Genomic DNA, 144,179 nt, shown 5'->3' on the forward strand with positions numbered 1-144,179 from the left:
TGCCCTAGATGCGTTTTCAAAGGATTATATGCAAGCAACATCTATTCGCCTTGAATAACCAGCTGGAGACTTAACTCTGAGCTCTATATATTGCCCACCACGTTTTTCGATGACCAAGGAGAAATTTGAAGAATTCTTTATGACACTAGGAGATCGGTTTCTGGCATGTGGAGACTACAATGCCAAACATACATATTGGGGTTCGCGATTGGTAAATCCCAGAGGTAGACAGCTGTATAAAGCTCTAGTTGATCGCAAAAATTGCTTAGATTTTGTGTCTCCTGGACACCCAACTTATTGGCCAACTGATCCTAGAAAAATTCCTGATCTAATAGACTTCGCCACCTGCAGAAATATTATTCGGAATGCAATATCCACAGAAATATCCTATGATCTATCTTCTGACCACTCTCCTGTAATTATTAATTATTGTGAGAGACCCAACATCCCAAGATTTCCTAAGGACTCTTTGTATTTTAAGACAAATTGGCTAAAATATAGGAAATATATCAGCAGTCATATCCACACAAATCCTAATTTACAGTGTGAGGAAGACATAGATAGGACCGTCAATGACTTCACGTCATTGATTGTTTCGGCTCTGGAACACTCTAGGTGCCAGATCCCTCCAAAAACTAATACGCCTATTTCAAGTTCGGATATTGAAAAACTTCTTCTCGAAAAGAGAAGACTCAGAAGAGAATGGCAACATAATAGATCACCTGCTGCAAAGCAGAGGCAATCCGTAGCAGTACGAAAACTGAAAAGAGCCCTTCATTTAGAAGAGGATCGCATAAACGAAAAATATATTAAAAGTTTGACGAGTACAAAATACACAAATTTCTCTTTTTGGAACGCAACGAGGAATATTAAGCCACCGGTAGAGGCACAAAGCGCTTTAAGAAAAGCTGACGGAACCTGGGCACGAAGTGCTATAGAAAAAGCCTCAGTATTCGCTGAACATTTAAGTGAAGTATTTCAACCCAACTCCACGGCAAATGAGTTTGAACTAGAAGAACTGCCAGCTTCAACAATGGCTAATGCAGCCCGGGATATGATTTAATAACGCCATCAATGATTAAGAACCTACCAAATGTGGCAATAATTGTGCTATCTACATTGTTTAATGCGATCTTGAAACTAGGAATTTATCCAAAAAATTGGAAAATTTCTCAAATAATAATGATACCTAAACCGGGTAAAGATTTAACCCTGCCATCTTCTTATAGACCTATTAGCCTACTCCCTTGTTTGTCGAATATTTTCGAGAAAATATTCCAGGAAAAGATAATACCTTTTTTGAATGATGGAAACATTATCCCAGTACACCAATTTGGTTTCCGTGAACATCATGGCACCATTGAACAGGTCAATCGTTTAACTGGAGAGATTAGAAAATCGTTTGAATTAAAGAAATATTGTTCTGCCGTCTTTTTAGACGTTGCTCAGGCTTTTGACAAGGTATGGCATAAGGGTCTAGTAGATAAAATCAAATGTTTACTACCACTATGTACTCATAAATTGCTGGAGTCTTATTTATCGAATAGTCTTTTCAGAATTAAGTACAATGATTATGTGACGAGAGAATACAAGATTAGAGCTGGCGTTCCACAGGGAAGTGTACTAGGACCTACGCCATATTTGATTTACACCTCCGACCTCCCTACGTGCGATAAACTAACAATTTCAACATTTGCTGATGATACCGCCATTATTAGCTCAGACGAAAACCCACTCATGGCATCTAGTCAACTACAGAATTACCTCGTACGTGTGGAGTCATGGTTGAAAAACTGGCGAATAAAGGTAAATGAGCTGAAAAGTAAGCATGTTACGTTCGCTCTAAGTAGAGGAAATTGCCCACCTGTCACACTCAACAACGTTAATATACCGTAGTCTGATTATGTCACCTACCTTGGTATTCATCTAGATAGACGGCTTACTTTGCGCGACACATAGAAACCAAGAGACTTCACATGAAGTTAAAAGCCTCTAGCTTTCATTGGTTAATCAGTGACCAATCAAAATTAAGCCTTGAATATAAAGTCATCTTGTATAAGAAAGTTTTAAAACCAATTTGGACATATGGAATTCAATTATGGGGAATGGCTAGCAACACCAGTATTGATCTTATACAGAGGGCCCAATCTAAAATTCTTAAGACCATGACGGGAGCACCATGGTACATATGAAATGAAAACATCCACAGAGTCTTAGAAGTGACATTGGTAAAGGAAGAGTTCAAGAAAGTCCGTGAGAAATATATTGTGAAGCTGCGAAATCATCCCAATACGCTTGCAAGACAACTTGTGCAGACCCAAACCCGATCCAGGCTCCGTAGAGCAGATCTACCACCCCGGTAAGATGAGTGACAGTTTACCACTATGGCTCTCTTGCTGAAGAGCAAATAGTTTTAATTTTAGTTATAAGATTTAAATACTTATTGTAAGGTCAAAATAGACAGATTCAATAAATCAATAAAGCGTTAAAAAAAAAATCTATCATTAGATATCCATATTGTCTATATTAATGCCTTAGTAATCCAGATATAGGTCAAAAATCCAGGTTGTCTTGGTTTTTTCCTCATATCTCAGCCATTTGTGGACCGATTTTGCTGATTTTAAATAGCAAAATTCTCGAAAGCATGTCTGACAGAATTATTGAAGATTTGGATCCCGAAGATATCTGGGGTCTTCAGAAAATTGATTTCAACAGACAGACAGACGGTCAGACAGACAGACAGACGGTCAGACAGACAGACGGACATGGCTTAATCGAATCCGCTATCTATAAGGATCCAGAATATATATACTTTATAGGGTCGGAAATGAAAAATGTAGAAATTACAAACGGAATGACAAACTTATATATACCCTTCTCAACGAAGGGTTAAATTAATAAAACAAATTATGAAACAGTGATGTTTATTTTATCACACAATATTCGTCATTCGAATACTTTAAATAATAATTGAAACAAACTATGTATATAAAAAAGTTTGTACCATAGAGAAAACACATAGAGCGGAAACTCTCCTGTCAAAGACCTAACTCAGTTGTCAAAAACCTAAGTGGTGAGAGTGTATTTGAAAAAAAAGCTATGTGAAAACAAAAACAACACTCGTATGTGTAACTTTTTAGAGTAATTTTTTTGTTTGAGTTTTTTTCGAGTTTCCGCTCTATGTCCTCTATGGTTTGTACATTAATACATTTTAGCTTAATATAAATTTACTAACAGTGAATGCCTGTTCTTCTTCATTTTTGTGCATGGGAGAGGATTTTCGGCCTCTAACAAACTTTTATTCATTTTCTAACAAACTTTACAGTCACTTTAACTAAATTTTTAATTTATTTAAAAATTTATTTAAAATGATAATAAAAAATAAAATAAATTACATTTTTAATTTATATATTAAAAACAAATTTATTTTAAAAAACACTCATGTTATGTATGCTTCAAAAACAAATAATAACGTTTATACAAAAAAATCACTCAAACCACTTTTTAGCCTATTGTTTAAAAATGGGGCCTTGTGCTAAAATTTGGAAAACGGGGAGTCAGTTAAATCAGTTGATTTTCTTAAAGGGATGTAGCCAAGACATTCCTCTATTACGCCCCGTTTTCTAAATTTTGGCACAAATTACCATTTTTAACCAATTAGGCCAATAGGCCAATATTTTTCAAAAAATAGTTTTTTGAAAAATTTGTTCGAACACCTATCCGTGCAGGATAAAACCAAGTATAGTGGAATGTAGCCAAGACCATCTCCTATCACGTCCCGTTTTCCAAATTTTGGCACAAATAACCATTCTTGCCCTATATGTCCCAAAATAGTTTGAGTGATTTTTAAAAAAATAGTTTTTTGAAAAATTTGTTCGAACACCTATCCGTACAGGAAAAAACCATGTATGGGGGAATGTAGCCAAGACCATCCTCTATCACGCCCCGTTTTCCAAATTTTGGCACAAACAACCATTTTTGCCCTATATGTCCCCAAATAGTTTGAGTGATTTTTCAAAAAATAGTTTTTTGAAAAATTTGTTCGAACACCTATCCGTACAGGAAAAAACCATGTATGGGGAAATGTAGCCAAGACCTTCCTCTATCACGCCCCGTTTTCAAAATTTTGGCACAAACAACCATTTTTGCCCTATATATCCCCAAATAGTTTGAGTGATTTTTCAAAAAATAGTTTTTTGAAAAATTTGTTCGAACGCCTATCCGTACAGGAAAAAACCATGTATGGGGAAATGTAGCCAAGACCTTCCTCTATCACGCCCCGTTTTCCAAATTTTAGCACAAGGCCCCATTTTTAAACAATAGGCTAAAAAGTGGTTTGAGTGATTTTTTTGTATAAACGTTATTATATGCTTTTGAAGCATACATAACATGAGTGTTTTTTAAAATTATTTTTTTTTAATATATAAATTAAAAATGTAATTTATTTTATTTTTTATTATCATTTTAAATAAATTAAAAATTTAGTTAAAGTGACTGTAAAGTTTGTTAGAAAATGAATAAAAGTTTGTTAGAGGCCGAAAATCCTCTCCCATGCACAAAAATTAAGAAGAATGGGCATTCAATGTTGATTGATAGTTTATATAAATTAAATAGTAAATTCGTGTATTTAAACTTGGCAGCACTGAAAATTCAGTTTGTAAAGCAGAAACCACTCAATTCTCTGCATCAAATTATTCTCAGAGAGTATTTTTTATTTACTCTCTTCAAAATGAGTGAAAACAAAAAAGTTTGTTCAAAAAGTTTGTTATTTTCACGGGTATAATATTTTTTATATATGTAGTTTGACATTTGTGCGTGCTATTTCTATAATCAGCTGTGCTGAATGTGAAATACATCTGGCAACCTTATTTTTCCACACGAAATAACATACGCTGCACTTCTTTCGCACGAAATTAAAACCAACAGCTAGCTGTCAAACATCATGTAAAATTTTTCGCATGAAAAAACCATAATTTTTCGCAAATATGAACAGAGTACTAGGCTAAAAGCAGTACTCTGCTTTTATTTTGGAAAACATGTGAAATACATCTGGCAACCTTATTTTTCCACACGAAATAACATATGCAGTAGGGTTCTATAATTCGATTGTTCGAACAATCGACTTTTTGCTGAAAAAGTCGAAATCGACTTTTTGGTCGGAAAAAGTCGAACAATCGATTATGTTATCTCAAAAGTCGAATAGTCGATAAAAGTCGAAAATAGTCGATAAAAGTCGAAAAAAGTCGAATAGTCGATAAAAGTCGAAAATAGTCGATAAAAGTCGAAAATAGTCGAATAGTCGATAAAAGTCGACTTTTAAGATTGTTAAAAAAAATATTTAATTGCAACATTATACTAAAACTATTTAATATAAATAATAAACAAATGTTTATAAATTAAAGCTTTTTTCTACACAACATTCTTCTAACTATTGCCTTGATAAATTTCATTTTTATTGCTAAACATTACAAAAGGCGCATCAATAAATGTAGAAACTATGTATTTTTTTACAAGAAATGGAAAAAAGTTGAAAATAGTCGGAAAGTCGAAAATAGTCTAAAAAAGTCGAAAATAGTCTAAAAAAGTCGATTTAACTAAAAAGTCGAAAGTTCGAAAAGTCGACTTTTATAAATTACCAAAAGTCGAAAAGTCGACTTTTTAAAAAACCAAAAAGTCGAAAGTTCGAAAAGTCGACTTTTTAAAAAACGAAAAAAGTCGAAAGGTCGAAAAGTCGACTTTTTGTTTCAGCTATAGAACCCTAATATGCAGCACTTCTTTCGCACGAAATTAAAACTAACAGGTAGCTGTCAAACAGCATACAACATTTTTCGCATGAAAAAACCATAATTTTTCGCAAATATGAACAGAGTACTAGGCTTAAAGTCGGAACCATGGCGTAATGATTATAAAGCTGGAGGTCCACACCACGCGTTTTCGCGTCAAAGCGTTGCGTGCATTTCATACCTTCTTCGCATTCTACGCTTCAAGTTACATGCGATGCTTTTTAAGCGTAAATTTTTTGTTTTATTATTAAAAAAAACTTCGCGTTTTCTGCAGCTTTTATTTATTTTTTCACCATTAAACTTGTTTTAATTTATTAAAATTGAAAAATACACATTAAAAAAAGAATATAAATTGTCAAAATCAGCTGACATGTTCGTGCGCCGCTTGTGACGCTTATAAAAGTAGAAAGTAGATCTACTTTAAGCATTCTACGCGTCATGGCATTCTACGCTTTTGTACTTGTAACTTGCAGCGTACAAATATATTGATTGTACTTTTTTGACAGCCGCGTAGAATGCGAGAAAGCGTAAAACGCGTGGTGTGGACCTCCAGCTTAAGGTGTATGCGTTACGGCAACAAATACAAAAACAAATAACTTTTATAGTGTCAAAAACAACTGACATAATGTATACAAACTACAGCAAAAAAAATTTTGACAACAAACTCGAGCAAAAAAATAATCAGCTATTTGATTAATGTCACCTTGTATATCATTACACCATGGTATACTTTGTTTCTGACTATGATTATGGGCCATTTTTTTTTATTAATTTTGACGTTTTATTTTGTTTGTGGTAGGTTTTAAAATATAGAACAGAGTTTCAATTTTTGGTATTGAAAATAGAACAAAATAAATTAAATAAATTAAAATTTAAAAATTTTTTATAACTCGGTGTGTCTGGTGAAAATTCAAAAGGCACCAACACATATACATTTTTGTTACTAACACATACCCAGCAGTTAAGCAAGTAGTCAATGTATCCCTTAAAGACGGTAATTGTCACAAATGTCTTATCACTTGGCTGACTCCAATTTATATATATTGGTCATTTGACACTTTTGTACACTTTGTAGTGCAGAGAGAAGACAATTAGTTACTTTATACATCCCAAGTAATCTAGCGTGAAGACAACTGACACTTAAGTGTCTCTAAGTAATCTGGAGTGTAGTCACTTTAAACGTTTTGTGAGTTTGTATGAAAACTGGTTTTATACAAATTGTGTTGATATAATTCTCATACAGTTAATTTTTGTTTTTGCTTAAGTATCTGGTATCCCATGTTTAGACTTAGGTACTTTTTCACTAACACATGTATAGAGTTAGGTACTGCTGTCAAAGGGTTGGACTACTTGTTATACAGTAGTTTTGACTTACCTGCCTTTTACTTAAGAGCATTTTGCATATAAGTGCACAAAACTTGTGTTTTGTATATTTATTTACCAAACTCCATATAAATTCGTTAATTTAAGTGCATTGTTCATACCTGCTCATTTAAGATAAGTGCATAATACTTTTGGAAGCTATAACTGGTTTTCATGAAAAAAATTTTATTTAGCTGCCTAATACAAAATTAAATCAAAACAAATAAGAAAAATACGATTTTGAATGAAAAAATATGTTGTAAACTTCTTAATAATTTTAAAGGTAGCTAAAATATCAATTTGACGTTATTTTTAGACGGAAAAATCACAAAGCTTCATGTAAATTATTTGCCGTTAGCTGCTTTTATGGGCAGTAAACTGTAAATGCACTTACCAGCATCAATGAGCAGGTAAGTGCATTAAGGTTAACTGCATTTTTAACTTACCTGCACAAAATATCGTGCAAAGTTGATTGTGCAGGTAAGTTAAAATTACTGTACTTTGTTTGGAAGTGTGTTTTTTCAGTTTTAATTTCAACACCCAAAAATTAAAAGTCAAAATAATTTAAAAAAATATTTTTCGTTTGTGCAAAATATACATGTTTCGGTTATTTTAATGGTTTATATTAGGGTTCTATAGCTGAAACAAAAAGTCGACCTTTCGACTTTTTCCATTTTTTAAAAGGTCGACTTTTCGAACTTTCGACTTTTGGTAATTTATAAAAGTCGACTTTTCGTACTTTCGACTTTTTAGTTAAATCGACTATTTTCGACTTTCCGACTATTTTCGACTTTTTTCAACTTTTTACCATTTCTTGTAAAAAATACATAGTTTCTACATATATTGATGCGCCTTTGTAATGTTTAGCAATAAAAATGAAATTTATCAAGGCGATAATAGTTAGAAGAATATTGTGTAAAAAAAAGCTTTAATTTATAAACATTTATTTATTATTTATATTAGCAAATACTACAAAAAATGCAAGTGTACCAAATTGCAATAGTTTTAGTATAATGTTGCAATTAAATTTTTTTTATAACAATCTAAAAAGTCGACTATTTTTGACTTTTATCGACTTTTCGACTTTTTTCGACTTTTATCGACTATTCGACTTTTGAGATAACATAATCGATTGTTCGACTCATTTCCGACCAAAAAGTCGATTGTTCGAACAATCGACTTATAGAACCCTAGTTTATATGTGTGGAAAAAAAAGAATATTATGTGTCTGTGAAAAAGTGTGTTAGAATTGCAAACAAGACGTATTAACACTATTCGACTTTTATCGACTATTCGACTTTTAACGACTTTTGAGATAACATAATCGATTCGACTTTTTTCAGGAAATAGCCAATCGACTTATAGAACCCTAGTGAGAGCGATATAAAAACCACATGTAATTTGTTTTTATTTAAGTTAGCTGGGGATGCGTTTGTTGTAGTATTCAAATCAACAAACACTAGTGAATATGACACATCGGGCCTCTACACAACTAATAAAATAATAATTAGTTGTGCTATCGACACCATCTTATAATGAATATGCCTTGCATTATGCTATAAAAATGGAAATCCCCTTTTAAGAACCATCTTTGTTTTGTCAGTGTTGCCAATTAATAGCTAAATTACTAAAAACAAAATGTGAAAAATATTGATTTTAAAAATGCTAAGCTTTAATTTGTATGTACTAAATATACATTATTAAAATAGAGTACTAATTTTTGTAAGCTTATTATTAATATAAAAACTGTCTATTAATTTCCAAAAAGTTGTTATTTAAGCGAATAAATCATGCACACAAGTTAGACATTTAACTTTATTTTGGATATTAACATCACTGGTCGCATCTGATAAACAAGATTGATTTACAAAATACATTCATACTTTCGTATTTGTTCAATGGGATTAGTTGTGTGGTTGCTGAAGTTCAGAAAAAATTTTAACAAAGAAAATATCGCATCAAAATGCAGATACTAAATATTGTGTGTCCAATATGTACAGAAGTTTTCAAAAATGCCGATGATATTTATAGCACCAGTTGTGGACATATTTTTCACTTATCCTGCATGAGCGACTGGCAAAGGCGGTAAGTTATTTTGGTTGGTATTAGAGTTTTAAATAAAGTGAATTTTGCTTTCTCAATTTCATTTCAGAGGAACAAGTTGCCCCCAGTGTCGTCATTACAATCCAACAACCCATAAACTGTATTTAAGTTTTGATGATGCAGAAGAAAGTTCGGAAAAACTACAAGAAATTGAGTTGAAGCTGAAAAGTTCAAACGAAAAAAATGCACAACTTCTTGATCAAATGAATGAAACCGAATTAAATTTTTTGCACATTCAGGAACAGTATACAACATGTGAACAGGCAAGAAGAGATCTTGAGGAGAGAATCAGACAAATGTTTGATAGTGAAGACAACTTTTTACATCTTCAGGGACAGTACACGGAATCGTCGGAACTAGTTAAAGAACTGCAAGATCAGATACAAGTATTGTCAATTGAAAATGAATGCAAAGCCAAAGAGCTGAGGTTAAAATGTTTGGAAATTGAATCGTTGAAAGCTGGGTTGGAGCCCGGACAGAGGACATTGACTGATAGCATTCTAAGTGATAAAATAAGGATTTTAGAACAGAAATTGAAACATATATCAGCTGAGTTCGAAAAGGAAATAAAAAATAGTACTCAACTATCGATAGAAAAAATGAAGTTGCAAAGTTACGTTGACCACTTAAAATCTGTGGAGAATACAAAAGAAAACGTTCAAAAACAAACTTGTAAAGAAAATTTGGTGAAAAATCGCCCGAATCAGAAAAATGCAAATGTAATGAAGAAACTGAATACAAATAAAACTTCAAATCAAGTAAATAATGATACAGCCAATTGTGTCTTTATAAAAGCCCTTCCTTTAGATCAACTTACAATACCTGTTGAAAATGTTATTATCAGCCTGGCATCAAAAATGTCTGTCTCCATATCTCCGGAGGATCTGGTTAAAGTAAATGTTGTTAATAATAGCCAAGAACAAAAATCATCGAATGTCCAATTGTTGGTTGAATTTAAAAGTAATCATTTAAAATCTAAATTTCTTTCAAATAAACAAGTTTTGAAAAATTATCCATCTACCAATTCTATTACAATTGGAAATTATGTCAGCGATGAACTCCATTCACTGCTTATGTATGCTAAGATAAAGCTTAGAAATAATGGATTCAATCATATTTTTTATAAAAACAATCATGTTATGGCAAAGAAACATCATAGTGATCCTAGGTGTATACGCATAATTAATAAAGCCCATGTGGACAGTTTACAAAATAATAAAAATGTAGAATCGGAAACAACTCCTCCAGCCAAACAAAATAATAAAAATGTGGAATCGGAAACAACTCCTCCAGCCAAACCTAATGAATGTAATATTGATGAAAATTACTATCAACTATAAGTGCCAATTGTTTTTCTTTAATATGTATGTTCATTACTTTTTATATTCTATATTACTACTAATAAAAAATAATATATATTATAACTTCTAAAAAGTTTCTCTCATTCGTAATCGAAATGAATTTCGAATGCTTGACTTTAGTTAAAAAGTCCCTCGTTATCGAGTGACATCATTCGAAACTCATGTTCGAAGAAGTATTTGGTCGTATACGACTACGATAATTAGGACTTCTGTAAAGGTACAGAACTCCAAAAGAGTATATCCAGAGGGCCTGAATCTGAGTAGAATTACGGGATTAATGGTTTTATACAAACTTGGAAAATATTTACAACATACCTTGAAAAAGTAAGGTGTAGAAAATGACCTTGAAACCCTAAAAAATAATAAAAAAAAAGTAAGTTGTTAATTAGTTTGAACCTAGGTATCTATTATGTTCGTTATAGACTCTGAAACCATCCAACCGATGAGTTCCAAACAGGTTTGGTGAAGATGGATTTAGACACCTAAAACATTACATTAGGTCCATTCGGTACATTTTCGAATTTTCCCATATACAAATTTTTACCAATTCTGAACTTATGAAAAATTTTATGTCTTGAAATTTTGTATATATGTATGTAGATCCACTATAAAGGGATTTTTGGAAATTCAATTTTTTTTTTAAAAAAAAATCGGTATCTACATCTCCGGAACTAATAAAGCTAACACCATAAATCCAACTTAAGATGAATTTATGTAAAAAAAATCAGTGGACAGGCGTGTGGTACTTTTTGATAAAACGGGCGAAAACCGTTTTAAATTTAAATGGAATTGTAGTCCTTCTAAAATAAAATTCAAATGGATTTGGGCACTTTTTTTAAATTTTAATGTATTTTTTTCAAACATACTTTTTATCTACATTAATATGGTAAAAATGTTTATTTTAAAACCGCTCCATTAATAAAGAAATGTGTTTTTTTCTACAGAGGGACAACAAATTTAGGGGCACATAAACATTTAAGTTTTCTTACAAAAATTGTTTTAACAGGCAGTAAACCAGAAAATTCGATATTACCTTATGGGGGCGATTATGATATCATATAATACTAGCTGATCCGGCAAATGTTCTGCCATACAAATTATTTCTAGTGAATATTTTGGTTGTAAAATAAAAAATAGCGAATGTATTCTAAGTGAAGTTGGCATTATAGGTATTTTTGATGCCAAATGAAGAGAAATACAAACAAAATTTTTTTGGCGAAAAATATTTTAAAAAATGGGTGGATAGGGACATCCTAATGTCCTAGCGGTATGATATATAGTATTCTCGTACCTACCAAAAATATATACAAAATTTCATAAAAATAGTTAAATATTGATATTTTGATATTGCTCATACAAAATACTAAAACGGTTGAGTGTGAGGGTCGGTTGATGAAAATTTGGGGTTATATGTATTTTTTAATGCCAAATAAATAAAATGCAAAAAAAAAGCTTTTGTCCAAAAAACGGTAAAAATAAATTCTGGATAGGGTCACCTAGCGGTATGAAATATACTTTACGACCTATTCTCATACCTACCAAACATACCTCATACCTACCAAACATACATACAAAATTTCATAAAAATCGGTTGAGCCGTTTCGGAGGAGTTCAAACACTAACATTGTGACACGAGATTTTTATATATTAGAAAATTGAAAACGATATTATCATAATATATTTTTAAAATATTTTCCTTCCAATAATTTAACCCCCATATGCATAAACAGTTTATAAATTTATCAAAGGTTTATAAAACTGATTTTGTATGGAAATTTTGTTTTATAAACTTTTGATAAATTTATAAACTGTTTATGCATATGGGGGTAAATATGTAAATAAAACACACACATTTGAAAAAAAAAACTTCAAACTGAAATATAATTTTAACCCAGATATGCCGATTGCTTGATCATTTTGAAAGAACTTGTTAAATCTTGAATATTATAAACAATTAGTAGTCTATGTTTTGTGTTAAATATCAGACTGTACATAAGAATTTATGATGAACTTGTAGGTATTGATCGTGTAGATCTAAACTATACACTGTATTATTATTATTGTTACATGTGTTGTGTAGCATAGAAAACACAATGTTCATCCTACGATATCAGCAAGAGCTCAATAGATTTAAGATATATTTTTCCCACCCTTATTATAGGGTTAGGAATAATATGCTACGCACAGATTTAAGTGTACTGGGTTGCAGGTAGTTCAGTTATTAGATATTTTTGGTTGTTTACTTAATATTAAGATTGTAAATAAAACAGATAACTCAAACAGGGAAAATCATTTCTTTTATGCCGTTAGTTTCCGCTTAACTTAGCAGTACTTTTATATTATTTTGGAAGCAAATGAGAAATAAAAAACAGTGCAATTATAGTTTTTTTTATACCCTTCACCATGAGTGGCAAGGGTATATATAAGTTTGTGATTCCGTTTGTAATTTCTACATTTTTCATTTGCGACCCCATAAAGTATATATATTCCGGATTGTTATAGATAGCGGAGTCGATATAGCCATGTCCGTCTGTGTGTTGAAATCAATTTTCCAAATCCCCTAAATAACTTACAAACATGATTGATACATCAATATCTCCAGAATTCTTCCGGCTCCGTTGCTTCGAGAAAATCGGTCCACAAATGGCTGAGATATAAGCAAAAAACCAAATCGACCATGTATTTTGTTAGTGTTTCATGAAATCATGTACATATGTATGTATATAATCACATAAAAAGAAAACACAAGTTGTTTATAATCAGGCATGTGATGAAAAACGATCGTTTTTAAAATTGATTTCAGTTTAGGTGTGATGAATTTCGATTGATTTTATATTGCATTTTTGTTTCTTTCCGTATCAGTTTTATATAAAAAAAAACAACAAAATAAGCAACTCTGCAAATAAGCAACCCTTTGAAACAAATTGGAATTTGAAACTAATATGACAAAACGATTCAAACAAACACATCGCATCTTTTCTCGTTTTGAAATCGTTTTTGCATCTAAATCGTTTTTCATCACATACCTGAATGAGTTCTCATATGAGCACACAACAACAACATTCTACAATGTAGAACACCCTTTTGCATTGTTAAAGAAAATACAAATTTGCAGCAAAATCGGATGAAGGATTTGCCTACCTGCCATATATCCTGAATATTAAAAATTACATTTTAGCTAAAATATTGATTAAAATGTCGCACACAATTTCAGTTTTCTCTAGAATTAAGGTCTTTAATTGTATGACAAATTTAATCTTAAAGACAAGGACTCCTTTTGCCTCCATATAAGCCGAAATACTATTTTTTTAATATTCTATCGATAATTCACTTCATTCAAAATAAGTTTTTTAAAATTTGTTTCTGTTCGATACTTAAATAACATTACGAACAGTATTATCAGGCGAAAAAATAATTTTTAATTTTTTTGCAATATTTAAAATTTATAACTATTTCGTGAAGCACCACCTTCACTCATCAGTACCCATGGGTATTTATGTTATATATATTTTTGTAGAGAACCTTTCAGGCTTTCATGTTATATATAAGTTTTAAACCTATCGCTTTAAATGACTCAATTATATGAGGTTAAAAATTGTTTACAAAAATATGTACTTTTTATAACTTTATGATTTTTAATCCCATATAACTGCGTCATTTAAAGGGATATGATTAAAACTTATATATCATATGAAAGCCTGAAATGTTCTCTACAAAAAAGTATATAACATAAATTGTGGTGATAATGGTTAATTTTCGAGATAACACTTTAGTAAAAAAAATAACAAAAGTCATGCAAAATATTTGGTTAATTGTTTACAAAATATGTATTTTTTAATTTATTAATCTTTAACCTTATATAACTGCATGATTTAAAGGGTTATCATTAAAAATTATGTATCAAATGAAAGCTTTGCAGCGTCTCTACAAAAAGTTATATAACATAAACAGTCATTATATTGGTTAATTTTCGAGATAACAACACTTTTGTAAAACAAACTCTTAATGAAAAAACATAAATACAGTCCTATGCTCACAATGGGTTAATGTATGCGGCCATATTATATATTAGACGAAAGGCCTCTCCGAGCACATTCAAATGATTCCTAAATTAACAAAATTTCCTTTCATATAACAAAGCTCTTTCGGTTAATGTTTAAAAATTTATTTTCGACTTTTGTCTATGAAATAGAGTACTGTGCGACGTGTGCTTTGGGTTATTGTCCTGGTAAAATCTAAAATGGTCTCTTTTACCCAATTTCTCTGCACTTTGCAATAAATTATTTTTCAATAAGTTAAAATATACATTTTTGTCCATATTGTCATCGATAAATACTAAATTCCTGACCCCTGCTGACGACATGCATCCTCACACCATAACATTGCCTCCACCATATTTAACAGTGCCACGTAGATTTTTGAATTTGTTGATGAAAGCAAGGTTGAATTCAGCAAAAATTATTGTTATATTTTTCTAAAAATACATGGAATTTCCTTGGTTCTGACTTTTTTATTGAATCTGGCTAAACTGGTTTTCACAGAGTCTTTTCTGAATCGGCTACAATTCTTTCTGTTTAGTAGTATCAAATTGTATTATAAATTTGATCCTGTAATAAAGACTACAGATGCGAGTAAAAAAATATGTGTTATACAACATATTTCGCATAAGTTTGATTTTATTCAGAACACATATTTTGTTCCAAATGTTTGAAATTTCGTATGTTTTCAGCTTTGAAAATTTTTAAATTAAATTATTTTTCTGTTTGAAGCTTTTTTCAAATGCTAGTGGTTTATTTTATTATTTTATTAGAAGCAATTGGGGGATTCAAACGGTCTGCTATTAGGTCGTATTGTCATAATGTCGTAAAATATTTTTTTAGTTTAAACAAATTCTTGTTGTGCTGCAAACAAAAAAAGTGTTATTTTGTGACAAACCAATAAACATAGTTCAAAAAGTCTTATTAGTTTATAACTTTTTTGTTTAAAATCCAACAAAAATTTGTTTAAACTAAAAAAATATTTTAGGACATTATGACAATACGACCTAATAATAATAAGACCGTTTGAATCCCCCAAATATATTTAAGAACGATATTATGTTAATATCGTTTTCAATAATAAAATATAATATTGTTACGAAATTGTACTTGAATTCAAATATAACGATTTTAACGGCTGATTTAAAGTTGCATAATGCTATTTGAAAGCAGTGCCTGTCAAACTGTAACATATCTGTGGGCATTATTAACATTAAATAAAAGCTTTGAGTTGATCATTGATCGTATGTATGGAAATGCTGAATTTTGCTAGCTTTGACAGTTAATGAACATTGTAGAAAAATCACCAGAGATGGCGTATGCTCTAGGCTTCGAAAATACGAAGTTAAAGAACAATCTAGAGCACACATGGCAGTGTTTTAAATAATGGCAGAGGTTGCAGTTGTTAGTGAGTTTATCTGAGACGCTATTCGAATAAACAGCTATTCGAAGCGCAAGTCACTTGCCCAACAACAAAACAGCATGCAAAATTTTCTTCTCCTTAACCCGACATTACCTCTGGCATCTAAATTCTGTTGCTTTACATTTTAAATAAATAAAGAGTTGTTACAATTTTTAAACTACTAAACTGTTTTTTTATTTGCAATCAAAAGTATCCGGTTTATTGAAAGAAAATAAACCAACGTTTTGAAAAGGTTAAAACGTAACAATATTATAATCGTCCCCAAAACATAACATAGTTTTTACCATGGTAGAATCAACTAGGTACAATTGAATAGCCGCAGAACAAAAGGTACTTTTTCGATTTTTTTACAAATTGATTTTTTGGTATTTTTATATTTGGGTTGAAAATCAATTTCCCAAAATGTTTAAAATTTTCAAAAAAAGTACAGTTTGTTCTGCGGCTCCTCTAATTATTAGGGAGAGTTGTCAATATTTACCCCAATAACGTCAAACTATGGATGTTAGCACTTTATGTTTTCCATGGATTTGTGCTCGTTGTTAGAAATTGTTTGCGTTAAACTTTTTTTCACATTTTTATTTCATAAAATTAATTTTTTTCAAACATAAACTTTTCAAATTGATTTTTTTCATCAAAACTGGAATTTAATTAATTTTTTTTAGACATTTCATTTTGATGTTTTTAATTTTCTTTTCTTTGACATTTAAGGGAAATTATATTTGAGAACATACTTTCTAATAATTGTATCTGGTTGATTCTGCCATGGTTTTTACTCTCATATAGTTTTATGGTTTATTGGGATATAAAAATGGGTTATTAGATTGAACGAATAACAGGTATATATTTTACCAAAGATAATTTTCATAAAAATATGTAAGGATTCTATCAGTGAATAGATTTTTTTAAATCCGAAAAAATTCAATACACAGTTCCACGTCTGATTATTAATTGTAAACATAAAATACAACTCTGTGTTGACACACATACAACATGCACCCATGTATATAAACATCATACAACGCAACAACAACAATGTCCTGCATTTTGCCTATCGTTCTTTGTGTTGTTTTTTTTTTAGTTTTTATTTGCGAGGTGAATATTGTGTATTGTGCAAAACCGCGTCGGAAACGTCGTGCAAAATTTTTACTATTCCATTGTAATTAATTAGTTAATAATAATAGTAATCTGTTTATCCCAGTGCAAATTAATCAGAGCATAATATTCTTGAAAGTTATAGTGCATTTATAATAATAGTAATTAAACAGTAACAGCGTAAGTTAATGGACGTATTTGTGATTATTTGTTGGGAAAAAGAGAACAAGATAATCAATGAATGTAGTTTTTGTGTTAATGTGTCTGTTGTTTTTGTTCTTATTGTTACTGATATTCTATAGACGCTAATGTAAATGCATAATGCAATTTATAAACAAATTTGTTACGAGGTGAATTTCATTATTATAGAGTTGCCTAGTAGATGGAAATAAATTTCATGTCGTCAACAAATCCATGAAGGAAGGAATGTATAATTCAAGGTATCATCATAATATTAATAGGCAAGTCGATTTCTTTAGACCTCTTTTACGCTCACATTATACATTCAATTTGGGCAAGAAATATACCATTTTAAAGGGATTTATTCACAGAAGTGCAGAATATATATTTTATTGAAATCGCTTCAGTTTTTTAGGAGTTATAAGCGTTTAAAGATGTTACTAACACATATTCAAAAACGTGTACATGTGAACCTTAAGCTAAAATGTAAACAAAGCAGTGCATGTTTGTCCAATTTGTTGTTGTAAATAAATAAGAGAAACAATTAAACAGTATTGATATCGCTCTGTTTTAAGTGAGAGTTGTTATAGAAAACAAAGAAGAAGACTTTAGTACTTCAAAGCAGTGATGTTCAAAAATAAAAATGAAGATATTTGGTGAGAGAGTTACCCAGCAAACATAATGTCAAACACTTAAAATAACAACAAAATGAAGAAAGTTTAAATTTAGAATTTTTGTCAAATAAAACCAATTTATTAAATGAATATAATTTAAATTTTAAGGAAATGAAAGAATATACATTATACGGCCGAAATACTCTCAAATTTTTTATTTATTTTTAATTTTGTTTTTTTGTGTTCAATTGTAATTGAAACGCGTGTGTTTGCTATGCTTCATCCAAAAACCAACCAACAACAATGCTTATTGAATTTCTGAAAAAATGAGACATTTATTACGCTCTTTAAAAGAGCGTAACAAATGTGTTTAAATTTTTTAAACAATTGTTGTATGGGATGAACATCACTGCTTCAAAGTCACTTAAAAACTATATTTTGAATGTTTTTTTTTTTGTTCTCTAACTCCCATATGCATAAACAATTTTTAAATTTATCAAAGGTTTATAAACCAAAATTTCCATTCAAAATTTGTTTTATAAACCTTTGACAAATTTAAAAACTGTTTATGCATATGGTGGTAAATATGTAATTGTACATAAGTAAATAGTTATTTTAAGTAAATAGTTATAAATAACTGTGACGGTTTTCAAACTTCATACGAATCAATTTCTTATCACGGCATGAAGTTTAATTAAAAATGGGACGTGTTGGAACAAATAGTTATTTTTAAATATTTTGTGAACTATAATTGCAAGATTCTTCAAATTTAGTCTAAATGGCTCATTTATAATTTTGCTTAGTTTCGCAGAAATTGTTCCGGATTGGAATAGTGGGCGTGGCCCTATACAAAGTAAATAATTAATTTCGAATATCTATAGAACTATAATTGTAAAACTGTTTAAACTTTTTACGAATTAATTTCTTATTACTGTGCGGAGTTTAGCTGAATATAGACGGAATTAGATTAGAGGGCGTAGCACCTCCCATACAGAGTAAATATTGATTTCGAATATCAGGGGAACCAAAATGGGAGGGGTCGGAAAAGGAGGTGAGTCACCTTCCATACAAAGTAATAATTGCATGGTTATTCAAACTTTGTCCGCTTAGCTCTCTTACCATTTTACATAGATTGGCTGAAAATGGTCGGGATTGCATTAGTGGTCGTGGCACAAAGTAAATAACTAATTTTGAATATCTGGAGAACTATAATCGTAAAAGTATTTAAACTCAGTAGCAATCAGTATCAATTTATTACCATTCTACGAAGGTTAGCTAAAAACAAATTTGTTCCTGATCCCTGCTCGAAGTTTAGCTAAGCATGATCGGCTTTGTAGGAATGACCCCTCCCTTATAAAGGAAAGTTAAAGTAATGCTTGATATTTACATAAATGTTTAAAAATGGGTGGGTTCAGAACGGTGGAATTATCTCCCATACCAAATTAGTTATTTTCGAATATCAAGAGAACTGTAATTGAGAGATTCTCAAAATTTTGTATGTGTTATTTTCGTACCATTGTACGTAATTAGGTTTTATCAAAAATCCATTCATATTTTTTTAATTTTACTAGGGTAGGGGTAGCGAAGTGCACCGGGTTATGCTAGTATTAATTAATATACCTTGGTATAATTCAAGGCGAATTTATACAAGTTGGAGTCAGTCAAACAGCTGATAAGTTTTTTTTTCGCTTTTTGGTTCTAATATTGTCAAAGCTTGTTTTTATATTTAAATATCTACATATTCTATGCTTATTAACAAAATAATTATTTTTTACATAAATAAGTAAAGCCCTCACTATTCAATTATCTACACTGTATTCAGTTTAAATACTTATTTGTTTAATTTTTCATTTTGGTTTTTTGACATTTGTTAGGAGCAATTGTTGTTTTTGTAGAACTGACACCACATTATGTGAATTCGCCTTGGTATAATTTAAAATCATCGTACCGGATTGTACTTTATTTAAATAGTGGTTGGTGTTGATAGTAGTTCAAAATGTGCTGAACAAAATGGAATATTAAAATCGACTTTATGGCCGAAAAAACACAATCGAAAATAGCAGTGGCCTACAAAACATTTCAAATTTTTTATCACCTCAAAATGCTTTATATCGACCCCTATGGGCGATATTATCGTATGTTACAAAAACAAAATTTTACAGGAGAGCGTTATTATTATTAAATTTCTTTGCTTTGGTTAGTATTTATTTTATGTATTCAAAATTGTAATACAAAGCCATTCTAGGCCGAAATATAAATATGTATTATACCTATAGTAATAAAATCCTGAGATATAAACTATACTAAACAAATAACAATAAATGGTCCTAATACATCCATACAAACAAAATTAGCTCCCCAGCCAAATATACATTAAAAAAGTAAAATTGTTTAGCAAAATATATAAGAAAAATACAATCCCAATTAGCAGAAATTCCAGCTTAAACCAAAGAAAAAAAAAAATATAAAGTCAATAAGTATAAATAGGTATGTAACAAGTCATAAAGTCATTAATCTAGGGTACCATCATCAATACAAAATTTTAAATGCGATACAACAACCGATTTAGTAAATTAAATTTCACATACGATAAAATTAACTTATAGCGGGGGTCAGACGGCATGTATTGCTTGTGTATTGGGACATGTATTCGATACATATGGAATTCCATGTGTATGTCAAAATTCACGTTATACATACGATTCATAATTTCCACGTTCAAACGTGCATATGTAATTGCATGTGACATAACCTCCATTAGTTTATATGTTTGTTGTTTTTAACAATATATTTATTTAAAACATTTTTAAATAACAATAAATATATTTAATGCAATGAAACTTATTTTGTTATGATTTTTCTTTACTCTTTTTTGTTTTGTTTTTTTATTTTGCACTCACACAGTGTTGTATTTCAAAATACAACACTGTTATACACACGAAAATAGAACATGCTCTAATTGCCAAAAATGTCACGAGTAATACACATGTATTGTTTGTGCGTGAAATAAAAAAAGAAATAAAACTGTTTTTATTTTGTTTATATTAAAAAATTATTTTCTTTATTATATTACCTTTATGTGTGAGAATACGATGTATGGGTCTTAGCGATCAAGCTACGATTAGATTATTATATGCAAAACAAAGTGGCGAACAATGATTAAAAAAGTACCGTTAACGGTTTTACTCGTTACAATTTAGAAAAAAAAATATCCCCACCCAAGGGTGAACAAAAGGGAGTATACACATACAAAAAAACTAACTTAAACATGTATTTTACATACACAAAGTTTCATATGGATCACACGGTATGTATATGTTTACATGTGGAAAAATGTCCCAATACATGGCACAAAACACAAGCAATACATGCCGTCTGACCCCCCTTTTAGTAATATTTCCATCAATATACCGAATATCGGTATAATATTTTACTATGTAAAAATGTAACACGATATTTTCGCGCAAAGGGATCGATATGATGATTTTAGTTTAGAACAAAAATCCTCAAAATGATATATACAACAAAATATGAAATTATTAAAATGATTTACAAATTTGTTTTTTTACTATAAATATTATTCGAGATGTTTTTAAATACGTACCCCCATATTCATAACTATTTTTAAATTTAACAAAATTTTGTTCGGAAATTTTGTTTTATAAATCTTTAATAAATTTAAAAATAGTTAATGAATATGGGAGATGGGAACAAATCAAGATCCCAGTCACAGTTTATATTTTTATAATTTTTTTCTGTTAATATTTATATTTTCTGTATTGTCGGCCGGGCGAAGGGACTTTGAGGGACTCTGAGGTGTATCGAACGCCGGCTTCGCTTAAGTCATAGAAATTCAAAAAGGCATTTTTGGTTCACAATTTTAATAAACAGTACAATATTATATATCATATAAAAGGTATTTATGCCGGCGGATGAAATATAACTACAAAATCAAGAATATCCCATGATATTTATTTTTTATTTGAATTAATATTTTATATTAATAAATTAAAATAAAATTATGTAATTAATTTTATTTCGCTTTTTTAAACTTTTTGTTAGATTTGTTGCATTTAATTTAAATACCGATATATTCGGTCAATTCACAAGGTGTCCTATCATGGTATATTGTCACAATGTCCTAATATTTCACAATGGTTTGATCAATTAAATTTATACCGATATAATTTTAATGCCGTTACCAAAATAATAATAAAATTAATACCGATACTGTCATTCGTTTGTCAACCTTAATTTAAAGTGTTTAATCCATGGTTTGCTGTGTTTGGAGTGAATATTGAAAACTCTCCTGAATATTGAAAACTTTGTAACATGTGTATGTTTCTACCTTGTGTTGTTGAAAATCCTATATTTTACAGTAGCGTTATTCACAATGTAGAGTACTTGGCCTGGTAATGTAGTAAAATACATTCGAAATAGAACTGTTTGTCAATAAAAAGCTCTTCTGCTTTTTTATTAACGTTAAAACATTAAATATTTTTACAGCTATATATATTCAAAACTATATGTATTTTCTGAAATACGGTTAAATAATAATTTATAATCAGAAATGCTCATATGCTATGGCGAAAGTTATAAACACTAATCAATTTCATAATCAATTTTTAAATTTATAAAAGATTTATAAAAAAAATTTCCATACAAAACTTGTTTTATAAACCTTTGATAAACTTAAACACAGATTATGAATAGGGTGTTAATTATTTAATGGACATTATATTAGAAATATTTATCTTAAGTAATTTTCTATCAGTGCTTTTAAACGTACATTACAATTATATCAAGCCCCAACCCCGAAAGTATATTTGGTGCTTAACAACAAACTTTACAGGAGAAACCTTGTGATTGTTTGCATGTTTTACTTCAATGTAAACATATGGACAATGTGAATTTAAAATAAAAATAGTTTTTGTATACGATTAAATTACCGATTTGAAATAAAATATGAAAATCGAATATATTGCTGGTAATATATTTTCGTTGTAATGGCTAATTACTTGAAATGGGAGTTTTTGGGGATAACAGATTGTTAGTTGGCAACATTGAATGTTAATGCAACTCTGCTTAGTTTACCAATGTTTACGAACAATTTTCGTTATTCTTGTTTTTTTGTGGTGAAAAAGTTACCAGTTCATTTAAGTAGAGGTGAACTTGATTCTACATGAGAAAATAAAATGTCGACGCGAAAACTTTTCATTCATTAGTCAACCAGAATATAGACATTCTTTGTTTGTAAAAAAAATCTTGTAAAAATTAAAAATCAATTATCAAACCGAATAGTTAAATGTATTAAAAAAAGATTTTGTGCGATAAATACGACATAGTGACATTAAGAGACGGGGAAAATATAAACACAATGGATAACGGCGAGCAAGATGCTGGATTCCGATTGGCACCGATGTCACCGCAAGAAATAAAGCCAGACATTTCACTACTAAATGAAAATAATACTAGTAGCTATTCACCTAAACCTGGAAGTCCTAATCCATTTGCAATTGGATTGCAGGCAATAAATGCAGTTGCTGCCGCCACAGCCAACCAAAATCAAATGCTGCAAACCACACCACCACAACAGCAGCAGCAGTATCCACCCAATCACCCACTGAGTGGTTCGAAACATTTATGTTCCATATGTGGAGATCGCGCCAGTGGAAAACACTACGGTGTCTACAGTTGTGAGGGCTGTAAAGGGTTCTTTAAACGCACAGTACGCAAGGACTTGACGTATGCATGTCGTGAGGACAGAAATTGCATTATTGATAAAAGACAAAGAAATCGCTGCCAATACTGTCGTTATCAGAAGTGTTTAGCTTGCGGTATGAAAAGGGAGGCCGTCCAAGAAGAACGACAACGTGGTACTCGGGCAGCTAACGCTCGAGCAGGAGTCAGCGCTGCTGCCGGAGGAGGAGGTGGTGGCGGTGTAAGCAGTGTTGTTGGCGGTGGGGGTGAAGACTTTAAGCCTAGCAGTTCATTACGTGATCTCACTATCGAACGCATCATTGAGGCCGAGCAAAAGGCCGAATCACTGAGCGGTGATAATGTGTTGCCCTTTTTGCGCGTGGGCAACAACTCCATGGTTCAGCACGATTACAAAGGTGCTGTATCTCATCTCTGCCAGATGGTTAACAAACAACTCTTCCAAATGGTAGAGTATGCTCGTCGTACACCACATTTCACACATTTGCAGCGTGAAGATCAGATACTTCTACTGAAGGCTGGTTGGAATGAATTGCTCATTGCAAATGTTGCCTGGTGCAGTATTGAATCTCTAGATGCCGAATATGCCTCGCCCGGCACAGTTCATGACGGTTCGTTTGGTCGGCGTTCACCAGTGCGTCAGCCCCAGCAACTCTTCCTTAATCAGAATTTCTCGTATCATCGCAACAGTGCCATTAAGGCCAATGTTGTTTCCATTTTCGACCGCATCCTTTCAGAGTTGAGCATCAAAATGAAACGTCTAAACATCGACAGATCGGAGCTGTCTTGCCTAAAGGCAATAATTCTCTTTAATCCTGACATACGTGGCCTCAAATGCCGCGCCGACGTAGAAGTGTGTCGCGAAAAAATATATGCCTGTCTGGACGAACACTGCCGCACTGAACATCCAGGTGATGATGGTCGTTTCGCTCAGCTGCTGCTGCGGTTGCCCGCTTTGCGTTCCATCAGCCTCAAATGTCTCGATCATTTGTTTTTCTTCCGTTTAATAGGCGAAAGAGCATTGGAGCAGTTAATTGCTGAGCAATTGGATGCCCCCGTCTGCTAAGAAATAATTAAAGTTTTAATAAAAAAAAAACACAACATCCAAATGACTGTGTTGTGAAATGAATGATGATAATGACAAGTCGTGGTGGTGCTGCTGTGTATCCATAGAAAATTAAATAGTGATCTTAAAGGCCAAGCCTTGGAAGCACCAATTACCAGCAATGGACATGTTATGTGAATAGTGGCTATAGTTATATTCAGACTTTTTTTATTTTCTTTTTGGTCAACATTAATGTTCTTGCTCCTTACGTAGATTAACAAATAAAACTAAAGTACACACAGACACCTTCATTAACACAAACACACATACTCAAACAACACTAATTAATGTTGATATCAATTTGGTGGTGGTGGTGGCTGTACATAAAAGACTTTATTCCCCAAAACTGGACAACACACTCTTTACGCTTAAATTTAAGGTCTCAATATATGTGATTGAGTTTTCGCTGCATTTCCTTAGCCCTTCCACACAGTCTACAACAGTCTGCTGCTGAAAATGATGATCTGATGTTATTTTGAGGATAGATAACAATCTCTGTAAATGTCTTTATTTCAACAATGACGGTTGACATTTTTACGTGTATATTTTAGTTAAAATATGCCTTTAATGTTAATCATTTAGGTTTTACATTTACAATATTCTATTTAGTTTTTTTTACGTTTGTGTTTTAATTTGCCTTTTTTAATTCGATGCGAATGAATTTATAAATTTAAGTACTTTTACTTTTACTATTTTCCTCCTTTAATTTAGTTATAAATGTTTTTATTGTATATTATATAAATGAAAACTGACATACATACTAACACTTATACATAGATATATTATACATACAAACATACATACAAATATATTATTAAATATAGATATATTTTATTCTGTTGAAACAACAAGTTGTATATCTTTAATTTTTTATTCGAATAATACCAGAAAACATGGGCGGTTACTGCGTAACTCAATCCGAAAATGTGGGCTAAAACCATTGTAATTCGAATAGATTTCCATTCGAATCGAATTAGGGAGCAACCCTGACCAAAATTATTGGATGTTTATTTTACTTAAAGGTTGGATTTTTTATAGTTTTAGGATTAATTTGGCTCAAGGACGGAACCAGCTGATTTTCTTTGAAATCGGTACATGATTTCGCATACCCCCATACATAAAAGTGTTAATTATTATGCAATAATCATGATCAAATTTAGCAAGGATCAGTTTTGTGTACTGTAAAGTTAGGTGAAATTCTGAAAATTTTTGACCCTAGTCCCCTTATAAAGTACCTTGCAAAAAGGGTGATGAAAGGGTCCCATATAAGGCCCCTTAAGAAAATCAGTTTAACGTGAAATTCGACATGAACGAGTTTTATATGAATCTTAACTAGCCAATGGTGACGCAAATTTGACTTTGATAAATGGTGTATGCATCTCATAAATGATTTTTGCAAATGATTGAAATTAACCATAAAACAACTTGTATCGTAAAGTTAAGATGTCAAGAAATAATTATTTGCAGAAATTATAGTTATGTCAACAGAAGTATTCGAAAATGGCGACAGAATACACTACTTTCCACTTTAAAGATTTGGGGAGTTAAAATTATACCTTATTCAAGGGCGTATTTTTAATATTTATATTATTTTTTTCAGAATTGTTATTCCTTGTTGGAAAGGATATCTTGTGCAGATTCTATATTTGTAAAGAGTTTTGTATATATTGTTAGCAGATTTGAAATTTATTCATTTAAAATATATAATGTTTCTTGGCTTACCTACGCAACTTTGACTAGGATTTTAACTATTGGCGCCGTTTGCCGCCGATCTAGTTTTAACACAGAATTAAAGTCAAACTTATCTAAAATATATATCAAAATATCAACTCAGAAATTTAAGAATAAAAATTATCAACTTTTTTTGATTTTAGTTTGCTTTTTCATAGCTAATTTTGCTATGATAGGTTGTATAAATTTATAACTATATATAAAGTAAATTTAATTCTTAACAAAACAGTGTTTTAATTTTTTTAACCGAATGAAAATTGTAAAAGTTATTCAACATTTCATTAACACCTTTTATAGTATTTTGTCCCTCAGCGCATACGTATGCATAAAAAAATCAAAAAACTAAATATAAAAAAAAATTTTGAACAGTTTTTAATTTACAAGGTAAATTTTTTCGAAAAGGTTTTATAACTTTTGCAAATATAAACTGATTTTAACAAATAATGTCTCATTTTTATCTACATAACATTATCTTTAAAACATTGTGCAAAAAAATTAGGTTTTCATAGAAAAAAATTAAAATAACTATTGTAGAATTTGAAAAATTAATAAAATAATAAAAAATGCTAAATTTTTTATAAAAACTTACATAATTTCAGGAAATATTAAGACATTTATGAAAGATTAATTGATGTCACTCCATAATTGTTTAAAATTTGGAAATCGCTCTAAAAATATGTGAGTAGAGGTACTATAGTACTATTACTTTTAAACAAAAACTCAAAAACCGTTCATAACTTTTTTTTTTAATAATTCGATTTTTATAATTAAAAATACATATTAAAGCTTAAAGTCCCACAACAAAAAATCTTACAAAAAGCCTCATCCGTTCAAATGTTACAGATTTTTGATCCGAAAATTACCAAAATTTTCCACTGTGCGGCCAAAACTAGAAGGAGCACACATGTTTTAATTGGCAAAATTAAAATTTGGTAATTTAAATTTCAAGGATTCGTATCCTTCCCATATATCCGGTAATAAAAAATTACAATAACATAGAGAAAAATAATTATAAAGGATACGCATACCTAAAAAATGTCCTTTTTCAAAAATGTAAAAAAAAAATAATTTTCTTCACATATATTGGGTTAAATCAAAAACGAAAATTATTAAGGTACAAAGTGATTTTTGTGAGCTATTTAGAGTGCTTAGACCACGATCGGCAACTCCTATACACAGTGCATTTTGGCCGTTACTAAATTTACACATACTACGTTTATACGCACTGCTTATTCGCAAATAAAAATATTGCAATTAGAAAAAAATGCCGCATAAACAGTGAATTAATTTTTTATTTGCGAATAGCTAACTCACGAAAACAATTCCTGATTAACGACACTATTTGCAAATAAGATATTAAGCATTGCCATATGCAGAGGTGGATAATTCATATTAATGTTGTACCTTTTTTAGCATATACACTACATATTAAGTAGTTTTTAGAATTATAAACTATTTTAAATGTTTTTTCTCACATTTAGATGCTTAAATGGGCAAATAGGTTAGTTAACATGTTCAGTTTTCCATGCCTGTCTTGTAGTGAAGATGAGAGTACAACTATTTCTCATTTCTTGTTTTTTTCGCTCTTACACTCAGTGCTACCAGATTAGGGTATTTATCCCCAAATATAGGATTTTTTAGCCAATGGGGATAAAATTTTCGGTTAGGGGATCAGGGAATAAACCAAATCTGTTGGGTAATTTTGGAGGATAAAAATCTATAAATTTGTATTTTTTTACATTTAAAAACGTTTAACATTAGGGATAATATTGAAAAACATTTTTTCATACAATTTATACTTTGACAATTCTAAAGTTGTGCTAAATTTTATCATGGCAATCCTAAAATTTTGTGTTATTATTCTTTGTGAATAGTTGATATGAAAGAAGAATGTAAAAGAATGTAAAAAAGCAAAATTAAAAGTCGTTAAAACATATAATCAATTGTCTCCAAGTGTATGCTGTAATTCAATGGATCAACCAAATTTTAGTTCTATTGAAGTTCTAAAATGTTAAATCCTGTATTAAAGATAAATATCCAAAAAGATTTATACGAAGAACAATGGAGAAAAATACCATTTGTAAAATGGAACGATTGTTTTGGAGAAGAGTCTGGAAAAAATTTAAAGGTATTTTGGTGTAATGTTTATTCCTACAAAGATTCTGCTGATTCAAACCATTCAAGGAGCTTGCTGAACTAATTTAAATATTCTTTATGTACTAACAAGCAATGCTTACGTTGAACGCGTTTTTTCAATAATAAATCTTTCTAAAACAAAAATACGAAATAAAATGCAATATGAACTATTAGAAGCTCTTCTTAGACTAAACACATAAGCCCATAATCATAGTCAAAAACAAGTAAGAGAGCTATATTCGGCTGTGCCGAATTTTATATACCCTTCACCAAAATATACTTTAAAATAAAAATTTTAAATATCTTTAGGTAAACAAAATTTAATTTTTTTTCCAGTTGTTTTTTCGAAATTGTTTTTTTATTTTTTTTTTTTAATTTAATAATTTTTTTTTATTTAAAAAAATTTTTTTTTTAGTTTTTAAATTTTTTTTTTTAATATTTAGTGAAAAAAAATTCGGGTTAAAAATATTTTTTCCGATTTTGACCCATATGGTCTTATATACGTCGTTGCATAGGTCTTTGAAATATATATCATTAGATATCCATATTGTCTATATTAATGATTTAGTAATCCAGATATGGGTCATAAATAGGTCAAAAATCGAGGTTGTCCTGGTTTTTTCCTTATATCTCAGCCATTTGTGGACCGATTTTCTCGATTTTAAATAGCAGCCGAGCCGGAAGAATTTCGGAGTTATTGATGTATCATTCGTGTAAGTAAGTTATTTGGGGACTACAGAAAGTTGATTTCAACACACAGACGGACAGACGGACATGGCTATATCGACTCCGCTATCTATAACGATTCAGAATATATATACTTTGTGGGGTCGCAAATGAAAAATGTAGAAATTACAAACGGAATGACAAACTTATGGTGAAGGGTATAATAAAGTATATTTTAAGAGAAATAAAGTCGTCTTTACTTAAGAGTGGACTTTAGGTCTACCATAGATACGTTAAACTATACTAGCTGAAGTTGTTTTTAACTCATTTAAGCATCAGCTGTTCTTCGCCATGTAAAAAAGTTCGGCAAAAAGTAAAAAAATTTTAAGTTACAAGATATTGGCAGAGATTTTGCTATTATTGAACAGTTATCAATAAAAATTAGTACCAAAATATCCTAAATATGATATTAATCTATCTTTTCCATTTTTCCACCACAAACAACTTTTTTTCTTTAGTTGTCCCGGTTACTTTTATTGTTTACCTTTTTTGTTTAATTTTCTATGTCAGCTGTTCAGCGGTGCCAATTGTCTGTATTTTGTTGTATATTGTATGAAAACATTTTCTAATTTTGAGGTGGCACCCAGTTAAAGTTGGTTTAATTTAAAACACTTTAATTTTGACTATGTTGCAAAATAATTAAAAGCAGGTTTTTATTTTAAAGTTGTTTTTAAAAAGAACCGACTTTAGTGTTTGACTATGATTATGGGCACCCAGTTAAAGTCGGATCAATTTAAAACACACTTTAATTTTGACTATAGTTGCAAAATAATTAAAAGTAAATATTTATTTTAAAGTTGTTTTTAAAAAGAACCGACTTTAGTGTTTGACTATGATTATGGGCCAATGAATTTAAATGATTTGAATTAAAGTAGTATGTATACAGTGGTGGCCACCAATTTAAGACAAATACTTGAATTTTTTTCATCAACTGAATTTTAAGTGCGATAAAGCCAAAATAAAAGGACCTCTAAGGGTATGAAATTTATTATTAATGTTTCTAGTTTCTGAAAAATGTTTGGAAAAATCGGTAAAACATATATGGACAAATATATGTGGAAATACGTTGACCCACCTCAGCGAACATCCGCTGTTAATAACATGATATGACCGAAACTAATGGAACTAAAAATACGAAATTTGTTCCGAATATTTTATAATAATAAAATTATAATGATATAAATGTGAGAAAATATGTTTATTTAAAAAAAAATTTTTTTGGTAAGTTGTAGAAAAATTGTATGTGTTCGTGGTGAATATGTATGAATTGACACAGTTGAATAAAACACACTTGTGTGTTAAAACAGTCCTTATGCATACATATTTGTGGAAATATTTGAAAAAATAATTGACAATCCCGTGGAATTTAGCAAACAATTTTTGTCTTAAATTCCTGGCCACCACTGTACATCTTCTTTATATATCTAATTCTTCTGTACGTGTGTTAGTAACTGAACTCCTCCTTAACGGCTGGGCCGATTTCGATGAAATTTGTTGTGTGTGTTTGAGTGGGTCCCTGGATAGTTTAGATTCACAATTGACCTATATACAGTGGGGAGCTCAAATGAGTACATGTTTCTATTTTGTGCACTTCTTATGGAATAAAAATAAAACTAATAAAGCAAATCCAAAAATTTTTTCTGTCATTTATTTTATGTTTAATAAAATTTAACAAAATGAATTACAATTCAAAACAAAAAGCATCCAGTTCTAAATAAAAAACAAAAAAAACTAAAATAACTCGCATGTACTCAATTTTGCACCCCACAATAACTTTAGGGAAGAATTTAATTTTTTTAAAAAATTTTTCAAAATCCTTTATTATGTAAATAAAATTTTACACGCATTGGCATATTTTCTATAAATTTTTCATTAACTTTTTTTGGAATACTCTCTCTCTCGTGCTCAATCCGCTGTTAAAGCTCGTACAAATTGGTAGGAGTTAATCGGTATTGTTTCAACCGCCAATTCACGATTCACTAAAAATCCTCAATAGAATTGAACTCAAGACATTGAGCTGATAACTGCATTAATAAGAAATTTTTCTAGGAACACCATTCTTTACGACTTTTGAAGTGTGCATTGGGTCATTATCCTATTGAAAAATGACTTCTATGGGAACAGACGCTGGTGGATTTCGGGCTCTGTAAGGGACAGAGGACACAAAGGGTCCAAAAACGGACATGTTCTGTCAAGAAGGCACAATCTCAATGAAAGGGAAAACCTTCCGACAGACACGTCAGGTAGCCGCCCTTGTAGATCTAGCTTTAATCTTTATTATTTTAACGATTGACTAGAACATTGTGCTGCTCGTTTATGTGTTGCGAATCAATTACAGCTTATTTTTTTATCACTCCAGATTATTAATGCTTCCCCTCATGATCTGATTGCAATTTTCTTATGGGTATACCAACATTTTTCTCAGTTTTAATAGAAATTTTCTTTGATGCAATGAGAATCATTATGATTTCGAAAATTTTCTACATGACATTGACATTACTGTCTAAGAATCAGAGGTTACAATTGAAATACAGAATGAAATCGCTGAGCTCGACCTATCAATAATTTGAGTTGTACGTTGCGTAGCTGGCAGTGACCTTACGAAGTTCGGACAGTGAACAATATTATAATTGCTGGTCGTTCCCCACAATTGGATTTAATTTTAATAATGACGCCAAGTAAATAAGTTGTCTATCCAAGTGAATACCAAAATATGCACAGTAGACCTTACCTCAAAAAAAAAACCCGTACGCCCTCTAAATAACGAAAAATTTAAAAAGGCGGTAATGTTTCTTTTCGGAACATTATTGTCTTATGTGGACAGTCACCCCTTCTGAGAATAAATGTAGTGTGTTTACTTTTCAGTTCATTTACTTCTCCAATTATTCAACCATATCTCCACACGACTGATATTATTGTTCAATTCCGTAGAAGCTACCTTCTGATTTGTATGAAAGCAAAGTATTTAAACATTTTTATTATTTCCGAAATATATTTTTACGGGATTATTTTAATAATAGTTATTGTATCCATATTTCCAACAGAGACATTCGCAGGTGCTTCCAAATCCAACCAATTTTATGCCCTGAAAGTGGGAGTACAATTTTAGATAACCCAATAAGTATTGAATTTACTTTTAGCGTTTTATCAGCATCGGATCTAATATTAGTGGTCAGTAACAATTGGCTGATTTAATCCAAAATATTGTTATTCTGTTTCACTATGCAATACACTTAAACAAAATATTGAAACGCATTCATAATCCAAACCAATTTTTTTGATAACAATTTGCTTGCAAATGTTAGATTATTTTTTTTTTTTTTAATATTTATTTTTTTATTAATACAAGGTGGCGCAAAAGTTATCCTCCTATCAGAAAATGCTATAAATTTTGCGATTGGCCCCTAATGTCAGTTCTGTTTTGACATTTGTGTAGTAAACACATGCGAAATACACGTTAATAAACAATGTTACGCTACACTGCTCCAGAACGCGGAATATTGCTGACTATTTATTTGACCAATAATCGGTCGGTTTTTTCATCAAAAATAATCATGAGTAATGAGGCCCATTTCGATCTTAGTGGGTACGTAAATAAGAAAATTTACGCTTCTGGGGCACTGAAAATCCGCGTGTAACCCACGAAGAGCCATTACACCCGCTCAATGTCACTGTATGGTGTGCTGTTTTCGCTGGAGGAGTCATCGGAACTTTTTTCTTCGAAGACGTCGCGGGCCAAACGGTTACTGTGAATGGTGAGCGCTACAGAGCAATGATCAACGAGTTCTTTTTGCCGCAACTTGATGAATTTGGATTGGACAACATGTGGTTCCAACAGGACGGTGCAACGGTACACACTGCACGTTCCACAACCGATATGCTGAAGGATGCATTTCCCGGGCGCCTAATCTCCCGTTTTGGCGATTTGCACTGGCCAGCAAGATCGCCTGATTTGAGCGCTCCAGACTTCTTTTTGTGGGGCTTTTGAAGTCGCGGGTTTATGTCAACAAGTCTCAGACTCTTGCAGCTCTTAAACACAATATCCGTCAAGAATGTGAGGACCTATCGCCGGAAGTTTTGGCCAAAGTGAAGGAAAATGCCATAAAAAGGGCTCAAATGACAATCAACTGTGGCGGCGGCGGCCATTTACATGACATCATATTCTCGACTTGATGTAAAAAAAATTAAAAGACCTAATAAAAATAATCCACAAGAAGAATCAAAGTTTTTAATTTTTTTTTTAATTACAGCCAAAAAACATCGGAAGTTTACTTTTGCGCCACCTTGTACATAACGGCACAATATTCGCCTGGTTAATCCTTTAAATACACAATCGTGTGACTGCTTAATATCTTTTAATATTTCGGAAAACAAATAAATAAATGAATATTTTTGAATATTAATTTAAGATTTTGTCCAAACGACCATACACACGACAATTTTTTAACAATTTGTTGTGATAATATTGGATTGGATAAAATCGAAAAGTAACGCAGACTTATAAATAGATTTTGAACAAAACATTCTCGCATACGCACAAATGGAACAAATGGAAACAAATAAATGTACGTCAGCATTTTTCTAAATTGGCCGTTAGTTGTTTTTATGTATATTTTACGAAATATTTTTTTATCGGGAAAATGTAGGTTTTATTTAAATTTATTTTTGTCCTAAATTAAAAATAGACATTATACGCAATACAATAAAAATATACTTTAATATATTATAAAATATAAATTATTGTATGTATGTTTTATACTTGAAAGTACTTTATGATATTTTATTCAGTAATGTTGGCTTTGTTCAGTAACTAAAACCTATTACGAATTATTACAAATTATACAATAGTTTCATAGCATTTTCAATGAAAATAATAATGCGTAATAATTTGTATTTAGTGTAGTGACCTAATGTTGATATTTTCGATAAGTGGATCTCCTAACACATGTTTGATTCATTAGCTTTCCTTTAATACCTACGATAGTACTCCGACATGGATAAATTATCCTTAAAAATATTCTGCTACCCTTAACTTGACTCTGACTAACTATTAAAGACTTCTTAATTTTCATTTGATTTTGTGGAGTTGTTGTTAAAAGTTTTAATAAAATTGGTAATAAATCTGTAATTTCTAATAAAATAATATAACTTTTCATGACTATAGAATTGGTATAGGGGTGTTTAAGTTAACGGGACACCACTAAATAAATGATCAGAGAAAAATTCAAACAAATTCGTTTATAATTATCCTATTTTATTTATTAAAATCAACAATAACACATTAATTTTAATTGTGTAAAATCTGGAGAACTATCTTCGAACTTTATACGAGCCAATTTCTTATATGTGTATGACTGATCGGAATAGGGGGTGTGGCACCTTCCATAGAGAGTAAATAGTATGGTATTCATTCGACTAATGATCGTTCGATTAATCGAATAATTTCTTACGAATAATTATTCGAACAATTTAAAAATGGCAATTTTCGAATAACGAATAATTCGAACAATTTTATGTAGAATAATCGAATAAAACGAATAAATGTAGATACATATATGGGGCATTTCACGTCAAGTGAACCAACTTTAGAAATCGATGTCTTCCGATCGCGATGAAATTTGCACCAATGTTAGTTCTATTGGATAGTAATTCGGACACCATTTTTCAACAAGATCGGTCAAGAACTCTCTGAGTTATAGGAGGTCAAAATTTGACATTTTGGCCAAACAGGTGTTTTTTTTTTATCCATATAACTTATTACCTATTGTTCTTAGCAAAATGTGTCCCAAATAGTTTAGATAGCTATTTATGCAATCTTTCGAAAAAAAAATTTAATAAAATATTTTTGATTTTTTTTTTTAAATCAAAAATATTTTTGACTTTTTTTTCAAAATGGGCCCTTTTTATTTTTTTTAAGAAAGCTTAGGTCTTTTCCTAAGCGACCTATATGGTCGCTTAGTGGGATGCGAGTGGGATATCTATCAAAAAAAATATTTTGTAACTCAAGATTTAAAATTTTTGAATTTTTTTGCAAAATCAAAAACTTTGTTGACTTTTTGGCTTAGTGGGATGCGAGTGGGATATCTATAAAAAAATGTTTTGTAACTCAAGACATACAATTTTTTACTTTTTTTTGAAAAATCAAAAACCTTTTTGACTTTTTTTTCCAAAATGGACTCTTTTTTTATTAATTTTTTTTTCTCAAAAGAAAGCTTAGGTATTTTCCTTTAAAACCTTTTTGGTCGCTTAGTGGGATGCGAGTGGGATATCTATCAAAATAAATGTTTTGTAACTCAAGACAAAGGTTTTTAAATTTGCACTATTTTAATTTTTTCATATTTGTGTGTAAACCTTAAAAATTAAACTTACGCAGAGAAACTAGACACATTAGCCTTTCCGATGGTATGTAACATACCCAACTAAAATTTCATAGCCTCGATACTGTAATACCCATAATATGTTAACCTCAGGAATAAAAATCACTTTTTTTCTATGGAAATGTTGAATAATTTAATTTTGTTATTTATTTGTAATAATCAGGGAAACCGGAAATATGCTCTAAAAAAGCGTTTTAAGCGCTTTAAATATGCAGTAAAAACTTTAAAATATGCTCTTAAAATTTAAAAAATATGCTCCTAAAAAAACAAACTTTACATAATTTTTAACCGAAAAATATATTTTTATTTAAAAAAATCAATACAATTCATTTCTAAAAAGGTAAAGTAACATAAAATAAACAAAAATAGCAAGAACTAAAACAAGTATAACAAAAAATAAATAAAACATAAAAACAATAGCAACTTAAGTTATGAAAAGGCCTCGAGAGGTATTTTTTGATGATATTTTATATAAATATAAAGTCACTTCTTCAATTAGGGTTATTATTGCAATAAATTACAAAATGTTGACTTAAATTTTCAAATAAAAATCGTTGTCTATTGGATCTGAAAACATTTTTATACATAGAAAAAGTTCTTTCGACATCAATTGATGTTATAGGAGCAAATTTAAAAGATAATATTTCTTTAACACTTAGAATGGTTAAGTTTGAAATAGAACTAAAATTTTATATTTAGATGGCGCTATTATTAAAATAGTGCTTATTTTATATTAAAAAAAGCCATATATTTTTTCAATTTTGAATTTTATACAAAGGAAGTAAAAACCTGTAACACAACAGCGAATACTAAGTAAGACAAAATTTGTTTTTAATAAAGTCAAAATATGCTATTAAACAGTAAAATATGCTCTAAAAACGCAAAAATATGACATAAATATGCTCTTAAAACAAATATATGCAAAAATATGCATTTAAGGGTAAAATATGCAAAAATATGCACTAACAAATCGATGCCAAAATTCTTAAATAGTTCTGAAACGTGTAAATATCTTATCCATGTGCTCATTAGACTCACCAGAAAAAACATGCATTTGCATATTTTGGTTTCCCTGGTAATAATAATTAAATTAAAGATGAATAATTTAGTAAAATTTAATCTTAATCGTAATAGATCAATTTATATAATAACTATTTTTACACTTAATTTATGAAGTTTTTAAATTTTCAAATATCCATACTTTTATCCTCCTTATTTGTCACCTTTATTAGCTGCTTTTTTTTTGTCAATCCTTTCTTGGCGTTATTAGATTCAGCTACTGATTTCGCTGCTGGCTTCTTTTTTGGCTTTGGAAAGAAATCGCATTGAGTAGATGCAGAAAACTTTTTTAATTTGAGTCTTCCATCGACAAGCGGTATGAAAGCATGGTATTGAGCAGTGCCATCGATTGTTACCGCAGCATCGAATCTGCTCTTTAGTGTTTTCAATGTTTCCTCATGATCCTCTTTGCTACTAAAAACTATTTTAGTTTCTTTACAATAATTCTTTGCCCAATGGAATAAAGCAGTCGCATCTAAGATGCGATCTTGATGAGAGCACTGGAGGCTATACTTCGCTGCATTTCTTTTGAGGTTTGCTCCAATACCATCACATGCTCCTTTACCATGAGCAGTAGGATGAAAATGCCACTCAGCTGGCATTCCAAAATCTTTTTCATGAGCTGTAAGATTTGCGAAGCTACTTTTGTTTTTAAAATGTTGACGAGCTCCGTCCGAAACGTAGTATACCTTTTCTACTGTAAATTTTGATTTTAGATAATTTAGTATTATCTTCTGGTACTCATAAACTGCAACGGTGTCATGTTTTAAATCGTCGGATATGATTGCCATACTTTTGTGTTCCAGGTTTTCTTCTTTCATGTAGTAAATAACTACTGTGAATATAGTTGCTTGGTCGTTATTGAAGTGGAATGCTTGTATGGAATCCTGAAGAACATATTTATAGTTCTCTGCGAAATCAAATGAAATAATGAATTCACCAGACTTCAAATGTGTTTTCAAGTCCTTGAAGAATGACCACTGCTCTTTGACTAAAAAGTCATGGGTTCTCAAATTTAGCAATCCTCTACACAGTTCTTCCACAAAATCATCCACATTTAAAATTATGGTTTTCAGTGTGCATCTTTCAGTCTGAAGCCAAGATTCAAATTTTAACTCAATACATTCTCGATCAAAAGAGTTGATTAAATTTTCTTTGATGGATGTGGTTTCCGGGCAATTCGAACATTCACCTAAGTGGCAAGAAGTTGTAGCATTAGGGCACATAGTCAATTTAAGGCAATCGCGGTAATGGTGTAAATCTTCTGATGAATCATCTTTTAAGTAATTTAAGTTGATTTCCTTCAACATCAATTTAACATTTTCATGTAAATACAAACACATACTGTGTGAGTTCCGCTGCTTCCTGCCAAAACGCAATGTTTTGGCCTCAGTTGTGTAAATTTTGTGAATCCAATTTTGACATCCTCGTATTCAGATTGAAATGTTGCGAATAATTCATTCAGGTTACAGAGAACCATTCTCTTCTGCATTTGAACTTTCTTGCCATCGATTCGTACAGACATCCAGTCGTTCATCCCTGGCATCAGGCGACTCATATCATCTCGCTGATAAAACTGAGTTATTAGAGATTTAGTATCGCACTCCAAAGTTTTTCCCTTCTTTTTGTTTGGGAGTGTGAGAATCCCATGCTCAGCAACCAATTGTTTAGCAATTCTTGCTTTTCGTTGAGACGTTCCAAACTCAGTCATTGTTTTTGCAGAACTCCATGTTCTTGGAGCAAGCGTGAGAAGTTGAATTCTTTCAGCTTCACTCTGTGACGTTTTGTATTTCTCTTTTATTTGTTCAAGAACTTCTACTGCATCCTTATGGTATTGGTTTCGACACTCATTCGTTGAATTTGAAAAGTTAGAATAACCATCATCATCAACAGTTCTGTCTTCATTCTCGGAATTACTTTTGTCTTCATCTGGAATAACTTCAACGCAAGGCTCATTACTATTCAAATTCGGTAATTCATTCAACTTTCCGAGCTCTTTCCTGCATGATCCACAAATTTTCAGTCGTTTTGACAGCGTAGGGAATTTTTTTAATAAGCCGTCGGAAATATTTCGCATATCTGATGATCTGTGCTTCATTTTGTTAAAGGGATTAAAACAAAAAGACGAATAAATTTCATTTTCAACCTTAGCCTTTTTAGAAGTCGTAGACATTTTGAATTTTGTAAGTATTTATGTAAATAACACACGTCTTAACTTTAACGCTGTTTCTAAAAAACAGATTTCCGTATGTCTTCAGAATGACAATAAATAGTTTTTTAAGATCATATAGGTAGTACGTTTTAATGAATGAGTCTAAAATCTTTTATTAGGGTCAAGAAGGGCTTACATACTAAAGTACCTAGTTTAACCAAATGTTACAAATAATAATAAAAATAAACCACCATATAAATAACCTACCTGTCAACTTCTACCTCTCCACCCACTTCTTAAAGTCAAATGTCATAAAATAATAAATAAACTGGTACTTCGGAGAAGGGCCATAAAATATTTCCACTTGATTCCAAAAATTTGTTTCTGGGGCACCTGATATTTTAACAATGAAAATCACATGCGCTGAAAACTACCTCTAGGATTGACTAAAAAAGCCGCAAGATACAAAACTCAGACAAATTTTGGGGGTGTAAAATCATATTGCACCCCTCCAGTGGCTATTATCGGTCAGTTGTTGTGGTTTTTATTTTTAAGGTTTTAGAAACACTTACACACAAATATGAAAAAAATCAATTTAAAAACATTTGTCTTGAGTTACAAAACATTTATTTTGATAGATATCCCACTCGCATCCCACTAAGCGACCAAAAAGGTTTTAAAGGAAAAGACCTAAGCTTTCTTTTGAGCAAAAAAAAAAATTAAAAAATGGGTCCATTTTTTTAAAAAAAGTCAACAAAGTTTTTGATTTTGCAAAAAAATTCAAAAATTTTAAATCTTGAGTTACGAAATATTTTTTTTGATAGATATCCCACTCGCATCCCACTAAGCGACCATATAGGTCGCTTAGGAAAAGACCTAAGCTTTCTTAAAAAAAATAAAAAGGGCCCATTTTGAAAAAAAAGTCAAAAATATTTTTGATTAAAAAAAAAAATCAAAAATATTTTATTAAATTTTTTTAATTTTTTTTTTTCGAAAGATTGCATAAATAGCTATCAAAACTATTTGGGACACATTTTGCTAAGAACAATAGGTAATAAGTTATATGGATAAAAAAAACACCTGTTTGGCCAAAATGTCAAATTTTGACCTCCTATAACTCAGAGAGTTCTTGACCGATCTTGTTGAAAAATGGTGTCCGAATTACTATCCAATAGAACTAACATTGGTGCAAATTTCATCGCTATCGGAAGACATCGATTTCAAAAGTTGGTTCACTTGACGTGAAATGCCCCATATATTTAAATTTATTAAATTGCTTAAAATTTTTCATTATTTCAAATTTAAATAAGTAATAATGACTTACAAAAATTGTATTGTTTCCGAAACTCTGAAATTCGACAAATAACTAAAGACAAAGGGACTTTCGACCACTGTAGATGAGTGTTCCGATAGCTCCTTCTATAATAAATATATAAATATTACTGCAAGAAGTTACAATTCTAAAAACAAATCTTAACTTAGGACTTGAACCAATTAAAATAAAAGGTACGGAATAAAATATTTGTTATTTAGCTGGTGAAATATTTGAAGAATCGCAATTAATAATCAAAATATTAACTTAGATTAAAGTGGAGTTGAATGTGATGGAGAATGTGATTTTGAAACGGTCGTCGAAAGTGATATTGAGGATGACATTTATAATGATTACATTGAAATAGATGAAGGACATGATCTTAAAATATATGTGTATATAAAAGGGGGGTCAGACGGCATGTATTGCTTGTGTTTTGTGCCATGTATTGGGACATTTTTCCATATGTAAACATGTACATACCGTGTGATCCATATGAAACTTTGTGTATGTAAAATACATGTGTATTACTCGTGACATTTTTTGCAATTAGAGCATGTTCTATTTTCGTGTGTATAACAGTGTTGTATTTTGAAATACAACACTGTGTGAGTGCAAAATAAAAAAACAAAACAAAAAATAGTAAAGAAAAATCATAACAAAATAAATTTCATTGCATTAAATATATGTATTGTGATTTTAAAATGTTTTAAATAAATATATTGTTAAAAACAACAAACATATAAACTAATAGAGGTTATGTCACATGCAATTACATATGTACGTTTGAACGTGGAAATTATGAATCGTATGTATAACGTGAATTTTGCCATACACATGGAATTCCATATGTATCGAATACATGTCCCAATACACAAGCAATACATGCCGTCTGACCCCCCTATAAGTAAGCAAAATATTTAATAAATCGAATGATAGACACAAATCTTGCAAACTAACGATTCGGCAACGTTGATAGAGCTTGATGTATAAATTGAAATTTGTTATAATTAATTTAGAAATAGTGAATATTAATTTACTAAAGAATTAGTTACTCAATTTAAAACCCGAATTAATGAATGGCATAAAAAAAGTTCTTAATACGTTTATATTGTACTTCAATTCAGGATCATTTTCAACTAAAGCATTTTAAAGCATAGCTCCAAAACGGAAACTAAAGAGTTTGCTAGTCAATTTTATTGTAGATTTGTTCGGAAGGGAATCTGATCAGAATATTTGTGATGAAAATTTAATGATGGACTTTGTTTTCGAATGTTTTTTAACATTATCAATACTGAATTGTTAAATTTAACGTTATTTTTTGTTTTTCTTTAACAATAAAATATTAAAAAAACCGACATCAAAACTTCATTCTTGACTTTTTTAAACAAATTTAAATTATTCGATTAATTTTAAATGTGTGATCGTTTTTTGATTATTTTGAAATTTATACATAGAATTAAAAATGTTATGATGCGATATAATATAAAATTTCGTTCAAGCTATTTGTCTATTTTTCAAAAATATTTATAACTTTTGTCAATTAAAAATTCGTGGAATACTTTATTGAAAAATATGACAAAACATTTTTTTATTGAAATGCAAAAATTCAAAATTCAATTCAAGATACAAATTTTTTTACAAATTGAAATTAAATTTTTATTTATGAATAGTTTTTAATGAAATTTCAAAGTGATGTAGATTTTTCTATTTGAAATGGAAAAATAAAAAAGAATTTTGAAATTTATTATCAGCCCTCCCACAATTCCCAAAAAAGTGTTTTTTGGCCATAATATCCATACCAGGGTCGGGGTTATCGGAACCCTTTACAAAATAATTAGAAACATATTGGGCCACCTAAAATCGGTTACTATATTTTTAAATCGAATATGCGATTTGAGAATTTTTGCCCTAAAGTTTAATTTTACATAAAAAATAGATGTTTTTTGGATGGATCTGGTTTCGTCGGTAACAAAAATTTTTAAATTTTTTTTCATTTAAAGTATTTAATGAAAACTTAGCTTTCAGAAAGTATAAATTTCATATATCGAGGGCCTATATTCAAAATCCTCTATCTTTGATTTTCACGAAAATGACTTTTTGATGGTAAAATGTTCAGTAAAACAGCCCTCATATATGGTATGAATTTTATAACAAACATGTTTTTTTTGCTGTTTTTTTTGCATTTTTGTTATTTCTCTATCTTACACAAATAATTTTTCTGAATGCAAAACACTCCTCTATCTTTTCAAAAATAATTATTTTCAAATTTCTTTAATCAAACTTCAAAAAAATTTACAAAAGCAAAATAAAAACATTTTTTCTATAATTATTCGTTTAATATTGTGTTATTAGACGCTATCTTAAATAAATTAAGTTTTATTAAATAAATCACGTTAAAAACTGACAGATGGCATAAATGAAATCAAAATAATTAATTTGTATTAAAGTCCAAAACCCTCAATCTGATCATTTCATACATACACATTGAATATTTTTGAAAAGCAAAACCCCGTCTCTATCTATCATAAAGTCCAAAATAATGCACAATTTTAAAAACCAATTACATATATGTGAGATTCAGTAGTTGCTTTAAAAAATATTGTAGAATACCGAATTTTAATAACTCAAGTAATGCGAAAAAAACAGTTTTTTGGCTCTCATGAAAAGTTGTTTTTTTCAAGATAGAAGGTTTTGAATATATTCTCTTAGAAATTTTTGCGATAACTTCTTTTTTCCCAAAAAATTAGAAAAAATCGCCTTTTTAAAATTTTTTAAATTCAAATCTATATAACTTTGGACTTAGTCATTATTTTTAAACATTTTTTTCTATTTGACACATACATATGTTGTTAGTCCAATAAAGGAAAACTAGAGAAAATCGGGAAATAATTGGATACACTGTTATCAAAAAAATTAAAATTTAATTTTGAAAAGCGAATATCTCCTAAGCTATAAGAGATAATTGATAGCTGCTACAAGGTTGTAGTGCTCAATAGGATTGTTTTAAAAATGTAACATATTATAATTTAAATTTATTTTTAAAGCTGTGCTCTTCAAATGTTTCTTTTTAATCCTAATCGCAATATTTAATGTGCGATTATGAATACGATTAAATGGTGCGATTAATTGCGATTAAAATCGATTTGCAATCCCTAGGCCACCCTAATGTATGTCATAAATGCTGTTCTAGTAAATATGTACATAAATAAGTATGTATCTATACATAATTCATTATTTATTTTTAAAAACGATTTAAAGAAAAGTTTTCTTTTTTTTTTGCAACCAAACATTTTTTTTATTTACCTTGTACTGTTATTTTTCATCATAATTACTCTTCTCCTGTTGTTTATGCTTAAAATTGTTTTCACATGATGTGGGGCACTTTTTTTTGTTGTTTTTTTTTTTTGGTTTTACTTGTATTTATGTATAATGAGTGGGTGTGAGTATTATGGACCATGTGTGTGTATCTATGAGACTTCATGCAGTGACCAAAATTCATTTAAAGTTTTCAAAATCAAATGTTCTGAAATGTTGTACATAAAGTCGTTTGGGGTTTTGTGTACAGATGTATTTTCAATTGTGCATTCCATGCATTTCACACATAAAAGTTAAACACTCGTTAGTTAGCACACAGTTTTCGTTCTTTTGAATATGGCGGCTAATGTCTTTGACCTATTTCCAGTCTAAAAATAAACTTCAAACGCTGAGATATACATATGTTTTTTATTCTGATTCTTAAAATTAAATAACTGTTCCGATGTACTCGTATGTTCACTAGCAAAAGGATACTTATGTTACAATTTCCAATTTATTTCAATAATAAATTTTAAAATCGTTTTTTGTTTAGAATATATCTTATAAAATATTAAAGATACGCTTCATATTTTTTGAATTTACCAAAAATTTTTCCAAAATTTTTTTTTACCAAAACAATTCGGGTTAAAAAATATTTTTTTGTAGGTCCAACTTACTATAGTCTTCTATACATCGTTGAAATGCATTTTGAAATATCTATCATTAGAAATCCACATGGTCTATATTAATGACTTAGTAATCCAGATATAGATTAAAAATAGGTCGAGGTTGTGTCAACCATCTGTGGGCCGATTTTTTTTATAAACGTTGTATGTATAGGAAAACCTATTGATAATTTTGTAAGTACATAACTTAATGTTATTTGGAACAATGTTATGTTATCTACCTCGAACTAGGGCTTTAATGATTTTAAATTTCTTTCGCACAATTCCCAACGCATTCGAAATTAATCTGATTTTAAAATAGTTTTACAGGCAAGAAATTCCTTTAATTTGGCTGTTATGGATTTATATAAACAAGTTTGGCTACCGATTAGAAATGGTTAAAAGGTACGATACGATATTTGGATTACTTCGGATTACTTCGGTAACGTTTTTTTAATGATAAACAAGGCAAGGATTTTCATGCACTAAAAAATTAAGATTATGCGCTTATAATATGCACTATAAAGAGAGAAAATATGCATTAAAAATGTCAAAAATATGCCATAAAACCCAGTTTTTTATTTGAAATATACATATGTATTTATTAATACAAGACAAATTAAATTTCAGGTCACAGTTTCATTATACATACATATATGTACATTAGGGTGCCAGTCGATTTTTTTTTAGATTTCAAAGAGTGCCAGGTGGAATATTGTGACACTAGGCTTAAAAGTTAAGTGCTGAAAATTTGAGCCAAATCGGAAAACGATTTCGAGACGTGCATCGAGGTCAAAGTTCAGATATATGCTAAATTTTACTATTTATAATAAATAAATAGGTGAAACTCGTTAATTCTCTGTATTGTTTTCCAGAAATATCTAGATTTATTTATATTAATGAAAATTACATTAAAAACAAATTGTTGGAGATTAACCCTGTATCACCTTTGGGTCGAAATGACCCAAAAACTGTTTATCGCAAAAATTCGGAAAAATGCAAATTTTTCAGTTTTTGTAAAATTGTTGCTACTAACTAAATACTTTTGCAAATTAATTGAAAATAATCGAAATGTATACGTAATTGTACTGGATACTTTTCTTTAAATTTAGCAACACGAGATGGTGCCTTCAAAAACACTTTTCTCCATTCGAAATTAATAAATCTATATCTTCAAATTGAGATCTAATTTCTTCGGCTACTCGATGTAAACAATACAGAAATAAAAATATGTCCAAATGAAAATTAAATATGCAATAAAATGATATTTTTCCGTTATAAATATATGCATTTATAACAAAATATGCAAAAATATGCAACAACAAATCGATGCCATTTTGTTGCAAATTCTTCGATTCGGAAAGATAAATTGTCAAAAGTGATTTTGAGTTACAGACTACGAACATGCATTTGCATATAAATCCTTGCCCTAATGATAACAGCTATTTCGACCTAATATTTACAAAATTGAAATAAGCTGATGATTTCATAACTTTATTATGAAAAAATGCATTTTCATAATTCAAAATTAATTTTTTTTATATGAAATTAATACAATTTCGATTGAAATTGTGAAACATATAGCTCAAACTAAATCAATCCAGGCTTGTTCCATTTGTGCAGCTACACTTAAAGACTTTCTGAACATATTTAATTATAAAAGTAAACTATTCTGTGCAAAACAGGAAAACCTTGGACTAAGCATCCTTCATTGGTGGATTAGATTTTTTTTTGGAATTTGTATTACATGTGGTCTGTAAGTTAGAAATCAATTCAAGTACATTTTATATATCGCTCATTTGCTGCAACAACGTCATAACTCAAAATCCGGGTGTTTTGAACTGAGTAATACAAAATATACATCGTTCTTTAGTCTTTCATATAGTTTTATCATTTTTAAAAAAAGTCAATTATTTTTTGTATGAGAGTGTTTTTCGTTGTCAACGTCAAAATTAAAATTCATGTTTTCTCGTATATTTGACAAGTAAACATTTGAGTTAAATACATAGGGAAAATGGTTCCGAAATAAAAAAAGAAATCAGATATAACGAATGAGCATATATTTGCATTAGCAGCCTTATACTTATAACCAGGGAAACCGGAAATATGCTCTAAAAAAGCGTTTTAAGCGCTTCAAATATGCAGTAAAAACTTTAAAATATGCTCTTAAAAATTAAAAAAAAATACACTTAAAAAACTAACTTTTACATAATTTTTAACCAAAAAATATACTTTTATTTAAAAAAAACCAATACAATTAATTTCTAAAAAGGTAAAGTAACATAAAATAAACAAAAATAACATGAACTAAAACAAGTATAACAAAAAATAAATACAACATAAACACAATTGGAACTTAAGCTATGAAAAGGCCTCGAGATGTATTTTTTGATGATATTTTATATAAATATAAAGTCACTTCTTCAATTAAGGTTATTATTGCAATAAATTACAAAATATTGACTTAGATTTTCAAATAAAAATCGTTGTCTATTGGATCTGAAAACATTTTTATACATAGAAAATGTTCTTTCGGCATCAACTGATCAAATTTAAAAGACAATATTTCTTTAACACTTATAAAGGTTAAGTTTGAATTAGAACTAAAATTTTATATTTAGATGGCGCTATTATTAAAATAGTACTTATTTTATATTAAAAAAATATATTTTTCGATTTTGAATTTTAAACAAAGGAAGTAAAAACCTGTAGCACAATAGCGAAAAATATGTAAGACAAAAGTCAAAATATGCTATTAAACCGTAAAATATGCTCTAAAAACCCAAAAATATGACATAAATATGCTCTTAAAACAAATATATGCAAAAATATGCATTTAAGGGTAAAATATGCAAAAATATGCACTAACAAATCGATGCCAAAATTCTTAAATAGTTCTGAAACGTGTAAATATCTTATCCATGCGCTCATTAGACTCACCAGAAAAAACATGCATTTGCATATTTTGGTTTCCCTGCTTATAACGAATAAATAACGATATAACGAATCGTAATATAAAATCGCATTTCCGTCCTGTTAAGATAAGTGAATAGATGGAACAAAATGTAAATAAAATTCACTATGATTAGAAGACAATTGGGGTATTCACACGGTCTGCTATAAGTCATATTGTCATAATGTACTAATATATTATAATTAGGGGGCGGATTTATATGCAAATGCATGTGCTTCCCCGAACGTCCAAATACAATGTAGACTAATTATCTATCCGAATCGCACACTTTGCTGTAAAATGGCATCGATTTGTTAGTTCATATTTTTGCATATTTTATTGATAATGCATATTTTGTTATATTTTACTTCAAAATGCATATTTAAAAGCGTATTATCCAAGTTTTTAATAAAAATATAAAATATAATTTGGTCGTCAATGGACAACAAATTTCCTGAACAAAAAGTTGTTTGTCTAATTTGTTATAGAAATAGCATTAAATGTTATCGGCTAACTTCTTTCGACATGGCATTAAGTTCTTCATTTCTCTATCATATCAGTTTAGTTTTTTTAAGTATCAAAAATTCATTGAATGTATCGAAAACATTCATTTCGATTTATAAGAGATTTCGTTATCGAAAGATTTTGTAACTTCACATACACAGTTACAGCTCCTGGTAGTTATTTCCCAGCAGTTCTAGGAGACTGTCCAGAACTAGTGATTTTACCAATCATTTAGGGTGACAACTAGTTACATAACTAGCTACGTGACTAGTTATTTTAACACGTTCATGTCCAACTTAGAGACAAATGCACTACACAATTAATGTTTAAAGTGAATACACTATAGTTTACTTAGATACACTTACATGGGATGTATAAAATAACCAATTGACATATCTCTGCATTACAAATAGCACATACGTGACAAATGACCCAAAATATATAAATTGGAGTTAGCCAAGTGATCGGACATTATTGACGTGTACCGTCTATATGGGATACATTTACTACTTGCTTAATTGCAGGGTTATTACGAGATGAAAATGAAAATTAACGCGCGAGATATTACAATTAATATATCAGTCGTTTTTTTTAGAACGAAAATTATTTTAAAAATAGAATAGAACTTTAACTGCGCAATTCCTGGTACAATTTAAAGAGTCCTAACTGCTGGGAACAGTGTTGTGTATTTTTTGGATATTGCGAAATCATAGTTAATTATTTTATGTTTCTGAAAAAAAATATAAGTGCATATTTTTTAACATTTTATGTCATATTTTGATTTTTTGAAGCATATTTTCCAATAATAAATGCATGAAAATCCACCCCCTAATTATAATAGTTGTTGCTGTGTTTTAAACAAAAAAAGTATTATTTTATGACAAAACAATAAACATAGTTCAAATAGTCTTATTAGTTTAGAACTTTTATGTTTGAAACACAAAAAAATTTGTTTAAACTATCATAATATATTAAGACATTATGACAATATGATAAAATAGTAGACCGTGTGAATACACCAAATAAATCTGAAATCGTTCTGAAATTTTATAAAATTGTGAACAACAGCTTGAAATATCAAATAATTATAAATTGTAAAAAAGCAGTCGCAGTTTTATAAATTTATTAATAAACTATATATGGGGCATTTCATGTCAAGTGAACCAACTTTTGAAATCGATGTCTTCCGATCGGGATGAAATTTGCACCAAGGTTAGCTCTATTGGATAGTAACTCAGACACAATTTTTCAACAACATCGGTCGAGAACTCTCTGAGTTATAGGGGTTAAAATTTTGACAATTTGGTTAAACAGGGGTTTTTTCTTATCCATGTAACTTATTATTGTAATTGTAAGTCTTGAGTTAAAAAATATTTATTTTGATAGATATCCCACTCGCATCCCACTAAGCGACCAAAAGGGTCTTCAAGGATAATATCTAAGCTTTTGTTTGACCTAAAAAAAAAGATTAAAAAAGGGTCCATTTTGAAAAAAAAAGTCAACAAAGTTTTTGATTTTGCAAAAAAAGTCAAAAATTTTATGTTTTGAGTTACAAAATATTTATTTTGATAGATATCCCACTCGCATCCCACTAAGCGACCAAGTAGGTGTTCAAGGAAAATATCTAAACTTTATTTTAAGAAAAAAAAAAAAAAAAAAAAAGGACCCATTTTAAAAAAAAGTCAAAAAAGTTTTTGATTTCGGAAAAAAAATATTAAAAATTTTTTATTTTTTTTTTAAATATTTTTTTTCGAAAGATCGAAGAAATAGCTATCTATACTATTTGGGACACATTTTGCTAAGAACAATAGGTAATAAGTTACATGGATAAGAAAAAACCCCTGTTTGACCAAATTGTCAAAATTTTAACCCCTATAACTCAGAGAGTTCTCGACCGATGTTGTTGAAAAATTGTGTCTGAGTTACTATCCAATAGAGCTAACCTTGGTGCAAATTTCATCGCGATCGGAAGACATCGATTTCAAAAGTTGGTTCACTTGACATGAAATGCCCCATATATTAAAAGTATGTATGAATAATCTCACTTAATGGGTTACAAAAAATAGTTGTTCTTTAGCATATCCATCAGTTTTCTGATAATTTAAATGTGATGACAAAGTGTCGAACATGTAAACACTGAAAAATATCTTATTGATCTTTTTGCGACAGTGTACAACATCGCAAATTGTATAAAGATTTTTTTTGTTTTTTGTTTTTTTTTGTTTTATACAAAAATTCTAGTCAACCATAAAATCAGAAATCTTATAAAATAAACACATTTGTTAGTAATTTACGTGCATTCTTCATACGAGTTGAGAATATTTTTGTTTTGTTGGTAAATGGTGAACGATTGATTGAGAGTGATGAAATATGTATGTCAAACTTTTGAAACTGCGACAGACGAATTATTGACATCTATTATTAAAAATAGTTATTCAGATCAGCAGTGACCACTGAGGTGTAACTGTGAGCGCTCACTCAATTCTACGAGTAGTAGCAGTGGTCTCTGTAAGGTGTCTAACACATAGGAGATGAGATGATCGCCGTGATGATTGTGGGTTGTTGGTGTGTGACCATAAGCAAACTGACTGCACTGTATTGCACACTTTATGAGAGTAATTGTTGTTGTCACATCATGTTGTTGTCGCTGATAATTTATCTCTATACACTTGAATTTTGTTTGTGGCAGAGACCTAAAAGTATTTATTATTATAACCAGACATTCCGTTTGTTAGCTTCGTTTGGAAACGTGATAAGTCTATTTTCACAAATTTAACAGAACACACACAATTAAACGTTCTAAAATCATTTGTTTTAAATATTTTATTCAGTTTTATTACTTATTTGCTATGAAAAATAATCTCAGTTTAGAATTTCATGTCAAGTGAACCAACTTTTAAAATCGACTTGGCGAATAAACATACTTTATTCAAAAGAAATTTAAATTATTCGAATAAAACATGTAATCGAATTATTCGAACAAAAGAAAACATCTAATAATCTGGATACCCCAATATGTACAGTAAATTAATTGTAGTGTAAATTAAAAAAGTAATCACTCTTTGAAGTCGCTACATTAATATGTATTAACTGGTTGTAAAGGGTGTTTTTTTAACTCCAGCTCTGTCACAAATATTTTTCTACGAATCCTGGCACCATTTAAATTTATAAATACGTTTAAATGCGTTTATTATATAATATATTTAATTATACCCTTCACCTTCGTGAGAAGGGTATATATGAGTTTGTTATTTCAACAATATAATTTTCCGACCCTATAAAGTATATATATTCTGGATCCTTATAGATAGCGGAGTCGATTAAGCCATGTCCGTCAGTCTGTCTGTCTGTTGAAATCAGTTTTCTGAAGACCCCAGATATCTTCGGGATCCAAATATTTAATAATTCTGTCAGACATGCTTTCGAGAAGTTTCCTATTTAAAATCAGCAAAATCGGTCCACAAATGGCTGAGATATGAGGAAAAAACAGGACAACCTCGATATTTGACCTATTTTTTACCTATATCTGGATTACTAAGTCATTAATATAAACATATGGATATCTAATGATAGATATTTCAAAGATCTTTGCAACGACGTATCGGAAAAAATATTTTTTCACAAAAAAAAATTAAAAAACAATAATTTTTTTTTAAAATTTAAAAAACAAAATTTTAAATAACAATTCGAAAAAAAAAATTTTCCAAAAAATAAAAAAACAACTGGAAAAAAAATTAATTTTGCTAACCTAAAAATATTTAAAATTGGCTTTTTGAAGTATAATTTGGTGAAGGGTATATAAGATTCGGCACAGCCGAATATAGCTCTCTTACTTGTTTTAAATCATATTGTTATGTATGTATATTCTTTGAACCATTAGGGAAGTTACTGTAGCCGTCCTTAATTTGTTGCGGTTTACACGCTGCACAGTGGTATGAGAAAAAAAGAGGGAAATAAATATGTAGCTTCTAAACCCTTAGTCCGATTTAAATGAAATTTCAATGCGCAAAGAGGAAGTGTCGTCGAGTTTAAGTTTTGAACTTTGAAATCGGAACATAAACGAAGAAATAGAACCATTTTTTAAATTGAACATACCCGAGGTGTCCTACTTTGGGGACCCCTGGCCCAGCTCCTGATGGTCCCATGAGGTCCAAGTTCAAAACTTAAACTCGAAGACAGTTCCTCTTTGCGCATGTGAAATTTCATTTAAATCGGATTAAGGGTTTAGAAGCTACAGATTTATTTCCCTATTATTTTTCTCATACCACAGTGCGCTGGTGGCATCATCGGACCTTATTTCTTTAAAAATTGGAATCCAGAATGCGATTTTTCAAGAACAACCATAATCATTTTCAATTGTATTGCCATGTATTGATCATTGGAATACACAAATGTTTTTGATTAAAATTTACCTTTTTGTGTTATTTTTTACAATTTCAAGTTTTATCGTGCTTAAAAAAACACCCTTACATGTTACTGCTACCGCTGTTGTCTCCTCTATTCAATGCAAAAAGTTACGCACACAAAAGTGGTGGGGGACATACGCCACTTGAATTGATCAAAAGCACAATTTAAAGTTTGTTTTGCCAAATTTGTCAAGAAAAGAAAAGAAAATAAAAGAGACGACTTTCATTGCCATCTAATTACAATCATGTTCAGTCGTTTGTTCAATTAATATCTCTAACATAAAACAAAAATGTATATTTATTAGATTATGGTTTTATACATACATACATATACATTAGAGTGACAGCCGATTTTTTTTTTTTAGATTTCAAAGAGTGCCGGGTGGAATATTGTGACACTAGGCCTAAATGTTAAGTGCTGAAAATTTGAGCCAATTTCGGGCAACGATTTCTGGACGCGCATCGAGGTCAAAGTTCAGATATATGCAAAATTTTACTATTTATATGGAATAAATAGGTGAAACTCGTTAAATTTCTGCATTGTTTTCTAGAAATGTATAGATTTATTTATATTAATGAATATTACATTAAAAAAAATTTTTTGGAACTTAACCCTGCATCTCCTTTGGGTCAAAATGACCCAAAAACTGTATTATTGCCAAAATTCGGAAAAAATGCAAATTTTTCAGATATTTTAAAAATTTTGCTACTAAATAAATACTTTTGCAATTGAATGCAAAAGAATCGAAATGTGTACGTAATTATCGTTGTAATGAGATATAAATGACAAAATTTGGTTAAAAAATGTTAAAGTTATTAAAAATTCGCCAGACCATTAACGTGTTTCAGGCCACTTGAACAAAAAATTTAGGAAAAAAATTAACATATTTCGAGAAAAATTAAAATAAAAGCAAATTTTTATTTAAAATATATCCGTATTTACTTGTGTATGAGTTTTTGTCTTCGTAGGATACCGTTAACCTATTCGCAGGTATGGCCAAAAAAAATTATTTTTTTAACGGCTGTTTCAAATCTCCATTTTCAAATTTTGAAAAATTTTGTTAAATAAATTTCAGAATTTTTTGATCATCATATTGGGATTTATTGAGATCAAAATAGGGAATAAAAATATGAAAAAATTATGTTAATACCTCTTAGAGTTTTTCTGTACCTGCGATTTAAATTTTGAGATTTTCAAGAAAAAAATATTTTTTGTCCATATTTAGGCGAATGAGCGCAATTTCCTAAATGTTATAAATTTTAAGTAAAACCTATTCATAATATTATAGTCCTTATAATTTTAAATATGGTCTGAAAGTTTTACTAACATCGGAAAACGATAACATTAAATCGTGAAGGTCAAAGGTAAAATTTTTCAATATTTGGAATTTCTAAGAAAAGATAGCGAAATGTTATATATTTTTGTGCCGATTTTAATGAAAATTGAGCAAAATATACATTTGGGTATATTATTTACAATAACAGTGCAAAAATGGATTTAATACTTTAAGAGCACTTGGGGTCAAAATGGCTGTGTTTTTCGTGATTTTAAAAGTTGAGGGTAATTTGGACCCCAAGTGCTGCTAAGGGTTAATTTCCATTTTTGTGCTGTTATTTTAAATTCTGGACCTTATGTTATACTTTCCTCAAGTTTCATTAAAATCGGCCCAAAAATATATAACATTTTGCTATCTTTTCATTAGAAATTCCACATATTGAAAAATTTGACCTTTGACCTTCACGATTTTAAGGTTATCGTTTTCCGATTTTAGTAAAACTTTCAGACCAGAATTAAAATTACCAGGATTATAATATTATGAATAAGTTTTACTTAAAATTTATAACATTAAGGAAATTTGGCTCATTCGCCTAAATATGGTAAAAAAATTAGTTTTTCTTGAAAATCGCAAAATTTAAGTCGCAGGTACGGAAAAACTGTAAGAGGTATTGACATAATTTTTTCATATTTTTATTCCCTATTTTGATCTCAATAAATCCCAATGTGATGATCAAAAAATTCTGAAATTTGTTTAACAAAATTTTTAAAAATTTGAAAATGGAGATTTGAAACTGCCGTTAAAAAAAATATTTTTTTTTGGCCATACCTGCGAATAGGTTAACTGTATCCTACGAAGACAAAAACTCATACACAAGTAAATACGGATATATTTTAAATAAAAATTAGCTTTTATTTTAATTTTTATCGAAATATGTTAATTTTTTTTCCTAAATTTTTTGTTGAAGTGTCCTGAAACACGTTAATGGTCTGGCGAATTTGTAATAACTTTAACATTTTTTAACCAAATTTTGTCATTTATATCTCATTACAACGATAATTACGTACACATTTCGATTCTTTTGCATTCAATTGCAAAAGTATTTATTTAGTAGCAAACTTTTTAAAATATCTGAAAAATTAGCATTTTTTCCGAATTTTGGCAATAATACAGTTTTTGGGTCATTTTGACCCAAAGGAGATGCAGGGTTAACTTCCAAAAAATTTTTTTTAATGTAATATTCATTAATATAAATAAATCTATACATTTCTAGAAAACAATGCAGAAATTTAACGAGTTTCACCTATTTATTCCATATAAATAGTAAAATTTTGCATATATCTGAACTTTGACCTCGATGCGCGTCCAGAAATCCTTGACCGATTTGGCTCAAATTTTCAGCACTTAACTTTTAGGCCTAGTGTCACAATATTCCACCCGGCACTCTTCAAAATTTTAACAAAAAATTTTTTCCATACAACTGATTGTCACTCTAATATACATATTGTAAATAGTATAGTACAACTACAACTATTTACGAATACATATGTAGTTATTTATGGATAAAAATATATGTATGTATGTATACTTATACAATATATATGTATGTACATATGGTCACTAGACATTCCCTTAACAAATAGATTTGCTTTGGATGGGTCTTATTATGTTCATTAGTAGCTAAAACTAACTACTGTAAAATTTAAGTGCAATCTGATAACTAGAACACGTGCCGGAAATCGATTGAAAGTTGTAAAATTGGGTAAATAATGGTACTTTTTCGATAACTTATTTACATACTGTTTTTTAAACCTTTGCAATAAACCTAAGCTTCTAGAGAAAATTATCTTTCTAACAAGGTATAAAACATGAATATCGAGTTAAAAATTAAAAAATAATTTTCCTCACGATGGTCGTCGTCGCCGGAATAAATTTCAAACGAATAGCAATAGTTGTTTTTTTCGAGGTTCCGACACCTTACTGAACATTCGTGAGTCAAGTAAAGTCGGTTTCAAGTGGCAATCGGCCCAAACTGTGGCGCTCGTATCAAGAAATATCCTTAAAGTCTCAGTGGGAATTTTAGACAAAAATCGTTGAACAAAATTTTAATTTTTTTTGGTTGGTTCCTGGCGGTACCAGTGGGATATTAAGGGTTAAGGGCACCTCTAATGTTCACCTTAAATGCAAACGGACGTAACTACACTTTTATTTTATAAAAATCAATAATAATAAAGTATTCTTGGCAATTTTTTGCGATTGAATTTCTTTTAAAATGTTGTAATTTTTGATCGCAGGGGTCTAAAAATTTGAGTAGTAGTAGAGAGTGTAGTTTTATAAAAAAAACATAATAAATCAAAAACTTGATTTTGAATTTTTGTGTAGTTACGTCCGTTTGCATTTAAGGTGACGATTAGGGTTTGGGGTCCGGGAATTCCCGTAAAATTATTGCCGGGAATTCCCGGGAAAAACGGGAAATTTAAAATTTATTAATATAATAATATAATTAAATATAACATCTCTGTCTGATGAATGGCTTGTTCCAAATATTAGTGGAGGTTTTAAACCTTATTAAGGATACAGTAGCATTAAGCCGACATTTTGCTATGATGAAACTCTTTATGAACAGCTGTTATCTAAAAATTCTACGATTTCTCAAAAAATGGTTCTTGCAATAAAATGTAAAGTTAATAAACAATATAACAGCAGACTTATGTAAATTTCCTAATAACTTCACAACATAACAAGCTAAATTATAATACAAAAAGACATTGTTCATACATACGCCTATTTGACCGCAATGTTCCCTCATCAGTTCAAAGCGATGAAGATGATGATTTAAAATCAAATGCTGAAAGTTTTAAATCAAATGCTGAAAGTCGTTTTAAGCAGGAATTAGCTTTATTTGATGCAAGTAGCAATCGGAGAAAACATTTTGATTCCCTGTTTAAATCGAAAGTGTTTTTTCGGTGTCTGAAAACTTTGCCACTAAAATAAGAAATCATCAAATGACTTGCTGAATGCATTTTGAAAACTCAAACTGCATTACAAATGCAATTAAAATATTGATCGACAGTGAATTATAAATGTACATTCACAATTTATAAAATATTGTGACACTTTATTGCTCTTTTGCTCTATTACCAGGACAAGAGCCCTACATCATGAATATCGCTAATATTTAATTTTATAGTAACAAATGATTCCAAATATTTGATCCAACATTTTTTTTGTTTTATGTTAGTAATTGTAATGAATTCTTTTTAATTTTCTTTTAATAAAATTAAACAATTTTGTAAAATAATATTCTTTTTTACTTATTTTTCTAGTTGAAAATAAGTTCCCGGGAAATTAAATTTTTCATTCCCGTTTCCCGGGAAATAAAATTATAAGGGAAACCCCAAACCCTAGTGACGATATACATATATTTAATATTTTCAAATTTAACAACATTTTAATGGGATTTAATTAAAAAATCAGATTAAAATGTTTAATTTTTTAACGATTAAAACCATTATAAAAAACTATTAATTTTAAATCCATCTAGGACAATCATTGGATTCAAAATCATTGTATCTAAATCATTGGTCTCCAGCAGTACGCCCGCGAACACCGTCTATGTGTGAGTTTCTTATACATGAGAAACCGAAATTAAAAAACGAACATGAGTTATTTTACAAGTGTTGCCAGTGAAGGATATTTTCATAAGAAATTTGGTTCAGTGTACACACATCGTAACACTAAAATACGAAGCAAATCTATTGTTGTCAGAGTTTGGTTAACAATGGTCTAATTATTATACAAAATTAGTTCCAAACAAGTAAGAGAGCTATATTCGGCTGTGCCGAATCTTATACACCCTTCACCAAATTATATATACATATGTACTTCAAAATAAAAATTTTAAATATTTTTAGGTAAACATTTTGTTTTTCAAAGTTGTTTTTTAATTTTTTGTAAATTTTTTTTTTCGAATTGATTTTTTAAATTTTTTTGTTTGTTTTTTCAATTTTTTTATATTTAGCGAAAAAAACTTTTGGTGAAAAAAAAATTTGGGTTAAAACATATTTTTTTCCGAATTTGACCCATTGTGGACCTACTATGGTCTTATATACGTAATTGCAAAGATCTTCGAAATATCTATCATTAGATATCCATATTGTGTATATTATTGACTTTGTAATCCAGATATAGGTAAAAAAATCGGTCAAAATCGAGGTTGTCCTGGTTTTTTCCTTATATATCAGTTATTTGTGGACCGATTCTCTCGATTTTAAATTGCAACCGAGCCGGAAGAATTCCGGAGATATTGATGTATTAATCGTGAATATAAGTTATTTGGTTGCTTGATTTCAACAGACAGACAGAAGGACATGGCTTAATCGACTCCGCTATCTATAAGCATCCAGAATATATATACTTAATAGGGTCGGAAATGAAAAATGTAGAAATTACAAACGGAATGACAAACTTATATATACCCTTCTCACGAAGGTGAAGGGTATAATAAAGTCTGAATCTAGTATAGTAATTAGACAACCCCCAAAATATGTAAATTTTTTATGACTTTTTTCCTTGGCTAAAATATCTTTTGTCATGGGCAGTAGACATTCTAATAGGGTCTAATACCGTTCGATACGGCGACACTGTGGAACATTTCGTCCCTGTTTTGAATATTAGTACTAGTGGATTTTTTCGAATTTTTTTTATTGTTGCAATTTGTTCCTTTACTGGTCATACATATGTGCACAAAAGCATTTTTCGATATCTTAATTGGTTCAAGTTTTAACAAAAGCACCTATGTGATTTTCATATACTAAATGCTTCAACAAATAGTCATATGTGTTTCTAATCATATAAGTTTTTTTTTGTTATAATCACTATAAATACTGGTAATTATAACGTCAAAAAGAGTAATTGAACGCGAGTCTCCGAGTGTAATTATAGATCCAATATTATTTTCTCAAGCGAGTCCGTCCATCTCTAATTTATCAAATTTTAAAATATCACTTTTGGCCGCGGAAATTCTGATTTTAATCGAAAAAACTGGTGATTTTGAACCAATTGTAGATAATGATGAAAACCATATTAATGAAAAGGAAGTAGGTAGCCATTAGCAAAATGTCACCAGAAGTGATGGTTGTAACGATGGATATGCAAAGTGTTTTATTATCTTCAAAACTTTTAGTTTTGGAACAATATTACAAAACAAAGCTTGCAGTTCACAATTTTACAATTTTAAATTGAGATTTTAATGCAGTAATGTACAATAAGTAAAAATACTTGATTACAAAGAAAAAAATTGGAGTTATATCGCTTTTTGTTGTTGTTTTGTAGTGATGAGCAAAAGCGCTTAGTCCAAGTTTAACCATTTCTGTCAAATTGTTCAATGACATGTATTAAAACAAGTAAGAAAACATGGTCGGTCAAGCCCAACCATTTAATACCCTACACTAAGTAAATGAGCAAAATTATTTTTCTTTTAAAATTTAAAAAGTTATTTTAAAAAATGTTGCTACAGATTATTTGGAATGTAAATATTCCAAATATTCCAACCTATTAGAACAGAAGTCATTTGATTTGACCACTCGTCCTTTTTAAGAATTTGGTAAGGGATTAGAGGAGATAACAACGTAATGCTGTGTACAGGAAGAAAAGTGTGAAACCAAAAAAACCGTAAAATTTTAAGATTCAAAATGTGAGTTTCTTTTATTTTTAAGGCACTTTTTATGCCGCCCTCGTATTTAAAATTATTCTATTTGATCTGTTTAATTTTAATGATGACATCCCTGTTCCCATTTAACACTTGATAAATTTATGTTTGCCTGTTGATCTTACACACATTGTAAAATGCAGACAGATGGATAGATAATGGGTCAACAGCATTTGTGTCAAGACAGGAGAGACGACACGAGACGAGACGAGGCGACCAATATTGACCAAGTGAGTGAGCGAGTGAATGTATGAATGAATAAATGAATGAGTAAATGAAATATTTAATGTAGAATAAGTATGGTGAATGAGTGATTGTATTTGCCAATTTGATTGTTTTTTTTTATTATTCTTATTATTATTATTTGTTAGCTTGTTTTCCTGTCCTTGTGCCAGAGCGACAACAACTTCTTTCTCTTCTTCTTCTTCTTTTGCTGCTGCTCTCCAACAATGTTGCCGATTTAGTCGCGTTATTGCTCGAATCAACTTTCTTTAAAATAAAATAACTGTTGATGTTGCTGTGGTTGGATATTCTTTGTTTCTTGGTTTTGTTGTTGCTGTTGTTTCTTTTTCAATATCAATGACGTTAGTGATATTGACATCGACAACGTCAGCGACAACGTAACAACAACAACACCAACAAGAACAATGAAGTTGACGCGGTCGCCGTCGTCTCCACCGCAAGCAGCTAAAGTGAGCAATGAAAAGATGAAAAACAGCAGCGGCATTTCATTTTCTGGTTTTTCTTTTTCTTTATCACATTGTTTTGGGGCTGTGAGTGAGTAAAACACCTCACAAAACAAACACACACAACACGGATCACATAAATTCAAGTTGCACTGATCAAAACAGAAAGTTTTCTACGAGTTCGAACGCACGATTATCGCTGGCGCAACATTAGTTTTGAGTTGGCTACCAACGCGAGCGGGTCATTCTCTTTGCAAGCGACACACGTATATATTTTTCCAATTCTTTTTTTTTTTTTTTTCATCTAATTTTCTTTAATACAATAAGAATATATAGTTTATTTTTATAACCAACATTTTGGACTTGAAAATTCAAATAAATAAAATATAGTGCATGGATTGTTGTTAAATTGTATACTAAATTTAATTCTACTGCTTCAAAATATAAAGACTTGAAAAAAATAAATTGAAAGAATAAAAATAAAATAAACGGAATAACAAATTTAAAATGAATATAAAGTTTTATTGAAGAAATATGCATTTGTGTTATACAATCAAATCAAATTGATTCGAATGAATTTATATATACATAAATTTCAAATATTTTTATTGAAATTTTTATTCAAAACAAATTTAAATAAGAAACAAATATAAAATACTATACATAATTATGCTTATGATTACGAATATTGCAAACATTTTGCTGACAAATAAAAATAAAATTGAAGAAAAAAAAAACGCTTACGAAATAACTGAGAGAGAATTCAATGAAATTTGCAGACATTTTTCTTTAAATTGTGCCAAAAATATATATTTTTTAGTTGAAAAAAAAGAAAATAAAAAAAATTATTTTTTTTTGTGTGAATAATTTAAAATTAGATACATACATACATATTTTAATATGCATATATATTGCTAGAGATTTTCTATTTGGCGATTTTCTGTCAATTAATTTTCTTATTTTCTATTTTTTTTTATTTGATATTTTAGATTTAGAATCTTAAGGATACTCCGAACGAAATAAATTTATAAATATTTTATTACAATTTTTTCACAACTGTCTTTTTTTAATTTGTTGTTAAATTCAATGAGCAATTTTTATTGAAAATTACTTTTCTCAAAACCCCCTCCCCCAACAAAAACAACAACAACAACAACACTAAAACAATAAACTAGAGAATATTCAGAATTTGTTCAACAACTGCGATTTTTTTTTTGTTAAAAGTAGTTCATAATTAGTTTAAAACTCCCTCTAAAATAAACAAAATAATCAAGAAATATATAATTTAACAAATTACAAAAACAAAATAATAATAATAAAAATAAAAATTGAAAAGAAACGAATAATTTTTTAACGGTTAAAACGTCATTTTAAATACAGTAACACGAATTCAAAATGATGATGGAGAACGGTCTCTCCATGGAGTATGGAGATGGTTATATGGAACAGGAAGAGGAATGGGAGCGTGAGGGACTTTTGGATCCTGCCTGGGAGAAACAACAAAAGAAGGTAAGTTTTAATTTTTAACTAATTTGGATTAGTTTTCAACTTTGTATTTAAATGAAATCTTCCTCCCACTCAAATACAAATTGATTTTATTGATTTTATTTATTTTTATATAAAAAAATTAAGAAATGGAACATAAAATTAGGTGGTATTGATATATAATTATATATACATACATACATTCATACATACATATATCTAGATATATTTTTACACACACCCAAATAATTTTTAATGGGTTCTTACTTATACTCACAAAGATCCTCTATAATATCTCTATATTATGTTTATACATATATATGCGTATCATTCAGCATGTATATATGTATATTATAGTATATATATACATATATATATAGTCTACTCTATTTTTCTTTAACCAACACTCTCTTAATTTTAACCTGAATATACATATTTTCTTTGGGGTTTCATTTGTCAGTATTTTCTTCATAGATCTTTTTACTGATCTGAACAACAACAACAACAACAATAAATAGAATAAAAATGTTTTATAAATAAATAATATTTTGTCGCTTTTGCAAGATTTTTCATCAAACAACCAACCCACCAACCAACCAACCACCCACATACATTTCATTTTTTTCTAATTTTTTTTTGGGGTATTGAGTGCCATAAAAACATTTCGAATTTCAGTATTTAAAAAGATTTCGCTACGTAAATAAGCTTTTTCATCTTTTGAATGCCAACGAAATTGTACAAAATTCTAATAGAAATATTTCACTTGTTTTATACATATTTCCTATGCTAAACCCAACAATTCTCCCTTAAAATTCCATTTCCTTTTCCTTACACCACAAACAACACCAACCACACACACACCTACCCCCCTTTATGTCTACTTCCCTTTTCCTAAATGAGTTTCGTTTTTTTTTAATTTTTCTATCTATACTCATTTGCATCTCTGTCATACATACAATTTTTCGATAAAGTTTGAATATATTTTGTAGAATTTCGACAAAATACGAAAAAGCTTTTTTTATTTTCTTTAAAAAAAAATTTTAAAAATAGAATTTTTCAATTCTTTCATCATTTTGTGTGTGTATGTGTGTGTTTCACGCAATACTTTTATTGTTTTTCTTTAAAGAATTTTCCTCTCTACTTACACGTACATACATATGTATGTACGTGTGTATCTATATCAATACTAAAAGAAATATCTTTCAGATACATACTCTATGTATAGTTTATAATACAAGAAAATACATATTTTTTAAATCGCTATACAAACATATATTCATACATATTTATAGTTATTTTTTTAATGTCAAAATTTTATTTAAAAAAAAAATAATACAAATTATGAAATAAACATTTACATATACATACATTGTGTATGTATGTCGAAAGTTTTTGCTAAAATAGATTATTAACCCATTCTATGCCAATTTTTGCCTGACCATGTTTAAGAAGAAAATTAATTTTTTAACCACAAACTCCACTAAAATTCATATTAATAACTAATTAAACCCATCGAAATTTTGATGTTTTAAATTTGCAAGAAATTTGCAATTTTCAGGCTCTCTTTTTATAGAAGTTTCAAACCTAGTAATTAATGAAATAATTAGAATTTTGTATCAATTGCATTTATATTTCTTCCTTGCAGCTTCCAATACAGCTTTTCACAACATTTGACTTACGAAATGGTTAACAAGTGCAGTAAAGTAACGCAAAGAACTGCCTACTGTTACCAGGAAGCTCCCAAGTCATTGTGACTAGGCCAGGAATAACGAACAAAAAATCATGTAATATTTCAGTAGTTTCGTAAGCACTTACCGAAAAGCTCTCCGATTGTACTGAAGCAGAAGTACTCCTTACTTTTCTGAATTTTACACCATTTTGTAAGCTAAATATTGTGAGAAGCTGTAAGGAAGCAAAAACGATGTTTTACCAATTTGTATTTTTTTCCGATTGGTTGTAATTGTTTCAACAACATCTTATTACACTTGTTTAATTTTGTGTTAATTTCAGGAGAATGGAATTTGTATACCTACTACCAACTATTTATAAACAAAACGGGTTGAGCAATACCACCCATAACAAACACTCTAGAAAGTGCTTAAATATTTGAAAATAGCTGAACCGGGTCCAACATCTGTTTTATATTGCATTTCGATCTCGATTTTAATATACAGTGTCGGAAAAAGTCGGTAATCCAACCTTCAATGTTAATACATGTGGTGGCAGTTCGGCTGGTTCCAATGTATTCAAAAATTCAGTAGGATAATTGACGACTTGTTCTTCGTTCATTACTATGTCAATAAATTTGTATTATATTTTTTCGCCAGGCACTTTCAATTGTATTAGGTCATCGAGTCTGTTAACATCTTAATTTTTTGATGCCAAAATTGCACAGCCAATCCGGGAGCGATTGGCTTCTAGTTAGTCTTTCGATATGCTGTTGAGGTGTCTCCGCAGTTATCGATGAAGATGCATTGAGACGCATATGTGAAGCAGTGATTCTCGTTCTCTTCTGCGGCTCTAGACGTAGGAAACAAATTTTTCAAATATTAAAAATCTAAAAATTTCATCAAAATCGGTCCAGCGATTTTTTATATATATAGATGGCATTAGCGGTATAATGTAAAAATTTGATTTTGCTACACCCCTCCGCCCACAGACCAAAAATCAAAAATCTGACTTTACAGTGTTACCCGCTGAAGATTCCTTGAAAATTTCATTAAAATCGGTCCGGCCGATTTTAATGACATACATACCCACATACAAACATCCATTTTTATAAATATGTATACATATGTATGTAGATGAAAAATGTTTGTATCAGAAAATTCGAAAATCTTCTTTTCGAATGGACCTAATGTAGTATTTTAGGTGTCTAAAACCATATTCAGAAAATTTCCTTTTTACTATTAAGACACATCCGAATATTGTTATAATTAAAATCGAAGATAAAATTTACTCATCTTTGAAGTTATTAGCTTCGACAGGCGTGCCATCAAAAATCAATGCACGAAATCCATAACTTCAAACGAATTACAAATAGTATAACGGCAAGTGTCAGTGCTAGAGATGGATTTTTAATTACTTTATTTTCATGTATTTTTCATCCCGATCCTCCGATCTCTTGTAAACAATTTAATTTTTCTTTAGTTTTTTTAGCTTCATAATTAATATGTATTATGATGATAATTAATGAATAATGAACAATTTCAATAATTAGTTTTTCTGGAAATGTGCAAAATAATACTCGTAGATAGTACTTATCTGAAACATGTCAAGTTAATTGAGCAAAAAAATAAATATGTACACATTCTTTTAAGAATATTAGCAGAATATTGAATATTGTGATTGAAATATATCTAATTTTCTCCACAATCAAAATGATGTCACTCTCCACTATATATTTTGTGATTTTGTGATCGAAAGAACAATGTTTTTCTGATATTTTTGTTGATTTTATTTTTAATTAAAATCCATTTCTACTGTAAATCAAGGCCGTGTTAGAATAAAACAGCTGCTATACTAAAAACTATATATCTATGTAGTTTGGTGTGCTATAGAGTATTTAGTACTTACTGGTACTTTATTTATTTATTTCCTTTTCTATGTAGATCAGAATACGTATTTTTCGAACAAGATTATTTTTTCATACAGAGTAAAGCAGACGATTTTCTGATAGAGGGACGCTGAGACGAATGTACAAACCTACATGTGTGCTGCGTACTCACCTGAGAAATGATGCTTTAATTAAAACAACATTTTTATTTTTTTTTATTTTCAAAGATAAAAAAAGTACAAAATGTAAAAATAATAAAAACATAGGAAAAAAGAATATAAGTAGATAAGACATAAATTAAATGGTACCAAATGACGTGAAATTTTTTAAGCACATATTTATTTTTGTATGAAGGTACTTGAAGAGGAGCAAGAAAACAAAATACAAGTATCATAGTTACAGTGATTGGCAATTGAAATGAAAATATGTATTATAATAATATTGGGAATATTTTGAAATTGTTAATGTTCTTTTTTATGTATATATCGAGGGCCTATATTTAAAATCCTCTATCTTTGATTTTCACGAAAATGACTTTTTGATGGTAAAATGTTCAGTAAAACAGCCCTCATATATGGTGTGAATTTTATAACAAACATGTTTTGTTTATGCTGTTTTATTTGCATTTTGTTATTTCACTATCTTACACAAATAATTTTTCTGAATGCAAAACACTCCTCTATCTTTTCAGAAAAATTTATTTTCAAATATTTTTTGAAATAATTTCCTCAATCAAACTTCAAAAAAATTTACAAAAGCAAAATAAAAACATTTTTTCTATAATTTTTTGTTTAATATTTTATTATTAGACGCTATCTTAAATAAATCACGTTAAAAACTGACATATGGCATAAATGAAATCAAAATAATTAATTTTTATTAAATTTCATACATACACATTGCAAATCACTCTTAAACAAATATGTATATCGAAATAAAATGTTTCTAAACCACTGTGCAAAGCTTTATCTGTTTCATAAATTTATAAAATTAATTATTTATAATTTCCCCAATTTAGCCCGCACTGTATTTATCTAATATTTAATAACAACTTCAACATATTCCTACTTGTAATTTCTTCTTGGGCATTATTTTATAAAGTGATAAATTTATTGTACAATAAATATGTATAAAATTGTTTACATTAACTCATTATTACTAGAGTTTCTCGCAGAACAAATTTTGCAGGCATACCACTCAAAAATGGTGTCTACTCGGAAAAACGGGGGAGTTTTTCCCCTTTTCTCATTTCTCGGAATTTTTGATTTTTGATCTCCCGGAATTTTTGATTTTTTTTTCTTTAAAAAAAATCAGCCAAATCGCTCCAGCCGTTCTCACGTGATGACATTACATACATGAACCATTTCATTTTTATATATGTATATAGATATAAAGAAGATACAGTAATACAATAGTGATCGAAAGGGGGATCGAGAAGAACTATAAGTTTTTCCAGACTCAAAGAACTGCAATAAAACAAACCCCTGCATATATTTCGTGTAGCATAGTGTTGTTTTTGAGAAATAATTTCATGTCAAGTAAACTAACTTTTTTAGAGGATGTAAAATTTTGGCATTTTGGCCAAACAAGTGTTTTTTTTCTTATCCATGTAACTTATTGCCAATTGTTCTTAGCAAAATGTGTCCGAAATAGTTTAGATAGCTATTTCTTCAATCTTTGGACAAAAAAAAATCAAAAACTTTTTTGACTTTTTTTCAAAATAGGAAATTTTTTTCTCTTAAATCTTCTAATAATTATTGAAATTTTACCATTTAAAACAAAGTACAAATCGTTAAAAAATGTTAGATCAGCATTGGAAAACCAAAAAGATGGTATACTTATTTTAAAACACCGGTTGTTTCTTGCATAATTTAGTATACACAAATTCCCGGGAATAAAATGATTTTTATTATTATTGTTTCACGGGAATTAAAAAAAATTCCGCGAAATTAGGAACCCTACACTCAAACGTGCTGAATTTTGAAAAATTGTACTGAGATCAGTAAACTGAAGATGTCAATCAAAATTGTTTATCTGATTTTTCCCGGTATTCATGGTATTCATTTTTTAAAAAACTTGCAAATACTTTTAATATAAAAAATTAATCATGATTTGGAACAAAGAGTTCGATCGAATTCTAGAAATAGTAAGTTAAAAAAAATTATTCTCCAATGTGCAATTGTACGTCTTCGATTTTTATACAAATCATTAATGATAAAATAAGTTGTTAATTAATTTACAGATTCATTTATTCCAAATATTATTATTTTTGTTCTTTTTTTTCAACTTAATATTTATTTATTGAATTTAAATCTTGGCAATTGAGCCTCATCTTAGCGGGGTGGTAGATCGGCTCTACAAAGTCTTGATTTCGTTTGGCTCTGTGCGATAAGTCGAATTTGGATGGTATTGCCATAAACTCATACTTCACTAGTGGTACTGCCAAGTCCCTGTGGATGTTTTCATTTCTTAAGAATTTTCGATTGGGCCCTCTGTATTACTTGCCGTTTCACATAATTGGATTCCATATGTTTAAATTGGTTTTAAAACACATTTATACAGGATGGCCAAACTTTATTTGTCAATGTTCTTTTAAGAAAACAATAAAGTATTTTTTTCGATATCAATAAATATTGAAAAAATTACAATAATAATGAATTTGTCATCCCTAACGTATGTAAATATGTATGTTAGGGATGGTAAAACTTCGATAAATGAAGAACAATTAAATATGGAAATATTTCTAGTTTAATAAATAAACTAATACGATATTCTGCAACGACATTCTTTTTTAAATACTCGTACATTTGTATTATTATTTAAATATTTTTCATTAACATGTGTTCAAATTGTTGGTTTTGATTGTATGTATGTCTGCCGTACATGTAATAATAATTAGAATTAATTGCAAATAATTAAAACACCTTTTCCTACATGTTTAATGTTTAAAAATACTTATGTATATTTCTTGTTTTGTTGTCTTGTTTATTTGAATGAACTAAAAATTTAATTGTACAATTAAAATACCAACCAGCCAACAACCTAAAGTTTAATTTGTTGTCATTTTTTTTTGTTTTCATTTGTTTAACTTTCTTTGTAAAATTCATAATTTTCTTAAATATTTTTATTTTCGTATTATTCATTATTCACAGTTGTTATTATTGTTTTTAATGAAATTTTTGCAAACATTTGCACAAAAAAAAAATTAAAACAAAACGAAATGAAATGTATTCGTTCAATGACATACAATTGTTGTAAATTAAAATGTGTATGAAAAAGAAATTATTATTGCCTGCATTTTCTTATACATAAATGTATAAAATGACAAATAGTGGGACGAAGAGTCAGTCAGACTTAAATTTTGTGCACATGTGTAATGATTATACATGTATTATTTTTTATTTATATCTTAAAGAAATGCAATCATTCAATAACACTATACAACAAAATCAAATTTTTTTCCAAAATTACAAGGTCCGACCGATAAATAAATGCGAAATTAGCCGTAGGCTCTCTTTTGTTATGTCTTATTTCTGACATTCTGATTGAATTTTTCGTTTTGGTGTATTCGGAGACTTATAGTAAAATTTCACGGATAATATTTTTGTGGAACAATTTAACAATTTAACCCTTTAAATCTCTGTTTTAATGGTTTTTTTTGCTCTTTTTCAAAAGAAGGACAAAAAAGACCCCTGTCTTGAGGATTTAGAGGGTTAACATATTCTACATTTTACATAAATTTGCTGAACACATATTCTTTTGCCGATTAACAATAAAAATGTGCCAGAGTTGGGAAACTTTCAAAACGCCGATACGCGTGTCTTTTTTTTTGTCTCCTCTATCAAAATTTATCGGTCGGACCTTGTAATTATTTTTTGTGTTGTACAGTGTAATTTATTTACTCATTTCAAATGTCTGAATTTTTGTTTAATCATTTCCTTTTAATACAAAACTAATTTTAAAGAACATATTTAATAGTACTTATTAATGGGTTTATAAAGAGTTAGTAGCTTCGAGCTTTTCAATAAAAATAACGTTTGATTGCCATTTAAACTGCTTGATGGTAATGAATTGTGTATGCTCTTTCATCCTCATTTGTTTTTTGTAACTATGTAGTTCTATTGCAGCAAATAAATTGGCTTCTTTCGACAGATTCGAATAACATCCATGCCATATTAACAAGGTGTTAAAGATCACAAATGTCTAATATTTTGCATATATCTCGCTTATTTTGGCTCTAATTGCATTCAAAAAATAATAAGAATAGTACGGAAATTGTAATGGCAAGTGTGAATAAATTATAAGTTGCAACTAATGAAAGCACTATCTAGTATTTTATCATCAATGACATACATATTTTCTAATCACTTGTGCAACAACACATTATGTCTGGCATATTAGTTTGCCACGCCTCCTTAGGGGCATAAGATTGACGTCAATAATTGTTATTAAACTATTAAAAAAGAATAACAAAGGAAGTATTATTTTAATTATACGTAAAGATTTATGCCCTAGAGAAGAAAATACTATAAACACCCAATCTACAAAATTATTAGTTTTTAATTTAATTTCAAATTAATTTGAATATTTTGTATATGTATCCATGAATATATGTATATGTATGTATGTATGTTTCATAATATTAATATCATCTTCACACAATAATAAAATTAGTTGTCTTTCAAAAATTGATTTCGTAAATTATGAAAATTTTCTATTTAATTTATTTTTTTCATCTCCTTTAAATCAAAGACATTATGTGGGACGCGGGTGTATTTATATTTTTAAATGTGTAGGTGTAAATGTCAGAATTTCTATCTCAGTGTGTATATTTCTATGTATAAATAAAAAAAAAAAGATTCATACATTTTTTAATGGCACATTTCTAATGTGATCTTGAAAACATTTTTCTGCAGAACGAACCAAATAAAAAAAAACAAACAACTCAAATGGAAAATTTTTTATAAATAAATTTTAACTTAACAAGTTACACATACACACACACACATGAGTATTAAATTTATTAAATGTGACATTTTATTATAAATTTATTGAAAACTTAAATACAAAATAATATTTAGAAAAATTTTAATTCATTGCTAAATGCTGCTGGCAACAACAAACTAAATAATTTATGTTCTCAACAATTTTAATTTCAATATAGAGAAAACTAACGTAATATTTGAAAGATACTCGTACACAAATACTTAAATATAAACCAACACAGATACATAAATATCTACATATGTATGTATTTATCTGTCCCTGAAATAATCTATAAGGGAAAATTAATTGGTTGAATGGAATTAAGCACTACTACACTAATGAAAACAGCTTGGTTAATTACATATTTATGATGAAATATTTGTTATTTTTTTCTAATATTTTCCAATAAAATATATTATTAATATCATTACTGAAAATATTTCAAAATATTTCTACTACTTATTTCATGAAATATCAATTAAATTAAGATCTTCTTTAATATTTCTCAAAGAAACTATTTTGGAGTTATTTAAACAGAAAATAAACTTTCATAATTATACATTTGGTCAATTCACAAGGTCTCCTATAATGTCATATTGTCCTATATTTGACGACACGACTGCTCGGCTTTACCGACTCTTACGCGGCCCAGGTCTCTGCTGGTTGGTTACGATAACACAATAAACATAGTAGTATTATTTTAGAACATTTTTTGCTTGAAAGTCAATAACAACATTTTCAAACCATTATGAAATATTAGGACACTATGACAATGTGACCTGATAGGAGACCTTGTGAATTGACCAATTGTATTATTACATTTCAATACATTAAAAGGTTAAAAATACAAACAAATTAAAATCATTTTACTTTGTATATTGTACATAATTATTCAATTTCTGAAACCTGAGATTCTACGGATTATATAGTACATACATCGAGTTTTGCTATGACCTTTCGTATTACAATACCATCAACAGATGACTGGGCTAGAAACTCTGTTCTCCTGGCTAACCCAATCGATCTCTTGTCCTCATGGTTTCCCACATTTCGATTTCCATACGGAGACAGCAGCGTGAAAAATTCAAGAATAAACCGATAGTTAAAAAAATTTTTACAAGTTTTTTAACAATATTATAGTCACAGTAATTATTTATATGATTGTGGTAACTACAATATGGTTAACTTACGATTGACATGATTGTCAATCATGATGAAGCAGTATATCATAATATGTTGTTCTCAGATTAAGTGAGTTCCACAAGCCGAGAACAACATAATATGGTAAATTCTTTTTTATAAGAATTATTGTCACCAACATATACTTGTTTACTGCAATCATATATTTGATTGAGATAATCATATAAATAATTACTGTGACTATAATATTGTTAAAAAAACTTATAAAAATTTTGAAATGGTTACAGTAAACATGCGCAACTACATTTATTCTCTGTAGATATATTTACTGGGTGCTGTAAGATTGAAATTATGACAACAACTGTTGTAAAAGTTTTCCGGATGAAGTGGGGAAATCTTTTTCTATGAGACTATCTCGCTCTACGTGAGCTCACACTAGAGGTAGGTTCACACATGACAAATATTTGATGAAAAAGACGTAACCACTAAATAAAATACATTTGAATTTTTTTATTTATTTCAAAAACTTATATTACTTAGGATGATTCAAAACAAAAAATTTAGTTTTATTTTATTTGATGCTGTTTGATCTTACAAATCACTTGTAAGAGTAAACACGTCAAACAAATGTTTTTGAGGAAATATTTGCCATGTGTGACCCTACCTTGGTGCAGGATTCTTTCACGATCTGTCTCAAAAATGGGCGTCACTGACGGATCCAATAAAATTTGTCTGAATTGCCGGTTGGTTCTCACATGTAATACACATTTCTTAATAACTTTGAAAATTATCAAACTTTCTCTAATATTTCGATAATTTTGGGAAAAGTCCTATTTTCCAAAACTTCTTAAGAATGTCCAACATTTTTGATATAACATTTACTTTTGGTACCAACTTTTAAAGTTAGTAAGCGATTTTTTCTCACATTCCAGAAAAATATTATTTAACAGCATCACATATAATTGTGTATATGAAATGATCATAGTGGTTCCTATAATATAACAATAATTATTTGGGTTGTAAATGACATGTTATCTCTAAAGATCATAGTATGATCACACTAAGAAAATTTTGCATTCCCAATCATAATGAGATGCTGTGAAATTGCATTATTAAGACGAACTTCTCAACGTTGTGCATCTTTTAAGTTTTTTTATAATATAAATTATTCTCTTTAAAGGCCATTCTTATGTTGTCAATTAATTGCTCTGATAGTACCATTACTGCAAGATTTACAGAGAAAGCAATTGCAATTTGAGTGTCATTTTTATAATTAAATTTTTCAAAAAAAGTTATTAAATTTTGTTTTTAATTTCAAGGGATTAAATATGTATGTATTTATAATTTAAAATTCGCACAGGTGCAATTTAAAAACTTTAAAAACATGTGTAATTTATTTCAAAAATCAATTTTTCAAAATAACATTTTCAATATTTTTTTTATTTTATTTTTGAAAAACCTTCAAATGTCAACATAACAATAATTAAGATCAATATGCAAAATATGAAATAGATTTGTTGGAAACAAAACCAAAATTTATTTTAATGAAAAACAAAGTAGAGGCAAAGAATATTTTCTTTGATGACAATTTGACAGTTTTGTTGACAAATGAAATATTTAACATTGTATGATTACTTATTACAAAGTATGTAGCATTTAAGACAAATGTATCTACATGATTTTAGTATGTTTATATGTATGTGGCTGGTTGGTTGGTGAGCTGGCTGGCAGTCAGTCTGCAACATTAACAAGCAACATCAGTCATAGATTAGTTTGTCGAATCAAACCTAATACACAACATTATTATTTTTTTATTTTGGTTTATTTCTCTCTTCACTTTTAACTTTTAACTTTCAATTTAAAATGTTGTCTCTCTTTAAACTGTAGTTTGTTGTCGTCTTTTTATTTTTGTTTTTGTTTTTTGTTGACAGGGGGGTTGGTTAATAACACAAACAGCATCAAATTACATTCAGCCAAAAATGGATCGGCCAAGTTTAAAGTGCGCCGGTCAGAGCTTCCAAAAGCTGTAAGATCTATGAAATATTCTGAAAAAGCTTTCTCGAGTAATTGTTTCCCCTCATCTCATCTCATCACACCTTGCCACACCATGACATGCCACTTCTCTTTACACTGTTTATGTTTTGTTATTATTTGTTGTTTAAATTATCTGTATTGTCTGCCTGCGAGAACATTCAAAAGCATCTAAAGGAGGGAGTGGTAAATGTTTTGCTCAATCTTTAATTATTTTGCGCATGCGCATAAAAAGTCTACAACTAGCTAACGAAAGCTCTCAAGTAGAGTCCGCCATCGTAGTCTTTGAAATACAATAGAAAATATTGTTTTTGGACACGATCTCTAATGGGAATGTGAGTGAGTGGGTATGTGTTCAATGTCTCATGCAGGAGCACAATGGTATTCTCATATTGAGATACGTTGTATGTATATACAAACATTTGGATACATATGTACATATTTATGTACTATATAGTTTTATTTATATAGAAAAACGAATGTCAGGTGCCGTCACTCATTTTATTTTGACAGTTATTTTGTTTTGTTGTTTTTGCTGTTCTGATTTTAAATATTTCATAACATTCTGTTGGACTTTACAAAAATAAAAATGGCAACAGACACAAAAATACCATTATTATTTTTAGTACATCACAGTATTATATAATTTATTTTGTCTATTTTGAAAAAAACAAAAATTTAGTTTTTTATTTTATCTTATTTTCTAAAGATTGTATATGTAGGTACATCCATATGTATTTATTAAATTTATAATCTTTAAACGAGTCCACGAAAATAAAATCAAAACAAATGTAAAATGTTTTGTTTACATTGATGAGACCTTTAAGAATTAAACGCTGCCTACAGGTGTACGATTAGGAGTCATTATTCATTATGTTATTTTTATATTCAATGCCATCATTAAATATCGAGGGTGGAATTTAAATTTGTCATTTCGTTTGTCACTATCTGATATATTATCAAGTAGTATAGGATTTACATAATCATAATCATGTAGAAATATTAAAAGTGGTAAAATAACATTTGTGATTTCCTGATGTTTTGGTGTTGGGTATAAAAAATTCGGCACAGTCTTGTGATTTTCTTTATTCATGAACAGATTTTAAGCGCAAAAATATTTGTGTGTTTTTGTTTATTTAAGCAAAACATTTTTTGTTATTGTTCTACAACAACCAAATGAATTTATTTTTAATTTTTTGGTTCAATTGTAAATTTTTTTGAAGTGAATTAGTCATCTTCCTCAACAAAATTTGTATTTAAATTTAAACTTTATTTTGTTGTATAATTTGTTTTGTATGTATTAATGTTTATACTACTTATGTACTAGTAAATACATAAATAGCTATTGATTGTATATGTATTTACTTCATATACGAGTACATACATACATATGTACTTTAATAAAAAGGCGTCCATTGATGAAATTTCTTTAAAAATAATATTTAATTTCATCTCTTTTGTTTACAATTATTGTTATGACTTGTAAATTAAAAATAAAATTAACTGAAACATTTAGGTCATTTAAATTATACAAATATGTACATATTTACATAAATTTAGATACATATGTGGGTTGTAGTTATGTATAATGTTGACCAAATGATACATTACTTTTCTTACCGACTGTATGTTTACGATAATAACTGGGTACTGAATAAAAATCTATTTTTAATTCAATTTGTTTATACACATAAACATTTCAAAAAGTGGGTGATAAATTCAAGAGATTTTTCTAAATTCAATGAAAATGAAATATTGAAATTTCAGAGAACTAAATTGAAAAAACCCCATGGCCCATAAGCACAGTCAAACACTAAAGTCGGTTCTTTTCAAAAAAAAAACAACTTTAACCCTTAAATGCATGATTTTTACTTTTATTTTTCTATAAAGTGTCAAATATTTAGTTGATTTTTATTTATTATATTTTCTTTAGCTTTAGTTTGATTTAGAATTTCGTTAGCTGAAACTTTTCGTACTCCATTTGATTTTTCTGAATTAGTATCAAGGTTATATTCGTCTAAAATTAAGTGGAACTGGAATGTAGACAATTGGCAACAATACGCATTAAAGGGTTAAAATAAAATCCTGCTTTTAATTATTTTGCAACCATACTAATTTTATTGATAACTGTTCAATAATTGCAAAATCTCTACCAATATCTTGTAACTTAAACATTTTTACTTTTTGCCGAACTGTTTTACGTGGCGAAGTACAGCTGATGCTGTTGTTAAACTAGTTAATAACAGCTTCAGCTAGTTTTATATTTTTTTATACATATCGCTCATTTGCGCATAAAACATTCAAAGTCGTTTTTCTCGAAAAGACTTTTTTTGAATTATGACGTTGTTGCAGCACATGAGCGATATGTAGGTAAATACAGTGCCGGACTTAAATATTCACACAGCAGACAGATTTATCATTAATCTTCCATATTTTTTAAACGAGTATTGAAATATAACTAATGTTTCGAAGTTCAATTTTAAGCGGGCAAAAATATTCACACCGTTTCTAATTTTTGTTAGGAAAATATTTTTTTTAATGACTTCTTTTAATCGTCATGGCATTTTTTAAGGGACCAATTTTGTTGAGACATCAGCTCCAGTATTTAGCCATTCTTGTAACAGGACTTCTTTAAGTTGTCTGTCCAATTCATCCCATATATGTTCTATGGGATTCATGTTAGAAATAGAAATATTCCCCAAGATTTAACTTTAGATTGCATTGTAGTAGGTTTTCTTTTAAAATATTAAGGTACTCAGTTTAATCCATTGAAAACTAAGTTTCCTACACCAGATGCAGCCATATAATCCCACAACATGACCTCCGCCATGTTAGACAGTGTTTACTACACTACTCCAAACTCTTACTCTACCGTCCGATTGAAAAATATTAAACTTTTATTCCTTCAATGTTTGATTAAATTTTTAAAGTACAAGTTCAAAACTTTAATTCGACTATCTATTATACAACCTCCAATAGTGCTAAAAAATGTCGCTGAAAGCTCTTTTTAAATCATGTATGAACATCTAGAATCGAACATTCAAAGGATCAGGGAGCGGAAATCGTAGATCGATTAATCGAATAAGTTATTCTTATACGGTTGGTAAAGCAACCGATTAAAACGTGTTTATAACAACGGTTCGTCACTTTTCATTTGTCACTTTCTCACATTAAACCACAATTATTTCCTATTGGCATTTTTGCAACAAAGGACAGATAAAAAGTAAAGTTGTATGCCCCCATGTTTACAAAAAAAAAAAATATAAAATAAAATCAATTATGAATATGAAAACAAAATATGTAAATAAAAAAATTAAGAAAACAAATGCAAGAGGCAGAACCAGAGTCAACAAGTAAATATTAAAAAAAATAAAAAATTAAAAGAATCAAAATAAAAACAAGAGATACTCGTATTAAAAACGAATAAGAAATATTGTCTTGTGGTGTGGAGTGGTGTGTTGTGATGTGTTAGTGTACATATGGTGGTTACCAGTTTGTAACCTGCTGCTCCATATCTGTTCTTGCTATTACCTCTACGTACTGCTGGAAAACGGTACATTTAAATGAAACCGGCTTTTTTCTCTCCCTCTCTGCACTGAACGAATTCTTTAGAATGTTGTTATTTTAACAGCTTATGAACGAAGAAACGAATGTCGTTTTTATATTTCTTTCTCTTATATAATACAGTATTAACCCCTTAATGACCCATTTACTATGTTGAATGAGTTGCATTTGATCCAGCCAGGAATCATAGTTTTAAACAATATATGTTTTTTTTTATTTTTTTTTTTTTGCAATTAAATTGTAAATCATGTAGCATCTTCTTTAATTTTGTCGTTGGCGATTCTAAAGAAACCAGTAAAATTGTCGTTGTTGGGTGATGCATGCAACACTCCACTCCACTCCAATGCACTGTACCGTATTGTTAATATAAAGTTGTCATCACTTCCATCAACGTCATCATTATATAAACTTGATTCTTATTATTTTGCTTTCTTCGTTTAATAGAACATGATTAAAAGTATGTTTGGTTTTTATGGTCAGCTCAAAAAAAAAGCAATAACTGGTAAATTCAGAGGAAAAAAAATAATGAAAATTAATAATAAAAAAAAACTCAACGGTTTGTTGTCAAGTGTTAAGGTTAAGTGTCTAAGCATGCGTAAATTCATTTGACAATAATCCCTGTATGTACATGATTTCATAAAATTTTTTAATCATCTGCTGAGATGATTTTAAATGTTTGTAGAAACTCCATTTACTACAGATGTATTCCAGTAAACTACTAAGGACTAATTCGTAATCGGAAGAGATAGATAACTGTTATCAAGTTTCTTTTGTTTTATTTAGAATTTTATCACCAATATAGCTGATATTTTAAAAATAAATTTCGACCCTCCGTATTTATATATAAAAAAATTTAAAAAAATAAATCAACTCTTCAACTAATAGAGATAACCTACACTTGTAAGCGTATTTTTTGTAGATCTTCTCAAGGATTATTTATATTTAAAATTTCAACTCATTCGGATAATAAATGGAATTTTGGCGATTTTTTTAAAAAAAAAAGCTGAACAAACGTAAACGGAAGCTGAACAAACGTAAAACACCTCAGCTCAAACCATATGAAATTTCGTGACAATATGTCCAATAGTTCCCAAGATACCGAATTATTTCCAAAAAAAAAGTTTCTAAGCCACAATAGTTAGAAAGAGATATGCGGCGCAAACTGAAACCAAAACGACGAAAATCGAAGGACTAACACGCAACTTCGGAGCCATGAGACGGAAACTGAAACAAAATCGACGCAACTTCGAAATCACAGACATTTTAAAATGACGGAAACCGGGATATTCAAATAAAACTTTATTTTAATTAATTGCCAATAAACATTTTTGCTGGATTTCAAGTTAAATGCTTTGAATCAGTATCAAGCAATTGAATTATAGTTGTACTACACTTTATATCAATAGCGTTATCCAGTAAAAAGGAAACATAAATTCGAGCCACATTTTTTTATTTGAAAAATATTTAATTTTTTCAAGTTTAAAAAATAATTAAATTTGCATTCAATTCAAATTCCAACAAAATATTCAAGCGCTTGAATTTTTAGGGCTATAGTGCTTATTCGGTTTATAAAAAATTTAATTAAAAATATTTTTATGAATTCTTTAATATGTATGTATGTTTACAGCTACAAAAAAAAACAGAAAACATCAGAGTAAGGAGTGAGATCGAAAAATTCTTAACATATAAAAAAGAAACCACTAAACTTACAGCTTTAATTTTTTTTTTATTTGATTGAAATTATTATTACAATTTACAAAAAAAATTATTTTTATAGTTTTAATAACTAGTGATGAAATTTTGAACCTTTTTCGGAAACCCTTCCATTAACGTTTTTATAGTGCTTTCTGTCACTTTGCTCGAACATGTAGTCCATCTCCGTTTAAAATCTACCACACTTTTGGACACCTTTTTTGTACTCTTCAATTCTCTTTTAACAAGAGCCCAATATCTCTCCACTGGCCTTAGCTCCGGGCAGTTTGGAGGATTTGCCTCTCTTGGTACAAATACCACATTATTGTTCTTGTACCACTCAAGGGCTTGTTTGCCATAGTGACAGGATGCCAAGTCAGGCCAAAAATAAGTGGACACATTATGAAGTCTTATGAATGGAAGCAGCCTTTTTTGTAAACATTCCTTGATGTAAATTTCGGTATTTATAGAGCCCGTTGTAACAAATGAGTGGCTTCTTTTGCCGCAACTGCATATTGCTTGCCATACCAAGAACTTTCTGGGAAATTTTGTCTGCTTTTGGGTCCTAAACTTTTCTTCAACATTCCCTCGAGCATCAGCAACATAAAATTTTTGACCTGGAAGTTGCGAAAAATCTGCCAGAACATACGTTTCGTCATCCATTATGCAGCAAGAATATTTTTTTATAAAACTTGACTTCAATTTCCGTGCTCTGTTTTTGGCCTCTAAATTTTTAGTAGCGTTCCTGTCAGGAACTTTTTGAGCCTTGTATGTTTTTAAACCTGCATTAGCTTTAACTTTTCGTACCAAATAGTCCGAGCACTGAGCTAACCGGGCTGCTTTCCTACCGGATGTGTTGGGAGCTCTTTTGAAAATGCGTTCTATTTTTTTGGCTTTAGAAACATCATGTGGACCATTCCTTCTACCTGAACCAGGTTTTCTATCAACTGACAAGTTCTCCCGGTACTGTTTAATAACATTGGAAACAGTTTGACGGCAGACCTTTGTATGCTTGGCCAACTTTTTGTAAGACCAAGTTGGGTTTTGTTGAAAATATTTAATAATTTCAGTACGCACTTTTTTCTGGTCACTCATTTTAATCAGATTAACAAAAAAATTAATATAATTGACATTACACATAATAACTGACATGTTTTTCAAAGGTAACTTGATCAAAAAAAAATTCAAATAATACTTGGGTTAAAAAATGTAATGAAAAACGTGTGTTAAGAATTTTTCGATCTCACTCCTTATCTGTGAATAAAACAATTCGAATTCATCTGTCAAACACTTTACTTTACCACCTCTCTATTCAATTAATTTGTTCAGAGCTCTTAAAAAGTGTGGGATTCAAATAGAAAATCAAAAAAAAAGAATAATGCTCAAAGCAGCATTTAGTAAAGATATCAAATCAAATATTTGTTTAATCTAATGTCAGATATTTAGCAGATTTTCTAAATGTTGTGTCACTTTTTATTGAGGTGATATGTACCATAGAGTTGCTGTGTTTGTGTGCAACGAAACAAATTAAAAAAAATTTAAGCCGGTGATAGTGTTGCCATAAAAAATAGCGGTTGAAACGGCATTAACTTGTTTTCTTCTCTTCTCTTTTTTTGTTTGATCGGAGATGGTTTTGTGAAATGCATTTTCTGGCCATATACAATAATTTCAATAATAATCCATTTTAATTCTTTGAAAACCAATGTGCTGGACCCAATTCCTCTTTATAGAGATTTCGTCTTCTTCTAATTTGTTGTTGTTGTTATTGCATACGATCATGACGCTAGCTGAAGTGTGCGTGTGTTTCTGTGTTGTTAGCCACTCACTCGTATTGGGAAGAGTATGATCATGATGATGATCCGTTATAATGCATTTTAATATTAAACGTGTTACTTCTTCAGATTTTTGTTTTCTTTTAATTACCATATACTGTTTTAAGTTTTATTAAACATCTTCTTTTCATTCAATTATTCTGTAAGAAATAAAATAAACAAATATCATTTCACATGACGTAAATGTCATTCCTAAAGAAAATGCATACAAATATTCTGAAAGTACAATATATCTGAGTATTTTAGAACTGAATTACTAATATGTACTCGTATAACAAAAAAAAAATAAGACAATATTTACTACTGTAGTAAAGAAATTGTTGATTGTAAATTTAAATTAATGCAATAAAACCCATTTATGTTTAATATACACATTCGAGGGCAGGCTGAAAGTTTTTTTAAATCCATTAGTTAACAATAAAGAAGCGGCCACTTAAAATCGGTACGCACTTTAGTAATCATAACAAGGCCCCCTGTTATTAAAATCTAAAAAGATTTACATACGTTTTTAACGACAAATCTACCGTTATTCTGCAATGAATTGCAAGTCATTATGTTTAGTTTTAAAATGTTTAGACACAATGGAAAAAGAAGCTAGTGATAAAATTGTGCACAAATATCTAGAAAACTCGACTTTGTCGGCTTAAATGATAGCCAAAACCTGATTTTCGGTAGATATCAGATCAAAAATTTTACGTTTCGGCAGCTCGAGGTTGTGTGGCCTTTTAATATGAATACGTAAAATTGAACAAAAATATTTGAAGAGTCAAGCTTTTCAGACACGTTTTTAAAGAATTTTCAGAATTATATATAAAAAGAGAGTTTGGAAAAGCGATTGCTGTCATTTATAAGACATCACACATCTGATACAAAGTTTCAGCCAAGTTGTCATTACTCAATGACAAGTTGTCATTACTCAAATACAACTATGAAGTGGTATAATGAGAATAATATTGATGTTATACCAAAACCCTTCAATTAAACAAATTGCCCAAATCTTCTTCCAATCGAGATATTGTATTTGTTTGTTTCACTGGAATCCATATGGAATAAATATGCTGGAATAATGGTAGATGTGGGAAGAAAAGTTAATGAAAAGACAGAAAATTTATTCGCAATAAATCTTATATATAAATAGGCCACACATTTTTTTGTGGTACACTTTTAAGTATGTTATTGTCCACCAATATTGATGAATAATATATGGTTTAAAAGGTTTTTTCTTGTAGATTTGCAGAATATAAAAAAAATATTTAAAAATTCTTTCCATATAAGTGGTAAAAAGAGTTTTAAAAGTGGTCGAATTTCGGTCACCAGGCGATTCTAGTACACATAAACCTACAGTTATATTTTTTAAAGCTTAATAAATTACCTTTAATTTCATGTATAAAATGTTAACATACGTTGTTTCATTTCAAAGTTATGCTGGCTTTAATCCGTACTGATTTTATAGATATGATTTGTTATAGATAGACATATACTCCAAATATATCCATATTAATAAAATAAATCCATATTAAAATGTAATCCTTACAATACAAAATCCTCTATCAATTAGTTTTATTTAAACGAAATAATATTTTTGTTGGAAAAAAATCTTCTATCTTTAATAAATTAGCAATTAATGCAAAATTTAGTGATATTGTAACCAATCGATGTGTTTGGGGTCATTGTTGTACTGGAATCTTCAAACTAGTGGCATATTTTCCTCAGCATATAAATAACAGCATTTAAAATGGGTCTGTATCCGATTCCAGTTCTAATATATTTGATGATATGAATTGGAATTGAATTTTTACTCATCGAAAGTCTTACAAATGATTTCCCATTTTATATGCTTTGAAACTGCTGATTTATTAATTTAATATTTATCACAGATAGTGTTTTTTTTGCTTCAATCCTGCACTAAAACCGTTCAATATTTTGGTTTTAAAATTTTCGAATATCTGAACATTTTTACTGAAGATTTAAAAAACTTATTGTGCGAAAAAATTATCAAAATAATAAAAATATCGAAAAAACGGAAAACATTACATCGTTTTCTTATATATTCTTTTTGTTTTAGTGATTTTTCTTGCAGCCGTTTAAATGTTTCCATTGTTTTGAAAATGCTAAGGAATATAAAATAAAAAAAAATCTCATGTTTTTAAAAACAGAAATTACGGAATATATGTAGTTTTGAAGAAAGTTTCCATTTTATTGTCAAGCACTGTATGTATTGAAAGTATTTGTCTATATTTTGTGAATAGAGTAATTTTTTTAAATTAAATCAATTAATTGAATGAACTCCAAAGAACGTATGTATGTATATCTTTTGATACTTTTAAAACTAACGACGTATTTACATTCTATATCCGTAACCAAATTATAATAGTTGTTTTATGTGTTCGTTGCCATAATAAACATTCTAAAATACAAATAAAAGAAAGATCACCTTTTAAATTAAATTTACAGTTTGTTCGTATTTATTATAGTGTTACAGTTTATTTCATTCTTTATTTGTTTAGAGAGAAAGAAGTGAAACGCATACTGACTGACGATGCAGCATCATTTGTGAAGTGGTTAGAAAATGTTTATCTAAATATTTTGTAATTTATGGAATGAGTCAAGTAGTGATGCTTCAGTTTAAATACACGAAACAGACTTTTGTTTACGTTGTGTAAATTATTTCTATTTTATTAAATATGTATATACTTAGCACAATTTGAAATTAAAAGAAACAAAATACTATTTAAATATTTGAGGAAATTTCAAAGCCGCTGCCAATGTAGATTTTCAAGAACTTGGATTTCCATGAAGTTTGGGAAATACAAATATTTTCTTTCTAACTGTATGTAAATAATTTAACTTTGTCGAATGATGTACTAAAAGATCTCAGGTTATAGCTTTTTGCTTGACAGTTGATAAACACCTTAAATACTTATACACATTTCTGACAAAAGAAATCAAACGTGTGCAAGCTCTAATATGATATATCAATTAGTGATGTCTTTAACTTAATGAAACAAACATTTTCGAAACTTGCACTTCATTCGAATTACTATTAAGGATCTAATTTAAAAGAAATTCCAATTTCAATTTTATATTTGCACATTATTGTTTTAATTAGCTCCTTATTTATTAAATTATCAACTTACAAGAGACATTTATTTGTTTTACAAAATTGTTTGAATACACTGGTATACATCTGTTCGCCATAGTGGCAGATTTCAGTTATTCACTCAAAACGTAAAATATACTATATGTATGAACTTGTACATAGTCACATACAGTGAGCGTCAAAAGTTATTTTTGATTTTTTTTAAGATAATGAAAATTCTAAAATTTATCCATCGATTAAAATTTTAAAGTTTCGGTTTGTTGGAGATTGGATCGGACTATAATGATTTCCATGATCTTCAAAAAATCAAAAAATTCGCTGGTGTTTACGCACTTTTGAGGCTGTGTGTATATACACCTATCTACATATCTATAGTACATCAGAGAAAAAGTTATATGGGAATTATAAAATTTATAATAAAAAATAATATTGAAAATAAAAAATACATATAGTAAGTACATATGTATGTATGAATGAATGTAGTATGTATATATGGTGAATGAAAGAAAAGTGGCGTGTGCTCATGCGCCTAATATGCAGATGTGACACCGACACGATATAATATCATAGAAATATGTATCTACAATAACAAAAACACCGATTACAATGACGTCTTTAAATAATAAAGCACATACAATCAAACAAAGTACATTTATTATACACTTAAAGAAAATTCTTCTCAAGTTCTTAATTTTTTTGTAAATTAATGTAATTTTCAATTGAGAGTTGTGGTGCTAAACAAAAAGTTGGCAATTTTATTATTGATCTCATTTAATATATTATTGTCGCTTAGTTTGTGACAGCAAAACATTCCTGCAGGTTCGAGAACGATATCAATAACGAATCATTTGCAATATCGCGATTTGTTTACTATTACAAAGATTCGTTACTACAATTTCTCGTATTTAAGAATTATTTGGCATTATTATTTAGAACTTGCCAAAACCGAATAAATTTTCAATTGGGTGGTAAATGTTTTATCCGCTACTAAATGCTGAAATTTCGCTAATTATATTTCAGAAAATTTCAATTAAATTTCAGAAATTTCTAATTGAGTTTTAAAAATTTTCAATTATATTTTTGAATTTTCTAATTGTATTTCAGAATATTCCAATTTTATTTCAGAAGTTTCCATTTGTATTTCAGAAATTTTCTAGTTGTATTTCAGACATTTTAATTTATACATACTTCAAAAGTTTCTATTTGTATATCAGAAAATTCCATTTGTATTGCTATTAGAATACAATTAGAAAATACTGAAATATAATTTGAAATTTCTGAAATACAATTAGAAACATCTGGAAATAGGATGACAGTATAAAAATGTATCAGCTTTCAATTGTTACAGTGAAAACGTTCATTACTAAGTAATAGCCCAGCAAAAACTTCGCTTACAAAGCTACAATTAATGACTTTATTAACTTGCTTTGTATGTAGTAAAATCTAAAAAAATTGATTTTTTTTAATTTTTGTAAATACATAAGCTCTGTTCAATAACTAAAAGATGTTACTAGTTAGTAACAAACCATAGAGAATAGACATAGAGCGAAAACTCTCCTGTCAAAGACCTAACTCATTTGTCAGAAACCTAACTGGTGAGAATGTATTAGTAGAAAAAACTATGTGAAAACAAAAACAACACTCGTGTGTGTGATTATTTGGAGTAATTTTTTGTTTGAGTATATTCTAGTTTCCTCTCTATGCTTCTCTATGTTGCAAACTATTACAAGTTCTTTTTTGAACTCGTAATATGTAGTTAGCAGCTGATATTTCATATGTTTTGTGTTATTGTTTATTTATTTAAAATTTTATTTTTGTAGTGAAAAAGAATTTGCAATAAATTTTAAGAAAATGTGAGGAGTATTTATACATTTTAAAAGGAATAAAATAAGAAAATTGTGCGTATAAAACAATTGTTACTTTAAAAGCGTTCATTTACTTTTTACTATTTTTGAGAATTTAAGAGAGTAATTTTGTAAATTTTGATTTTATTCTCTCGTTGCAAGTATTTACTGGGAAAGTAAATGAACAGACCTTTAATTCTATAAATAACTCTACTAACAAAACAACTTATTTCCGCCAAAATATAAAGGATTACTTTTGGGACATCACCAACAAAAATAAGTACTGTTTTCCAGTAGAATAATAAGTCGTCAAATTCCCTATATTTCTCGGTTTATTTGTAAGTAAAGTTTTTGCTGGGAGGTAAAAATGCTAGTATAATTGAGGCCATGATTGCTGTCGTGGTGTTACATACAGTCAATTATCAATATAAAAGTGGGGTAAGCTACCTTTGGGTATTCAAAAGCTGATGGAGCTGAAAATCGTTTTTTCACAGAGCATAATATCACAAAGTAATAGAGCAAAAGCAGTGTAAGTTTGGGGTTACACCACTTTTGCGCTGATAGCTTCAATTCACTAGTCAATTCCAGACAATCGATCCTTTCAACTATAGAACTACTGCACAGCACTCTAACTTGTTATCTTTATCAATAAAATATAAACAAACCTCTAGAAAAATATCTGAAATACATACATATGTATATTGAAAAGTGAAAATATAACATTTTGCATTGAAACTATTCACACAATTCATATTATTTTCAGTGTACAAATTCAAGAGTAGTGACATTAAATCTAGTTTTTTTTTTTGCAAAAAAGGAATAATATATGAGCATGGCAAGTTTCTAACATTGGTTGTATAGATGTTGACGTTAGTGCTGCTCTTGTTGTTGTTTATAATTTTCTAAGATGCAGTTATTTTACTTATACACCGAACGGGGACAAAAACTACTTCTAAACCAGTTCACACACAGTACAAAGATCTTTAGATCTTTGCTAAAGTCTTTGTTGCAATTTTTATGTGTGTATGATTTTTATTTTATTTGCCAACAACTTTTTCCAGCCATACATCCAAATAGGCAACCGTATGTACCACCACCAGCCAGCCGATCGACCGCCTGGCTAACGATCATTACATACACTCATAGAAATAGATGTATGTACATATCTATGTATCTAAAATAGTATTAGTATGACCTTAGTTGTTGTTGTTTTGTGCATTCATTGTTTTTTTGTTTTTTCTTTTGTGTGCATATTTTTTATTGGGAATTATCACAATGTCTGTGGGAATAAGTTACACGAGTGTGAATCATGTAAATCAGTTTATTTATTAATTTTTTTTCTAATCCAAAACAATATTAAATTATTAATTTGAAAAGCTCATGATTTTACACTAATGCTTAGTACCAGGCTTTTGTTGTTATTGTTTTTCGACCGCTAAGCAGCCCTCAGTTGCTTCGGATTGTAAATCGTCCCTAAGTACATTGTACTTAGGGACGACTTTTTTTAAATCAATTATTTAAACTTAAATCAATCAAGAAGGTCTAGTTTTTGGATTATGTAAGCGACGGATTTAGCTTCAGCAGTTGGCTAAGGTAAAAATTAATAATTTCTTAAATTTTGTCTGAATGAAAGTTAAAGTTCTATTTTAGAAAAATAGGTCTTAGAAAAACATAAAACATATGCTTTTAAGAAATTCAAAAGCTATAAGAAATTTGGATACACCGAAAGGAAACTTGTGTGGGAGCTAAACGATTCATTTTATTGCACATTTCTAAGTAAATATTTTATCACAATGTATTTGTGTTTATGTGGAGGAAGATTTTCTCGATCATTGCCAATTTAAAATTGTTATTTATTGTGTATTTTCTTTGCATTTCAGACATTTACAGCTTGGTGCAACAGTCATTTGCGTAAAGCTGGCACCGGCATCGACAATATCGAAGATGACTTCCGTAATGGTTTGAAATTGATGTTGTTGCTGGAAGTTATCTCCGGCGAAACTTTGCCCAAGCCCGACCGTGGTAAAATGCGTTTCCATAAAATTGCCAATGTCAACAAAGCCTTGGACTTTATTGCCTCCAAAGGTGTACATTTGGTATCGATTGGTGCCGAAGAAATTGTCGATGGCAATTTAAAGATGACACTTGGTATGATCTGGACCATCATCTTGCGCTTTGCCATTCAAGATATCTCTGTTGAAGAGATGACCGCCAAGGAGGGCTTGTTGTTGTGGTGCCAACGCAAAACCGCCCCCTACAAGAATGTCAACGTACAGAACTTCCATCTTTCATTCAAGGTTAGTAATAAATAAAATTCATAGAAAATTCATAGATTTAATCATTATCACTCTATTTGTATTTGTTTGTTGTTATCAATAGGACGGTTTAGCCTTCTGTGCTTTGATCCATCGCCACAGGCCCGACTTGATTGACTATTCCAAACTCTCCAAAGACAATCCATTGGAAAATCTCAACACTGCCTTCGATGTTGCTGAGAAATATCTAGATATTCCTAGAATGTTGGATCCTGATGGTGAGTGTCTCCCTAAAATAAATATACTATTTTTAATTAGTTTCTTACATTTCCTTACACTCGTATATCTGATGTAATTAGTATAGTTTTATTCAAATTAGTATTAGTAGCACCTTTCTTTTATTTTTCCCAAACACTTTTACATTATTTCTTTCTTTTGTTTTTATTTCTATTTATTTTTTTTTTAAAAACCTTCGAACGACCAAAAAAAAATCTATTATTTTATGTATCATTAAATGGTGATGGTGGCAATTAAAACAAAATTTAAAACAATTCAAAAATAAAAAATACAGATTTGATCAACACTCCTAAGCCGGATGAACGTGCTATTATGACATATGTCTCTTGCTATTACCACGCCTTCCAGGGAGCTCAACAGGTTGGAAATGTGACGCATGTACCCGAACCCACAAGACAATACACCTACGTCCCGAATAATTACAATGTGACTAAACTTCACATCAATACACTTGATACATTCTTTATTATTTTTTATTTTATTTTTCGTTACTGCAGTTTGTTTTTTGGAAAATCGTATAATTTTTCTTTCTCTCTCTCTCTATTTCCTCTTTTAATATTATTAAAATAATTCTCTTCGTATTTAATAACAACAGCAATCGCAATGTATTACCATCTTTAACTTTGAGATTTTAGTGGCATTAATCTCTGTGAATTATTGATGTTGCACGTACTACATACTCGTATAATGCATTCCTTTTCAAAGTCATTAAAACTATAAGAAATTAAAGAAATTGATGTGAAGCCACACAAATTTTTAATCGATTCATGAATTTCTATAATTTTTATTCCCCCTTTGAAGCGCTTTATTAAAACCACAAATATCTTTTAACATTAAAACTCGCTTTAATTTCTAAATAGTATATTGCAATTTTTGGCTTTTATTGTGATTAAAAGGATTCATATTATATATATATTTTGATGCTATATTTAACATTAAAAACTATATGTTTTTTAAATAATTTCCATGTTCCTGTACTATCAGATTTGAAAATTTAAGTTAGAATTGAATGGAATTATTTCCGATACCCAAAATTTCTTTATAAGTTGCTGTAATTGTTTTAGTAAAACCTTTAAATCTGTATAGTACAGGATCAGAATCAAGTGTTTTCTTGAATATAATTCCAAAAGACAAATTTTAAGACACGACCTTTACCTGTACATGTACATGAAAAAGCATTACAATAAACAGTATGGCATAATTTTTTACCTTACCATGGAATTAGGGATAATAAATAATCAGTTTAATGTTTTTTAAAAGATGTTATAGAATTCATCTCAAGGCGGACAATTTTTGAATTTAGCATCTTCAAATTCAATGATATTTACATTTGTATATCAAATCATAAACATTTTTACTCATGGCATTTTTCTGTCCATATGGGATGAATACTCTCATCTTAATTATTTGAGTTTTTTAGTATAATCAAATAGATGTACCTAAATAACTTTTATTCTATTACCTCAAATATTTTTAAATAAATCAACAGTATGTATGACATTGACATATGTTTCTATTATAACTCCAAAACTTATTTATTTACGAACTGACATTCTCAATTGTATTCTAAATGAACATGTCCTTTCATGTATGTATGTATTTACTTAGTAGTGAATTGTCATAGAATCCACAATCTTACTATGTATATAATCCTAAATAGTGATGCGGAAATTGATTTAAATAATAATTTAACTTGGTAGATGGTAAAAAAATAATTAAAATACGCCATACTGTTGAATGGACAATTACATTTTAATTCACTTAACAACAGTCAAATTTATCAGTTCATTAAAAAATTTATTAACATTTTGTATTTTGTGTAAATTATTGTTAATTTTTTCTTGTCAATAACTTTTAAAATTATCCCTACACTGTTGTACCAAATAAAGCCTTTTTATCACAAGTCTTTCAGTTTGAAACAAAAAGATCTTTACAATATTGTAAATATACTACTTACGACACTAATTTAATTGTTGTGCATGCCTGCATTTTTATTTTTATGTTATTCATTTTTTTATATTGAATTTAATTAGAATTCTAATTAAGTTTATGCCTGCTTATTGTTTTTTTATTATTGAATAACTAACTTGTTTTTTATGTTTTGTTGTTGCTTTTTTCTTCTACTTTTCAATATGCCATTCTAACAGACCTGCAGAATACCGCTTTGCCAGATGAAAGGGCTGTCATGACATATGTTTCATCATATTATCATTGCTTCAGTGGTGCCCAAAAGGTTAGTTCCTTTTCACACTCCTTGCCTAAGGAAAATCCAGAAAAAGGTTTTGGACATTTAACTTTTTTATTAAAATGTATTTTTTTAATGCTGTAAAGGAGCCAAACAAATTAAAAAAAATATATTGAGTTTGAACCAGGGAGATAGATATTTAAATATAATAGAAATCTATTTTAATATAATAATTATTTATGCTTAAGGTCTTTTTTATAAAATATTTAATTTTTATTTCAATATTTCGCTACATCAATGTGTAGCATCTTCAGGAAAAAATGTTGTTTTTGTTATTTCAAAATATTTGTCATTTAAAAAAATTATATGAACATTTTAAACATACAAACAAAAAAATATTAAAGTTAGTTTTTTAAATGAATATAACATAACAAACAAAAATATTGTATTTATAATTAGTTGTGTTATTTCTTATGTATTAGATGTCTGTAAATTTGAGCTACATTCTCGGTATCTGCTTTAAAGTTAATTCTTTGTGTTGTTGGTATATTAATTATTTGTAACATTTCTAACATATAACGACGTTTATAGTTATTTTCTGTATTTAATACTGATACATTTTCAAAGTTTGGATAGTGATTAAATTTTGCACAATGAGAAGATAAAGCAGTTTTTTGTGAATTATTGTCTCTGTATTTTTGGTCAGATTTATGTCCAGCTATTCTTGTTTTTAGTTTATTTTTCGTTGTACCTACATAAACTTTATTACAATTTTCTGTATCATTTCCGTTACAAGGTATTTTGTATACTATATTTGACCTATCCCACTTTTGCATTTTATCTTTTGTCCTACTGAATAATTTATTTAATGTGTTATACGTTCTATATGCCATTCTATATTTATTAGTATCGAATATTTTTGATTTTTCTAATCTTTCTGAAATTTCTGGTACATAAGTAAATGATTTGTAAATTTTTGGCTCTAATCTGTTACTTGTATTATTTATATTTTTATCTTTGTATTGTCCTATTAATTTATTAATAAGTTGAATTGGAAAATTATTGTCACTTAATATATTTTTAATCTTTTCTTTATTCTTTTTGTGAAATTCCTTATCACTTATCGTTAATATTCTATTTATTAAATTTTTAGCTGTATTTATAATGATTCGTTTATTGTGTTTTGAGTAGTAGTTAATGATTCTTCCAGAAGCCGTAGGTTTTTGATACCAATCCATTACTAAATTATTATTCAGAAAGATTAGAAAAATCAAAAATATTCGATACTAATAAATATAGAATGGCATATAGAACGTATAACACATTAAATAAATTATTCAGTAGGACAAAAGATAAAATGCAAAAGTGGGATAGGTCAAATATAGTATACAAAATACCTTGTAACGGAAATGATACAGAAAATTGTAATAAAGTTTATGTAGGTACAACGAAAAATAAACTAAAAACAAGAATAGCTGGACATAAATCTGACCAAAAATACAGAGACAATAATTCACAAAAAACTGCTTTATCTTCTCATTGTGCAAAATTTAATCACTATCCAAACTTTGAAAATGTATCAGTATTAAATACAGAAAATAACTATAAACGTCGTTATATGTTAGAAATGTTACAAATAATTAATATACCAACAACACAAAGAATTAACTTTAAAACAGATACCGAGAATGTAGCTCAAATTTACAGACATCTAATACATAAGAAATAACACAACTAATTATAAATACAATATTTTTGTTTGTTATGTTATATTCATTTAAAAAACTAACTTTAATATTTTTTTGTTTGTATGTTTAAAATTTTCATATACTTTTTTAAATGACAAATATTTTGAAATAACAAAAACAACATTTTTTCCTGAAGATGCTACACATTGATGTAGCGAAATATTGAAATAAAAATTAAATATTTTATAAAAAAGACCTTAAGCATAAATAATTATTATATTAAAATAAATTTAAAAGGTCAAATAAAATTAAATAACTATAATAGAAATCAAATATAGACCAATACGACATATTTACAACTGTAGCCTATATAACCTACTGACATTCTTATACATTTGTTCAACTGTTAGTTTTCACTATTGCTAGAACCATGCGATATTCCCCAAAAATGCATAAAAAATTACAGCAATTTTGAAGTGGCAGTTTAATTAATACCACAAAATGTATTACTCTGCCAATGGAATTTTAACAATCTTTTGAAAAAGAAAGAAAACTCCATTCATGGATTTGTACAGCTTCTTTGTTCCGAATATTCCAGTTTTTAGAAATTGCAGTGTTAAATTTTGTCCCATTGCATCAGAGGATGGAAATTCTTTATATGTTTTGAAACTAAAGCAATGTATTTAAATTCTTTGTCGTGAGTCTTGTCTAATTTAAAAAAATGATTTATGATGCTAAAATAATTTAAAAAGTTCAGTGTTAAAAACATATATAAATCTCTTAAATATAACAAGGATAATACACACAGCTATTTTGATCTAAATAATCCAGAATTGAAGATTGAACACATATTGCCAAATGTTTAATAATTGAAATGCCCCAATTAACAATCGCTACTAATGCAAATGTCAATGATGTTCGTTTTTTTTTTGTGTTCTATAGTTTGTTATTTTTTTTAAATACTTCATCAATAGAGAAGTATTTTTTGTTGATACTATATTTAAATATATGGTATTGTTTAATATATAAACTTTGGACTAATTTCCAAACATTTCTTATGACAATTAGGCGGAAACTGCTGCTAATCGCATTTGCAAAGTTTTGAAAGTCAACCAGGAGAATGAACGTCTTATGGAAGAGTATGAACGTCTTGCCAGCGATGTAAGTTTTAATCATAATACAGAATTATAGATTTGGGTAACAGTATTAATAATTGTTATTGTCTTATTTAGCTATTGGAATGGATTCGCCGCACTATGCCTTGGTTGAATTCTCGCCAGGCTGATAACTCTTTGGCTGGTGTTCAAAAGAAATTGGAGGAATACCGTACCTACCGTCGCAAGCACAAGCCTCCACGTGTTGAACAAAAAGCTAAGCTCGAAACTAATTTCAACACTTTGCAAACAAAATTGCGCCTCTCTAATCGTCCCGCCTACTTGCCCACTGAAGGTAAAACCGTTGGTGATATCTCCAATGCCTGGAAGGGCTTGGAACTCGCCGAAAAGGCATTTGAAGAATGGCTTTTGGCTGAAACTATGCGTTTGGAACGCTTGGAGCATTTGGCCCAAAAATTCAAGCACAAGGCCGATGCCCACGAAGATTGGACTCGTGGCAAGGAGGAGATGTTGCAATCGCAAGATTTCCGTCAATGCAAATTAAACGACTTAAAGGCTTTGAAGAAGAAGCACGAAGCTTTCGAATCCGATTTGGCCGCTCACCAGGATCGTGTTGAGCAAATTGCTGCCATTGCCCAAGAGCTCAAGTAAGTTTATGTCCAAAGTATTTTAGCTATTTGTTTAAATCATTTGTGAAGTATTTACATATTTATTTAGTGTGGCTATTAAATTTACTATTTATTATCATATTTTTTTGAATAATCTTACATGCTAACAAATATTTTCTAATGGTACCTAATAAGTGTGAGGTTCGATTGTAATAATAAATATATTTATTGATAACGTAACATCTGTACACCACATTTATCATGTCATCTAAATGTTTACATCAATTTTTAAATAAAGCTTTTCTATAATTTTTTATTCTTTTCACTTTTGCCTTCACTTTTTTATGTGTAAATTTCCCTAAGGAAAAGATAGCTGTTTAGCATTACAATTTTTATTATGAGGACTGTAAAAATTTCTAAAATTCAATTTAAAATTTAGTTTACAAATTGGTTCTTCCTTTGTTAACATTTTGAAATAAGTGAAGGTCAGATTTCAAATGGATTTTTAAAGTATTATGACAAACCATAAAGTAATTGAAAATGAGTCCCGAAAAAACTAAAGCTCAAGTATCCTTTCTTTGGCAAGCTATTAAGTTTTTCAATACTCGTATTCCGAAACTAAACAAAAATCATCGAATTTTGAGTTTTATAATAAATTTTCTATTGCATTTGTTATAAATAAAATTAGAATAAATTGAAAATATCTTAGTTATCATCTAAAAGCACACACCATATAACCGCCTTTCTCTCAGATTTTAATCAGAAAAAAATGTATTAAACAAAAATATTTCATGCATTTTAAATAGAAGGACAAGTATTACGAATCAATTTAAGTAATTGCAAAACCTAACAATTATCATAGTCTTTCATTTACACAGATAAAAAGGAAACTATCTTCTATTTCATTTATTGTTTTACACAATTGTAATTAAGCTCATGATCATTATTCATTTATTATTCATATTAACTAGTTCTTGCGATAAAAAAAAAATAAGTAAATTAAATGTCTATATTTTGTGTTTTTCTTTTTCTTTGTAAAGCACTCTTGAGTATCACGATTGCATCTCTGTGAATGCTCGTTGTCAACGCATTTGCGATCAATGGGATCGTTTGGGTGCTTTGACTCAACGTCGTCGCACCGCTTTGGATGAAGCTGAGCGTATTTTGGAGAAAATCGACATTTTACATCTTGAATTCGCCAAGCGTGCCGCTCCCTTCAACAACTGGTTGGATGGCACTCGCGAAGATCTTGTGGATATGTTCATTGTCCACACCATGGAAGAAATCCAAGGTCTCATTCAAGCTCACGATCAGTTCAAGGCCACTTTGGGCGAAGCCGACAAGGAATTCAATTTGATTGTCAACTTGGTGCGTGAAGTTGAATCGATCGTTAAACAACATCAAATCCCTGGTGGTTTGGAGAACCCCTACACCACTCTTACCGCCAACGAAATGACTCGCAAGTGGAGCGATGTTCGTCAATTGGTGCCACAACGTGACCAAACTTTGGCCAACGAATTGCGCAAACAACAAAACAACGAAATGTTGCGCAGACAATTTGCCGAAAAGGCCAACGTTGTCGGTCCCTGGATCGAACGCCAAATGGATGCTGTCACCGCCATCGGCATGGGTCTCCAAGGTTCATTGGAAGATCAATTGCACCGTCTCAAGGAGTACGAACAAGCAGTGTACGCTTACAAACCCAATATTGAAGAATTGGAGAAGATCCATCAAGCCGTCCAAGAGTCGATGATCTTTGAAAATCGTTACACCAACTACACCATGGAGACTCTCCGCGTCGGTTGGGAACAATTGCTAACCTCCATTAACCGCAATATCAACGAGGTTGAGAACCAAATCCTCACCCGTGATTCTAAGGGCATCAGTCAAGAGCAATTGAACGAATTCCGTTCCAGCTTCAACCACTTTGATAAGAACCGCACTGGTCGTTTGACCCCCGAAGAATTCAAGTCCTGCCTTGTCTCATTGGGCTACTCCATCGGCAAGGATCGTCAAGGTGAAATGGACTTCCAACGTATCTTGGCTGTCGTTGATCCCAACTCGACTGGCTATGTGCACTTCGATGCCTTCCTTGACTTTATGACACGCGAAAGCACCGACACCGATACTGCCGAACAAGTTATTGATTCATTCAGAATCTTGGCAGCCGACAAGGTAAGTACAACATTCCTCTTTAAAGAGCATACAGTTAGCTAATTTTGTGTTTACTTCCCGAATGACAGCCATACATCTTGCCCGATGAATTGCGCCGTGAATTGCCACCAGATCAAGCTGAATACTGCATTCAACGTATGCCACCATACAAGGGACCCAACGGTGTACCCGGTGCCCTCGATTACATGTCATTCAGTACAGCTTTGTACGGTGAAACCGATTTGTAAAGAAACCCACTCATGTGCCACAAAATACAAATTTATTCTATCACTCAACTCAAATACAATTCACCAATCACTACTGACTACTTAACAAAGAGTGAGAGCGACCGACGGACCGTTCGATTGGCCTACAACCAACCTCTATAAACTATAATGTTTAAGTTAAATTGCAAAAAAAAAACGTCTATATATTGTTTCTTTGTTTAATACTAACCCGCCCAATAATTCATTTTTTTACGTTACATTTGTTTTCGAGATGCAAAAACTAAATGTCCTTTAAATACTAACACCCACCCCAAATCCAAAGCAAAGTTACGCAAAATACGCAAAATTTGATTAACAAACTACTACAATTATCGATTTAAAGGCACTACAAAATCAATCAAACCCACCACTACTTAACATCCACATTAAGTTCCCCACAATTAACCGAACAATATCCGCATCGTATCATCTGTTTATCAATCAGTACACACATGCATATCGTTGCAAATAAATAATTATGGGAGAGTTTTTAACAACAAACAGCAACAACATCGACTGCAAAATATAGAGAGAGAACTAACTCGGCCTATTTATTATTTATTTACTAAATTTTATCAATTACATATTTATTTACTATTCATTTTCTGTTCGTACTTAAGATGAAACTCAACTTGTGGAGAATTTAATGAAATGTTCCATTTACACTGCTCTGCTCACTGTTTTAATGTTAATGTTTTCAATTCCTGTTTAGTTTTTACCGATTTATAAACAAGAATTGACACCAACGACAACAAATGACGGGCATTGTGAATGGGACCACAACAAGGTTTTTAGCATAAAAGCAAAGGGAAGAAATTTTAGTTAATATTATTAAATCACATTTATAATACATACTATTTTAAATATAAAATTCATATACTACATACATACGTACATATGTATGTATATATACATATATATATATATATAAATAAATAAATATACGAATGTTTGAAGGCGAAAGGGAGCGCTAAACAACATCCACAACAACAAAATTTTAATTCTAAATATTTTTATTTCAACATTTTCATCTGAGATGAATCTTTTAAATAAGAATATTATACTAAACTTTGATATTTTTATGGTTTTATTTTATTATTATTTTTTTATATAAATATTTGTTTTATTTAATATTATTATGATTTTTGTTAAATTAATTATTAATTTATTATAACAATTATATTATTATTATTATTACCCGCCCATATAATTTTCATCTTAATTTGATTCCTTTAGTTTCTTTGTTTTTATTTTTTTAGTTTTGCATATAACAATATCATTACGATTATTATATATTTTTTTTATTTAAATTATCTTTACTTAAAAACAAAACAAAAATTTATTTAATATTTTTTTAAAATAAGGCATAATAATACTACTACTATTATTACTTGATACTATTATAATATAATATTTAAAAAAAGAGAGAGTAAATTATTTTATTACTATAAAAATAATAATAATAATACATATTAATAACAACAACAACAACATAAACAATTTATGAAGAACACCAAATCTATTAAAGAATAGAAGAAAGAAAAACATCAACAATCTATGTAAAATGTCGAATGATACAATAACCAACTGAATCATTTTAATAAAAAAAACTATTTACAAAACACAATTAAAAAAAAAACAATATTTGTCTTTTTATTTTTGTAATGAGTTGAAAGAAGTGAGCGAGCGACCTAATTACGTTATTTTTTATATTTGTTAAGAGTTGTTCAATTGTTAAATTTTACACCTCCATAGAAATTTAAAACATTCTCGAATTTTGAATCCTATGAATTCACTAATTTTTTCAAATGTTTCACTTGACTGACAAAATTATAAATCTCTTATTATGTTTCCTGAAATATGTATCCTTTAAACTTAAAATTTCAAAGATTTTGTCTATTTCCAAATTCTTTGCCCACAAGTGAAATCGATACCTCATTGTAAATGTACTGAGATCAAGCTAAATTTAGTTGAAATCCAACTACCAAATTTCCTATCTTCAAAAAATAATATTTTCAAAAATATTTTTTAAAGTGAATGTTGTCTAAGTTAAATTACGTTTATTCTACTAATGTTGTTTTAGGGTCGTCTATTATTTTGTTTTATTTATTGGCTTAAGCAGCCAATATTGGCGGGTTAAGCTCTGCAATATATCTGAAAGTACAAACAGCTGATGAAAAAATATTTGTGTGGTAAAACGTAAAAAATTAATTTGATTTTGCGTTTTCCAATTTATTTTTAAATTCTGATTTTTCATCTTCTTCTAATACATATATAAAAATCTGTTGTCACAATGTTTGTGTTTGAACTCTCCGAAACGGCTAAACTGATTTTGATGAAATTTGTTTATATAAATTATAATTCTAGTTTCAATGTAAATTAGATTTGAAAAATTTTTTTCAATCAGGCATGTTCTGCAAATCACATTTTATAGAAGTGGTTTGAAACCACAAAAATGGTGTTCTGTGCACATAATTTTGTGATTTTAAAACGTTCAGCTAAGCTAAGTGGCTGTCGATTAGAAATCACTTGCTTATTTTTTGAAACACTTTGCTGCGAAACTTGTAATAAATTCCTTAAATGAATAATTCAATGTGTTCTTTAATCATTTATGTAGTAAAATTAGATATTTTATTAAAAAAACCATAAAAATTACAAATTTTTAAAAACGTGTCTTCTGCTGTAAAAATCATTATCAATCATTATCTTATTTGTTTCAATTGGATTCATTTGGCTTTCCTCCTAAACTACGAAATAGAAATTCTTTATATGTTATTCCCATCTCTGATGGCAAGCATCACCCTCATCGAAACTGCAGCCAACTACTGTCTGTAAACAAATTTCAACTGCAGCCCCCTTTATAGCATCGCTCTCTTTTTTGTAAACAGAAGAAGAACAACAAGTTAAACCGCTTAACATCCTGAAGTTAAAAAACTTAAAATTAATCCTAAACCCTAAAGATAAAATATAATAGTGAATTATAAATCTGTGGTCATAAGCAATAACCACCTAAGTCGACTTAAGAAAGATTTGAGTTATATATGCTACATTATTCTCTTCATAGAACTGTATGTATACGTGAAATCCCTACCTTCCTAACTTTCTTATTTAAAAAGTTATTAATTAGAAGCATATTGGCTTAAGTCCTAAGGAAGACTATCGCATTTACAATAAGCGCCAAAATATACTTAAGAAAACATTCAATTATATTTTATTTTGTTTAAATAGCTTATAGTGACTTTAGTTGTTATTGTTATTTTTCACAAAATAAATTTTCATAAATAAGAGTGCTGCTATAAGAGCCAAACTAAGGCTAAGCGATTATTGCAAATTGGCTTAATTACTTGAGATGTCAATATTTAAATATGTAATAACAGCTTAAATCAATATATGCCAAGCAACAATCAAAACACTTATTTTCAACAAACGCCTAATCAGACATTAGTATTTTCAATTTAGTTGTTCTGAGTTGCATTAAGCGATGATATTTGTTTTTATTAAATATTTCTCTAATAAATAAAGCTTTTGTTATAATTTTTCATTTTAGCATTGTGGGGGTAGGAATCTTTGATTCTGCATTCTACTTTTTCTAATGCAATCTTTTATTTTTTTCAGAATCGCTTTTATAACTATAAATAGCTTTTTCTCAAAAACATGTTTTTTGAATTAGGCGGTTATTGCTTGTGACCACAGAAATATTGTTAAATCTTAAATACTAATTAAAAGATCTAAAAATTAACACACATTACAGAAAATAATTCTTACCCTAATAAAACTTAAGTCTATATTAATTATTCTAAAAGTGTATAAATAAACCCTAATCCGAAATACCTATCTACATATTTATGTAAAACATTTATTTACTCACAAAGTTCAATAAACACATACATACATTTTATAACGTTAACTGAACACATTACCAATCTTCGTATTTACCCTTTCTAATTCCCTCGTAAGTACCCCAACTACTTAAATCATCTCTAACCCGTTAAAATAATATGTATTTAAGGAATCGAACACAAAAGTCACTTTTTTAAATCCAATGACATTTTTGATACATCTGGTGTACCTAGGGTTGCCAGATTCAGATTTGCAAAAAGCTGGACATTGGGGTCTAAAAAGCTGGACAAATCAAAAAAAACTGGACATTACAAAAATTACTGAGAAAATGTTAATTTTGGTTTTGTGTAAACAAATGTATTACACGGTGCTACAGTGAGAAAAAAACTTGGAAAACGACAAAACGTGGGTTATATGTACATTGCAAATTGTGTCAGAAAATTTCAGAACACTCTCAATTTCAGAAGTTATTCTAAAAACCCGTTTTAAGTGATGTTCGTCAACTTATCGACCATTCAGTTTTTATCTGATTTTAATTTTTTAACGGGTTTACAAAGAAAATTGATTACGCTTTAAAATGTCGTGCATTTTTTGATATATTTGTAAGATATAAGTATTGTTTTTGTTAAGAATATCTAAACAAAACAAAATTCATCAACATTTTTATTTTAAGTGGCTTTTCATTGCTTATTTTGCTATGAAAGCTTATGCAAATTTATAGCAATGTATAAAGAAAATTTAGTTCTTAACAAAACATGGTTTTATTCAACTTTTCATTAATACATTTTTTAGTAAAATAATTGTAGTTTTTAATTTACAAAATTTAGAAAATTTAAACCGATTTTAACAAGTAATGTCTCGTTTTTTTCTATATACAAATTTGTTTATAACATTGTACAAAAAAATAGTTTTTAATAGAAAATACATTTTATGTATACATTTTATGAAAGCTTAATTCTTTGCCTTTCCATAACTGTTTACAATTTTTCGGTCTGAAAATGTGTGAGTTAGAGGTACTAAAGTACTACGACCTATCGTAAAGCAGTTTTTTCAAATTAACTAAAAATTTTGAGGGTGTTTTAAAATCTTTGGGTCTACAACCCCCACTTGGTCGCTTTTCAAGTTCTTACAAAAAGTGTTTTTTTTAGCAGTGTGTTAATATTTAGAAATTTAGAGTCACAATTAAATATTTTCATTTCATTCCTTAAAATTTATTTAACTAAACTTAAATTTGTTCGGTTAAGTCCGTCATATACAGTGGTGGCCAGGAATTTAAGACAAAAATTATTTGCTAAATTCCATGTAATTGTCAATTATTTTTTCAAATATTTCCACAAATATGTATGCATGAGGACCGTTTTAACACACAAGTGTGTTTTATTCGACTGTGTCAATTCATACATATTCACCATGAACATCTAAAATTTTTCTACAACTTGACCAACAAATTTTTTTTTAAAATAAACATATTTTCTCACATTTATATCATTATAATTTTATTATTATAAAATATTCAAATTTCGTATTTTTAGTTCCATTAGTTTCGGTCATATCATGTTATTAACAGCGGATGTTCGCTGAGGTGGGTCAACGTATTTCCACATATCTTTGTCCATATATGTTTTACAGATTTTTCCAAACATTTTTCAGAAACTAGAAACATTAATAATAAATTTCATACCCTTAGAGGTCCTTTTATTTTGGCTCTATCGCACTTAAAATTCAGTTGATGAAAAAAATTCAAGTATTTGTCTTAAATTGGTGGCCACCACTGTACATATTTATATTATTAAATACTAAAAACACTGCGACTTTATTTCGTTTTTGAGCTTACGCATTTTGGCCAATTCCAAACATAGAGGTTTGTAAACCATTTTGAAAATTTTTACAAACCTCCTATAAATTTTTTCGTATTAATATTTCAGGTCGAATGACATTCGGTTTCTTTCTTTAGTATAAAGATTATTTAAAATAGAAAAAATCTTTCACAAAAAGCACAAATATTACAATAAATAAAATGAAAATGAAAAGCTTTGCTTACTGGTATTAAAAATACGAAACATGCAGCTTTTCTTAAATTCTCGAATTCATTCGTTTCACCTTTGGTAAAAAAATAGGACCATATCATTTGACAAATCTCTTGGTATTTATTTATAAACTTCACGAATGCTGCAGTAATCAATATATATGTATTTTGGCGAAATTTTTGGCATACCACCACGTGATGGCCAATGTTATATATGTAATGAAAATCATTTTTTTAGGTCATTTGGAATCAAAAACATCACGCACCAACACCAATTTCTAAAATAAACCATTTCTTTTTTTCTCTGGAAAATTATATAAATAATTTCCCCTTTTTTTGTTGCAAGTGTGAGGGATACTAAAATTATCTTTAGAACTATGTCCGCAGTTATTATTAATTATAAAAATAACTTAACGAAGGAATAAAATGTGTTGTATTTTAAAAAATTTTAAATATTTAATGTAAACTTTATTGCGTTTGGTGCGTGAACATGGTTTTTCATATTTTTTAATGCTCTATTCGACTATGCTATGCCAATTTGCATATTTGCAAAAAATGCCAATAGTTATATCCCTAATGTATAGTTTATCGTTATCTATTTCTTCAGATATTTCAAGGTTAAATTTAAAAATGCTATTTTTTTAAAAAACGATGTTCTAAATAGCTGACCGCTGTTTTTAAAAAGTTTTCTACGTCAGTCTTAAAAGTTTTTTGTTCTTTAGGCGACATTTTTTTCAAAATGCTGTGAACTTTGGAGCCAAAAAATTTGTCATTTATTCTACTTTTGCGGCTTATAAATAGCCTCATAAATAGCCAGTAGAAAAGTACGGTCATTATATCGAGCAACTGTACACGAGTTATTCCTAAAAGCAGTAAATTCCTGCATTATGTTTTGCATAAAATATAAATATGCTTCTGATAATCCTTAACTTTACATTCTTCTTCATTGACATCATTAACAGAAATTCCACACGACACGTATTCCCATAAAATATTTTGGTATTTATTTTTTCCTTTCTGCAAAAAATACATACACTTTTTTGCATAAGTTATTACTGTCTACTAAATAGTAGTAAGTAATTTTGTAGTAATAAATAATACAGATATTATTGTCGAAAATTTCAATATAGCTGGACAAATGAAATTTTAGCTTGAAACTGGACAGGCATTAAAAAAGCTGGACAATCCAGCCAAGTCCAGCCAGGCTGGCAACCCTAGGTGTACCTGAGGGCAGTCATTTAGGTCCCATTGTTTTTGTTTTGTATCTGAATGATCTTTCCTCTGTTATAAAATGTTGTTTGTACAGGACGATATTATTCGATTCTCTCGATGGTCTTATGTCTACTTCACAGGTTCTGATAAATCGGATATTCTTCTGTAATTTAATGATTTAGGAGTCATTCTTGATTGTGAATTGAATTTTAATCTGCCGGTTTCTTCTTGCGGCAGTAAAGCTAAATAATTGTTATGAAATGTGGTCTATGGGAGTTTAAGGATCCTTATTATTTATTTAATTTTATTTTTTCCTTTGTCTTTGTTTTCATCATTATGATTATTGTGTCTTGTGATGTCAGAAACTCTACATATTTCACTATGTATTCATTCTGTCATTAGTTTCCTAATTATACAGTTCACCTACGTGAGAAGGTTATATATAAGTTTGTCATTCCGTTTGTAATTTCCACAATATATGTAATTTTCCGACTCTATAAATTATATATGTATATTCTGGATCCTTATAGATAGCGGAGTCGATTAATTTTCTGAAGACCCGAGATATCTTCGGGATCCAAATCTTCAATAATTCTTCAAAAAGAGTCAGACATGTTTTCGAGAAGTTTCCTATTTAAAATCAGCAAAATCGGTCCACAAATGACTGAGATATGAGGAAAAAACCAGGACAACCTCGATTTTTGATCTATTTTTGACCAGGTAATTAAGACAAAAATTATTTGCTAAATTCCATGTGATTGTCAATTATTTTTTCAAATATTTCCACAAATATGTATGCATGAGGACTGTTTTAACACACAAGTGTGTTTTATTCAACTGTGTCAATTCATACATATTCACCACGAACACATACGATTTTTGTACAACTCGACCAAAATTTTTTTTTTTTTAAATGAACATATTTTCCAACATTTATATCATTATATTTTTATTATTATAAAATATTCGGACCAAATTACGTATTTTTAGTTCCATTAGTTTCGGTCATATCATGTTATTAACAGCGGATGTTCGCTGAGGTGGGTCAACGTATTTCCACATATCTTTGTCCATTTATGTTGTACCAATTTTTCCAAACATTTTTGAGAAACTAGAAATATTAATAATAAATTTCATACCCTTAGGTCCTTTTCTTTTGGCTCTATCGCATTTAAAAAAATTCAAAGTATTTGTGTTAAATAGCTGGCCATCACTGTATATCTGGATTACCAAGTCGTTAATATAGACCAGGGCACAATTAGAAAGGTGACTGCGATGAAACAGCTGATTAAATTGTCAATTCACTTGTGGTTGTTGTGGCGAAAAATACAACAAACCCAAAAGCAAAAACAACAACAAGCAACTTTGACAGTTTACCTACTTTTTAACAAAAACAAAGTACCTGTTGTTTTTGTATTGTTGTAGTGATGAAGAAAGGTGACTTTCTAAGTGTGCCCTGATATAGACTATATGGATATCTAATGATAGATATTTCAAAGACCTTTGCAACGACATATGTATATAAGACCACAGTAAGTTGGACCTACAATGGTTCAAAATCGGAAAAAATATTGAAAACATTTTTTTTCACCAAAAAAAGTTTAAAAAACTAAAATTTTTGTTTTAAAATTAAAAAAAAAAAATTTTAAATAACAATTTGAAAAATTTTTTTTCAAAAAATGAAAAAAAAAATTGAAAAAAAAATGTTGTTTACCTAAAAATATTTAAAATTTGTATTTTGAAGTATAATTTGGTGAAGGGTAATAAGATCTATGTTTTTGACCATCCTATTTTTACTTAAACTACTTACAATGATAGGAAAGTAACGGGTTTTCCATTTAAAATATTAAATTTGAATCGGCTATAAAAAAACTACTGATTATTTTTTCAAATTTCTGGTTTTATTGGTAATTTTGAACTTTGTCATTTAAGAATGCAACACAATATTATTCATATGGCAGCCAGCATTCATTTTCACAGCTGAGTTTAGAGCCATTTGTATCACCATTAAATCAACTGGTAACCAGTTTAAAATAGTAAAAAGTGCCTTAGAGGGAGTAGACCTTGTAATGAGTATCGCGATAGTCCTAAGACCTCGTTCAACAGGTCTTATTAATCCTGTTCTTAATATTCCGATTCCAGTATAATCTTTTATTTAGAATGATGCCAAGGTACTTTACATTATCCCCGATCTCAAGAGTAATTCCATTCAGGTTTCGAAATAAGAAATAGTCACTCGGGTCTAAATCCGGAGCCTAGGGCGGAAAAGGGAGCATTTCGTTGCCAAATTCATGGATTTGTGTCATGGAAACTGCACATGTGTGTCTCTTTGTGCACCCGATTGTGAGCAAATGCGGCAGACATCTTGCGGAAAGCTTTATCATACCCAAGTGATCGTACAAAATTGAAACCACTGAGCCATGTGAAATGCCTATGATTTCTTCAATTCGGCATATTCCAAGCTTGTATGGCCGCAACGAAATTCAGTAAACCGCTTGTTTACCAATGAAATTGATGGTGATTGAGCCGGGAAATTCAAAATTCGCGAACTTATTGACCCACCCTTATGCTATGTTTGTCACCGTGAATAAAAACCTTGTAAATAAGCGTTATTTTACCTGTGTAGTTCTATAATTGTTTAAAAGTCTTGTTTTATTATTTTAAATTTTGTATTTATTAAAAAAACATCCATCCATATTATTAAGACGAGTATTTCTTATGGAAATAGCAAATTTATATTTAAGATTAATTATGTATAAGAAATTAGATATTTAACTTCATTAAATGTATAAATATTATGATAAATACATGCAATGCGGCATCCTTTCGAACAATAAATCTGGTCGGAACACATTGACTGGGCCAAATCATCAGCAGCCTTGGACAGAGCCTGACAGTAATCGTGGCACATAAAACAATCAGGAGTTTTGAGACATTTATCGAAATTGAATAAATTTCCCATTTCATAACGTTCATTTAGTGTCTGTAATTAAATAATTATGGAAATTAATTAATATTTTTGCATTTGAAACATGTATTGCATTGTACAATCATCTTACCTCTGTATAACATTTATGACGACACTGATTGACTTTGAAACTCTTCCACATCGTTGAATCTTTTGAAAAATGAATGGCACTTCCGTTAGTTCTATATAACATAGTTATGAGCAGAATCACAGTCCATAAATACATGTTTTTGCAGAACATTTTATTTGATAATTTTTTAACGTAACTAAATTTAGCAGGGACTTACTTTGTTTTAAGACAACTGCGAACTGCTCGTTTTAAATGAATGTCCTTTTGATTTTAAAGCATCGATATCAGACACATTCATACATACATATGTATTAATTAGGAATATACAGATCTAGGTATGAACATATGGAGGAGGTCATTAAGTTCATTGAAGGACCATGGGAAATTTTTCTTAATCAAATGTGTTTCCCACCTGAAACACAAACACACTACCAGGTAGGCATAATTACTGAAATTATTGGGAAAATCCTTTGGGTTAAATAAATTTTTAAAAACATGCCATAAATTTGTTATAGATTTACATAGTTTGGCTTCAGTTGTTTAGATTCTTGTAAATACAATTATATAAATACGCTAGGCTGTAAATCATGATTTTTCCGATATACCACGGACAACTAATTTATGTGGGAGATAATTTAGAATCATTGACTCTATGTATACATATGTATATATTCTGAATAGGTTTTACTTAAAATTCATAACAGTAAAGAAATTGGGCTCATTTTCCAAAATTAGGCCAAAAAATTAGTTTTCTCGAAAATCGCAAAATTTAAACCGCAGTTACGGAAAAACTATAAGAGATATTTTCATAATTTTTTCACATTTTTATTCCCTATTATATTCTGAATAAATCCCAATGAGATGATCAGAAAATTCTGAAAATTGTTTAACAAACTTTTTAAAAAATTGAAAATGGAGTTTTGAAACTGAAGTTAAATAATTTTTATTTTTTTGGTCATATTTGCTAATGCGTTAACGGTATCCTACGAAGACAAAAACTCATATATAAGTAAATATGGATATATTTTTAGTAAAAATTAGCTTTTATTTTAATATTTATCAAAATATGTTAATTTTGTTCCTATATTTCTTGTTCTAGTAGCCTGAGACACGTTAATGGCCTGGTGAATTTTTAATAACTTTATTTTTTGACCAATTTCTGTTTTTTATGTCTCATTAGAACGACAGTTACGTACATATTTCTATTATTTTATATTAAATTGCAAAACTAATTTTTTAATGGCAAAATTTTTACAAAAACTCGAAAAAATGCATTTTTCCCCTTGTAAATGCATCTCAAAACTTCAGAGGGCTTGCGGCACGTGTTAACCCCAAAATTTCAAGATGATTTTTTACCAATGTTCACCAAACTGGGGGTGAGACAGGCAAAAATCCAAATTTTGCTCATTAAGGGCCACCCTAATGTATTACCTTCACTTTTAGAATTTTAAGCTGTTTTTTATAGAGGCGGTGAACTTTAAATTGAAATAAAACAGAGAACTATCCATATGCAAATTCACGCTAGGTTACATGGGGCTGGATGTCAATATACATAAGCTAAAAAGAAAGAAACTGTATGAGAATTATATCAATACAATTTGTATAAAACCAGTTTGTACCAGTGTATTCACAAAAAAGTGCATTACTAAATGAACGTTTAACCCTTTGACGACGAATGTGACATATAAAGAATTGGCCACTTAAAATCGATACGGATTAAAGTTACCATAACTTTTAAATGAAACACCTTCGTGAGAAGGGTATATGTATATAAGTTTGTCATTCCGTTTGTAATTTCTACATTTTTTCATTTCCGACCCTATAAAGTATATATGTATATTCTGGATCCTTATAGACAGCGGAGTCGAATAAGCCATCTCCGTCTGTTGAAATCTATTTTCAGATATCTTCAGGATCCAAATCTTCAATAATTCTGTGAGACATGCTTTCGAGAAGTTTGCTATTTAAAATCGGTCCACAAATGGCTGAGATATGAGGAAAAAACCAGGACAACGTCGATTTTTTACCTATTTTTGACCTATATCTGGATTACTAAGTCATTAATATAGGCAATATGGATATCTAATGATAGATATTTCAAAGACCTTTGCAACGACGTATATTTATATTTGTTAACCCTATTTTTTTCACCAAAAGTTTTTATTCCCTAAATATTAAAAAAAAAAAATGAAAAAAAAAATTTTAAATTTAAAAATTTTTTTTCCAAAAACTGCCAAAAAAATAAATTTAGTTTACCTAAAAATATTAAAAAAAAATTATTTTGAAGTATAATTTGGTGAAGGGTATATAAGATATAGGTAGCATTTTAGGTCCATTATTTTCATTAATGACATATGTCATTGTTTTCTCAATTCTAAATTTCTCCTATATGCGGATGATCTAAAAATGTTTTTTTGGGCAATTTTAGTTTTCTCATATCTTGGGTTCTAATTGATACTGTTGAATAAAATTTTAGTACATATTATATGTACCAATGCCTTATGTCAATTGACCAACACATTTTGAATCTTTTCCATACTTTTCCCGGGGGGCCTGGAAATATGATGGGCCATATGTGTCCCATTCTTCGTCAAAGGTAAAAATAAAGGAGATATTTTTTTAAAACAAAGAAAACACCAAAAATTCAACAAAAAACTCAAAAAAAACCTTTAAAATTATGAGACCCTATAAATGGTTTATAAAAACTAAATAAAAATTGAACTCAGTTGTGATAAATTTTCTGTTTCCAATTTCTGTTTAAAGTAAAGCGCATTGTTTTTTTTCATAATGTAGAAAAAACATTCAAGCTGATGTATTTTCTACATTTGTTTTATAATTTGAAATTTATTTATTGTAATCAATTTAACTTTGAATTTACATATACATATATTGAATAATAGTTAGTTGAAATAATAGTTAGTTGAGAATTTGTGTTCAATATAATTTAATAATTTAAAAAAAAAAACATATTACAAGCAATTCTCAAATTGTTTAATGTATACTACATAGATTATTACAGATATTAATAAGCTGTTTTTAAGAATATGGCAACCAAAATACAACCTATAAATAAATGTCAATATGTCGGTGGTTTAAAAAGAGGGACAAATATATAATTTTGCTTGTTGTCCCTCTTTTATAAATACGTTAATATCCATGGCAGAACTAGCAAGGTACAATTATTAGAAAGAATGTTCTCAATTATACATTCCCTATAACGTCAAACAAAAGAAAATGAAAAAATAGAAAAAGGAACTGTCTAAAAAAAATAATTGAATTTAATAATTGAAAAAAAATTTAAAAAGTTAAGTGATTGAATATATAGTTCAGGGATGATAAATGACATTTTCAAAATTGTACATAATTCAGTAAAAAATTGTACTTTTTTAACCCTAATTGTACTAAAACGCAAAACAATATTTTAGTTTTGCTAATACCAATCATATTGTCCAATGGAATATTATTTTTATTTAGTATTGGTACTATAATAATAATTTAAAAAAATACTGTGTTTTTCGTGATTTTTAAAAGTTCAGGGTCATTTGGACCCCAAGTGCTATTAAGGGTTAATTTCCATTTTTGTACTGTTATTGTAAATACTAGACTTCATGTTATATTTTTCTTAAGTTTCATCAAAATCGGCCCAAAAATATATAACATTTCGCTATCTTTCCATTAGAAATTCCAAATATAGAAAAATTTGACCTTCTCGATTTAAGGGTTAACGTTTTCCGGTTTTAGAAAAACTTTCGGACTATATTTAAAATTACATGGACTATAATATTCTGAACAGATTTTACTTAAAATTAATAACAGTAAGGAAATTGGGATCATTCGCCAAAATATGGCCAAAAAATTAGTTTTTCTCGAAAATCGCAAAATTAATATCGCAGGTATGGAAAAACTATAGGAGGTATTGACATACTTTTTCATTCCCTATTATCAAGGCAAATTTATTTACAGGTATACCCAACTCTACAACAAATACAACTTTAGCAAAAACAACATGTACTTTGTTTTTGTAAAATTATTTGCTAGCTGTCAAACAGCTAAACAACAGCAGACTGCAAAAATCAAAAACAGGGGTGAAAATAAATAAATACGTGAAATTTACTTTCAATAAGTACTCCATTCACTTTTATATTATCAATTATTCACTTTTCTACTATTTTATATTTTTTATTAAAAGAAACTAAAACGTTAATTTAAATTAATATAGAAATGTAAACAAACTTTGACAGCTAGAAGTGAAAAAACAAATCGAGCAAAAACAAGTAATAGTGCTATATTCGGCTGTGCCGAATCTTAAATACCCTTCACCAAATTATACTTCAAAATTTTAAATATTTTTAGGTAAACAAAATTTAATTTTTTTTACAGTTGTTTTTTGAATTTTTTGGAAAAAAAAATTTTTTTTTGTTTGTTATTTAAATTTTTTTTTTTTTAAATATAAATTTTTTTTTTTTAAATTTAAAAAATTTTTTTTTTTTAAATTTTAAAATTTTTTTTTTTTTAAATTTTTAAAAAATTTTTTTTTAAAAAAAAAAAAAAATCTGGTTCAAAATTTTTTCCCGATTTTGACCCATTGTAGGTCCAACTTTCTATGGTCTTATATACGTCGTTGCAAATGTCTTTGAAATATCTATCATTAGATATCCATATTGTCTATATTAATGTCTTAGTAATCCAGATATAGGTAAAAAAATAGGTCAAAAATCGAGGTTGTCTTGGTTTTTTCCTCATATCTCAGCCATTTGTGGACCGATTTTGCTGATTTTAAATAGCAAAATTCTCGAAAGCATGTCTGACAGAATTATTGAAGATTTGGATCCCGAAGATATCTGGGGTCTTCAGAAAACTGATTTCAACAGACAGACAGACAGACGGACAGACAGACAGACAGACAGACAGACAGACAGACGGACATGGCTTAATCGACTCCGCTATCTATAAGGATCCAGAATATATATACTTTATAGGGTCGGAAATGAAAAATGTAGAAATTACAAACGGAATGACAAACTTACAGTCACGGACAAAAAAATAGGGTCACTCAAAATTATTAAGAATAAAGCGGAAACAAACAAAAAATTAAATTGTAATTGTGTGTTTATTAATTTCATATTATTGCTATGTTTATATGTCTTTACTATTTATATTAAAAACTCAAAATAATTTACTTATGGAAAAAAAAAATTAATTTTGTAAATTTCATTGATTTTTAATGGACAAAAATATAGGGTCATTAACGAAAACGATTAAAAAACTTAAACTACATTTAAAATCTTGGTTCTAAAGCTAATATTTTGTACTGTAACCCTTATTTCTAAGAACAGCTTTGCACCTTTTTGGCATTGATTCCACCAAATCTTGACAAGTCTTGTTTGGAATAGAATACCAAGCGTCTTTAATTTTCTCCCACAACTCCTCCTTATTTTTTGATTTTAGTGGTCCAATTTTTTGTTTTACGATTTTCCATAAATTTTCTATCGGATTTAAATCCGGGGATTGTGCTGGCCATTGCATTACGTTCACACCGTTATCCAGAAACCACTTTTTCACAAGATACGAAGTGTGTTTCGGATCATTGTCCTGCTGGAATATCCATTTGACAGGCATTTCCCATTCGGCATATGGTAGCATCACTTCGTTTAATATGCGACAGTATAAGTTTTTGTCCATGTTTTCTTTTATCCAGTACAGTGGTCCCACGCCATGCCAGGAGAAACATCCCCAAACCATAATACTTCCTCCTCCATGCTTAAAAGTTTTTGTTGTATAACGGGAACAAAGTTCTTTATTTTTGGGACGTCTTACCCACGTTTTTCCATCACTACCAATTAAATTAATCTTACTTTCGTCCGACCATAACACGTTTCTCCATTTTTTTACGAGTATGGAATCATCACAATTCAAATGTGTTTTTGCAAATAATATACGATTTTGCCGATGCCGTTTTGTCAACATAGGTACTTTTCTAGAAGATCTCCCGAATAGATCTTTTTCTACTAACCTCCGTCTCACAGTCCTAGTGGAAACTTCAACTCCTATCTCATTTTTTATGGCAGCAGCAGATTTAAAAGGGTCCCGAGTTGACAACAGCTTGATATAATTATCTTCTTTTGCGGAAGTCTTCCGCGGCCTGCCTCTAATTGAATGATTTTCTTTACCTTTTAAAGCATTAAACACAAAGTTCTGTGATCTGCCGATAGTTTTGGCAATTTGACGTTGACTTTGTCCCTTATTTTTTAAATTTTGAATGATGGAACGCTCAGCGTCTGTACAATGCTTTGCACGACCCATATTTTGACTATAACTGATTATTTTAGAGATATTTTTTTTAAAATTATGTTTTTAATTCTGAAATTACTACTTACAAAGCACTATTATACAAAAACACGTTTTATTTTTGAAGGTTTTAAGCTTTTATAACTGTTGTTTACAGCTGACCCTATTTTTTTGTCTGTAGTAACGAATGGTATTTGTAATGTAAAACGATTAATCATATTGCTTTCATTTGAAAAGCATTGCCAGATGCTAATTAAGAACCTAACAATCATTGTTAAAAAAATATATTCTTAATAACATCTTTTTTTTTAAAAAAATTTCGAAAATTTTATGTGTAATTTTACTGACCCTATTTTTTTGTCCATAACTGTATATATACCCTTCTCACGAAGGTGAAGGGTATAAAAAAGTAAGCTGGCTTTTCGACGTCACCTTATTAGATACGCCTTGCCTATTATGTTGTAAATAAATTCCCATGTGATGATCAAAAAATTCTGAAATTTGTTTAACAAAATTTTTAAAAATTTGAAATTGGATTTTTGAAACTGCCTTTAAAAAAAATATTTTTTTTGGTTATACATGCGAATAGGTTAACTGTATCCTATGAAGATAAAAACTGATATACAAGTAAATATGGATATATGTTAAGTAAGAATAATCTTTTGTTTTAATATTTCTCAAAATATGTTAATTTTGTTCCTACAATTGCAAAAGTAATTACTTAATAGCAAAATTTAAAAAAAAACATTTTTTCCTTGTAAATGCACCGCAAAACTAAATCGAAAGTCGGCACGGGTTGCCCTTCTTAGAACAAGCTAACAATTTTTTTGGTGGTATTTTTGGTCATTACGAAAGTTTTCAGCGGGTACCGTTTCGACATATCAAAAAATTTAATTCTAAGGGACACTCTAATATACATATGTACATATTGAAGTCACCTGGAAAATTCAGTGGAGGTGGAGCAACACCTCCACCTTTACAAAAAAGGGTTTCCGATACCTCATGTCTCCACTTTGCAGCAGGTTTTCCGGTGGTGGCAGTGGTTTGCAAAATGGGTCTCACGAACCGTAGGTTATATAAAAACTTAGGTGTAACTACAGGTAAGTACTATACACCACACTCTACATTTAACTTACACCACATTTAACACATGGCTTATTTGAAATTTTTTGAGCTACGGGCATTGCTGAAAAGTTGGCTCAAATTTGCACCCAGACAAAAGGGATCTTTTAAAATGGCTACGTTAAAATACAGGGTAATTAAAAAATATTCATAAGATTTCTTATTCTCATCAGTTTCTTTTATCAATATTCTTTAATTATCCATTAATCAGCTTACTTTTAAAGCTGGAGGTCCACACTACGCGTCAAAGCATTGCGTGCTTTTCATACAATTTTTAGTTTTATTACACATTAAAAAATAATATAAATTGTCAAAATCAGATGACATGTTCGTGCGCCGCTTGTGACGCTTATAAAAGTAGACCTACTTTAAGCATTCTACGCTTTTGTACTTGTAACTTGCAGCGTACAAATACATTGATTCTACTTTGTTGGCAGCCGCGTAGAATGCGAGAAAGCGTAAAACGCGTGATGTGGACCTCCAGCTTAAGAATCATTATAAAGATTTGATAATATATTTATTGCACAATAATTTCCTTAGACAAGCCATCTTATATAAAACTAAATTAAAACACTACAGGAAGACAAAATGTGAAATTGGCAGCACAGCTGTTTTCCAACAAAACAACAAGAGCCATCAAGATATGCTTTCAGTCTCGGTACGGACATATACAAAGGCATAGAAACAGCTGAATTTGTTCAGTTAGTAAATTGACTGGTTTGGCGTTGTAAATTCAACATTGAGAACGTTTGGAAACCTCGGCAAGGTAAATTATGTTTACTTTTATAATTAATACGTTGATTTAGAAAAAAATTAATCTCTTAACCATACACAGAAAAAAATGAAAACGAAGTTTAATTACGAAATTGCTTATATTAATTAAAATTTTGTTTGATTTTGCTCCAATCATCAAAATGATACTATTAATTAAACAAAAATTAAAAAAATTAATTGGGAAAAAATTGCTTTTTTTCCAATTAAAAAAATATTATATTAATTAAATAAATTTATTGAATATATAAACAATAACAAATAATTTTGTGTTTGAGCCAATTGATTTTTTTTTGAAAATGCAAGTAAAAAATAATTAATTTATAAATTAATTCAATTATGCAACATAATTAACATGCATGGTGAAACCAATTAATATATTAATTTATTGAAGTAAATCTTTAATAGAATAATTATAACATATTAATAACATTTGTAATTCAAATAATCATATTGATTAACAGAAATAGTAGGAAATATCAATTAACTGATTAACTGATTTAATAACAAAAATAATTGGTTTTACACCATTGATTAATTAAAAATTCTATTAAAGAAAAGAATTTTTGCTAAATATTTGATTTTATTCTTCGAAATTAAAACACAATAAATATGTATATTCAATTTAAGTAAAATTTTTATTTTTAAAAATTATAAACGTAACAAAATTTACATAAAATCAAGCTAGCTTGTTTAAATTTAGTGACAATTACAATTAAAATACCGATTTATTTAAATTTTATTAATATATGTTTTCAATGTTTGTTTAAATTTAGTGATAATTACAATTAAAATAACAATTTATTTAAATTATTTATTGTTTTCAATGTTATTTCGTATATTACATTGTAATTTAAAATTGTTGTTTTTAATTAATTGTATATTTGTATTAATTTTTTAAAATTCATATTTTTTAATTGTAAATATATATATAGTTTTAAATCAGTGATGTTCACGCCATACAACAATTGTTTGAAAAATTTACACACATTTGTTATGCTCTTTTAAATACTTTTGTTCATTCATCGCTGAGCATGCGAAGAAAACACATATGGCGGACTATCGTCATTTTTTTTCAGAAATTTATTAAGCATTGTTGTTGGTTGTTCTCGTTCGAAGCATAGCAACCACACGCGTTTCAATTACAATTGAACACAATAAAATAAATACAAAATTTAAGTGAATTTCGGACTTACAATGTATATTTTTTCATTTCCTTAAAATTTAAATTACATTCATTTAATAAATTGGTTTTATTTGACAAAAATCCTAAATCTAAACTTTCTTCTTCATTTTGTTATTATTTTAAGTGTTTAACATTATGTTTGCTGGGTAGCTCTCTCATCAATATATCTTCATTTTTATTTTTGAACATCACTGTTTTATATCATGTTTTCAAATGTTATTTGTTTTGTACTCTTTAATTGTATATTTTTTAATACATTTTATGATTTTAATACATTTTTGGTTAAAAAACTTAACATTTAATACTGAATTTGTGTTAAATTTAAAATTATATTTTGATTTTTAAATACATATATTTATAATTAAGCAAGTCTTCGTTTTTCTAAGGGCCTGATTCAGATACACGAAAGGAAAACTATTTTCAAATTTTTATATGAAAATCACTCAGTTTTTAAATAATTTTTGAGTGTTTTTCATAAAAAAAATGAAAATTGTTTTCTTTTCGTGTTTCTGCATCAGGTCCAAATTGTTATTTATATTAATTTATATTAACAAATTCTATTTGTTTTTTTATATATCTAATTTTGTACTGTTTAATTACATATATTTATTTTTTATTTTAAATATGATTTAATAGATTTTTATACCCTTCACCTTCGTGAGAAGGGTATATATAAGTTTGTCATTCCGTTTGTAATTTCTACATTTCCGACCCTATAAAGTATATATATTCTGGATCCTTATAGATAGCGGAGTCGATTAAGCCATGTCCGTCTGTCTGTCTGTCTGTCTGTTGAAATCAGTTTTCTGAAGACCCCAGATATCTTCGGGATCCAAATCTTCAATAATTCTGTCAAACATGCTTTCGAGAATTTTGCTATGTAAAATCAGCAAAATCGGTCCACAAATGGCTGAGATATGAGGAAAAAACCAAGACAACCTCGATTTTTGACCTATTTTTTACCTATATCTGGATTACTAAGACATTAATATAGACAATATGGATATCTAATGATAGATATTTCAAAGACATTTGCAACGACGTACATAAGACCATAGTAAGTTGGACCTACAATGGGTCAAAATCGGGAAAAAAAATTTTGAACCCGAATTTTTTAAAAAAAAAATTAAAAAACAAAAAAATTTTTTTTAAAATTTAAAAAAAAAAAATTTTAAAATTTAAAAAAAAAAAATTTTAAATTTAAAATAACAATCAAAAAATTTTTTTTTTCCAAAAAATTCAAAAAACAACTTGAAAAAAAATTAAATTTTGTTTACCTAAAAATATTTAAAATTTTGAAGTATAATTTGGTGAAGGGTATATAAGATTCGGCACAGCCGAATATAGCACCCTTGTTTATTATAAAATATTTAACATTAAAATTAAAAATGTATTCATTTATATTTTTGTCGAAGGTAAATCTTAAAAAAATGTTTGAAAAAATGTATAAAAAATTTCACATTCATCTGGGTATTCCAGATCAAATACAAAAAACATTTTGAATAACACATCAAAAGCATTTGCAATTTTTAAAAATGGATATCTATAGTCATCAAAATATATATAAATGGATTTAATGTTAGGAAAGTTGCCCACCAATAACAACCTCGGTTGAATATTTTTGCCTTGGAGCTTTAATAATTTAATTTGTATCTCCATTTCTTCATCCGTTAAGTTAAGACAGCAAACTTGGCACCATTTGTATCTGTTTTGACCTTCTGATGGGGGGGGAAACAGGTGATGCAAATTCCACAATGAAGTTAGCAATTTAGATTCTGAAAAATAAAAACAATTTAATACCATTTATACTATGCAAATACAATGCTTTTCATACCTTCGTCACTTGCTTCAACCTCAAGCAACTGCTTTAAAACAAATGCGGAGGGAGCTTTCGCTTTAAGCAGGTTTATTACAGTATCGCCATATTGTGACCATCTATCGGTAAATTCTTTAGCCATGGGATACGCACAAAAATTGTACGCAAAAGTTTTTGAGAATCTGAGTGCACTTTGTGAAGTATTAAGAACTATTTTAAATATTATAAAAAGAAAAAATAAAAAATGTACATATGTGTCCTAATATTCATTAAGGGCCGACTATCTCTGAACTAAGAAATTAGTATCAGGAGGTAATACATACATTTTCAAACTGAAATAAAACATTGCTTTTAATTAGACAAACAGATTTTATTGTTTATTTTAAGGATTAAAAAGCTACAAAACAATTTATGTTTGATAAGAAGCATAAATTAACATTGGCATATTGCACCCTTAGCACATTACAGACATCGTTTACGTTAAGTTTTTCTTTCTATTACCCTATTTTGTTATACATAGATGTTGACGATAACGCGTACTTAAACTTGTCTAAATTCAAGGGAAGTTAATAATTGCAACTATTGTTACAGAAATATAATTTTTTCTTAGTTCCTCAAACCGTGAAAGAGGCGGAAGCTATACACGGCACCCCCATATCTGGTTCAATGGACCAGTAGCTTCAGAATATTCTAGTAGTTTTATAGGCCTAAATATTGTTACGTTTTAACCTTTTCAAAACGTTGGTTTATTTCCTTTAAATAAACCGGATACTTTTGATTGCAAATAAAAGCCGTTTAGTAGTTTGAAAATCGTAAAAACTCTTTATTTATTTAAAATGTACAACAACCATAGAATTAAAGTCACTCAATGTTTTTTATACATACACGTTTATAAATTCGCAGAAATGCAGACACACTTTATAATGTACACGAATTCACTTTAAAATACAGCACACTTTAAGGCACTCAGTTGATGTTTATTCGGAAAGCGTCTCTGATAAACTGACTAACGACTGCAACCTCTGCCACTAATTATAACACTGTCATCTTCACTCTAGATTGTTCTTTAACTGTCAAAGCTCGTATATTCTAGAGCTTTCTAATGCATACGCCATCTGTGGTATACTTTCTACAATGTTCTTTAACTGAATATTCGAATATACGGTCGCAGCAAACAGCGTTGCCATACTTACGATCAATGGTCAACTGAAAGCTTTTATTCAATGTTAATAATGCCCACAGATATGTTACAGTTTGAGAGGCACTGATATTTGAAAGCATTATGCAACTTTTAAATCAGCCGTTAAAATCGTTATATTTGAATTCAAGTACAATTTCTTAACAATATATAAAAATTTTATAATAAACATCGACCTTTCATGCATATTGGGACACCGGTGTCCCTTACAAGAAATCTCGTATTGCGGATAGTTCAAAAACTTATTTTTAGCAAAAATTAATTTGATCACAACCTTTACTTACCATTCTAACAAAATCAATCGAAAAACTGCTTTTAAGCTGCACTAATGTATTACAAATCACTTTTTAATATTATAAAAAAAACTTCGAAATTACCAAAAATAAAGTTGAATCATTTGTTTTACTTTTCCTGATCAGTGGTACCAAACTTCAAAGAAAATAAAGTTTTGTCCGCAACGTTAAGTGACAGCTAAAACAGCTGATACATTGATTTGATGTACGAGCTTAAATCACTTGAAAGTGACGATATGGCCTTGTACGGAAAGCGCTACAATGTTTTACTTTGAGCATTTATTTGTGACACGCATGAGTTTTTTGTGCAATACTGTAGTGCACAATTCATTTAATGGTTGTCCAAAATGATACCTATTCTTAAACGATATCTAACCTGAGAACAGATGATTTTTTTAATAGAAAACAATCCGACTTTCATAAAGAAATTAGCCACAGTTCATTGGAAATGTTTGGCATAGGAATAATAAAAGAATTTTCTTTAGGTCCAATGCATTTAGTAGATCTGGGCGTTACAAAAAAAAATTTGTATTATTTTTAATTAATAAAAATCCAAAAACTTTTATGACATCTTCAAAAAAAGACAGTTTTTCAAGAAATTTAGTTGCACTCACTGCTGCCAGATTTTTTCCAGCCCTCATCCCCATTTCCATTTTTTTATCCCCAAAAATACCCAAATACTCTAAAAAAAAATTATTTCTTTTTTAATTTAAAATTGCAAATTATTGTTGAATTAAATATTATTATATACTTAAATGTATACATTAGAATTAATTTAAAAAAATTGATTTTAAGCTTAGCAAAACGGCACCAATATTTCCTTTCTATCACTAACCATAAAAAAGTTATGTTATTCCATTTAGTCAAAAGTAAAAATTGATTAGATTAATACAATATTTAATAATATCAAAAAATGCGTTATTTAAATACTATTAGCCAATATTTACTATGTCAAAAATTTCTGTATCAAAGTCCTCCGAATTATTAGCTTCAGAAATTGTATTGTACATTTTATTTGAGTTAACATTTCAACATTTCAGAAGATGGTAAGAAAAGCTTTAGTCTAAGAAGAGCCTTGAATGGGTTTGAACCAGCAGAATCTTTATAGGAATAAACATTACACCAAAATACATTTAAATTTTTTCCAGACTCTTCTCCAAAACAATCGTTCCATTTAACAAATGACATTTTTCTCCATTGTTCTTCATATAAATCTTTTGGGATATTTGTCTTTAATACAGGATTTAACATTTTAGCAATAGAACTAAAATTTGGTTGATCCATTGAATTACAGCATACACTTGGAGACAATTGCTTAGAGTAAGTTCGGGTAATGTGGTATACCTATTTTTTATTTGACTATAATTTTTAAAATCTTAATTCGATTGGAACAGTTCTCAGCTGGTGTTCTACTACAAGTGTTGGGTTTACATCCATGAAAGTAAAAAAGTCTTTTAAGTTCAAGTTTTAGACAAATTTGGGAAAAAGGGAAAAAGCCCATAAACAAGCCATTGAAAAAATTGGCGGGAAATCTGGTATACCATGTTCTGTTAATATTGTATGCTAAACAACTGTTCTCAACTTACAATAAACTTTTATTTTTTTTTTGAACGTATCGTCCATAGTCCTCAGCCATCACATCTCACTCTCAGTTATAACAATAGCTGTAAAAAGATTATGCGTTTATACTAAATTATGACAAAGAACTGATTGTTGTCAGGTTACTTACATTCACTTATATGTATGTTTTTCCAATTTTACAATTAAAATTCAATTTTTCACAATTTGTATTCGATTTTTGCACATTCTATTAATATCAAATGATTTTTTATTATTTTATAAACAAAATTTTTACGATTTGTGTATTAGACGTTGAAATTATAATTACACACTTTGTGCGTAAAAATTCTATTTAAGTACAATATATGTATGTAATTTTAAACATAAAATGCCTATTACTTATATTATAAACATGTTGAAAAATATTCAAAATACTACATTTTGTATGTATTAATTATTTTTTTATTTGCGAATAGCTAACTCACGAAAACAATTCCTGATTAACGACACTTTTTGCAAATAAGATATTAAGCATTGCCATATGTTTTAACGCTTTTAGTTTATTAAGACGTTTTTTAAATATTTCATTGCATTTTTGAATTAATTGGATTGCAAGACGGACAAGAATTTTTGATTCTATAATTTTTACATATAAAAAAATAAAAAATGTATCATATTTTATTCAATAAAAGAGCTACCAAATAATTACATTTTACCATCCGGCATCTCATAAAAACAAGAATTTTCCGTAACTAATGTGACATATAAACAGTGAGTTAGTGAATTGCAAATAATTTTTATTTGCGAATAGGCAACGACACGAAGACATTCTTAGGTGGAAAGCAACAGAGTTCAGGCATTTTATATTATATTTTGCACCAACTGGTTGTATAAAAATTAGGCAAAAACATTTTTTACAAATATTATTACTTCTAACTAACTTGTAGAAAATTTTAATAACATTTTTGTTATTCATGGCCTGCTTCATTTAACACAATGTGTCAAGGAGTATGGCATAACTCAGGATATTTCAGCGTGTGCTTTTGAAAATTGTTTACAAGTCTTAAAAAAAAAAACAATTCGGAATCCTTAAAAAAATTCTAGAACAATTTAAAAATATTTTTAATCAAGACGAAAGAAAAAATGTTTAAAAAATCTTAAATTATCAAATATTGAAAAATCATAGCATTTCAAATTGATAATTCATTGCTTTTAGTGCCACTTCTTCACTCCTATCATTAAAATACATACATTTTGAACAAAAGATTCCAGATTTTGATGAAGAAAAACTGATGTCTATTGCAAAAAAATCCTAAGGACTAGTCAAAAACGTGCACAATTTACAAGACGATCAAATAATTCAGGATTTTAACTATGACGGGTTACAAAATAAAAGAGCATTTGAAGTATATACAAGACATGATAAATAAATTTTTAAAGCTTCCAAATTAGAAACCTTTGAAATTTATAAAATAACAATAAAAAAGCATTTAAAAATAAAAAAATCAAATATATAAAGAAAAATGTTTAAATGATAAAAAAAACAGATAAACAATCGAGCTAATTTAAAGTTAAAAAAAAAATTTTAAAAACAAAAGGGTACACATTAAAAATTTTATTATATTTTTATATTATATTTTATAGTATTTAATGAAATGATTTATGTTATTTTAAGTCATTTCTTTTTAAGAAAGTATTATTTTTAAATAAATAAATTAATTTTTTTAATAAATATGCATGTATATCTTATATATAAAAAGAAATGTACATTTTGATGTCACCACTAACCGCAAAAACAGGTCGACCGATTTCAACCAAAATTTCAGGGTACGTTGTGAATGGATCTGTGGTTCCGGAGATATGGCTGGACCGATTTTTATCAAATTTTCAGTGAATCTTCAGATTTTAGAAACTTTTGCAAATAAAAAAATTCGGAAAAGTGCAACAATCATCGGTGGCAGATTAATATGCGAAGAAGTAATGATTTCACGAATACCAAAGATTTCCAACGACAAAGCATAAGGCCAATCGTTGACTATTGCTGCCTTACATTTGGAAAATTCATGTTTTGTATGTGGTTTGCTCCCGAGTAAATAAAAAAAAGAAAGGTATATCCCCTGTCCTTAAGATGAATTCATAAATATAATATCCCATTTGCCTTAAATACATCCGTTTCTTTTTTTAAAGGGCATCTCATGCCACTGTACTTATAGATATCTGCTACAACATTGTCAAATGACCACCTCAGTGTTTCGGGTGCGATGCCAGGTCGGGGAAGTCCGTGCTTTTTTTGTCCGACACTGTATATTCAAATCGAGATGCAATATAAAACAGAATTATTGTAAGGGCCAGCAACGCGGACCGGGTTCAGCTAGTATGTATATAAAAAAACATGTCTTTAAATGCAAAGAAAATCCTCTAAACATGCCTGCTAAAGGACTGATAATCAGGCCTGTTGAAGGCCTATAACAAGGCATGATGAAGATGGCCTACTACCTGTTTTAAAAAAAATTCGATTTTGCAAAAAAAAAAAATTCAAAATTGTATTTCTTGAGTTACAAAATATTTATTTTTATAGATATACCACTAGCGCCCCACTAAGGGACCAACAAAATCTTAAAGGAATAGACCAAGCTTTCTTTTGAGCAAAAAAATTTTTGAAAAAAGGGCCCACATTGGAAAAAAGTTCGATTTTGCAAAAAAAAAAGTCAAAAATTGTATGTCTTGAGTTATAAAATATTTTTGATAGGTATCCCACTCACATCCCACTAAGCGATCAAATAGGGTCCATTTAAAAAAAAAAAATTCAAAAAAGTTTTTTATTTCGGCAAAAAAAAATTACAAATTTTTTATTTTTAATTATTTTGTTTCGAATGATTGTAGAAAGAGCTATCTAAACTATTTGGAACACATTTTGCTAAGAACAATAGGTAATGAGTTACATGGATAAGAAAAAACACCTGCTTGGCCAAAATGTCAAATTTTGACTCCCTCTAACTCAGAAAAATTGTGTCTGAATTACTATCCAATAGAACTAATATTTGTACAAATTTCATCCCGATCGGAAGACATCGATTTCAAAAGTTGGTTCACTTGATGTGAATGCTCCATATGTACTTATGTTTAAAACAGGTGGTTGACTAAAACCGTCTTCAAAGATCGCAATATTTGACGAAAATATACTAAACATAGTTCAGCAGTATTGTTTTTGTCATAAATACAAAATTTTTATATTTAAAACATTACTAAATGGAAACATTACTCTCCAAAAATGCCTACGAAACAAAAAACTGGAAGCTTTTAGAGAACAACAAAAGATGTTTCGACTGATGATGTTGCCAGGAAAAAATAAAAAATCTGAATCTATAAATAGAAACAATTAAAGGAATAAATATTAAAAAACAAAAATAATAAGTTAGAAATACAAGATGCAATACAAACCAACTTATCCTAAGGAATTTTAAGAATTACAATTCGTCCCCTTAATAAAACAATAGTGTATAATTTTTTTGGCATTTCGAAATAATTGAGTTTAAAATTTTTGTGTTAGTACACTAAGAGAAATATGACGATCTAAATTTAAGAATAATTTCTTGATTTGTAGAACGCATTCTAAAAATCAAGAACGTAATCTTAATTTTAAGATTGTATTTTTGAATTTAAGAACATATTCTCAAAGTTTAGATTGAATTCTTGATTTTTTAGAAATTTTACAATAATGAAAGCTTGTTGTGTAATAATTTGCCAAAAGCTGATCGAAGTAGACGTGTTTAAAAAAAGTGAACAAAATATTTAATTAATAATAGAAAATCAGAACTCAGACGAACTAGTTCTTATAAGTATATCTGTGAGTGAAGATTTCTTGACGCTGGCTGATGGACAATATCATCTGAGCAGAACGCCGTAAGAAAGGATAAACTTTCATACTTGGCCGATATTTGCGAAGTTTTTCCCACTGTGAATGAACTTAAGGTAATTTCGTTATAGATTTTATTACAAAATTATTATTAAAGCTGCATCATTCAACAACAATAGCCTAGATACAAGCTGATCTCGTTTGGATGGAGTAGAAATTGCTGAAATGGGATCAACAAATCAAATGCAAAGTTCTGAAATTGATGAATAAGTTGCAGCTGCTTATAAACTATACTAGAGATAGCGCTGATAGTTTGTCATAAATGGAAACTTACATACAGTGTGCTCCAGAAAGATTTGGCAAAAATATGAAGTCTTGAGTTACTACGAAGGTAGCCAAAAATAAGTCATTCAAGAGAGCCGGAATTGGTAAGAAAGTTGTTTTCGATTGCTAATTTCAGATTAAGTTATTTTCCCTTACAAATTTCAGATTAAAATTGACTTTCAACGCAATCCTTAAAAGAGATCGATAAACACTTCCAATAGTACGAAGTTGGTACTTTATTTAGTAAAATGTATATTATTAAAATTTCTGATTTTGTTAGCCTTCCTTTAAATTTATATCCAATCAATAATGGAAGAACATATGTAAGACCAAAGTTGATATAATTTTAAGTATGTATTATAATATAATTGCGTTTTTTAAATACATAAATATGTAAATACAATACATTAAATATAAATAAAAATATAATACATTTTAAACAAATTAAATTAGAATGTCGAAATATTAAGATTACATTCTTAACTATTTAAGAATACAACCTTAAATTAAGATTTTTAAAAAGACTATGTTCTTAAAACCGATGTCAAATCAAGAACTTCGTTAAGATTACATTCTTAAATTTTGCAAAAGGTATTCTTAATTTAAGATTGCAAATAAGAACACAATCTTAAATACGATCTTAAAATAAGCAATAGTAAAACAATAAGATTTTATTCTTGAATTAAGAATTTTCGAATTTAACAGACTATTAAGATTGAAATGCACGTTTTTCCCCTTAGTGTATACATCTAGAACAAAAGTAATATTTCAATTTATCTTTTGACCCACTTTGTGGAATTAGAATTTCACCAAATTTTGACCATAGAATCAGTTATGTACATAGATTCTTATTATGCACAAATAATGGTGTATATTCTTATACACTATTCTTTTATTGAGGGGACGAATTGTTTTTAATAAATTGCATATATGTATATGTTAGGGATGCTAATCCCTATTCCGAAAATCCCAGCATTTTTGAACTTTCTAAACTTTATACGACTTCAACCTATCATTATATTCGGTTCTGCGCACAAAAGAATCAGATCTTTTAACTTTACGAGCTGCTTTTCTGATAGAAGTGTTCGGTGCTATTCGACTTCTTTTGTTCTTTGCTCAGAAAAGCGTAACCACTTTTTTTAGCACAAATTAGTTTGACGTGTTTACTCTTACAATTGTTTTGTAAGATCAAACAGCATCAAATAAAATAAAATAAATTTTTTTGTTTCGAATCATCCAAAGTAGAATAACTTTTTGATATAAATAAAAGAATTCAAATATATTTTATTTAGTGGTTACGTCGTTTTCGTCAAATATTTGTCATGTGTGACCCTACCTTTACCAATATCTATAATTTCTTTCTTCCTTATCCAGGTTTTCGGGTTCGGGTGGCTTTGTAACTTTTTGATGTTACACAGATCTCTGTGGATGTTCTCATTTCTTATGTACTATGGTGCGATTTTCTGGAACATTTTTGACGTTTTGAACAAATTTGGATGAATTCAAGGACACTACAGGATCAAAAATGTCCTTTTTCAAAAATTAAAAAATACAAAAACTTAAATTTTCATAACGTTGTTTTGTAATTGAAACACTTATAACATTCTCAATATGTCAATAAAATATTGTTTCCGTATGGGAGGAAGGACATACCCATACTTATTATTTACTATATAAAATACGGTTTTTTACGATAATATCCTCCGGAATAAATTTAGTTTTAGCTTCTAAAATAAAGTAATAAGACGGGAAACAATCATCATGAATAGAACTCACTACTTTTCTCATCATATTATATTGCCTAACTGAGAGATCCATGTCTATATATAGAGGTAATGCTTGTTCCACCTATAACATGTTAACTGTTTGTGCATTAGATATTTTTTGTGCTACTTTAGCTATAGCATCGACTGAAGTTGATGCAACAAGTTCATCGGCTCGCCTTCTTTTCGTGCGCTGTGATGCTTCTTCATAACTTAATTTGGGTCGACCTTTGCAATTGTTTGTACTTGGAACCTATACAAAACGCTTACTCAAACTGAATTTGTATAAGTTAAATTAAAATAACTCAAGCACAAACTTCTTCACTAAATAAATCAGTATCTAGCCAATCACTCGACTCAGCTTCAATTCTGCTTCTCGTACGCGAGTGTTTTTTCCAATATTTGTTGAATTTTAAAAGTGTAGACATTATTTTCTTCCCCTCAGAATACAATAATTCCCTTTGGAAACGATTTGCTATATATTGTTTTATTCATTCATCACAATACATGTTTTATTTTGTTTTACTTCTATTCAGAAGTTGAAAATGTCACTAAACATTGACCAACAAAAATTGGGGCAAGTAGGGACAGCTGAATTTTATATATGTCATAATACATACTTGTGGCAATAATATATAAAACAAGTAATAGTGCTATATTCGGCTGTGCCGAATCTTAAATACCCTTCACCAAATTATACTTCAAAATTTTAAATATTTTTAGGTAAACAAAATTTAATTTTTTTTACAGTTGTTTTTTGAATTTTTTGGAAAAAAAAATTTTTTTTTGTTTGTTATTTAAATTTTTTTTTTTTAAATATAAATTTTTTTTTTTAAATTTAAAAAATTTTTTTTTTTTAAATTTTAAAATTTTTTTTTTTTTAAATTTTTAAAAAATTTTTTTTTAAAAAAAAAAAAAAATCTGGTTCAAAATTTTTTCCCGATTTTGACCCATTGTAGGTCCAACTTTCTATGGTCTTATATACGTCGTTGCAAATGTCTTTGAAATATCTATCATTAGATATCCATATTGTCTATATTAATGTCTTAGTAATCCAGATATAGGTAAAAAAATAGGTCAAAAATCGAGGTTGTCTTGGTTTTTTCCTCATATCTCAGCCATTTGTGGACCGATTTTGCTGATTTTAAATAGCAAAATTCTCGAAAGCATGTCTGACAGAATTATTGAAGATTTGGATCCCGAAGATATCTGGGGTCTTCAGAAAACTGATTTCAACAGACAGACAGACAGACGGACAGACAGACAGACAGACAGACAGACAGACAGACGGACATGGCTTAATCGACTCCGCTATCTATAAGGATCCAGAATATATATACTTTATAGGGTCGGAAATGAAAAATGTAGAAATTACAAACGGAATGACAAACTTATATATACCCTTCTCACGAAGGTGAAGGGTATAAAAATTGGAAAACTAATTTTTGACATACATATTTTTTTTAATTCACTTCTAAAGTTTGTCTCTGTTGAAAAATTTTAACTTTGCATTACAACTTCCTTTTAGCTAAGTCCCATTTTACAATGCAGAAATTGAAAGGCAGACATTTTCCTCATTCTCTTTTGAACTAACCTAAACCTGTGTAAAGGTAGGATCACACGATTGCCGCAATGCACCAATTATTGGTCTATTTTATACGTCAATCGTGTGATTTCACAACTTATTGGCTCATATGTCAAACCACAACAATATTGTGCTTATTTGGCCCAATCAAATGCAACCCTGGTACGGCAATCATGTGAATGCTTGATAGGCAACATGCACCAATAAAAAAGTTAAAAATACACCAATATTTATTGTGTTCTAGTGCGGCAATCAAAGAAGACAATTAGCGCCAATATTAATTTTTGTAAATGAAATATTGTTTTTGTGAGCCACTCTCTGACCCACATGCATCTTTTAACATTTCTTTATTAATTTTTTTATATGATAATTAAGGCCGACGCAATTTTCTTTTTTTATTTAACAAATATTTTTTTCAAAAATAGATTGGTTTTACATTTATGTAAACAAAACAAAATTTAACATCTAGCACAACAGCTGTTTCTCTGAGTTGCCGTAAACTAGAACAATCGTGTGACTGAAATGCGACAATTATTGCCACTAAATCGCTTTGCGCCAATTTACGACAATCAAATTTATATAAAATGAAGCAATCATGTGACTGCAGAGAATTTGATTGGGACAATTTCTTTATTGGGCCCCAATTCAGCACAATAAAATTTGTATTAAATTGGTTCATTGCGGCAATCGTGTGATCCTACCTTAATACACACTGAACCTCTTCAACCCCTCGCCCACAAACTTCGTCTGTCTGCCTTTCAATTTCTGCATTGTAAAAGGGGACTAACGGTACTATACATATGATCAATATTTGTAAACAATACCAGTGTCAGACTTGCATTTTCAGTAATTTTTTTTTAGCAACCGTTAGAAAAAAAATTTAAATTTTACTAAATGTAGAAATTCCATGCTATTCTTTAAATTCAATATGTTGCATACAAACTATAACTTTGTGCACCTATATCTTCAAAACTACTAAACAGTTTTCATTTTAAGTATTAAAAAAAAAACAATTAAATTCCTACATAAGTTTTAACCATTTTTGGCCAAGCTCAAAACATGGTCCTAAGAATTTTTGAAAGAAAAGTTATTAAAAAATATTTAATTATTATAAATTTTTTATTTTTAGATACTTAGGATCAACGCTATCCTGGTTATATTTAGCAATTTGTTGCTGTCACTTTTAGTCCTGATAACACTGCAAAAATAACCAAAACTGATTTTAACAAAACACGAATTGTAAAGTTTTCAGAATCTCTGCAATACTTACCTTAGATCCTGGTCAGATTGGATAAATTTTTCCCCAAGATGTTAAATTGGATGTAAAATAAAACACGTAAGTCCAGATACCATCGACAGAATGAAATTTTGTAATCTCGTTTGCGGGATCCGAGTGTCAACTACAATCATAAACGATTTTACGAAAAACGACAACGATATTCATAAAAAATTTAAATTTAAAGTAAAATTTCCATAAAAAATTTGATATTAAAACGTTGTTTAAATTTAAAAATTGTTTACATAAACTGTACATTTTGATCTTTTGTGCAAAAATCCTATGGAGAATTTTTTTTTTAAATTTCTTATTTTGTAAAACTGTGAATTTATGATAACTTAAGAAGGGTTAGTCCGAAAGGGGTAAGTCCGAATAAACTTAGAAAAGTTTAAATTTACATAACCTTTAATCCTTTTATACATTGCATTTTAATCGGCTTAGTAGTTTCGGAGTTATAATAACAAATTAAAGCAAAAAATATGTTTTTTACGTGAAATTAGCAAATTTAGTTTTAAAAAACTCATGAAAAATCGAAAACGGCAGAAATTGTTCGCAAACCCACATATCATAGCAACAAATTGATTCCTCAGTAGTTTCAGAGTTATAATAACAAATTGAAGCAAAAAATTTATTTTTTATGTGCTTTTTTAAATGACACTTAAATGGTCAACGTTGGCCATTTAAATTTTATTTAAGTTTCATAAACTACCATATATTTTTGACAGCTGACTTTTGTTGTTTGGTTTTTTTCACTCTATTGTAGCTGATAATATTTCTTTTTATAATCAGTCTGTCCAAATACTCTCACAGATGTTCAAGGCGGTTAAGGATCGGTAACTGTGGTGGGGGTGTTCCAATTGTATCGGTGTATGATACAACAACTATTTTTTAACATGTTTAGAGGTTGCTTCGTATCGTTGTCCTTTTGTAAGTTCCAGGATCGGTTTAGATTTCATTTTCTGGCGCTGGTTTTCAAGTTTTATTTTAAAATATTTAGGTAATCAGTTTTGTCCATCAAAATATCAATAAATATGAGTTTTCCCACGCCACTTGCAGCCTACACCCCCACACCACTTTACGGTGGATAGTAAATTTTTTGGTCGAACTCTTGATTTTTGCTTCTCCAAATTTTACTTCTTTTTTTTACTACCAAAAATCTCAAACTTGCTTTCGTCTGTAAACGGCACTTTATTCTAAAACTATTTTTCTTGGTTTATATACTTGTTTGCGAATTTTCGACGTCGCTCTTTATTTCGTTTAGAGATGTGGAGCAGTTCTCTCGGAACTCCACCATATAGACCATTTGCGAGTAGCGCTCTGCGAACCGTACTGGCACTAACTCTCACTCCAGACGAATCTGTTAATTCTTCGCATAATTTAAATGTGCTTACTGTGATCGTACTTCAAGGTTGTTAAAGCGTTTTAGTCTTCCGGCACGTATTCTTCCTGTTATTGAGGCGATTCCACTATTTTCGTTCATTTTTAAGTTTTATGAGTTACTCTCTTGTTTCAATTGCAGTTTGTTTTCCCATTTTGGTTTTAAAGTTCTCGCGGTCAAACAAGAAAAGCCACCACAGTAATTTTGACTTACCTGCTTTGTGATTTTTCCGTCTAAAAATAAAGACAAATTTGCTAAAGTAGCTAATACTTTTAAAATTATTAAGATGTTTACAATTTAATTTTTTATTCAATATCGTATTTTTCTTATTTTGTTTTGATTTTATATTAGGCAGCTAAATTAATTTTTTCGTGAAAACCAGCTTCTAAAAGTATTGTGCACTTATCTTAAATGTGCTGGTATGAACAATGCACTTAATTAAATTCCGAACTGTAAGTTGGATTTGTTGTATCTATTTGGCGAGACCAAAGTAGATTATTAATAATTTGTTACACGAAATGTAACAAATGTAGGGCACAATAGCGATGGTGTATATCAGCAAATATTGATGAGCAAAATTCAAGAAATATACTTGATTTGGTGGAGAAGGGAGCCTTTTTCCAGTAATGAAAGAGAGTTTGTAGTTTAATTTTAAAAGAGATTTAAAATTTATTTGTGTTTGTATTAATTGTTGTTTAATTTTAAAAGAACTTTAAAATTTGTTTTATTTTAATGTTTCTCTTTAAATGTTTGTATTGTTGTTAGTGTTTTTATCACTTATGTATTTTATTTTTAACAATTGTAAATTGTTTTGATGGTTTTGTTGTGATTTTTAATTATTGGTTTTGTTCACTGTTGTAGTTGATGTTGTTTTTATGGTTTGTCGATGACAAGTGTCTTCTTTTCTTCTTTTGCGTTGGCGCTTTGGAACGGGGCGTTCTTACACAGCATGAATTGTCAGTTTTAGTCGAAGTCGATCAGGTCGTTCATAATGCGAGCGATGGCGACTGATCGATCTTCGACATGGCGGCCCCCTTGCACTGGTGCAATGCTGAAACCGCCCAACGAATAGCTGTCTGCCAGGGCTGCAGTAGAATTGGGAATGAACATCCAGCTCTGGGTAGGCTAAACTGTAGATGAGAAATCGTGGGAAGCGTCCATCAGTATCTGAAAAGAAATAAGAAAAGAAAAAGAAACAGCATCGTTTGGACAACAAACTGGAAATTTGACAGAAATGCACAAGAACTTGTATTATATTAGGATATTTTCGAAATTTTAAACTTGTAAAATTCTGCCTTACGATTTTCAATAGTAGATGTGGTCTACGTAGGTCAAGTTGAAAACTTGAATAATATTGTTGCATCAGCGCAACTGTATTTATTAAAATGTGTAAATTTAACAACATTAAAATCTTTCCATGGAAATCGTATATAACTGCACAATACGATTGATGCGATGGAATTTGACATATAACTTGAAAAGTTCGAATGAAGATGGTCGTGCGCCATTTTTTGAGGCCAAACAACATTTCGATTTCATGAGTGAAAATCACGGTTGGTTGTAAACGTATAAGATATATGTGATATACAAGAGCTTGTATTGGTTTGAATAAATCCGTACAGTTTTGTGAAACATTAAAATTGAACTTGACGTTAAATTTAAACTCATGGATATTATTCTGAATCTTTTTTGACAAAGGGAATGCCAATTGATTCATTTGTTGCAGCGGCGCAACATTGACAAAGAACTTCGGATACGGGATTCCGATTTCATTTGTTTTATATATATAAGATTGTAATCGTTCTTTCAGATGACTGGATATAGTATTGAGATATGTGTCTGTAACTGGAATGTTATTAGGTTTAATGGGCGTATGCCAACCTGCGGTGGGGAAAATATTGGGGAATATTGATAAAATGTGATGGTTCAATAAATAATGATAGCAATCAACAATATTATCAAGAGCCGAAGAAGAAATTTTCGTAATATCTGAATATTTTTTTTTCAAATAAATGTTTTTAATAACCAATGAATTGGCGTGTGTAGTATCTTTTCTTAATGGAATTAATTTATTGTAACAACTTGGTTCGGATGAACCATCTGAGGTCACTAGAGAAGTGCCGAGTGATTTTAGTGGGCCAAATATATACCAACCGTATATAGAATTCTGAGCGATCAGACTTCCTAATATATTCTTTTTCATACCATCTAGAACTATATACGGGATTACATCGCTACCTAAGAGCATGTCAATTTGAGCAGGAGCTAAGAAATTAGGATCTGCTAAATCTAATTTACTGATATCGGAAATATCAGGAATGGGTAATGATAGTGAAGGCATCAGATTCGTGATATGTGGGACAATGACAACTTTAGAGCTAAGCTGCATTTTATTCCTTTCAGAATATAATGTGATGTTACAAACTTCATTACAATTTGCAACTACTGAGTCACCCAGCCCACATATTTTCACATTAGAACCGTTACTTATCAATCCTAGCCTTTTGGATACTTCTTCAGTCAAAAGTGACGTTTTTGAACCTGAGTCAATTAGGGCACGAACAGTGTGCGTTTTTCCAGAATGCATAATTTGGACTAGAGCTGTCGGTAACAAAGTATCATCCTCATTTACAGACAAGAGAGTCTGTGTATTGGTCGTTGACTGGACAAGAGATGTCGGCAATAATGTATTTTGCTGATTTACGGGCAAGAAATTCTGTGTAGTAGCTGCTCGATGAGCAGCCTTAGAAAAGTGTGGTATTTCCACTTGATCAGAACGATCAACAATTTGGTTATTAGCTATTAATTCATCATGACAAGAGCTTGTCGCAGAATCTGAATTATAACTTCTTTGCATGTGAAGCATGCTATGGTGTTTATTACCACATTGATTGCATCTATATCGGCTAATGCAATCAGAAACTCTATGTGATAGAGATAAGCAGTTTTTACAAATGTCGTTTTGTAAAACAAAACAATTTCGTTGCTTTAGAGAAAAGCCTATAAATTTCGAACAAATCCGTAAATTGTGATTTCTTTCACATAAAATGCATTTAGAGTGCTGTGTATTGAGACTTTGAGAGTCTTGGGAGTTATCAGATTGAGTCTGTTTAATCTTATCTTTCGTAATTCCTACAATCCGTTCCACTACTCGATGTCTTTTAATAAGAAACTGTTCCATTTGAGACCAGGAAGGTAAAATCGAATTTGAAACAAGAGATTGTTCCCATAGAGCTAATGTTTCAGTTGGAATTTTTGTGGAGCACAAATATACGAGGATGGGATCCCAATCTTTTACATTTATTCCCTGAGAAGATAGCAGAGCAAGACAATCACTAATAGTTGTCTGTATATTGTTAATTGCTTCTGCTGATTCGTCATCCGCTCGAGGGATGTTGAATAGAGCTTTTAACTGAATATCTACTAAAATCCTCTTATTTTCGTAGCGAGCTCGTAAAGCCTCCCATGCTAACGAAAATCCATCGTTCGTTAATGGATATTTATTTACAATAGTACTCGCTTCCCTTTTTGCCTTTTTTCTTAGGTACAATAATTTTTGTACATCTGGCATTCTAATTTTGCTGATGTAAACAGCTGTAAACATGTCCCTGAATGAGGGCCATTCTTCATAAGTGCCATGAAAATCTGGGGCATCACACGGTGTAACGAACCTAGCCGCAAGGGCCTAACATTCAAGGGGCTGCTACCTATATATACCGGCCGAGCTCGTGGAAAATGGGGTGGTTCTTTCCCCTATCATGTCAGTTTACGGTACACTACACAATTCAAAAATTAGGTAGCTTTATTCGAAATCGACTATGAAAAGCGAAAATGGGATAGAAATAGAGCGATAGAGAGATAAAGAAAAAAACTAAAAAAAAAATAATTTGAGAGAAGCCAGGTTGAAGAGGGATAGGTGTTGTTTCCCCTTCGATATTCAATACCCACCCTAACCATACTATCGTACTATATAATCCTTAGATAGCCCAAAATTGACCTACTTTTGAGTGAAAATAAATTTTATAAACAAAATAAAATAAAATGACGTTTAACTCACCACATATTTTCCCACGTAGACTTCAGGCCTGATGTCGATGGAACTTGAGCTATTTTCTTTCGAAGTTTGTTATTTTAAATGTATATACATAAATTTTCACTCAATTGTTTTAGGTCGAATGTAAAAGTATTTGAATGAATGTTAGAGTATATGTTTTTGTTTGTGATGTTATTCTGTTAATGTTTTTATATATTATGACGTAGATTGATAAATGAATTAGATTCTAATATTGAATTAAAATATATAAAAAAAAAACTTATATTAGGAAAGAAACTGAAGAAAAATTTGATTTTAAAAGATTATGTATGCAAATAAATTATGAGTTTAATAGTAAATTGTAAGTTAAAATTTAAGTTAAAAATTAGAATAAGTACTAAATTAGATATTTCCTATCCCAGGATTAGTAGATGTATTGAAAAATCAGATTATGACTTCCAAAAGTAGTTTGGAAATGATTAAAATTGTCAGTTTCAGGGAGAATTGCAATAATAGTAAGGATTCAAGGATTCCACAGTTACAATAACTGCGAATCTTGATCCGTTAATAGTTGTATTTAGTATTTGTAAGTCCGGTTGTATGTATATGCTGTGAAGATTCGAATATTTGAAGGATATTTAATTTTCGTTCTTGCCAAGGTCCAGCTATTGGTAAAAATACAAATTTTCAATTCCCTTCCCTAAAATTTGGGAATCTTCTTCCAAAAATCGAAATTTAGCTGTCTCTGTTTCCAAATGGTACACAGGAATCTCAAAACAAAGATCAATGTAGAGGCCTTTAAACAACAAAAGAAAGGAAAAGTTGCTCAATAACCAAACAAATAGCCATTTTGACTCTAAATTCTCTTACCAGAAGATGCTAATCTCTTCAGCAAAAATCCAATGGACAAACAAATTAATTTTCGTTCAATTGTATTGTCGATTCCAATTTACGTATTTAAAAAAAAAAATGTAGTTGAACACAATCAAAAGAAGAAAAACAAAATTTTCAAACTTGACACAACCGACTCGATTAAATTTTCAAAACATAATAACCAAAATTTTTAATTTTTCCAAAAAAAAACGTTTGAATCAAATTTCCAAAGCATACATGTTAACAAAAATTTTCAAAATTTTAAATTTATAAAGTAGTGTTCAACCAACAACCAATGCCTCACAAAACAGATAAAGTTTGTGAGTTATACTCCCACAAACTGAATCTGAAAAAGGCAGAAAAAAAAAATTTAAAAATATTCACCATCAGATAAAAAAAATGTTTAACACCAAATATCCTTTGCGTGATATGTTCCCTTGTTTCCCGAGTCAATATCCTGTAGCTCATAATATACGTGTCCAATTCTGCGCAGTACTTTCGCTTTCATTCCCACCGGAGCAAGCTTTGAATTAAAATATTCCGCCTTTGAACTTTGGTTAAAAGTCCGCCTGTACACATCCTGTCCGGCAGTAAAGTTCTTTGTTCGAGATCTTAGATTGTATATCCTAGCGTTCTTGTCATATGCCTTACGCATATAATTCTTAATTTTATCTCGAATCAAAGAAAATTGGTCTTGTCTTTCTAGGCAAGCGTCAGTGTCTGCTAAAATCTCCAATTTACGTAAAATTTCGTAATCCTTTCCATGAGTCAACATATTCTGTCCGAAAACTATTTGGTATGGTGTGTTGCCGATGGTTTGATGTACACTGTTTCTTAATGAGCAGTTGATACTGGGTATATAGAGATCCCACTCTCTCTGGTCATCCCTAACGTAGCTCCTCAATGCTTCATTAATTGAACGGTTCACCCGTTCGCTAGCATTAGATTGGGGACTATATACAGCAGTCAAAACATGCTCAATGCCATTCTTATTCAAAAATGCTTCAAACTCCTTACTTTTGAATTGAGAACCATTGTCAGAGACAATGGTTTCTGGTACACCATAACAACTAAAAATTTCATTACGTAAATAGTCAATAATGTGTTTTGAAATAAATTTCTTCAGTGGTTTCAAAAACGTAAATTTAGAGAAATGGTCCAAAATTATTAAAATACCAATATTTCCGGATTTAGTTCTGGGTAAGGGTCCAATTAAATCAATGTATAACCGTTGAAAGGGTCTTTCAGTCGTAACCATCTTACCCAATGGTGGTCTCAATGTTGAAGTCGGAGTCTTAGAGGTCTTGCATAATTCGCAATTTAAAATATATGTTTTTACATCCGTTGCAAGTCCTGGCCAAAAGAAATGTCGTCTAATCCGTTCCAAAGTCTTGGCAATACCGCCATGCGCAGAATTGGGTGCATCATGAGCAGAATAAATAACATCATTTCGCAATTCTCTAGGCACAAAAAGTTTCCATGAGTCGGATTCATCCAACTCACCTGACGAAAAATTTACCCTTTTATAAATATATTTATCTACTACCTTGTAGTCAGGAAACTCAGAATCAGAAAAATCTTCGCGTAATCTATTGTATTCATCACTATCAAAAGAAGCTGACTCTAAATCAATAGAACGTAAGTTATTAATTTCAAGAGCATCAACAAAATTTTCACCCTCGTGCGCACGGTGTTGAATAGAAAAATTAAACCCCTGAAGCTTTAAGGACCACCTCGCCAGCCTACCAGACAGGTCCCTTTGGCCCATAAGCCATTTAAGGCTCGCGTGGTCGGTGACCACAGTAAACTCTTGACCTTCTATATATGGCCTAAATTTCCTAATTGCCATAACCACAGCCAGGCACTCAAGTTCAGTGATCGTGTAATTGCGCTGTGCCTTGTTAAGTTTCTGTGACATGTATGCAATGGGTCGTTCCGTATCATCGTCGTCCTTCTGCGCCAATACTGCACCTATGCCATATGTGCTTGCATCGCATTGTAATATAAAAGGCTTATCATAATTAGGATGCACAAGTAGTGGCGCAGACGTCAGTCTAATTTTTAGTTGATCAAAAGCAACTTGAGCTTCATCAGTCCACTTGAAAGTCTTCTTTTTGGTCAATAATTCCGTTAGTGGGAAAGTTAACGTGGAATAATCCTGTATGAAACGTCGGTACCACCCTGTCATTCCCAAAAATCGTCGTAAATGTCGAATTGACTGTGGTACCGGAAATTCCTGTATTGCCCTAACTTTATCGTTGTCTACTTGTAAAGTCCCGTTCCCTACAACATATCCAAGATATTTCACCTTATTAAGAGCAAAACTGCTCTTTTTGATGTTAATTGTTAAACCTGCCTTCCTCAATTGTGTTGCCACCTCCATCAGATGTGTTAAATGTTCGTCGAAATTGGCCGAAACTATTAAGAGATCGTCTAAGTATACAAAGACATGTGCCTTTAATTTATACGGAATTACTACGTCCATAAGTCTGCACAACGTTTGCGGTGCATTACACAGTCCAAACGGCATTCTTGTAAACTGGTACAATGGCCGATTAGGGACTGTGAAAGCTGTCTTTGGTTTTGAGCTTTCCTCCAGTTTAATTTGCCAAAAGGCATCTTTCAAATCTATCTTTGAAATGCAATAAACTGAAGGAAGTCTCGACAACAGTCCGTCAATGTTCGGTATGGGGTAAGCGTCCTTTACTGTCACAGAATTTAGTTTTCTGCTATCTACACACATCCTCACTTTGTCTGGTTTTATAACCACAACCGTCGGAGAAGACCAAGGAGAGCTAGGCGCTTCCTCGATGACACCAAGGGACAGCATTCTGTCCAATTCAGAACAGAGTTTATTCTCTATCGCAGGAGATATAGGGTAATATCTCTGTTTTATTGGTTTTGCCAAACCCGTATCTATTTGGTGTTCAATGAGAGATGTACACCCTAAACCGTCAGTATCCGAATTAGGAAAAGAGGCAATCACATTGTTTAACTGATGTCTTTGTAAAGGTGTTAAAACTAATTTGTCAGGATCAGATTCGTCAAATTCCATCGCACCGATTTCTGGAACTAAAATTTTCAGACCAAATTCAGTCCAAAAATCGTAGCCACATATAATATCCTGTTGGATAGTTGGAACTATTAAAAATTCTATCTGTTTCGTCAGTTTCTGAAACGTCACTGACAAGGTTATGGTCCCTATAATGTTTTGTCGTTGACCGTCTGCCGTCTTTACGTTTCCCTTGCATTTTCTGAAATGTTCCATTGTCAGTACCTCAGACGACAAAGCACCGCCAATTACACTCTTACTGGCTCCACTGTCTAATAATGCTAAATATCTATTCTCACCTATTTTCAGATTTACAAATGGCCTGGTGTCATCATCTGGTGATATAATGGGTGATATAATAACAGAACGTAATGATTTCAATTTGCGATAAAAATCGCGTATTCGCACAGTTGAACGTTTAATTTTTGACTTTCCATTGAAATCCGCAAAAATTCGTTCACGAGCATTATTATATGCTAATAATCTCTCATGGTAGGGTCTCATTAGTGGATGTTTAAGTTTGTTATTGTCAGGTATACTTGTAGTTATATCCGAATTAGAATTATAATTGTCCATGTTAACAGTTTCGGATGTCCGCTTTAGTTCCGACGGACATCCTTCTGTACGTTTCCCTGTGACTTAACACCACATTTGGGACATGATGGTCTATATGTATCCTTTGCGCCACATCCGTAGCAAAATACTCGTCGAACGTCCAAACAATCGTAATAATTGTGACCAGTCTTGTCGCAGTTCCAGCACTTATTATCAGTACGAACTGCACAAATGTCAGAAACAGGAGTTTCTAAAACATTCGTTTCTATATTCGAAAAGTCAATTTCAGATACATGCCCCTTTATTGGTCTTTTAGATTCATGTCCGCGAACGTCTTTTATAAATTTTTCGTGTCGTTTGACCTCAAGCCGAAGATGTGCTACATTTGTTATGTCCATATGAATAAGTTCGTGTCTTATCTCATTTCTGAGGTTACGAACAAGAATAGCACATAATTTAGCGTCCGAAATTGGTACCTTCAATCGGTCCGTCATAGCCGAAATGGTGTCATGAAAATCATCAAAGGACTCACCAATACGTTGTTTCCGTCTATGTATGTCCTCCATAACATCAAAGTCATTGTAGTCACCTTTGTACTGTTCGCGCAAGGCATTTGTCAATGAAAACCAATCTAGATCACTGTCCTGGCGGTGATAACGCCAATACCAGTCCAAGGCCTTGCCGTCAAATAGACCGTGTGCATGTTTGCCCAAGAGGTCAAAGTCACCGTTTAAACTATTAGTCGTCAGTACATTGATTTTATAGATAAAGTCGTCAACAGTCATTTGGTCGTCACATCCGGAAAATTTTACTCTCCAATTACGAATAATGTTGGAAACTTTTTCGCCCACAAAAGGTTCCTGACCATTATTAGTCCTTGGAGAAGAATTGGAAAAGTTAGTGTCATTACGAGGCCGTGAATTCCGAGAATCCACATTGCCACCTAAATTCATATCATATACTAAAGTCCTAAATTCATTCCTAATAAATTCGGTAATCTCGCCACGAAATGTAACCATTGAATTGGATACCAATTCCATTACTTGCTCCTGATTAACATTGTTATCATTAGCACTCCGATTAACATTCGTTCTAGGTTGTCCCCCCTGAACCGCAGCTTGAGAAGTGCTTGGTCCATCCATGGGAATTGAAAAACTACAATTAATAGGCTCATTTACGTTATTTAAATTATCCATACTCCTCGTAATCGGCATCGTGATTTAAAGATAATACTCAATAAAACAATCAACAAAACTCTATAATTTCACTACTCAGTTAAGGAAAAATAGTAGGTAGTCAACTAATAAAATAATAATAAAACTAATAAACATCATAATATCACCAAGCATCACTACAAAAGATCAAAAAAAAAAAAAAAAAACGAAAAAAAAAGTAGTATTAAAATTAAGTATACATTAAACCATGACAGTTTAAAATATAAATCCTAACTTTTGATACCGAAATTAAAATAAATTGAAAGAAAAACAATTAGGTTAGTGCGAGAGTAGGCAATTAGTATGAACCAAAAGCAAAAATCTCATCACAACTCAAACCTATGTTAAATCCTGCAACTAAAGACGAAATTAAACAAAAACTGGTAACTATGTTAGACTTCGCAAGTAAAATTCCAAATATAGATTATCAGAATTAAGAAATCTCAAACAACTCTAACATAAGAACAAAAGAATACAAAATAAAAAAAAAACGTCCCTTATAAAAATTCGGTCAAACATTTTCAACAAAAAAAATTTTAAAATCCAGAATTTTCAAAAGGACATGAAAAGCGAAAAAGAGGGTTTAAAAGTGAAAGTCGAAAAAGTGAAAATAAAAGATTTTAATTTATGAAAGCATCAACATAACAGATGTAATAATGAGAAATAAATTTATATAACATAAAAATGTTAAACGACATATGCTGATGCCCCACGTTGGGCGCCATTTAAATTTATGTAACGAACCTAGCCGCAAGGGCCTAACATTCAAGGGGCTGCTACCTATATATACCGGCCGAGCTCGTGGAAAATGGGGTGGTTCTTTCCCCTATCATGTCAGTTTACGGTACACTACACAATTCAAAAATTAGGTAGCTTTATTCGAAATCGACTATGAAAAGCGAAAATGGGATAGAAATAGAGCGATAGAGAGATAAAGAAAAAAACTAAAAAAAAAATAATTTGAGAGAAGCCAGGTTGAAGAGGGATAGGTGTTGTTTCCCCTTCGATATTCAATACCCACCCTAACCATACTATCGTACTATATAATCCTTAGATAGCCCAAAATTGACCTACTTTTGAGTGAAAATAAATTTTATAAACAAAATAAAATAAAATGACGTTTAACTCACCACATATTTTCCCACGTAGACTTCAGGCCTGATGTCGATGGAACTTGAGCTATTTTCTTTCGAAGTTTGTTATTTTAAATGTATATACATAAATTTTCACTCAATTGTTTTAGGTCGAATGTAAAAGTATTTGAATGAATGTTAGAGTATATGTTTTTGTTTGTGATGTTATTCTGTTAATGTTTTTATATATTATGACGTAGATTGATAAATGAATTAGATTCTAATATTGAATTAAAATATATAAAAAAAAAACTTATATTAGGAAAGAAACTGAAGAAAAATTTGATTTTAAAAGATTATGTATGCAAATAAATTATGAGTTTAATAGTAAATTGTAAGTTAAAATTTAAGTTAAAAATTAGAATAAGTACTAAATTAGATATTTCCTATCCCAGGATTAGTAGATGTATTGAAAAATCAGATTATGACTTCCAAAAGTAGTTTGGAAATGATTAAAATTGTCAGTTTCAGGGAGAATTGCAATAATAGTAAGGATTCAAGGATTCCACAGTTACAATAACTGCGAATCTTGATCCGTTAATAGTTGTATTTAGTATTTGTAAGTCCGGTTGTATGTATATGCTGTGAAGATTCGAATATTTGAAGGATATTTAATTTTCGTTCTTGCCAAGGTCCAGCTATTGGTAAAAATACAAATTTTCAATTCCCTTCCCTAAAATTTGGGAATCTTCTTCCAAAAATCGAAATTTAGCTGTCTCTGTTTCCAAATGGTACACAGGAATCTCAAAACAAAGATCAATGTAGAGGCCTTTAAACAACAAAAGAAAGGAAAAGTTGCTCAATAACCAAACAAATAGCCATTTTGACTCTAAATTCTCTTACCAGAAGATGCTAATCTCTTCAGCAAAAATCCAATGGACAAACAAATTAATTTTCGTTCAATTGTATTGTCGATTCCAATTTACGTATTTAAAAAAAAAAATGTAGTTGAACACAATCAAAAGAAGAAAAACAAAATTTTCAAACTTGACACAACCGACTCGATTAAATTTTCAAAACATAATAACCAAAATTTTTAATTTTTCCAAAAAAAAACGTTTGAATCAAATTTCCAAAGCATACATGTTAACAAAAATTTTCAAAATTTTAAATTTATAAAGTAGTGTTCAACCAACAACCAATGCCTCACAACGGAGGAACACTAACTCCAAAATCTGAATTTCCGTAGGACATATTAAAGTAGGCTGATGGATCTCCTACAGAGGAATGTATCGGACCATTACCTCTTTGAGCATTTTCGGACGATGCTTTTGAAACTTTAATGAAATCCATCATTTCAGCTTTTGTTTGCTGATAATGTTCTCTACAATTCTCGAATTTACATTTTGCTTCTTTTTTGAAGTGTATATCAATGACTTCATCGAGAGCTAAATAAATACCTTCATAGGAACGGCGAAGAGATTGCCAATCTTCTTCAAGGGCTTGAAGTTTTGTCTCGAGTAGAGACTCAGTCAACTCATTAGTACTAAGACTTGAAAATTTCAGGCATACATCAATTAAATTTTGAGATTCATGGACGAATCTAGTACAAATTGGTGAGCTCATTGTATGTATTTTAGAAATGAATTAGTCAATAAATATGTAAATAAATAAAAACTACTTATATAAAATTACTTTTGTACAAATCGAAAGTTGTACTAAATTGATCAACTTATTAAGTGTAGGGTACACACAAGTAAATGTAACAAAAATTACACTGCTGAGATTTTTTTTTTTCAATTCTCTTTTATGCTTTATTCCCGCTATAGCTATGTACAAGCTAGTGTATTATTTATAATAATTTTTGCAATAATAAAGCAGTAAAAGAAAACCACCACCAAATTTATTATTGTAATATGTATGAATAACAATATTTTAAACAACTAAGAAATATGAGATCAATATTAGCTGATATTTACACTGTGTATTTTTGTTGTAAACAAAATTTATGAAACTTTAAAGAAATTAAAATAAATTGAAATACCGATTCTTTGACGGTTACAAAAGGACCATAAACAAATTCCGAACTGTAAGTTGGATTTGTTGTATCTATTTGGCGAGACCAAAGTAGATTATTAATAATTTGTTACACGAAATGTAACAAATGTAGGGCACAATAGCGATGGTGTATATCAGCAAATATTGATGAGCAAAATTCAAGAAATTGAATATACTTACTTGATTTGGTGGAGAAGGGAGCCTTTTTCCAGTAATGAAAGAGAGTTTGTAGTTTAATTTTAAAAGAGATTTAAAATTTATTTGTGTTTGTATTAATTGTTGTTTAATTTTAAAAGAACTTTAAAATTTGTTTTATTTTAATGTTTCTCTTTAAATGTTTGTATTGTTGTTAGTGTTTTTATCACTTAATTTTGGTAAATAAATATACAAAACACAAGTTTTCTGCACTTGTTGCAAAATGCTCTTAAATGAAAGGCAGGTAAGTCAAAACTACTGTATCTTAAAATCTCATGAGACTAACAGCAAGAACCAAATTATACTTCAAAATAGAAATTTTAAATATTTTTAGGTAAACAAAATTTTTTTTCAAAAGTTGTTTTTTTTAATTTTTTGTTAAAAATATTTCTTTGAATTGTTATTTTAATTTTTTTTTTTAAAATTTATTTTTTTTTTTTTTAAATTTAAAATTATTTTTTTTTAAATTTAAAAAAAAAATTTTGTTTTTTTAAGTTTTTTTTTGTGAAAAAAAAAATCGGGTTAAAAATATTTTTTCCGATTTTGACCCATTGTAGGTCCAACTTACTATGGTCTTATATACGTCGTTGCAAGGTCTTTGAAATATTTATCATTAGATATCCATATTGTCTATTAGGGTGGGTCAATTTTTTTGACTACTAAGCGTATAGCAAATTCGTAATCTACGGAAAATTCTATGAACTTTTCCAGAAGAAACCATGGTTCTAAAATCAAAATCGAGCTTCCGATTTTTTACGGGAAGATTTGGAGCTCAAGACCTCTTTTGCTAGGAGACCTCGGGTATGTTCAATTTTAAAAATAATATTTCTTCTTTTGTGTTCCGATTTCAAAAAATTACATATATATAGAATCTTCTCGTCGAGTACTCCATATAACATCTCGTAGCTATCAATTATCTCTTTAGCGTAAGAGATATTGGCATTTGAATAATACATTTTTAACATTTTTACCCACCCTACTCCAGTTTTTTGATACCGCGGTCATTCAAATATTTTTCAAATATTTT

At 29.6% G+C, this 144,179-nt stretch overlaps 3 protein-coding genes across 7 annotated transcripts; all 3 read left to right on the forward strand.

Moving 5' to 3' along the window:
- The first annotated feature begins 9,044 nt into the window (after positions 1-9,044).
- Positions 9,045-10,682, forward strand: LOC135958269 (E3 ubiquitin-protein ligase trul-1-like). Its single transcript, XM_065509165.1, has 2 exons — positions 9,045-9,230; positions 9,298-10,682. The coding sequence occupies exons 1-2, from the start codon at positions 9,109-9,111 to the stop codon at positions 10,586-10,588; spliced, it is 1,413 nt and encodes a 470-aa protein (XP_065365237.1). The 5' UTR covers positions 9,045-9,108; the 3' UTR covers positions 10,589-10,682.
- Positions 10,683-17,199: 6,517 nt separating this feature from the next.
- Actn (alpha actinin) lies at positions 17,200-97,209 on the forward strand. Of its 5 annotated transcripts, none has more exons than XM_065509816.1 (9): positions 17,200-17,341; positions 61,150-61,278; positions 86,880-87,296; positions 87,379-87,532; positions 87,826-87,977; positions 92,493-92,585; positions 92,657-93,186; positions 94,188-95,322; positions 95,391-97,209. In XM_065509816.1, the coding sequence occupies exons 2-9, from the start codon at positions 61,165-61,167 to the stop codon at positions 95,547-95,549; spliced, it is 2,754 nt and encodes a 917-aa protein (XP_065365888.1). In that variant the 5' UTR covers positions 17,200-17,341; positions 61,150-61,164; the 3' UTR covers positions 95,550-97,209. The 5 variants fall into 5 exon arrangements, with proteins under 5 accessions (XP_065365888.1, XP_065365887.1, XP_065365890.1 ...); XM_065509815.1 differs by lacking the exon at positions 17,200-17,341 and adding an exon at positions 59,855-60,035; XM_065509818.1 differs by lacking the exon at positions 17,200-17,341 and adding an exon at positions 59,856-60,035 and having other exon boundaries at positions 60,759-61,278; positions 87,826-87,911.
- On the forward strand, positions 23,108-25,629 carry usp (ultraspiracle). The gene has a single exon (XM_065507058.1). The coding sequence runs from the start codon at positions 23,333-23,335 to the stop codon at positions 24,737-24,739; it is 1,407 nt and encodes a 468-aa protein (XP_065363130.1). The 5' UTR covers positions 23,108-23,332; the 3' UTR covers positions 24,740-25,629.
- Positions 97,210-144,179: the final 46,970 nt, after the last annotated feature.

The sequence above is a fragment of the Calliphora vicina genome, chromosome 4 (assembly GCF_958450345.1).
Source record: "Calliphora vicina chromosome 4, idCalVici1.1, whole genome shotgun sequence".
Taxonomy (NCBI): Eukaryota; Metazoa; Arthropoda; class Insecta; order Diptera; family Calliphoridae; genus Calliphora; species Calliphora vicina.

What these genes read in the sequence shown, in the direction of transcription:
- LOC135958269 (XM_065509165.1), top strand. Translation starts at nt 9,109, where the DNA reads ATGCAGATACTAAATATTGTGTGTCCAATATGTACAGAAGTTTTCAAA. An exon ending in ATGAGCGACTGGCAAAGGCG is followed by an intron (nt 9,231 to 9,297) that starts GTAAGTTATTTT and finishes ATTTCATTTCAG; the next exon opens with AGGAACAAGTTGCCCCCAGT.
- usp (XM_065507058.1), top strand. Translation starts at nt 23,333, where the DNA reads ATGGATAACGGCGAGCAAGATGCTGGATTCCGATTGGCACCGATGTCA.
- Actn (XM_065509816.1), top strand. Translation starts at nt 61,165, where the DNA reads ATGATGATGGAGAACGGTCTCTCCATGGAGTATGGAGATGGTTATATG. An exon ending in ATGAACGTCTTGCCAGCGAT is followed by an intron (nt 92,586 to 92,656) that starts GTAAGTTTTAAT and finishes TGTCTTATTTAG; the next exon opens with CTATTGGAATGGATTCGCCG. An exon ending in GAATCTTGGCAGCCGACAAG is followed by an intron (nt 95,323 to 95,390) that starts GTAAGTACAACA and finishes CCCGAATGACAG; the next exon opens with CCATACATCTTGCCCGATGA.